Raw genomic sequence first — 144,179 nt, forward strand, 5'->3', positions numbered from 1 at the left:
TATTGTCACAAGGAGGACATGACTTGTATGATTCCATTAGATTGATTGAAATGGACAGCACCAAGAATGAAATATTGTCACAAGGAGATGACTTGAATGATTCCACTACATTGATTGAAATTGAGAGCACCAATAATGAAATATTGTCACAAGGAGGAGATGGCTTGTATGATTCCATTAGATTGATTGAAATGGACAGCACCAATAATGAAATATTGTCACAAGGAGGAGATGACTTGAATGATTCCACTACATTGATTGAAATTGAGAGCACCAATAATGAAATATTGTCACGAGGAGATGACTTGAATGATTCCACTACATTGATTGAAATGGACAGCACCAATAATGAAATATTGTCAGAAGGAGGAGATGACTTGAATGATTTTTTTGATCAATCTCTTGATGGCGAATTTATCGAGTGTTTGGAGACCATAGAGTTACAAGAATCATCATTGCAGACTTTTAATGAGGAGATTCCAGATGAGATGATTGAAGAGGAAATTACTGATGAGGACATGTTACTAGTTGTTTCAAATTTAGAAAATTCTGAAGAATAAATTTATATTTAGAAATCATAAATTGTTTGAGACATTATTTATTTTTATTTTTAATTTATGAGGTTGTAGCGAAGTGATTGTAGTATAAAATGAGACTTATAGTATAGAGTGCAACATTTTTATGTTACATGGTAAGTTTACTCATATTTACTTCCCTTCTGCCACTATATTATCTCCAATGTGTATTTGACATCTCTTCTTCATCTCCGGCCTCCTTTCTCTCACTGTGTGTCTCCGATGCATCTTATCGCTGCTATTTTGTGTAATTACAGAAGAGAGTAAAATAAAATAGTTCGGAACGTGAAAAGGGGGCAAAGTAGAGTACTCCTCACCCCCTAGGCCTTTTTAGGCGGTCCCAAAAGGATCAGTTTCTGCTTTCCTGAGAGATTATGGTATGAGTTCCATATACCACAATAACTTGCATTACAACATGCAAGATATCTATCTCCTATTACCAACTTTTGGAGATATTCGCGCTAAGCGCGAATATCTCCAAAAAGTAACACCTGCCCTGAGCAGTTCTTAGCCATGTTATCCAATGGGAGGTGGATAACATGGCTAAGAGTATTAGCTCGGTAATGCATGAATATCGCTGAGTTTTTAGCGATATTCATGCATTGCGGCCGTTTATTATCGCATTTGCGATAAACCTTGATAATAGTAAGGTTTATCTTCGATAATTTCTGACGATGCTTAGTGGTAAAAAATTGGTTGGTAAGCATCGTTAGCGATAAATATCGCTTAACTTTGGTAATATGCCCCAACGTCTGTTAACGTTCGATTCGAAGGAAATGAGGAAGTGTTGAAAAACATTGTCTGCGCCATCTTGCCTTTTTTGAAATGCCACACTTTTGTCGTGCACGGCAGCCATTTTAGATGTCTTGACCAGACCCACTCTCTGCACGCTGTCGATTCGTAGCATGGCTCCTCACCCTCGTAAGCATCTCCCCCAGGCACTGGTCACCACCGCTCTCTGTCTTATGCATGGGCAATAAACCTTCCCCCATCTGCGCTGCTCTTCCCTGAGAATCACACTCTGTGCCCGCCCGACACCTCCCTTTCGCCCTATTCACTACCGCACCCTCTGACACTCCTCTTCCTCTGTGTCCGAATGTCCAGGCCGGTCCTAGGCTATCAGCTAGCCCTGCAGATGTAGTTTATGGCCCCAGCTGTAAAGAATCACCCCTCTTCAAAGGAGTTATAGTAGATCAAGGCCCACACCCGATGTGATCCGTCACAGCACACGCGTTCCTACTATCTGAAAACCATCCTGTATTGTGATTGGGGAGGGGACCGAGCCTGAAGCGGAAGATTCCAGGAATGACTCTTTGTACATCAAAGTTTTTACAATTATGTGTCACATTAAAAATATATAGCACTCCAACAAAGTAGTAGGAATATAAAACTTTAATAACATATAAATATATACAACAAAACAAAAACAGTAAAAACATTTAAACAACGAAGAGACCGTGGCAATTTCTTTTTAATTATCCAATAGATTTATTGAAATTGACAGCACCAATAATGAAATATTCTTGTCAGTAGCGGTCTGTTGTGCGAATAGTTCCAAGGCAGCAGAACGCGCTGAAATCTAGATGGCACGAAAGTGATGTCTAGTAAGTTGCCGCCCAGCAAAAAACGGCGTGGGGCGCCGCGGGGGTGAGTGAGTCCAGTAGGCACCACAGCTATTCTTACCGGCATTGCAGAATTACTGCTGGGGACAATGCCTGTGCTGTAGCAGGGTCACAGCAGAAACAAAAAGGATTCTGTTGAAGATGTTGTTGGTTTCAATTTGAAAACAGTTCTGGTGTCAACTGCTATGCTAATGTAGTGGTTAATGTTTTGTTTTCTCTAGAAAATGTAAAAGAGGGGGAGGCAGTCCAAAGTTCCGTTAAAAGGGCAAAGGAAAGGATCGGTGGTTTGAACTATCAGTCAAAAAGGGGAGGGGGTGCAATAATTTTTCCTACCGGGTCACACTGTGCTTTCACCGGAAGTGAGGTCTGCAGGATTGTAGTAATTCAAAGTGAGGCTGGCGCCAGCATGGGAGCGCCGACGTCCCGCGGATACAGTTTCGTCACTCCACGGGCGATCATGGCAGTCATTCCCCATCGGGGGTCGGAGACTCCCGCGGCTCCTCTAGAATCTTCAAGGTCGTGGAGGACTACGGTGGTGGAGTCAACCAGTGACCGGGCCATTTCTTTATGTTGGGCCCGCTCTTGCCAGGTCGACAGCCATTTTGAGAGTTCGGCAGCTACCGGCGATCGCGGGGTCACATGAGCGGACGGGCTCCACCCTGCCGGGCGAGACGTTGCAGCATGGCCACAGTGGAAGAACCGTTATCTAGGTCGTTCCGAAACTGTGCAGCACTGTAGTTGTTAGGATGCCACCGCCTGGAGCGCTGAGGGTGCAGCTGGGAAGCCTCCACCTGGGGAGGCGGGAGAGGCCTGTTCGCACTGTCTCTCCCTCCCAGTGCACCCCACGGCGTCTCGCTTGAGATTTGTTATGGCCGGACCAGGCGATGAGGACGAGGGGGGGGTCGGAGGCATGTGCAAGACATCCCCCTCCAGTGTTGTCGCAGCCATTATAAAAGAAAGAAGTGTCCCGTCCGTCTTCGGGCCGGGCTTCCGGTGGATGTCGGCCGGACGCCCCTGGCTCTGGCCCCATGAACGGGTTTCTTGGTTTATCGGCTGCAGCCGGATCCCGTCGGCCTCGGCCCCCCGACCGTTGGTGGTCGGACCGGAAGAGCATGTGGCGGGACTACCTGCAACTCTCAAGGGCCACCGCGGCTGGACTGGGAGAGAGAGGGGAGGGTCGAGGAGACATTCCCCCCCCCTGCAACTGTTCAGCGTTGTAAAGGCAATCCCCTGGCCGGGTCCCGCTGGTCTCGGCCTCTCCTCCGGCTACACCCTACGTTAGGATCTCCTGGCCGAGGCGTGGCAGCAGGACCTGCCTTATATGGGCTGCTCCCGGCTGGGCGTAGCCGGAACCCTGCCCCACCTTGGAAGTTTCCAGAGTGGGGGTGGATGTTCTACTGACTTGCATTTTCCCTAGTCTATCGATTTTTTTGGCGTGGCAGGCGGTGGGACAGCGAGGGGTGATTTGGTTTCTCTTACTGTTTTTCTGGTCTCTCACCACTGGCATATTTTAACGTTTTCTTGTTTCTAGGACATTAATAGGTTTTATCATTACGTTATGTTATCGTTTCTTTGTTCGTTGTTTAATAAAAGTTCATGTTCATCAGTGGCCTACTGATTTTCGTTTTCCTATTTTTTTCTTTCCAGGTTGTTTCATGGTAAAGTTTCTGTTAACAGGATACAGTGATCACTTCGTTATTATTGCATATGTCCTTTTCACTAGGGGTGCTCTCTGGTCGGGCCAGATGACGTATCTCTAGTAAATGGTCCGGGTGAAAAAGGTGCATCAATCAGTGGGGAGTAGATAGGCATGACAGATTACAACGGGGGAGAACGGTCCGCATTACGTACCCTTTCACTACTTGCAAAGATTTTCCTACGTTTATTTGCAAACAGGGAATACCTCCAAAAAGAACTAATTCCCAAACAGTCAATGTTCGGACAATCAATCAATCAATGAGGAATGAAATAGGTACGACGTGTTAAAGGCTTGCGTTACCTACCCTTCACTATCTGCAAAGGGAGATAGAATATTCCTATTCTTCCTCGTTTGCAGGTAGAGAAGATCGTTAAGAGAATTAACTTCGAACAATTCAATGCTCGATTGAAACAATCAACAAGGGGTACTGTGAACACAAATGAACGCCGCTTATATACATACGCATTGCTATTTTCAACAGGTTGTTCCTAATGTTTCTATTTTAGCGAGGTCAAAAGAGATCCCATTAGTGGCCTACTGATTTTGCTCGATTCCTTTTGTTTTTTTACACGATTTTTCGCTATCTGCAAAGACTAAACAGAGTATTGCGACTCTGTGCTTGTTTGTAAATAGAGAATGAACCAAAGAGAACAATCAATCAAATGGAGAGAGAAGCAGGCACGACGGATTACAAAGGGGGAAAGGGCTGCGTTAACTACCCTTCACTATCTGCAAAGAGAGAGTACTCCTAATAGAAATGAGGGGTGGGGGGCAGCAATCAAAGCAGATCAGTGTGCATAAACACGAGAAAAAAAAATTCTTACCACGTACTTGACATTCGACAGCTTATGATATTTGCTATTAAAAAACCATTGAAATTCACTGAAAAAACCATAGGTTATAGACCATATATAGTTAGGAATTAGCATTTACAAAACCTTGAAAATTCACTGAAAAAACCATAGGTTATAGACCATATATAGTTAGGAATTAGCATTTAAAAAACCTTATTTTACTCACACAAAACCATTGAAATTCCATATATAGTTAGTTGCACTAACTATATATTGCGCACCCGCAATCCACTGCTGATGATGTCACATATTACATCATTCATGACATGGTCAGTGACATCACTGATGACATCACTGATGACATCTCAAATGACATCACTGATGACATCTCATTTGACATCAATGACCACATCACTGATGATATCATTCATGTGACAATACAATGCATCTCCTCACATTTTAATATAACCTCTGTTTCACCCAGTGTTAAAAACAGAGTATAATTTTTGAAACCATTGACACACCAATACTAGTTACTACATACGTACTCACTGATTCCTACGTCTACACACACATTCACTCATTCACCCATACAATCATTCATACATACAATCACTCATGTTTACAACACAATCATATGCACTCATACACCTATACAGACACTCACACTCTGCCACTCATCCATGGAGTTACTCACACACCTAGTCAGTCCTGTAAAGAATCAATCACACTTCCATTTTCTACTCTATACAGTTAAACATAGAGCACCTTACGTTTTCAACCATATACTAACACATACTTACTCTCTTATACAATCATTGATACAAGTACACATTGATCTGTACAGAGTCACACACCTCCCATCCAGCCACACACACACTCAGTCTCCCATGCAAATACTTGGGCAATCAATCAATAACCCATATAGTTACTCATATAGCTACTGATCAACACATGCAGCAGTTTACAGAACAACAGACATAATGATGCACAAATTAAGACAGTTTAGTCACTAACCCATGCACTCAGTGAGACACATTTAATCACTCACTCATACATTCAGTCATGCACCTACTAAATCCTTCGTCCAGACACTTATACATCCACTCATTCTTCAATATGTAAGACATATTTTAACTTTACAGAAACATAGTCACTGGATGTTGTCATCAGTGATGTCACTGACCATGTCATGAATGATGTAATATGTGACATCATCAGCAGTGGATTGCGGGTGCGCAATATATAGTTAGTGCAACTAACTATATATGGAATTTCAATGGTTTTGTGTGAGTAAAATAAGGTTTTTTAAATGCTAATTCCTAACTATATATGGTCTATAACCTATGGTTTTTTCAGTGAATTTTCAAGGTTTTGTAAATGCTAATTCCTAACTATATATGGTCTATAACCTATGGTTTTTTCAGTGAATATATATATATATATATACGAAGCACATTTCTTAGAAAATTGGGATGTGACTGGTGGTTACGTTTTGCCTATTTTTGTCTTAACTGCCCAGGAAGAAGGGTGTGTGCCCAAAACACGTTGGCAGAGACCAGGAAGTGCGTGTCATGAGGAGTGCAGAGCAACAGCGCGACCATCAGTGTGCACCCATTGCTCTCTAATGAGGAACACACCCGACTGCGCCAAAATGTGGGCCGACTGCTTGGTCCTAAGATGGCGGCGCCCTCAGGACATCGGTACCGCTGACTCTGCCTTTGTGTGCCATCAATGCTGGGGCAGTCCTGGCTAAATGTGTCATGGGAGTGCTTTTGTGTGAGCGTCTGTGCGTGTATGAGGGGGGTGTGCGGACGCACGTGTGTGTGTGCGCCTGTGCGTGTATGAAAGATTATGTTCACATTTGTGTGTGCTTGTGCATGTCTGTGCGTGTGATAGTGTGGACATGTATTTGGGTGTTTTTGTATTAGAGCATATGATTCTATGTGTGCTTGTGTTTGTGCGTGCAGATGTTTCTGTATGTGTGCTTATGTCTGTGCGTGTGATGGTGTGTGCATGTATTTGAGTGTTTTTTTGTATAAGAGCATGGGATTGTATAGGTGTGTGCGGATGTTTCTGTATGTGCGCCCTCTGTTTGCGTAGGAGAGTGTGTGCGCACATTTGTTGTGTGCTTGTGCATGTCTGTGCATGTGTTGGTGTGTGTGTGTACATGTATTTGTGTGTATGTCCTTGATTTTGTTTTGTTCTGGAGCATGTGGTTGTGTGTGTGCTTGTGTTTTTGATAGTTTCTGTATGTGTGCTGGTGTGTTTGTGCGCGTCTGCGTGTATGAGAGTGAGCGCATTTGTGTGTGCTTGTGCATGTCTGTGCATGGGATGGTGTTTGCGTGTGCATGTATTTGGGTGTTTTTGTATTAGACCATGGGATTTTATGTGTGCTTGTGTTCTTGGATGTTTCTGTCTATGTGCGTGTCTGTGTGCGTCAGTGTGCATATGAGAGTGTGTGCTCACATTGGTGTGTGCTTGTGCATGTCTGTGCGTGTGATGGTATGTGCATGCTGGATTTGTTATTTTCTGGTGGCCGCTGTCCTGGATATTGACTTTAACTGCCTGATGCCTGACCTTAGGATGACCACCAGTGTTCAGTACTGTCCCCTGCCTGACCCCAAGATGGCTTCCATAGTGGTCCCCTACACATTGTTTTACTTCCCTGGGACAACAGTAGGATATTGACCAGACCTTGAACCTATCCCCTAACCTGCCTACACATCAGGACTTGGATCCTGTTGAACTTACCCCAGACTGTAGATACCTAGCGATTTGGCTGGTGCCCGGTGGAGCTACCATATAGCTAAAGAGGAGATGGGTTGTGGACTCCCCCTCCCTGCCGTCACCTACCCAGCTGGACCTTGGGCAGATTTTCCCCTCGTCTCTACCTCCTATCATCCTCCTACCCCTTTACCCTATCCCCTTACCCTTCCTTGCTCCATTCACCTTGTCCCCTATGTTCTTTAAATGCTTTTATTGAAACTTTTGTAACTTTTAACTGATGTAAATTGCAACATTATTGTCCCTCATGTAAAGCGCTCTGATTCCATTGGGTCTAGCCAGCGCTATATATTAACTCATTTATTAAATGTGTTCCCCTTTAGTACTCTTTCTCTCTTTGTCTACCTCCCTAGCTCCTATCCACTCTCCCTGAATCTCTCACCTTGCCTGATAGTCTGCCTAGCTCCCTGTCCTTTGTGCCCTTTGACTAAGCACTCCTTCTCCCCTTGTCGGGGAAAGATCCAATATTTATAATCTGGAGCCTCAGCGTACCCGCTGAGAGAGTCCAATGCGCCAAGGGAACCACTCACAGCTGAGGTATGGTATGGCACCCCTTGCCAAAGCACTCCCTCTCCCCTTTTTGGGGAAGGATCCAGTATGTAGGCCTTGGAGTCTCAGAGACCCCTCTGAGAGAGTCCACTGCGTAAAGGGAGTCTCCCACAACAGAGATAGGGAAGTGATACTACTTCCCCTGGGATCACAGCTTACTGGACTTTGGACGTTGCTTTGACTCATCTACCGGTTTGTGTCCCCATCGCCCTTCCCCACCCCCTTCCATGCGGTGTGCTTGTTTATCTTGAACTTACAAGTAACTATGTTGCCATGCTCTAATAACTGTGAAACCTTTGTAATGATGTAACCTGTAACTATGATCTGATGCTCATGTAAAGCGCTCTGATACCTCCGGGTCTAGCCAGCGCTATATAAAACCTTAAAAATAAAATAAATAAATAAATAAATAAATAAATAAATAAGCGCTTGAGGTGTGTCAGCGAAGTTATCCTGCGAGTGCAGCTCAAGAAACTGCAACTTTGACTTTTGGGATTTAGTGAACATAGCTGGGCCACGAGCCTGCACTGCCACAGTACCCTGCTGGGTCCGTCGCTGTTTATTGGCATAGTGTACATTGGAGCGGGGTTATGCTGGGTTATTTACAAATGCTTTTGCATTAGATATGTTATGGTACCTTTAAGAAATTTTATCTGACTTACAACTATGGGCAGCGACCCACATGGGTGTGATAAAGACTACCAGTCCCAGGAATCATTGCGTAACAAAGCACCTGTAGTGCATTTGTTAATAAATTGGGATGTGACTGGTAGTCAACGTTTTGCCTATTTTTGTCTTAACTGCCCAGGAAGAAGGGCGTGAGCCCGAAACACGTTGGCAGAGACCAGGAAGTGCGTGTCATGCAGGAGCGCTTGTGGTGTGTCCGCGGAGTTATCCTGCGAGTGCAGCTCAAGAAATGACAACTTTGACTTTTGGGATTTAGTGGTCCTACCTGGGCCAAGAGACTGCACCACCACAGTACCCTGGTGGGTCGCTGTTTATTGGGACAGAGTACATCAATCAATCAGGGGTTTATACAGCACGCTACTCACCCCTGAGGGTCTCAAGGTGCTGGAGGGAAGCGGCTCCGGATCAGTCAAAGAGCCAGGTCTTGAGGTCCTTCCTGAAGGTGTGCAGGGTCGGGGAGCATCTTATGTTCACAGGGAGTGTGTCCCAGGTCTTGGCTGCGATGTAGGAGAAATCTCTCCCACTGGTTCTGTTTCTGCGGGTGCGGGGGACCTCTGCCAGGGCGAGGTCGGCGGAGCGGAGGTTCATCTTGGGTACATGGAAGGATACTCTCTTGTTGAGGTATTTGGGTCCGATGTTGTTGAGGGATTTGTAAGTGTGGCTGAGGAGTTTGAAGGGGACCTGTGGTATCCTCTGACCAAGGGGGGAGGAACTTTTACCTTTCTCCTCACCCCTGCCCTGCGTACGCTTTGGTCTTCACCATTGTGACATCACATCGAATGCCACAGTGGTGAACGTTCGAGGAGAGGCGTCCGAGGTGACTGAGAGAATACGGGGTTCAAGCTGTGGCTGGGGTCGTGTTATTGTACTTCATCATTTTAGTAAAGACCTTTGGTTGTTAAACCTTATCTTGCATTGTCCGGATCATCTTTAATTCCATACTGGCGATGAGGACTGGATGCAGAAGGACGAGTGACCCCAACACGCTGCCTTGGTTAAAGAAATGTAGGCGTAACGAAGAATCGGATGGAGGTTAAGAATAAGAAGGTGTTGCAGCGAGAGATAGTGCACATTGGACCGGAGACGGCATTCCTCGCAAAGTGTTCAGAGAAGGGTTGGCAGAAACCACTGGAGCTCATCCTTTCTGAGGTGAGATCGCATTCTCCGAGTTCCTTCTCATCAGCGGCTCACGTCAGGAAGCGGCATCGGCGTAGTTCTGGGTGAGGAGAGCCGTGAGGGAACAAGCACGGTGACCCGATACCTTGATAATGCGGTGCGAGCCTGGATATGGTCATGGTGAGGAGCTATGGGGCTACGATACTCAAGAGCGTCGTTAATGATTTTCTGGTCTCACATTTACGGAAGTGGAAGCAGTGTTAATTAAATACTTGGAGCATTTCTGTGTGAACTCACAGTGCGAGAGCAAGACCAGACTCGTTTCACCTGCTACTGTGTGGCTCTATTATTAGAGGGCTGATGCAGCAACGGAGATAAGGCTGTGGTGTCATCTGACAATTGGGCACATATCCCTTATTGGTGGCAGCCTTTATGTGCGAAGAGCCGTTGGCGTCCCTGGGAGTAGATTGTCAGTGTGAGTTCTAGTGGAACATCACACCCACGGAACTGCGGTTCTGTCAGGAACTATAGCACAGAGCATCGGGGTGAGCGCAGAGGAGGCGCATGGAGGAACCTCGGGCCAAATCTACAACAGGAGCCCAGTTGTGTGGAAACGCTCTGTGGGAAAGAAGTGTAGTATACTTACACAGAGGGGATGGGGAGTTTGTGCCTTCCCACAGGAGATACCCAAGGATCTCAGAGCCATCTACTGGTGACAAGTGTGAAGCTGTTTTTGATACACTCTAAACTTGTTGTGTGTTATCACTCCATTTATTCCTGCATTTTTCTGTATGTCTGTATTTCTGCAAGGGAAGTGAATATCCATAATATATTAGGCAAAACTGAATTGGGGGTGGATACATATATTTTTTTCCAGTATTGTATAGTCTTTCACCTTTCCCTTCTGAAAGTGGTACCGCCATGCAAAATGTAACTCCTCCTCCGTTTTTCTTGTTCACCCCTGGGGAGCCGACACTTAAATGGAACACATGGAAGAAAGTCTTCCAAAACTATGTGGTAGTGTGTGGACCAAATTTAGGACTTGAAAGGACAGTTGCCCTGCTAATGCATTACCTAGGCGCAGAAGGACAAGAGGTGTTGAAGCATCTTCCTGATTTGAATGCGAATGAAGCGAGGGGTTTGAATGAGTTTGAGTTGAGCCTGAAAAAATTAGACATACACTGCCTACCGAAGTTAAGCACCATTATGGAGCGTTACCACTTCGGAAAGAGAGGGCAAAAGGAAGGAGAGACAGTAGAAGAATTTGTCTCTGAATTGCGTAAACTAGCAGCCACCTGCAAGTTTGGGGGAGCTTGTGAAGAGAGAATCTGTGATCAGTTTGTATCAACGTGTAAGATCGAACGCATAAGGGAGGAGCTACGGCTTAAGGACGACCCGCCCCTGGGGGGGGTGCTCATTGTAGTGAAACAAGTCGAACACATGATGCAGTGTGTGAATGAGATAAGGCAGGATGGGGAGAGTAAGGTCAAGGTAAATGAAGTGTCGGTGGAAGACGAGAAAGTACTCGCAGTAAAAGAGCGAAAAAAGGAACAGATGGAGGTGAAAGGGAGTTGGACCTTCAAGGGGAATTGCTACCGGTGTGGCAAGCAAGGTCACATGGCGAGTGATAGGGATTGTCCTGCCCTAATGTCACTGTGCAATAAGTGTGGCAAAAGAGGACATTTCAGGCAATGTTGCAGAAGTAATAGCTATTATAAAAAACAGGGTAAGGAAAGATCCACGCCGAGCTGTGATGAAATTGTGTTGCAAGTACAGGGAGAACCAGTCTGCAGTCCTAAAAATGGAATAACTGTGGAAGGGACTGGGTTGGAGGCGATGTTTAATTCATGTTCTAAGATCACAATCATATCTGCAGTGGAATTTGAAAGAGTGTCTAATAGGAAAATCAGTCTCAGGAAAATGGATGTAAGACCAGGGGGGTATGGGGGAGAACCCATAGGCATGAAAGGTTACTTTTGGGGTACTGTTGGCTATGAAAAGAGGGTAACAGCCACAAAGATCTATGTGTCTAAGAAAGGAGATAACATCCTGGGGTGGCAAGCACAAAAGGAATTGGGCATATATCTCAACCCCAACAAGGATCCCCAGATTCTAGTACAGGAGGTAGGAAGAACAGGAGTGGGAATAGAGGAGGAATTCAAAGAGGTTTTTACTGAGGACCTGGATTGTCTAAGAAATTACTCCCATAGAATAAGGCTCAAGGAGAATGCCAAACCGGTCGCAGCCAGAGTCAGAAACCTCCCCTTTGCCATACAGGAAGCGGTGAAGAAAGAAATAGAGAAACTATGCAGGTTGAAGGTGATAGAACCGATTGAAGCCACAGAGTGGTTGGCACCAATAGTCGTAGCCAAGAAGACGGACCGGTCTGTTCGGTTGTGCATTGAACTTAGGGCACTGAACAAGGAGGTTATCGTGGACAAGTTTCCACTTCCGAGTATCTCGAAAATGATGTGTACACTGGAAGGAGCGAGAATATTCACTACGTTAGACCTGGCATCAGCCTATCATCAGGTTAGACTCCACCCGGACTCCCAAGAACTCACTGCATTCATCACGCCCATGGGAGCGTTCAAGTTCAAGTGAATGCCGTTCAGGTTGGTTTCTGCCGCGACCGTTTTCCAACAGATAATGGATACCTTGCTTAAGGGCATCCCTGGGGTCATGTGCTACCAGGATAATGTTTGGATTTTTGCGAAGAACAAGGAACAACATGAAGGCAGGTTAAGAAAAGTACTGGATAGATTCAAGGAACAAGGACTCACTGTTAAGAAAGTGAAGTGCAGGATTGGCTGTGCAGAAATACATTTCCTGGGTCACAAAGTGACGGCAGAGGGCATTCGTCCGAAGACAGAGTTGGAAAACACATTCATCAACCTCTCTCCACCTAAGAACAAGGAAGAGATTAAATCATTCATGGGGATGAAAGAGTTCTATAGCAAGTTTGTGCAAAATTTTGCTAGACGCACGTTTGCCATACGAAACCTGCTGAAGAAAGGAGCAGTCTTTGAGTGGAGTGAGGAGTGTCAAAGGGAATTTGAAGACACAAAAAAGGCACTGGCAGAAGCTCCTAGTCTCAAATCATTCATGCCAGGGAGAAAGACGGTGCTGACCACCGACGTAAGTTCTAAAGGACTGGGAGCAGTCCTCACACAAATGGGTGAGAAAGGTGAGGAGACCATAGCATTTGCGTCAAGATCGCTCTGGAATGCTAAAATAAACTACTCGGTGATCGAGAAGGAGGCACTGGCGGTAAATTGGGCCATAATCAAATTCAGAGATTTCTTGTGGGGAACGAGGTTTCACCTGAGGACTGATCACAAGCCACTGGTTGAGGTGTTCAGTAGGAAAGGGCTGGACTCCATTTCAAGCAGGATAAGACGTTGGGTGGTGAACCTCCAGGAGTACACGTTCGCTGTTGAATATGTACCGGGGGCAAGGAATTTAGCAGCCAACTGTCTGTCACGCCTGGTGAAAGGGTCGAACGAAGATCCGTTTGACACAGAGGAGGAGAATGAGGACGAGAGAGAGATACAGATGGAAAATGTGTGCATCATTACTCAAGGAGCTATAGAAGAAGAGAACTGGAAAGAGACTCTAAGGAACGATGTACTACTAAAGGAAGTGTGCGTGAGAACGAAGGGAAATTGGAGAGACAGAGACAAACAAGATGAGGCATTGAGACCGTTTTGGATGGTCAGAAATGAATTTTCAGTCACTGACGATTGTCTATTCAGAGGCACGAGATTGGTTCCACCTGAGGTCCTAAGAAAACGTCTAGTTAACTTGGCGCATGAAGGGCACCTAGGGATAACCAAAACTAAGCAAAGGTTGCGTTCCGACTACTGGTGACCCAACATGGATTTAGAGATTGTGAGGGAAGTAAGAGACTGCATACCGTGCTCTGCCAGCGACAAGATCCTAAAGCAACACACACCTCCAATGCAGAGCAGAGAACTCCCTGTAGGTCTATGGGTGGATGTGGCGTTGGATATAGTGGGCCCTTTAACAGGGGAACATCGCAAGCCTTACATCCTGGTCCTGGTAGATTTATACTCGAGGTGGCCTGAGGTAAAATTTGTGTCGGAGATCATGACTAAGGTGGTGATTGACTTCTTGAAGGAAGTGTTCCTCAGAGAAGGGTTGCCGAGTACCTTATTAACTGACAATGGCGTACAACTATGCTCCAAAGAAATGCAAGACTTCCTAGGGGTTAGTGGGATCACACACAAGAGGTGTGCGTTATATCACCCTGAGAACAATGGGATGGTCGAATGATTTAACAGAACCATCAAAGATGGGATCCAACTAGCAAGGGCCAGTGGATTGAGTTGGAAAGATGAAGTAGAGAGACGTTTGGAAGCCTATAGACTTACCCCTCATCAAATTACAGGTGTTACCCCATTTGAACTATTGCGAGCGTGAAGACCCAACTCAAGGCTAGTACCAGGGTGGATGGGATGGCACAAAGGTTGGACGAGTCACTGTCAAGAGTCCAAGTGGCGCGACAGAGAATACAAGGCAGTGAGGGACAGGAAAACCAGGTGTGATAAACTACACGCAGTCAAAGAGGTTAAGTTTAAAGTTGGCGATCTGGTCAAAATTTAGGCACCCACTGGCAGGGCAAACTGGTCAGAATTCTCTAGATCCACAAGGATTGTGAAGATTTTCAATAATGCTGTAAAGACTCAAGAGGGGAAGATTTGGAATTTGGGGAGGGTGGTAAGATACCTCACTCCCACACAACAGGATGAAAATAGACCTAGGAGTGAGTACGATTCGATCTCTAAAGGAGACCCATCAGAGCCAAGTGGCTCGGGAAGTCAAGCGAGAGGGAGATTGTCCACCCTAAGTACTTGGAGCAATATATCACAGAATGATTTCCTTCATGTATATAATGTGCAAGCAATTTTTCCCTCCATTTGTTTTTACCCTGGTAATTCCATTCACTGTGTTAGAAAATTTGTTCTCAGATTTGTAGGGAGGGGGATGTGTGGTATCCTCTGACCAAGGGGGGAGGAAGTTTTACCTTTCTCCTCACCCCTGCCCTGCATACGCTTTGGGCTTCACCATTGTGACATCACATCGAATGCCACAGTGGTGAACGTTCGAGGAGAGGCGTCCGAGGTGACTGAGAGAACACAGGGGCTCAAGCTGTGGCTGGGGTCGTGGTATTGTACTTTATCATTTTAATAAAGACCTTTGGTTGGTAAACCTTATCTTGCATTGTCCGGATCATCTTAAATTCCATAGGACCCTCTTCTCAACAGGGAGCCAGTGGAGGCCTCGTAGGTGTTGGGTCATATGCTCGTGACATGGGGTGTCCCGAGGAAGAGTCTGGCTACGGCGGTCTGGATTGTTTGGAGTTTGTGTAGAAGAGTTCTGTTGATTCCTGCGTAGAGGGCATTGCCATAGTCGGGTCTACTGATTATGAGTACATGGGTGACGGTCCTTCTGCAATTGAGGGAGATCCATTTGAAGGTCTTACGGAGGATGCGAAGTCAGTTGAAACTAGTGGAAGCAACAGCATTCCTCTGGCAGTTCATGGAGAGGGAGGAGTCAAGGAAGATGCCGAGGTTCCCAGCGTGGTCTGTAGGGGTGGGTGGGCTCATGAGGGTGGAGGGCCACCAGGTGTTATCCCAGGCGGAAGTGCAGTGTCCAAGGATGAGGATCTCGGTCTTCTCTGAGTTGAGCTTCAAGCAGCTGTCTTTCATCCAGGCTGCCACGTTCTTCATTCCTTCCTGGAAGCAGAGTCTGGTGTCTTCGGGATTCTTCTTGAGTGAGAGGATGACCTGGGTGTAGTCACCACAGGATACGATGCTGAGTCCATGCTGTCTGACGATGGCGGCGATGGGGGCAATGTAAATGTTGAAGAGCGTAGGGCTGAGTGAAGATCCCTGGGGTACTTTGCAGATGATTTCCGTGGGTTCAGAGAGGAAGAGAGGGAGTTGAATCCTCTGGGTTCTGCTGGAGCGGAAGGATTGGATCCAATCGAGAGTGGCTCTTTGTATCCCAGCGTTGTGAAGTCTGGCTGCGAGTGTGCGATGTGAAACGGTGTTGAAGGCTGCAGAGAGGTCTATAAGAATTAGGGTCGCAGTCTGTCCCTGGTCTAGTGGCATGCGGATGTCATCAGTGGCGGCGAAGAGTGCGGTCTCTGTGCCGTGGTTGCTGCGGAATCCAGACTGGGATGCGCTTAGGATGGAGTTCTCTTCGATGAACGCAGTCAGCTGGGCGTTTCCGAGTCTCTGTGAGACTTTGGCCGCAAAGGGGAGGAAAGGGTTGGGCCGGTAGTTTTTCAGGTCCATTGGGTTAGCTGTTAGTTTCTTGAGGAGGGGTTTCACCTCTGTCCGTTTCCAGTCATCTGGGCAGATGCCAGATCTGAGGGAGGCGTTGATGGCTTGTCCTAGTACAGGTGGGTTTGGCGGTGGTGGTCCTGTGGAATATGTGCGGTGGTCAGGGGTCCAATGGGGTACCTGAGTGTGTTTTATACATGGTTGCGGTGATGAGTTCGACGGTAGCGGGATCCCAGGACGTGATGGTCGGCCTATCGGCGGTGGCGGGTAGTGTCCAGCACTGGTTAGCTGAAGTTGTCGTAGTAGGACGTAGGACCTGAGCTTGTTGCAGATTTCCTGAGATAGTGTGACCTCAATGGCTTCGCAGGTGGGTTTTGCGAACTGTATGACGTTGAACAGTTCCTTGGCGTTGGTCACATTGGTCTGGACTTTATCTCTTATGAAGGTCTATTTGGTGTCTCTTATGCACTGGTGGTATTCCTTCAGGGCGCTCTTATGTTTGTTCCGTGCTTCCATGGTTTTCTGGTTTCACCAGGTTTTCTCTAGGACTCTGCAGGAGCGTCAGGCTTCTTGAAGTTTTGTGGTGAACCAGGCTGCCTTCAGAGGGCGTTGTTTGGCAGGGAGGCGGAAGGGTGCAAGATTGTCGGCGCAGCAGGAGACCCAGCAGTGAGTTCCCTGGCTGCTTAATTGGTGTTGGTTGTGGCGCTGCGGGCGTTTTGAAGCAGGGTGGTGATGAGGAGTTCCTCTGTGACCTTGCTCTAGTTCCATCCTGGGGTGCGCTGGGCGGGCTTGAGTGCAGTGGTGGTGTTGAAGGTGAAATGGATGCAGCAGTGGTCTGTCCAGAGGGGTTGGGTGATGTGGCTGAAGCGGATGTTAGTTCCTCCCGCAAATATGGGGTTGAGGGTGTGACCCGCTCCGTGGGTGGGTGTGTTGACGGGCTGCTTTAGTCCTAGGTTGGCGAGGTTGGCGAGGAGAGTGGTGGAGTCGGGGTCATTGCAGTCATCGAGGTGGAAGTTCAGGTCCCCATGGAGAATGTAGTCCATGGAGGTGAAGGCGTAGGGTGCGATGGGGTCAGTGATGATAGTTGCAGGCTGGGTGCGGGGTCCTGGCAGTCTGTAGATGAGGGTGCCGCACAGCGTGGTCCTGGGGTTGGTCTGGATCTGGAAGTGGAGGTGTTCTATGTTGGAGTGGGGGTCAATCGTGCCGGATGTGGAGAGCCGGAGGGTGGGTTTTGTGTGCAATGGCCAGTCCTCCTCATGGGAGGTGCGGGCGGTCTTTTCTCTGGATCTTGTAGCCATCGGGGATGGCAGTGGCGATGTCAGGGGTGGCGTTGGTCCAGGGTTCCGCGAAGAAGGCTACATCGGGCGAGAGGGTGTCGATCAGGTCATAGGTTTCTATGGCGTGTCGTTGCCAGGAGCGCACGTTGAGAAGGATGCCAGTCAGGGTTTCGGTGGTGCGTGCCTCGGGCAGGCCTTCGGTGGCTGAGGGAGCTTTGACGATAGTGAAAGATGTGCTGCAGGGTCTGCAAGAGAACTGCCTATGGGTGGTGTTCGGCGAGGATCTTGCGCAGTCGGCATGTCTTTCAGGATTGAGTGCATAGAGGGTGGTTGAGTCGTAGCAGTCGGGTCTAGGAGGACCAGGGTTCCTGGAGCTGGTCGCGGTCAGGTCACGGACTGGCACATATGGGATTGCCTTAAGCGCATCGAATCGCGACCGTGCAGCAGTTCCCATTTGTAGGGGAGGGGGCCAGAGCAGAGGTAGGGAGGCGGGAGCGGGGCTGGATCATAGGGCCACAGGGGCAGCAGCAGTGGGAAGAAAATGACCAAGTGACGCAGGGAAAACAACACAGTAATTACAGAGGCAAACAATGAGGAACGCAACAATGAGGAAAGCAATCAAGGGGAAAATAGCATTAAAAAACACAGACGGACTGCAGTCAAGGTGAACCTGTGGTGCAGGGATGAGCTGCCGGCTCGATCTGTGCTGGAGCGGTCGGGCTGTAAGGTCGAGCTGCTGGGGAGAGTGCTGCCCTTGAACCAGAGGTCAAGGTTTCACGCGTACTCCCCGCAGGGATCGCCATATGTAGGGGCGGGGGTGGGAGCAGAGGTTGGGAGGGGGAGCGGGGCAGCATCGGGAGGTGGCCCGCAGGGGCAGAAGCGGCAGGAAGAAAATGACCAGGTGACGCAGGGGAAAACAACACAGCAAATACAGAGGCAAACAATGAGGAACGCAACAATGAGGAAAGCAATCAAGGGGAAAATACCACTAAAAAAACAGACGGACTGCAGACAAGGTGAACCTGCGGGGCAGGGACGAGCTGCCGTCACGAACCCTGCTCAGAGAAGGGCTCTGTCCTGGAGCAGTCCAGCTGTAAGGCAGAGCTGCTGGGGAGAGTGCTGACCTTGAACCAGAGGTCAAGGTTTCACCAAGGTTACATCGGAGAGGGGTTACGCTGGGTTATTTAAAAGTGCTTCTGCATTCGACATGTTATGGTGCTTTTAAGAACTGTTATCTTACTAACAACTATGGGCAGCGAGCAACATTGGTGTGATAAAGACTACCAGTCTCAGGAATCATTGCATAACAAAGCACCTGAAGCGCATTTGTTAATAAATTGGGATGTGACTTGTGGTTAACGTTTTGCCTATTTTTGTCTTAACTGCCCAGGAAGAAGGGCGTGTGCCAGAAACGCGTTGGCAGAGACCAGATAGTGCGTGTCATGCAGGAGCGCTTGTGGTGTGTCAGCGGAGTTATCCTGCGAGTGCAGCTCAAGAAACTGCACTTTTGACTTTTGATATATACATAGATATTTATATAGATCTTGCTATCTCTCTCTCGCGCTATATAGCGAGAGAGATACATATATATGTATATATATATATAGAGAGAGAGAGAGAAAGAGACAAAGAAAGTGTGTCACTCTCTCTCTCTCTCTATATATATATATATATATATATATATATATTCATTGAAAAAACCATAGGTTATAGACCATATATAGTTAGGAATTAGCATTTACAAAACCTTGAAAATTCACTGAAAAAACCATAGGTTATAGATCATATATAGTTAGGAATTAGCATTTAAAAAACCTTATTTTACTCACACAAAACCATTGAAATTCCATATATAGTTAGTTGTACTAACTATATATCGCGCACCCGCAATCCACTGCTGATCATGTCACATATTACATCATTCATGACATGGTCAGTGACATCACTGATGACATCACTGATGACATCTCAAATGACATCACTGATGACATCACTGATGACATCTCAAATGACATCACTGATGACATCACTGATGACATCTCATTTGACATTACTGATCACATCACTGATGACATCATTCATGTGATAATACGATGAAGCTCTTCAGACTCTAATATAACCTTAGATACAGTAAGTGTAAACAGACACTCACAGACTGTCACTCATCCATAGAGTTACACACACACCTAGTCAGTCATGCAAAGAATCAATCACACCTCCATTTTCTCAACTATACAGTTATACACACCTTACTTATTCAAACATATACTAACACATATTTACTCTCTTATACAATCCTGGATACAAGTTCACAATGATCCATACAGCCACTCACACATTCACTGGCTCTTATGCACAGCAGTTATTTATATATGTCAACTCTCACATGTACTGTGTTTTACATATGTACTTACTTTGACATGTAGCACTGAGATATCCATTCACTCACCAATACACTCATGCACACAGTCAACCGCCCATACAGCTGTTTCCACATGCACTTTTGAACCCATACATCTAGTGAATCAACTGCTCACACATCTATGCACAGATTCATTCACCTCCCAGCCACCCACACATACACTCAGTCTCCCATAATGTGGAAAAGTAAATTTTGCCATGTTCTGTGTCCCTACGAGTCCTCCATCATATGTTATCTGTGCATGATTAATATGCATATGTTATTCCCCATGTTCAATTAAAAACGCAATTATAGTTGTGTCCACCTTTAGTATGTCAGTTTCCAGTTCTCGTGAATACTACGAATATCAGGCCTATGTAAAGCTACGTTGCCACGTTTCTCAGTGTGCACGTTATTCCATTGTAAAGTCCCCGTTTCTAGGCCTCAAAAGGGCCCGGACACCAGATTCAGCTCCTGTCTCCTGAGCCCTCGCTGAGGAGCGATACAGCCCCCACCTGCATCCTCGACCCTTCACTTACTTCCTGCCTCGCAGTGCCCGGCTCAGCTTGGCTCTGCCTCTGAGTCTGCCAAGAGTATGTTATGATTCTAGCTATCAGTCCAGCCCTCCTTCTCTGCATTCCTAAAGCTACTGAATCGCATCACTAGTTTCCGTCATTGTCTAGCCTTCACGTCTCCACGTTAGAGAAATACTGTATTAATGGTCATTTAATATTCTTCATCACGCACTACATGTAGAATAATGCATGCTCCAGTCTTAGAGTCTGTTAGCCTCTACCCCGATAACTTTTGGATTCTATCAACATGTTCTCTAAACATCAGATACTAGATACTGCTTAGGTACATGTCGCCCTGACTCTCCAGACTTCAGTCTCTGCTCCTAGCACAGAGTTCGAAGCCCCCAGCTTCTTCTAGTAACACGTCATTGCCAGCTTGCGCGCACCATTAGGTCAGAGGTCCCGGCTCCTTAGGTAGCCCCCTCCATGTTTCCGCCCCATTCATGACATATTCTGTTACGTCTGCATCACATGTCTATGTATACGCCTCTGTTACACCTACTTTCACCCTTATCTTTCGCGACTGCTACGCGTCACGCCTATTGCTCCTCCCACTGCTACGCCTATTGCGATGTAATGCTATGTGTTTGCGTTATGTATATATGCTCATGTACTGTTATTAAAAAGTTATCCTTCCTAGCGCGCTCATCCCAGATCCAGCCCCAGCAGCTGCTGGGCCCTGCCATCCTATTCCTATGCAGGTTGTCCTGTTCCTGTCCTTTATGCTGTAATAAACCTGCAAAACTCCTACTACCTCGAATCTTGACTCTTATTTATTGAGCTATCTGTTATTCATTTATTCATTCAAAAATAGATCCGGTATTATTTATTTATATACCACATAATGGCGCCCGAATAGGGACTTGCCCTTTCCCCACGCGCCGGTGAAGCCACGCCGGCCCCCTGACCCTCTGCAGCCGTGACGGAACCATACCGTGCACGTGCAGATATTTCTGCTTCAAGCATCCCTCAGGCCCACGGAGGAGACGGAGGAGGCGGTCCAGCATCCAGACGAGGCGGTGGAGGAACGCGGCGAGTCCCGACCAGAGCCCAAGCCGAGAGTCCAAGGTCCGAGGTATCCGGAGGTCCACCCGTAACTGAAGTCCGAAGTTCGTCGTCCGTCGTCGAAGCAGTCCAGTCTAGTCTGAGGCCTTCCGTTCTTACTGCCCGGTGAGTACCATTACTGGGGTAGTATCTAGACAGGGTCAATCTAATTGACTCTGGTCCGTGGGTTGGTGGTACACAAGCCCACAAACGAAGTGTCCACTTCGGTGGATGCGGGTCCTGACGTGTCTCTTTATGAGACCGGTAAGTTTCGTACTGTTTCAGCAGTGCATCTAGTTCCTGTTCTAGTCAGTTCTGTTCTCGAGAGAATTCATGTATTCTGTTTTCCGTATTCCAGGTAGTATTCTGTTCGAACTGTTATTCTGAATGTTCTTCATGTATCTTGATGTCGTGGAATGAGTGTGAAGTAGTTATCGTGTTTATTGTGTATCGTATTGTGTCCAGATTATAGTTCAGTCATGCCGCTCTTTTCAAAACTGCGTCAGTTGAGAACTAGAAAAGGTCTGCTGGAAGCAGCAGTTCCTGTCCCGCCTAGGGAAAGTCCAGGTCATTTTATGTATCAGAAGCATGGCATAAGCGCCATATTGTATCTAGACTTATGGGTCGAGTATACCAAACAGTTAGAGGAAAAGTATAGATGGCCTGTATCAGGCACATGGGATGCCGAGTGCATCATGCGAGTAGAAGAAGCATTATGGAAAAAGAAAGCCAGACAGTCACAGAAAGATGCCATCGAGTTATGGCGCAAAGAATCTCATAAAAGAACCGAAAAAGAAATCAGAAAGTCAGAATTAAGTAGAGAATCCTTAGAACGAGCACAAGAAAAGGAATTAATCGAGATTGGTGAACGAGTTAAAACCGAACAGTCAGACAGACAGAGGCATGCCCTTATTAAGGGTATGTATCCTCTTCTTGCCGAGGGCTTGCCAAAAGCGACCCCAGAGGCATCCAGTAATTTCCCGCCACCATTAGTTCCGACCAAGCTACGTCACAAACAGACCGCAGCTGATATTTTCATTTCGTCCTATTTGGACGACACAGTCCCAGAATATGCAAATCCTGTTCGCGCTCCGCCAGTCCCTGTAAATCAGGCACTTCCCGCTCCTCCAGACACCGGAGTACCTGTTACGGTACCCCCGGTCCAGCCCGCCATACAAGTCCAGCCTGCATTTCCATTTCCCACTCTGCCAGGATGAAGAGGATCAGTCGATGATTCTAGTTTAGGGGCCGCAGGAGGAGGTCCTCCTCAGACCCCGCCGCCACATAAGCGTTTAACGTCAGCCGAATTACATGCACAAGCGTCACAGCGTACGCCCAGACATCAGTCTGTAGCAGAAATAAGAAAAGCCCATAATGAATGCGGCTATGATCCAGTCCCAGGCGAGGATAATATGGTTTTATATTCATTACGTGTAAGAAAGGTGGCCGAGTATCTAGTCACCCTACCGGATATGAAAGAAGATCTAGACAGAATATATCGGTTCATTCGTACAGGGGATGATCCAGAAAGCATTGGCGAAGTCATGTCTCAAAGAAAAGCCGAGATCCAGCTCATGATACTAAAGTTTTTGATTAATTGTTTAATAAGAGAACAAGATTACCCGTCCAAAGATCAAGCCGAAATGAGAACCCTGACAAAGTGGAGTGATAATATAGCCGAGGGTAAGCACAGGACCATCAGTGCTATGGAAAGTATGTACAAGAAAATCCGTAAAGAAATAATAAGGTTACACGATCAACGTAAAGCAGCACAAGTAAGCGAGAAAGAAAATGACTCTTCTACAGAAGAGGTAGAGGACGAGAATCCCGACAGAATAGCGTATGTAGGAAAATCTAGATTTCCAGATCGCCATTTACGCCTAGAACACAAGTCAACTTTCCATCATCCAGCACCAGAACAAGGTTCTCTAGAACAAGTGTTTCAAGCTACCGATCACATTCTGAAATCACGAATCGGTTATAGTGAGTTAAGTACTATGCATGAACAAGAACTAGCCCGATCAGCAGTCCGATGGACTACTGACTCTACCACTTTTCCAGACGAAATAGTGGCACAAATGTTTCTGAAAATGCCCCCAGCCGAGCAACGACTGGCGGGTATGTATATGATTCAGCACCTCATTACATTGTATGAGGGTCAGCACTCTGATCCAGGCCCGTTACATGATATCCTGAACGAGTTACTCCAGTATAGATGGAAAGGTTTAGGTACCGATTTAATTAGTGTCATTCTAGAACAGCGTCACAAATATAGAACGTTTTTGAACCCGCATTTTGTTCATGTCTCACCCCCAGAAAGTAAACCATTTTACATGGAGAGACAGAATCCGTTACGAGAAGTCCACCCAGTTAGAGGAACGGGTGGCGAACTAGAACGAGTGTTTGTTTACACTCCGATTACAAAGATGGAACTCCTAGAGATGAAAAAATTAATCCCCTGTCATGATAAAGATCCAGCAGGGTTCCATCGAGAATTAAAAGACATGCTCCGTATGGGAGAATACACGTATCCAGATATAATTAAAATGTTAAAGGTTCTGTTGCCCGCAGGGGTGTATGAAAAGCTCAAGGAAAAAGAATGGGAGGTGGGAGAGAAAAAGATCGATTGGGCAGTTCTAGAAGCTGAAGATAAGGCACGAGTACCAGGTACCGGTCTTGGAGCGAAATGTAAAGAATTACCTGAATTATTGATTCAAGTTTTACCCAGATTGTTAACAACGAGAAAGGAAGACTGGGATGCAATCTCAGCCTGTAAACAGAAACAAGATGAAGATATTAGTGATTATTATTCCAGATTCGAGAAATGTTTTAGCATCAACAGTGGCCTCAAGACAAGTAGTGAGTCATACCCTCATCTTTTTGTTACTAAATTAGTCGATAATTCAAGCCCACAAATTAAAAATCGAGTTTTGAAAGTCGAAAGTACCTGGCAAGCTAATACCCCGTCCCAGATGTTACAGATGCTCCAATACCACCAGAATAGAATTAGAGAAGAGCAAGAACACGAGAGAAAATGTATGAAAGGCACGAAAATGAAAGTACTAGTTGCACAATCTGTTCCACAAGACAGTCAGAAGAGGGGTCCAAATCAAGCCAGTCATCCCGCAGCTCCCGTTAAAGGGAACTGCAATTATTGTAAACAGCCAGGTCATTTTATAAATGAGTGTGCAGTTCTGAAACACAACATAGCTACTGGTAAGACTAAAGAAAGACCACGTCCGCCTAGACAAGAACAAGTTTCACAGATTCCTCAGCCACAGAATGCACCACAGACAGTTACAGCACCGCAGCCCATCGCTGCAACACAGCACGTTACACAGCAGATGTACCAGTATGCACAGTCTGAGTATCCAGAGTATCAGCCATATTCATGAAACAGCCTAGAGAGGGAGGTAGGCTTGCCTCTCATCGAGATACCTGTAGATCAAGAAGGTCCCTATGTTCACAGTCAAGTACTAGGGAAAGATAGAAAGTTTTTGATTGATACAGGGGCAAGTAGTACCACAATTAGCCACGCCGAAGTTCCAGGGGCTCCGCTCTCAGGCTCAAGAAATGTTTCCCTTGGATTTTCAGGAAAACCTATCGTAAATGAGATATCAAAGCCAGTTACTCTAGAAGTAGGTCCATTGTCCCGCACTACTGATCTGTTACATACTAAGTCATGTCCAGAAAATCTGTTAGGTATTAAAACACTGAAAGAGTTAGGTGCAGTTATATGCTGTTCCCCAGAGGGAATACGATTGTTCCTACGTGACTTCAAGGGTCACTATGTATTACGAGATTTTGATCCCAGATTGTACAATGTCCCGCAGCATCTATGGGCGCAAGGTCCAACTGATGTTGGTTATATGCAAATCACACCCCATCGTGTGACTCTCAAGCCAGGTGTAGTGTTACCACGAATCAGACAGTACAGATTGCCACCTGAGGCTGTAGCAGCCTTATCCAAAATTATTGACGAACTCATGGCTCAAGGAGTGGTTGTAGAAACTGACTCCAATGTATGCAATTCTCCGATCATTCCAGTCATGAAACGTACTGATCCAAATGCACCCCCAGTATATCGATTAGTGATTGATCTCCGAGAGCTTAATAAATGTATTATTCCTCAGTATCCAGTTGTCCCAGATATCTCTTCCCTATTAACAGCCATTGATTCCGAAGCTTCATTTTTCACTGTCATAGACCTCAAGAATGCATTCTTCAGTGTCCCCATTCATCCAGACAGTCAGTTTCTTTTCGGATTTTGTTTAAATGGAAGGAGCTATATGTTCACACGAGCTCCTCAAGGTTTCACAGAAAGTCCTAGTATTTACAGTCAAGCACTTAAGAGACAACTAGACAACATTCACATGCCAACTGACACTGCCCTGCTCCAGTATGTCGATGACCTCCTGATCACAGCCCGTTCTGAACGTGCTTGCGAGCGAGCATCACTCACAGTTCTGTATTTCCTTGCCGAGATGGGACACAAGGTGTCCCCTTCGAAGCTTCAATTCTGTGTCCAGCAAGTGGTCTACTTAGGACACTTACTGTCCAAGAGGGGTAGGCAGTTGACACCAGACCGTATCCAGTTAATAGCGAGTCTTCCTCAGCCCAAGACCCAGAAGGAGGTACGTGCTTTTATCGGCCTTACTTCTTATTGCCGACAATGGATTCCTCAGTATGCATTTCTAGCCAAACCACTGATACAGTTAACGACACAGGAGGCAGCCGTATCGACTGTCCTCCCCTGGTCATCTGAACATACACTCAGTTTCAATGAGTTAAAGAAAGCCCTATGTCAAGCTCCAGTTCTAGCTACACCGAACTACAGTAAGCCTTTTACACTTTTCGTCACAGAACGTGAAGGTACAGCATTATCTGTTCTCACACAAGATCAAGCAGGACAGTACAAGCCTTGTGCTTATTTTTCGAGCACATTAGATCCTGTAGCCCAGGCTCTGCCTGCGTGCCTCAAGTCAGTTGCAGCCACAGCACTAGCTATCAGACAAAGTGATTCCATAGTATTAGGACACTCCCTGACAGTACAAGTTCCACACTCCGTGGAAGTTCTTTTAAACCGGACACAGACTCAGCACTTGACAATTGCACGTTTAACAGGTTATGAATTGACACTGTTTCAGCCACACATAGAAATCAGACGCTGCAATATTTTAAATCCTGCTACACTGTTACCATCAGTTACTTCGAATTCTGCCACACACGACTGTGTGGAAATAGTTAACATCACGACAAAGCCAAGACAAGATTTGACAGATATTCCATTTCCAGATCCAGACCTGACACTTTATGTGGATGGTTCATGTATGAGAACAAATACAGGAGAACTAGTCGCCGCGTATGCAGTGACTACCGACACCGAAGTTATTGAAACACACTGTATTGACACCCTGTCCGCTCAAGCAGCAGAGCTAGTTGCTCTGACACAAGCCTGCATACACGCCAAGAACCTGAAAGTTAATATTTACACAGATTCGCGCTACGCATTTGGAGTCGTACACGACTTTGGAGTGCTCTGGCAAGAGAGAGGTTTCATGACTTCTCATGGAACCAAGATTCAGCATGGTCTCCTTATTCAAGCTCTGTTAGATGCAATACATTTACCGACATCCATTGCTATCATGAAGTGCAAAGCACATACGAAAGTTACTGACACTATTTCCCAGGGTAACGATCTAGCAGATCGCACAGCCAAGCTTACAGCACAGACTCCAGACATTCCAGTTAACATGACACACACTCCAGATCCGACTACATGTATGACAGTTAAGGACCCTACTCAAGATGTCATAGATATCCAGTTACATGCTACTCCCGAAGAAATCAAGAAATGGTCCGAACAAGGAGGGGTCCAGACAGATCAAGGATGGTTAACGAAAGGAAAAGCCACTTGGTTTCTCCCCGACTCTATGGTTCAAGTCATTATCAATACCGCACATAGTCCAGCACATTTAGGAGAAAAAGCTATGTTAGACAGTATCCAGAACATTTGGTTCAACAAGCATTTACGAGCTGCAGCCAAGCAGAAAGTCCGTACCTGTATGATATGTTGTCAGTTTAATCCAGGTAAAAGTGTCCCGGTGGAACAAGGGGGATTCCAACCTCCTGACCACCCTTTTGAAGTCCTCCAGATGGATTATATTCAGATGGAGCGATGTCGAGGTTTCAAGTATGTCCTTGTAGTTGTATGCGCTTTGTCCAGGTGGACAGAAGCATATCCAGTCCCAGATTACACAGCCGCGACCACTGCCAAGCAGTTGGTTCGTGAGTTCTTCCCCCGTTATGGACTCCCTAGAGTCGTATATTCTGATAACGGCCAGCCATTCTCCTCAGAGTTAATGAAGCATGTTTCCCTTTTGTTAGGGTACCAGTGGAAGTTCCATTGTGTACGCCATCCTGAAGCAGCAGGTCTCGTAGAGAGACATACCAGACCCTGAAAATTCGCATCGCCAAAGTATGTAAAGAGAAAGGTGTGGACTGGCTAGTAGCTCTGCCAGTTGCTCTATTTTATATGCGCATGGTCGCACATTCCAGATCAGGTCTGTCCCCGTATGAGGTCGTTTTCGGCCGCCCCCCTAACATGTGGGGTACACCCAGACCCCGAAGTATTACCGATGTTTCAAGTAATATGCTGACAGATTACCTAGCTTCCTTGATGTCTGCCCTCAACTCTTGTCATTCACAGGTTGCCGCCGCATTTCCAGACAACACCGAGGTGGCACCGCATGAAATCGTTCCAGGATCCATGGTCCTGGTTCGCAATTTTGACCGCTCAAGTCCGCTAGAGCCTCGCTGGAAGGAGCCCCGACAGGTCCTCCTCGCCACCCGTACAGCCGTGAAGTTGGAGGGACGCAAAGGCTGGGTGCACCTTTCGCATATAAAGAAGTTTTATGGACTGAAACCAGTCTCAAAGAACATTTCCCAGGATTCAAAGGACTGCCAAAGTACTATTTTTAAGGACTGTCCCGCAAAAGACATTGCTACGAACCCTTCCCAGTTAGAGAAAACTCCGCAACAGGAGTATAAACTCAAATTCCGGTCTAGTAAAATAAGTCAGCCAGTTTGATTGTCTAAGTCCTCCCCTAGGTGAAACGGTTAGACTGTTTCTGACATGTATAAAATAGACCCCCATAGTGAGAGAGTTAGTCAAAACTCAATCCGATGTATCGTTTTTCTATGTTTCATATTAATTCTCAGTATTATGATTTCCTGCACCAGTTATGCGTTTTACCTGTATTTTCCAGTTTCTCATGTAAATACGTCTTCTAATGTTACGGTAGAACACACGTTTAGTGATCTGCCTCCTCATGAACTCTCTTACCGCCTCGCTATGCGAAATAATTCTTTCATCCGCATGCTACATTATTCACACCAGACCAGCAATGCCACTAATTGTTGGGTGTGTGGTCGACTCCCCCCTTTCCAGACACCGAAGGGAATTCTGCCACTTTTTCCTTATCCTTTTTCACATAATGGTTCGTGTGGAGCATGGTCCACGTTAATGTCATCCTCAACAGATATGTCTTTTCTTAACAGTACGTGTTTTCCAGACAAGCAAGGTCTCCCCCACAGAACCGGGTTAGATCTAGAAAATGAAGTGTATAATTTAGGTAATTATTCTTCGAATTTCATGGTCCTGAATGTTCAGTCTGATTCCACTCCAGACTTACCTGCTATTTCAGTACTACCAGTCAAAGGCGAATTATGTGTTAGAAATAATGGTTCCGTACATGTAGGACATAGCGATTGTATTACTATTGTCAAGTATAGTGACAGTGGGAAATCTATTTTCAAAGCTTCACGCCATTCTTATTTTATTTGTGGTCAAACTGCATATATCCGTCTGCCCCTCGATTGGGAGGGAACCTGTTACATTGCCTTCCTACTGCCACCAGTTTTCCTAGCCCCATCTGATTATCATAGAAATACACATCTAGTACACATTAGACATAGAAGGGAGTCCCCCATTGTCGATTATACTGAAACTGCCCTAGAACAGTATACAGATTTCAACAGAGGTTTCTTTTTCTTTATAGGACCTATCCAGAATAGTAAGCTAATCCGTAGGTTAACCAGAACCCTTGAAGCTGTAGTCAATGAGACTGCCTCTGCTCTAGGTAACTTAACCGAAGAGCAATCTGCTATGAGATTTGTCGTTTTACAGAATCGTCTCGTCCTTGACGTCATATTGGCCGATAGGGGCGGGGCCTGTAGAGTCATCGGATCTAGTTGCTGCATTTTCATTCCAAATAACGCGCCGTCTGTTTATTCAGCTATAACCAGACTCCATAAAATTGCCCATCTGTTACACCAAGATCCAGGCACCTGGACATGGTCCGGTTGGTTCTGGAATATAATTTCCGCTTGGGGATGGAAAGTCTTGTCCTTTCTAGGTATTGCAGTAGCGATCATATTCAGCTGCTGCCTCTGTATACAATGTGGCCCTGCGATTTGCGGCATTTGTGCTACCTCCTGTATTCCTAGTCCTAAGCCCCGTTCTAAAACACGTTCCCAGAAAATTCGTGACGAGCAAATGATACTGTATGAAATGATAGATGGTATCATGAATATTGATGTTTCCTGATGGAAACGTAGTGACAAGGAGGGAATGTGGAAAAGTAAATTTTGCCATGTTCTGTGTCCCTACGAGTCCTCCATCATATGTTATCTGTGCATGATTAATATGCATATGTTATTCCCCATGTTCAATTAAAAACGCAATTATAGTTGTGTCCACCTTTAGTATGTCAGTTTCCAGTTCTCGTGAATACTACGAATATCAGGCCTATGTAAAGCTACGTTGCCACGTTTCTCAGTGTGCACGTTATTCCATTGTAAAGTCCCCGTTTCTAGGCCTCAAAAGGGCCCGGACACCAGATTCAGCTCCTGTCTCCTGAGCCCTCGCTGAGGAGCGATACAGCCCCCACCTGCATCCTCGACCCTTCACTTACTTCCTGCCTCGCAGTGCCCGGCTCAGCTTGGCTCTGCCTCTGAGTCTGCCAAGAGTATGTTATGATTCTAGCTATCAGTCCAGCCCTCCTTCTCTGCATTCCTAAAGCTACTGAATCGCATCAATAGTTTCCGTCATTGTCTAGCCTTCACGTCTCCACGTTAGAGAAATACTGTATTAATGGTCATTTAATATTCTTCATCACGCACTACATGTAGAATAATGCATGCTCCAGTCTTAGAGTCTGTTAGCCTCTACCCCGATAACTTTTGGATTCTATCAACATGTTCTCTAAACATCAGATACTAGATACTGCTTAGGTACATGTCGCCCTGACTCTCCAGACTTCAGTCTCTGCTCCTAGCACAGAGTTCGAAGCCCCCAGCTTCTTCTAGTAACACGTCATTGCCAGCTTGCGCGCACCATTAGGTCAGAGGTCCCGGCTCCTTAGGTAGCCCCCTCCATGTTTCCGCCCCATTCATGACATATTCTGTTACGTCTGCATCACATGTCTATGTATACGCCTCTGTTACACCTACTTTCACCCTTATCTTTCGCGACTGCTACGCGTCACGCCTATTGCTCCTCCCACTGCTACGCCTATTGCGATGTAATGCTATGTGTTTGCGTTATGTATATATGCTCATGTACTGTTATTAAAAAGTTATCCTTCCTAGCGCGCTCATCCCAGATCCAGCCCCAGCAGCTGCTGGGCCCTGCCATCCTATTCCTATGCAGGTTGTCCTGTTCCTGTCCTTTATGCTGTAATAAACCTGCAAAACTCCTACTACCTCGAATCTTGACTCTTATTTATTGAGCTATCTGTTATTCATTTATTCATTCAAAAATAGATCCGGTATTATTTATTTATATACCACAATACAAATACTTGGGCAACCAATCAATAACCCATATAGTTAATCATATTGCTAATGATTAACACATGCTGCAGTTTACAGAACAACAGACATAATGATGCACAAATTAAGACAGTTTAGTCACTAACCCATGCACTCAGTGAGACACATTTAATCACTCACTCATACAGTCAGTCATGCACCTACTAAATCCTTCATCCAGACATTTATACATCCACTCATTCTTAAATATGTAAGACATATTTTAACTTTACAGAAAAATACAGTCACTGGATGTTGTCATCAGTGATGTCATTTGAGATGTCATCAGTGATGTCATCAGTGATGTCATTTGAGATGTCATCAGTGATGTCATCAGTGATGTCATTTGAGATGTCATCAGTGATGTCATCAGTGATGTCACTGACCATGTCATGAATGATGTAATATGTGACATGATCAGCAGTGGATTGCGGGTGTGCGATATATAGTTAGTACAACTAACTATATATGGAATTTCAATGGTTTTGTGTGAGTAAAATAAGGTTTTTTAAATGCTAATTCCTAACTATATATGATCTATAACCTATGGTTTTTTCAGTGAATTTTCAAGGTTTTGTAAATGCTAATTCCTAACTATATATGGTCTATAACCTATGGTTTTTTCAATGAATTTCATTGTTTTTTTAAAAGCTAATATCTATAGCTGTTAAATATATTCTTCTTTAAATCCAAAAATATATTTTATATGTTTATTAATAATTTTTTTAAATATTTTTTTTGTTTCGCTCCCGGTCCGCGAACCGGGAAGCTTCCCGTTAGCTCAATCTGATTCCGCGATCCGGTCCGCGAACCGGTAAGAAATCAACATAGTGACGGTATCGCGTTGCCGCGTAATGCGTCTTATGACGTACTGCGTTAGCGCACCCGGAAGTGCCCCGGGCGCGGACCGAGGCGCGAAACGCAACTCCCCGGAAGCGATCCGCGGCGCGAAAGCGCGACGTATCGCGTTGCCGCGAAATGCGTCTTGTGACGTATCGCGTTAGCGCACCCGGAAGTGTCCCGGGGCGCGGACCGAGGCGCGAAGCGCAGCGAACCGGAAGCTAACCGGGGAGCGTTCCGCAGCGCGTAACATGAGCGTTAGAGGTCATGTGACTTGTTAATAAAACTTTTCATTGGTTCATTTCACTTTTAGTTTCATAATTATGGAAGGCTAGGTCATGTGACCTAAAAATAACACTTTTCATTGGTTGAGAAGTATTGTTTTTTCCAAATGATGAAAACCACTCCTTCTTTCCTCACTCTGACTTTCATTATTGTGAGAGGAAGACCTATTTTGCTTCTTGGAAGACCTATTTTGATTGTATGAAAATGGCTTCACTGATTGCTTCAGCTGGTGCACCCCCACCACCACCTCCACCTCCTCATGGGAAGAGAGGACCACCTCCCCAGGTAGTTACCAACACTGAGGAGGAAGATGAAGAGATGGATGAGGAGGGAGAACAACCACAATTCCTGGAAGAGTTGCCCCGGGTTTCAAGAAAGAAACCCAGTTTCATCTGGCAGTTTTTTTCCATCCCTCGTGGCCAAAAAAAGGTCAATGCCAGGTACGCAACATGCCTCATATGCAAGGAACAATTGTCCAGAGGGACGGACAAAAAATACAGCTATGGTAATCATACCATGCATAGGCACATGACGAGGAAACATCCCCTAAATTACAGCCGGGCGGAATTAAGGGATATGATGGACAATCCTCGACCAACTCCTGTGGCGAGACCAACAACATCGGTTTCTTTATCACCAGAGGAGGCACGGGAAACTGTGCCAAATATCCAACCAAATTTTGGGCACATGATTCACTTATGTATGCACTGTCGTGCATTATTAGCTTGTGGCAACATGAGCATCAATGCACTGAACCTGGCGTATGAACACCATGATTGCCCTAACCGCCCCCAGTAATTTTTTTTTGCTCCTGTTGAGCCCTTTTCAACGCCTGTTTTTTGTTGTTTCCCCCCCCACAAAAAAAACAAAAAAAATTATAAAATCGTTCAAAAAATACAAAAAAAACAAAAAAAATAAAAAAAAAATATAAAACAACAAAAATATAAAAAAAAAAGTTCTTTTCAGAACTACCTTCCCTTTAAAAAAAAATTGCTACAATGTTTAGCACTCTGGCAAGCTCTATTTCTTTTGGTTCGCTCCCGGGTTAGCTTCCCGGTACGCGGACCGGGAGCTAACCCAAAAAATTTTTGGGGGAAAAAAAAGTGTAAGTATAAGGAAAGTAAACAGAGAGTGATGTTAAAAGAAAGACAGCTATAGGGAGTAAATGTGGGAACTTATGTTCACTCAACAAGAGGACATATCGGACAGTCAAATGCTAGACGTACTAATAAATTTTGAAAAACAATCCGAAAAATAAAATTGTATGTAATATTAAAAAATTGTTTGAGTCTTTAATCATTTTTATATGTAATTAATAAACTAGTTAAATGTTAGAAATGTTATTAAATTTTCAACCACAATCACAATAATAAATAATTGCTTAAAAAAGTTAAAAAAATAAAAAATAATCAACAAAACCAACAATCAATTAACATACTGCATTTGAAAAGTCTCTCATTCATTTTTCATTGCAGTACGCTGCCCAGAACGCTTCCCGGTTCGCGGACCGGGCGCTACCCACGAAAAAAAACAAAAAAAAATTATTTTTTTTTGCCCCGCGGGGCCCTTTTAAAGCCTCCACATTAAACCTAGGGGGTCACGGAGGATCTACTATGCCCCCTTATGGTTATTTCCCCCTTTGTTTTGGCCTCCTCTTGTCTCTCAATCCTACCGAGAGACAAGATGGCGGCCGCTCCGGACTGTTTAGAATGTTGACAGACACCGGAAAGCCAATCAGCTTCGCTACGCGAAGTTCTGGTACGCTCCCCGGTCCGCGAACCGGGGAGCTGCCCGGTCCGCTGTTACAGATATATATCTTTTTTTAAACGGTAATTTCTCAAAATCCACTGGAGCACATATATTGAGACCTACAAAAGGCACATCGGGCTACCAGTCCCTACAATTTTGCCAAGTTTCGTGCAAATCCATTCAGCCGTTCGGGCTAAAAATGAGGCTAACCGCCCTATGGAAAAATCAATGTTAAAAACACGTTTTGGGACCCCCCTTTTTTCTCGGCCCCCCCTGGACGAACCCCCCCCAAATTTTCAGGGGCTGCTCAGAAACAAAATGTTCCATTTTCCAGAAAATTTCAGCCAATTCCGTCCACAAACGCCAAAGTTATTAGACATAGAATTTTCAAAAATCCCATAGGGAAAAAATCCTAACTATATATACCTACTGGCGACCGCCAGTAGGTAATATTTATATAGATCACTTTTTTAGGTCTCGCCTACGCAGTGCACATGAGCTGCATAGGCAAAAGACCTTCAGCCGTTGCTTCGGCTTTTCGGCTAAAAACGTGCCCGCGTTCCATTGCCTACAAAGGCAACACTTGCACATTTGGCGATTCCCTGGTGGAAGCAAGCTTGACACCATATTAACTTACAAACACAAGGTGTTCCTGGCTTGCTCCCACAAGGGAAACGCTTTGTGTGCTCTCACACTCCCCCCACCCCTCCTACTTTTAGCGCGATGCTCGCACACTTGTTTACTTTGTGGCGACCACCCATTTTACATGTTTTTTTACACTACTATGTATTTTTCGTTTGTTTTCTGCACTCTTTTTTTCTTACTGATTTTGTGCGGTGCCATGAACACAACTTCAACATGGCCATGTTTTTTTATAAGACTTATTTGTACACATGTACCTATTTGCATTGTATACATGCTGGGATATGAATACGTGATATACTCATACACGTAAACTTTGACGTGTGCAGTTCCTGTGAGTAAGAGAGGCACGTAAATCACCATGCTCTGGCGGTGTTTATATAGCACCCTTTATCGCTGTGTATCTGCACAGCTGATAAGGTCTGAGATAAGGACTAAGGGGGCCGTGTTACTGGATGGGCCTGTGAACTGCAGGTTACCGGGTTGTCACGCTGGATGCCAGTTTTAAGCTGCAGAGCCGCAGTTTCCTTTTCTTAGACATCTGCTCCTAACTTAGACATACACGAAGTAGGATGAGCTGACACGGATTCTAATGCCTTGCTCATTAAGAACTAAATAAGGTGCACATAGGGGTCGACACAACTAAGGGCTTTTATTTGTGTAAGTGAGGCAGAAAAAGCATGTCCTCTGTCACAGCAAGCCCTGCAAACCACTTGCAAAGTAAACCAAAGCCAGAACAATTTAACATTTTCATGTGTATGAGACGCAGAGAGGTATGGCTTTGAATTGTAAGAATTGTTTTCACGGGAGCGAGCTAAGCAGGAAAAGCGTTATTTTGAAGGGACAAATCCAACTTACAGTGGGTCTCCCTTTTTGACAAGCGGTGTACTTTCCTCTAGGTAGGTTTATGCCTGATGTAAATACTGCCAACTGTGGAAAAAATGGGAACAGTAGCTTCCGTTGTGACACAACCCTGGTTTGTTTAGAGTGCATAATGTTTGCTTTTCGTTCCAGTTTTTTTGTAAATTGTAATTAAAATTATGCAACGCACATATTTTTTTGTACACCAGGCATTACTGAATAAGAAATATTAGAAATGTCTTTTCGGCCTCGACAATAACACAATGGAAATTCCAATTGATGAGTTACAAATAGTTTCTGCTGTATTTAGTTGCGACCTATGGGGTTTGTACTGTGGCCTAAATATGTTATTAATGTTATTGATTACTGCTTGCACAGCAGATGGCTAGCATTATCTATGTCCAGCGGAGAACAAGGCAGCTTTGCTGGCTCACTGTGGACGACCACGGGAGCGTGTCTCTCTTCAGGAAAGCCAGAAAAGTGTTCAGGAAGGATGGACCGTTAACCCGGCCTCCCCCCTCTGCTCTGATTTCTGGCTCCAGATGAAAACGGCAAGATGCAGGGGCCTTTCGAAACAACACCTTTAAGGACAGGTACATTCTTATAAGGCCTATAATCTCTTATAAGGCCCCAATGGTGAGACCTATTGGCTGTGCCAATATTTTTTATATATGTGTGGTTACCTTGGGAGCCAATTGCGGCCCACAGGGATACCACCCATGTAAAAAAAAACTGTGATCACTATATATATTTACTTATTTATTCTATAGGCCCCAGGGGGAAAAAAAGACATTTATTTTAAAATATTGCCTCACAGGAGGGGTGGTGTGGTACCACAAGGACTGACCCCCTCCTCCCCTTGCAGTATCCTTGATGGCCAAAAGCAGAAATCCATTTGTGAGAGTCATCATCGGAACCTTTCCCGCAATGCCGCCAACAAACATGGGGAGGCATCCTAAATGCCAAAAACTCCACCAGACGTGGGAGCAGCTCTTAGCTGCTGTTTGTCTCTCCCCTCTGGTGGAGATTTGTGACATCAGCGTGCCACACAGTGTACTGACATCACAGATGGGTGGGTGTGGGCGGGGTTATGACACAGAAGCGATTCCGCATCTCCCCCTGCTTTTTTCTTTAAAGGAATCCAACAGTGCTCCCTCCCCGGTGTTGGACAATGGGTGCTCCACTCACTGGGGAGGTAGTGCATTGGCTGACACATGCATCAAAGAGAGTATTTGTATACATTTTTTAAAATTTGCAGCCTTGATGAAGTTTGTGATTTATGAGCGAAACGTGTTGGCTGGTTTGCTGTGTTTCATGACGGTCATCTGAAGAATTATAAAGAATACATTTTAAAGATTCTTGGACTTCCTGTTTTTTTTTGACTGAAGAGACTATATATCTGTTTTTGCTGCCTCTCCATTTCGTATTGTTTCAGAGGTGTGGATTTTGGACAGCTGATTCAATTATATCAGAAATTAGGAGAACTAACTGGTGGTTGCAGTGGAGTGCCTCAAGCTGTCCATCCTTAGTCCAGATGGTTTACTTTCTCACATCAGATCATATATCATTTTCTTATTATATGTTTTAAAAACTCCCAAAAAAGCTAAATATTGGGGGCGTGGCTTAGCGGGCCAGCATGGCGGACGTAGCCTAGTGGAGCTCCGTCCCGCCCGACATCTATCCTATGATATATCCTGTTCCCCCGCACCGCTTGGTGGATTAGAGGAGAGGCACTTGGCTTCCGACGGCGGGGTGTAGCTCCGGTGTGAGCTATGGAGCCCCGGAGCGGCTGTGGACAGAGCTACGCGAAGCGGCGGATCCGGGTCCGGTCCATGGCATAGAAGCCGGGACCTAGATTTTTGCGCTACCCTGGGCCTGCTTCTCTGGGGCGGACGCGGAGAGACCACACCAGCTGCTGTGCCGGCACCCCGGGACTGGGGTTGGCGGATGCCCTGGCCCGTCCAGGGAACACCGACTAGAGGGGCGAGGCTCCGGTGTGGGCTGCGGGGTGCTGGAGCGCTTGGACGATGAGGAGTGACATACGCCGGCTTCTGGCCTAGTCCGCAGGGCGGAAGCCGGGGCCTCGATTTTTGAGCTACCCAGGCCCGAAGCACAGGAGGCGGCCGTTGATCCTACAAATAGCGGCTGGCCAGACATACCAAAAGAGTGACCAGTGTATGGCCCGGGCCCCCCCAGGAGGTGCCAGGGGGTCAGGGCATGCCGTAGCAGGGACTTGATCCTGCTCCAGAGGCGGCGCTGGGGCCCAGAGTTCGAAAGGCCCGGCGGCGGGCTGTGGGTCCAGCGCCTTGACCGGACACCATAGGTCACCCCCGAAGGGACAGGACCGGAGGGAGCTCGGGGGGCAGTTCAGCCCTCGGCGGCGACGGTGGTGATCAGTAGCCGGGAGTGCGCAGGACTGGTCACTGGGACAGGATGCCTGAGCATTAGCGGAAGAAGTCATGGGAGGTTACAGCTGACCGGACAGCTCGTGATAGGTATCTGTGGTGAGGGACCTGACTGGGCTGCAGCTATCCTTCAGTCACCTGCGTTGCCTTGGCCTAGGGAGTCCGATACACCTGTTCAGACCTGGATTGGGGCACCCGTGTGAAGACTATACTTGGACTATTTGGCGCATCTGGGTCAGTACCATTTCGACCCCGATGGAGGCCTGGAGGGGCGGTGCAGGCGGCTCCCGGTTGCGACGATCAGTGGTAGGGGGTGGCTGAGCTGCCCTGTCAGGGACGGACTGGGAGCCCCTGAACACAGGAGTCCACATATTCATCCGGGGCCCCTGAGAGGCGAGAAAGAGAGATAGGTGGACATGACGGCTGGATAGCTGGTGAGTGCCCCGGGCTGCCGCCCAAGATGACGAGGGGCGGGGGTGAGCCCCTAAACATGGACCAATTGATAAATTCACAGAGCCGAGTGGAGGAGCCGGGGCAGCTGGTGGCCCCCCAGGCCCGGGGCCGAACAATGCGGCCTTGCTGGTAGCCATAACCCAATCAAGGGATATGTTGGACGCAAAAATTGGGGGGGTAGGAGCAGATGTCACTCTGCTGCGTCAGGACTTGCGCAACACCGTAGCCCGCATCACTGAAGCTGAAACTAGACTCTCGGGAGTGGAAGATGACATGGCGACTTTGAAGCGCAAGGTTGCCAGCATGGAGAGTATCCAGAAGAACCTAGCACTCCGGGCAGAAGATGCGGAAGGGCAGGCTAGGCGGAATAACTTGCACTTTGTTGGGCTGCCGGAGGGCTGCGAGAAGGGCAACATGGAAAAATTCTTGGCTCAGTGGCTGATAGGTTGGCTCCCCCCGGGCTCCCTATCGAACTGTTTTGTAATAGAATGGGCGCACTGGGCTCTGGTTCAGAAACCGCCGGTTGGGGCTCGTTCCCGACCAGTCATCGCCAAACTATTGAACTATCATGATCGCGACGTCATCCTACAACAGGCACGGGTGAAAGAGCCGCCTCTCTATGATAACCAACGGATCCTCATCTTTCCGGGTCATACTCGGATGGTGCAACAACAACGGCAGTCATTCATGGCGGCAAAAGCGCGTCTACGGGACCTCAAGCTTCCGTACGCCTTGCTCGATCCGGCTCACCTGAGGGTGGTCTTCCAGTCTCGCACTCACTTTTTCGACACCCCGGAAGAGGTCTTCCAATGGACCGATGAGACAGTGAGGGTGAAGGTACATACCCCGCCGAGCCTGGACTCGGAGGCTCCGCTGGACAAAACACAGACACAGACGGCCCGGGGAACGCGGAACAGAGGGAATTGGCGCTCCAGATCCAGAAGGCGCTCTGAGTCCGAAGGGGGGGGAGGGTCTGGGGGTACCTCGGACTCTCCTATTGTAGATCCTTGATCGCCGGTCCTGTTGGTAAGGGGGACTTGAACGTACCTGACAATGTCGTGCCACTGATATGTCTATGATGTCGGGAGGGTATAGCCCTGACTAGGATCTGGGGCCGAAGAGACTCTTCATATATGTGGAGGATGTTATTTGTGAAGTAGCGGGAGGGGGAGATATATGAGGGGGGGGTCATTCCCTTTGGTTGGGCCTTTTCGGGGGGAGGTAGGTCTATGGGTAGTTTAGGGGGATCCATTGGTGTGGTCCAGCTCAGGCCCTCTGTTTTGGGCTTGGGGGTGTCCATACCGCGACTGGTACTTCAGTGTTTTTGAGGTATGGGGGTGGGATCCGGGAGTTGGGGGGGGGCAGCAGTTTGTCGTTCTACAGTGGGGGGCAGTTGGGGGTGGGTCACACGATCATTGGGACGTCTCCTTGAAATACTTGCATACATTTCAGACTCCCGGCACCTGGGCAGTGCTCTACATTACTACCAGATGGCAGGCTCAGTAGCTGGCACAGGGAACCTTGATGCGACCCTTAGAATCCTAAGTTGGAATGTGAGAGGCTTGCTTGACAAAATTAAGAGGGGTGTGGTGTTACGACAAGCAAAGAGGGAGCGTGCTGATATCCTGTTGTTACAAGAAACACATTTATTGGGCAATAAGGCACTCTGCTTGCAGCGTTTTGGCTACCACCAGGTCTACCATGCAGGATTTACCAGAGGTTCCAGGGGGGTGGCTATATTAGTGCACCGCAGACTATCCTATGTACATGCCACTCAATGGGTCGACACACAGAGCAGGTACATCTTTATCAGGGGTAGGATTGTGGGGGAGACCTTGGTACTGGGTAGTGTATATGCTCCGCATCCTTTACAGTGGTCGCTAGTCGAGAAGCTCTTTGCTGTTTGGGCTGACATTCCGGAGACACCTGCGGCAGTGGGAGGAGATTGGAATGATATCATGGATGGAATGGTAGACCGATGTTGGCCTGGTGGCGGGCGGTCAGCCACAGCGTCAACCAGATTGGGGGACATGGTCAGAAGTTTGGATTGGGTTGACACTTGGCGATACCTCCATGCACTAGGGAGGGAATACACATACCTGTCTGCAGTCCACAAATCCTTCTCTAGGTTGGATTATATCCTTGTCCTGCGAGCGATTATTGGCAGAGTGGGGTCGGCGGCTATCTTGCCGAGGGGACTGTCGGACCACTCTCCTATCGGTATAGAGTTAACGCCCGGCAGAAGGCGGCAGCCATTTTGGTGGCGTCTTTCCACATGGCATTTGCAAAACGAAGGCTACCAAAAACATATGGGCGAAGCCATTGCGCATTTCTTGGTGGAAAATGTGGGATCGGTCACCAGCGCTGCGACAATGTGGGAAGCCCTGAAGTCCACGCTACGGGGAGTAGATATTGCATGGTGCGCGACGACGCGGCGGCGGCGCAAAGAGGACTTAATCCGTGCCGCTGCAGATATTGCGGCTATGGAACATCACTGTAGTATAGGCGGGGAGAGTCAAATGGTGGGGCAACTCCTACTGGCACAACAAACTTACACATCCCTGCTTCTAGATGAGGCGCGCCAGGCGTGGCTAGCGACACGCAGCAGAATCTATCAATGGGGAGATAAGTCGGTCAACGATGCTGCACCGACTTTACCAGGGCATGTTCCAAGCTCAGACCCTACCAGGGATCCTTGATGCGGCGGGAGACCCGATTATCGACCCAAAGGTACCAGCCGAAAGTTTTGCGACATATTACGCGACCCAATATGCCCCGAGTGAATGCCTCCCGGCTGATATGGTAGACAAATTTCTGGCCGACCTGCCGCCACGTGCGGTGCCGGACGAGGTGCGTGAGCGTCTGGAGCTCCCTTTGACGGCCGAAGAACAGGGGAAAGCTCTGAGAGACCTCAACACTGGAAAGGCTCCAGGACCCAATGGGTTCCCAAGCGAATTTTGCCAGAACTTTATGTGACCAGTTCAAGGTGAAGTTATTTCTTTAAGTTCTGGTTCTAACTGGAGAAGTATGCTGGGCACTTCGTTATTTAATCGATGTGTCTTTGTTTACTGATCTTCTCTTGAGAGATTTCTGCTAAATTTTTTTATTCGGTTGTCGAAATCGCATCACGAAAAGGATCCACCGGTAGAGTCACGGCAGGAAATCCCTTCACCTTGAACTGGTCACATAAAGTTCTCTCCTCATGGGTCATTATTACATGTGTAATCATCCGTCCTGATGATGGTCTTGTGAATTGACCCGATAAGACCGAAACGTCGACCTACACGCCCATTTCTGTGCCAAATGACATTTTTGCCACCAGTGACTTACCTCTATTGTAGCAGTAGTCATTGTTTTTGTATGTAACAGTTTGGATTTTGTCTTCTGTACTATAGGAATGATGGCTGTATTCCTTGTACATCAGATTTCTTTTGTCTGTTTAAGTCTCATGACTGATCTAGAACCCTTATGATTTTACAACAAATAATAACATTTTTGATAAAAATGTGCTTGTGTTGCCTCTATTTGTTTCTTTTAGCTAGTGTGGTAGCTATTTACATGTACCTTCAATTACAGAATATTTGAAATTGTCACAGCTACTGATGTCTACAGTTTGAATCTCAAACTTGAAGAATAGATTCTATATGCTGAATAATTCATCACTAAATAAAACCCTTGCTGGCAATCTTTACTATACATATAATTCGTCCAAGCCCGCAAGGGTATATTGGGTTACCCACCCTCTTTTTTTCACTTGCGACAGGAAACGGCCCAAAATGTAACATAGAAACACCACATTTTCACAGTGAAAAATGACCCTTTTTTGCAAAGTGCCTAGCTGTAGATTTTGAACCCTAGCTCTGCCGGCACCTAGGGAAACCTAGTAATCCTATACATTTTTCGAAACTAGACACCCAGGGGAATCCAGGATGGGGTGACTTGTCTGGCTCCCACCAGGTTCTGTTACCCAGAATCCCCTGCAAACCTCAACATTTGTCCATAAAAAACACATTTTCCTCATATTTCAGTGGCGGAAAGTTCTGGAATCTGTGTAGATCCACAAAATTCTACCCACCCTGCGTTCCCCAAAGTCTTCTGAGAAAAATGGTGCCTCACTTGTGTGGGTAGGCCTAGTCCCCGTCACAGAAAACGGCACAAAAACCAACGTGGGCACACCACATTTTCACAGTGATTTTCACAGTGAAAACTGACCCAATTTGCAAAGTGCCTAGCTGTAGATTTTGAACCCTAGCTCTGCCGGAACCTAGGGAAACCTAGCAAACCTATACATTTTTGAAAACTAGATACCCAGGAGAATCCAGGATGGGGTGACTTGTCTGGCTCTCACATAGTTTGTTACCCAGAATCCCTTGCAAACCTCAAAAGTTGTCCAAAAAAAGCATTTTCCTCACATTTCTGTGGTGGAAAGTTCTGGAATCTGTGTGGATCCACAAAATTCCACCAACCCCACAATCCCGAAGGTTTACTGGCAAAAATCGTACCTCACTTGAAGTACCCGCGACAGGCAAGGGCCCAAAACCTATTGAGGTGACATCAAATTTAACTATCACAAAACAACCTGGTTTTGCAAGGGGGGTCCAATTTTTTTTGGGCCCCAGGCTCGGCGGCCATCTAGGGAAACCTACCAATCCCATACGTTTCTGAAAAGTAGACACCCAGGGGAGTCCTGAAAGGTAGGGCTTGTGAGGGTCCCGCAACATTTCCCTACCCAGAATCCCCTGCAAACAACAAATTTAGCTGAAAAACTAACTTTTCTCTCAAATTTCTGTGTGGGAAAATTCTGGAATCTGTGTTGGTCCACACATTTCCTTCTATAGAGCATTCACCCAGGTCTCCTGATAAAAATGATACCTCACTGGTGTGGGTGGGTCAGGTACCCGCGACAGGCAAGGGCCCAAGACTTATTGAGGAGAGATTAAAATGACAAATAACAAAACAACCTGGTTTTGCAAAGGCGGGTCACCTGGGTTTTTGGGACGGGGCTCGGCGGCCCTCTAGAGAAACCTACTGAACCCACACATTTCTGAAAATGAGATACCCGGTGGAGTCAAGGAAGGTATGGCTTGCATGGGTCCTTCAATGTTTTCCTACCCAGAATCCCCTGCAAACCGTAAATTTAGCTGAAAAAAAACATTTTTTTCTCAAATAAATGTGTGGAAAAGTTCTGGAATCTATGTGAATCCAAAAATGTCCTACCACCCAGCGTTTCCCTAGGTCTCCCGATAAAAATGGTACCTCACTTGTGTGGGTGAGTCAAGTATCCATGACAGGCAAGGGCCCAAAACATATTGAGGAGACATCAAAATGACCTATCACAAAATAACCTGGTTTTGCAAGTGGAATCACCTGGGTTTTTGGCCCCGGGCCAGCGGCTATCTTGGGAAACCTACCAAAACCCACCAATTTCTTAAAACTGGACACCCGGGGGAGTCCAGAAAGGTATGGCTTGCGTGGGTCCCCTAAGGGTTTCCTACCCCGAGTCCCAAGAAATCCTCAAATTTCGTTGAAAAAATCACTTTTTTCTCAAATTTCTGTGTGGGAAAGTTCTGGACTATATGTGGATCCACAAATTCCCTACCACCCAGCGTTCCCCCAGGTCTCTCGATAAAAATGGTACCTCACTTGTGTGGGTGCCTCAAGTACCCAGAACAGACAAGGAATCTAGGAAGTTTTCACTGTAAAAATAAAGTGTGTCCACGTTGCGTTTTGAGCCGTTTCCTGTCGCGGGCACTAGGCCTACCACACAAGTGAGGTATCATTTTTATCGGGAGACTTAGGGTAATACATTATTTTAGAGCAACTGTTATTACCTATTGACATTCGATGCATTTCTGAATTCCAAATGAAAGACAATGTGTAAAAAAGAAGTCATTTTGAAAAATGAACTATAATTCTCATGCTAGTATGGGTACTCACAATTTCGGAAATGTACAAATATCTACTGCTTCTAAACTCTATATTTGGTTCCAATTTCAGAAATACATAAGTGTCTTTCATACCGATTTTGCCATGTATATATTTCCCCAAATGAATTGCTATATACCCAGTACATAATAAAAAAACATTGCAAGACACTGCTCAGTTATTGACTTTGGGTTCGTCAGGTTCTTGGTGAACCTGCAAGTCCTATATATCCCCACACCAGAAAGGTCCAGCTGATATAATGGAATATTGCTTTCAAACAGCTGTCATAATTAGAAGAAGTTACAGGTGAAAACATTGACACAAATGTTGCTTTTTTTCAACCAATTTTCAATTTGTCCTATATTCAACTGTTAGTTTCTATAAAGAAACCTTGAAGGAGCTACACAAATGACCCCTTTCTGAATTCAGGATTTTGTCAAATGTTCTAAAAATGTATAGCTTTCCAGGATCCATTATTGCTTTCATACCCATTTCTACCATTAACTGGAAGGAGGTTGAAAGCACAAAAATTAGCAAAAATAGGCTATATCCCAGAAAAATGCCAAAACTGTATAAAAGTTGGTTTTCTGACAAAAGTCTGCTTTTCCCTGAAGCTGGGAAAATGGTGATTTTAGCACCATAACCCCTTTGATGATACCATTTGCATGGAAAAAAACAGACACTTTCATCTGTAGCCCTTTTCCCCATTTTCCCAAAAAATCCACAAACCATGGGCACCTTTAGAATCTCCATGACGTTGGAAGAAAAGGATGCAAATTTGGCATGCATACCTTATGTGGTCAAAAAGTTACAGGGGCCTAAGTGCGAACTACCCCAAATAGGCAAAAAAAAGGCTTAGCACAGGGGGGCAAAGGGCCTAGCAGCAAAGGGGTTAAATGGAAATGTGGCTTGTAGAAAAACTTTGTAAGAATTGGGACATTGGTTAAAGGGGGGTAACACCCTACTCAGGCAGCAACCACAATCCTTGTCAGGGTGAAGTCACAAGCAAACCCCAAATTAGATTGTGCTTTACCCTCTGGTAGCTGGCATAAAAGCAGTCAGGCTTAACTTAGAGGCAATGTATATAGTATTTATGCAGCAACTTAAACAGTAATAAATAGAATGTTCGGCTGTAGTGACAAGCTTTACTGATTACTGCGAAAGGATCTGAATTATCAAACTAGTTAAGTTTCCCTTCATGAAATGTATAGGGTTTTATTGAATATAATTTGAAAACTGTGGCCACATTATTTTCTTAGAATAAGAATTCCTCTGTCCAAACTTTGGCAAATGAAATGGATTTACTGAGAATTCATGTTGTATCTATAGTTAATGAGAATGTGAATAACTCACTAAAAGAAGAAGCGGAAAGCAAGGAAGAGGAATAGAAGGTATAGGAGAGCCTGCTGTGGTGTATCATCATTTAGTAGACCTGTTCTGAACTGGCGTCTGTTAGCGAACTATTACATAGACTGACTCAGGCAGGAAATAAAGTGAGTTCTGGATAGAAATGGTAAGTGCCAGAAAGTAAACAAATATGCAATACAATCTATAACCATGATCAGCTATATGTGACTATTAGATGAATATCTTAAACAGATCCAAGGTGGAAGAGACAGTGATGAAATCAAATGTTGGCCAGGATACCAGGGCGGATCCCTAGAATAACAAAGAGCAGGGTACTCTTCAAGAAGCAGCAGGCAGCTGATATGCAAACAACATATAAACAAGAACAGAACCCAGAAAGTAAGAAGGCAGATTGTAACCCCAAAGGGGTATTCAAGAGGGGAAAAGCAAGTAAGGTGTTAGGGAACAAAGCAAGGTTCATAAACTAATCTGGAACAGAGAATCAATATAACTTTGAGCTGGTGCCAGACAAGAAGTCACAAGAGCAGTGTGGGTAAATATGCTCTACACTATTGACCCGGAAGTGGGATCCTAAGCTAGGAAATACCCATCCTGTGGAGTTTAGCAGGTCCCAGATGCCACTGCTCTGCTTTCCTATGCTTCGAGTCCCTTCCATCTTTAAATCGTGTAGTTCTAGGATTTACGTGGGAATAATTATGTTTATGGCAGGTCAAAGCATATCTTACCTTGAGCAATTGACCATGTGACCTCTTCCTCACTCACTTCTGTCACATGAAAGATTGGCTTAATTTTGACTCAGTGGACCAGGAGGACTTCAAACTGTGGCAAACAAGGTTTCCTTTATGGAGCCTTCAGTGGATTACCCTCATCTACCACAGTTATTGAATCTGTTGTTTAGTGTAGGTGAGGCTGCAAAATGCACACATTTTACAATGAGGGGCCATATGATGAATTAAGCAAATACATGTGTAAGCACTTGATCGTCAGAAAGCAGTAGCCACCTTTAAAGATATGCCAGCATGCGGTAGCACTGACTGAAAGAACATCATGTTCCTGTGTTGCTCCGCTTGCAGCAGCCCTGCCAAGTACCAAACATTGTGGGTCACACTAACTCATTTTAGTGCTGGTGTCTGCATCACTGTACTAAAAGTAGTAGTCACCAGGGGCGGCTGCCTGAAAACAGGAGCGGGGGTTGAAAAAAGAAAAGATGAAAGAAGACTTACCTTCGGAACACCGGTTGTTGTCTCTCCTCTGTTGTCCCTCAGCTGCTAGCTCCTGGAAGCACCCAGGATCTCAAGCTCCCCTGACCAATAACAATGCTGCCTTACAGCAGCGATGTGATTGGTTTGAGTGCTGTGGTTCAGTGCTCAGAAAGGTACTGGGGCTTGGGCATGTTCTCTCACCCAGGCTGTAATAGACCCTGGGTGAGAGAACATGAAAAGTGTGCATGAATATTTGGCTGACCCAAGAAAGCCCGTCAAACCATCATGCGTACTTAAGGTGCCTACCACTCCTCCCATCGCTAGCTGTGCTGACAGACTAGCCCCACCCAGTCCCAGAAACCGGAAAACTAAAATGATAATAACATAGAGTTATCATCATTTTCTTTTTTCTTTTTCCACAGCTCAAATAGCAGTGGGGCGGCGTCTTTGTGGAGAAGCTGCCACTGTTAGTCACGCATTTCTAGTTCCTAGTAGTGTTCAGGAGCACTATGGGATGAAAAATAATCTAAAGCAGCTAGCAGGCATTGGTCTGCTATACACTCCTACCATTTTTGTGGGTTTTTACCTCTGATTGGTATGCAGCAGGGCCTTAATGTCTTGTTTCTCCATAACATTTGCGGAGACCTTTGGGCTCATTCCCTGTGGTCGTATGTCTCGGGTAGGTGCTGCCCCTCGGCCAACCCCTTGATGTCTTATTATGGTGGCATATCGCATTCTCCTTGACACTGATTCATCATTAGCACTCATTTGTGCTCAGTGCCGCCATTTGTACAGCTGAATCTCAGGCATGAAAATTGTAATGTCCTGATGATGATGCCCATACTTGCCAAGGATAGAAACGTTTTTGACTCTGCAATAACCCTGGGTGTAGTACTATGCCACGCTCGCGGAGCGTGCGTAGTTTGTGCTACTATGCGCTATGCGAATTGCACGTATCACTGCAAAAACACGTCGCGTAGCAGGCATTTTTTGCTTGTTCGCGGTCCTCAACGTCAAGTTGGCGACCGCTAGCGAGCAAAATCAACATCCCAGAGAGCCTTTTTCCTTAGTTGCCGATCACGAGCGTGGAAAATAAACCTCCCAGCGAGATTCTCAATGCGGGGAGGTCAGGTTTCTCATTGCGAGTAGTCGGGTATGCTCGCGACCGCTCGCGATGAGAAACTACCAGTCTACGTTGAGAAAGCTGCCGCTCGAGTACAAATCTATTCGAGCGGCAGAAATGGTGCATAACAAAAACCGTAACACCTCGGCCAGCAGTTGTTGCTGTTACCCCCCTACCCCCCGAATAGTCAGGGAGTGACACCATGCAACACTACACTGTTTTCACTGCAGTGGAATTGCTTTCCCCTCTAGAGTACCACACCATCCAACACTTTGGGAGCTGTAGAGTCATAGTTAACTTAACAATCCCACCTTTTTAAAGTGTGCTACCTGCACTCTGGTCAAAAGAACCACCCCTATAAGGTTATGAAGTCCTGACTGCGGGCCTCATTTAGATTTTGGTGGACCGGTTACTCCGTCACAACGGTGATGAATTTCCAGTTTGTCGAAATAAAAATCCCCTTATATTTTATGGGATTTATATTTCGGCGGATGGGATATTCATCACCATCGTGCCTGGCTAAACTATTTGCAGAGGTCACAACGGTGATGGATATCGAGTTTGCGGATATATACATTCCATTATATCCTATGGGATTTAGATTTCGGCAGACAGGATATTTGTCACTGTTGTGACGGAGTAACCTATCCACTGAAATCTAAATCAGGCTCTCAGTACTGAGGACGGCCGCACTTGTAAAAGAGCAGCCAGTCTCTGTTCTCCCAGACTCCTCTGTCGACCATTCTGCCAGAGCTGCGCCGACTCCTGCAGCAACACAGAGACAAGCATCCTCCTGAGTACCACAGTGCCGCTGTAACTTGGTGCACCCATGAGAGCGTCAATCTTGCTCCACGCTACCGTGCCGGCCGACTGATTTTCAAAACCTGTCAGGAAGTAAAACGGAGGACGGTTGATACTGACTGATCCCCTACTGTGAAAAATCACCAATCGAATTTTAATAAACATCATACACTGCATTTGAAATCTCAGATACAATCGAGTTTTAACAGATCTTAAAAGAACTCACACATGTATATGAATTCAGCACAGACCGCAAGAAAATGTGTTTTTTGCCCTGAAGAAGTCCGAAGGGACGAAACGCGTAGGCTACGGTCTTTTTATCCTGCTGAAACAGAATTTATAAATAAAGAATCTGCTGAAAACAACTCTGCTGCACTGCCACTGCTCTGATGAAATGTGATTTACAAACGTATATATAAAAATGAATCACCTCTTGTGAACCACAACTAAAATTAGAGTGCTGGACCATTGTGTGTTGTTTATGGAAATTGAGACAGTCTGTGTTTTAGGAGATTTAGGGGTTTTTGGATCTCTGGTCCATAGCACCTTACTGGTTCAGATAGAAGGTTCACTAAGGATAGGCAAAATTTTCCTTTGCCCGAAACCCAGTTCTATTGTGTACCAGGATGTCACTCATATGCATAGAAGTGTCACACAATCTAAACACCTGGTTTTAGTTCCCGTGAGCGAACTCACAGGAACTAAAAATGTGCATTTAAAAACAATTATCGTCGGAAGAAGAAGAAGGAGTAAAAGCAATAGGAGATAAAGGCTCAGCAATCAGACAGGCGAAGTGGAAGAAAGATAAGTAGAAAAAGGGAGCCAGAGAAGGTCAGATTTTATTTTTAAAGAGACAGAGGAGGAGGAAGCAATAGCAATCCTGTGTTCATCACAAATAAAGTTCCACCATGTATGTACAGATAATTTAGAGTTATCCTTCCAACATGAAAGGATCACTTTAAAAGCAATAGCAATGAAAAGATAAAGTAAGCGTGCACTAGGAGAAGCAATATCTATATAATCGGAATCAGAGCCTAAAAATATATTTAAAAATGATAACGGAACAGAATAATGAAACATACGCATGCAAACATTCCAAACAGATTTCCAGAAGGAAAAAACAGAGTGGCAGTCATAGAGTTGATGCATGAGCGTACCTGTATGAGAAGAACATGACCAACAGAGAGAATTGGAGGAAGGTGAAAATTTAGCAATGCTTACAGGAGTGATAACAGCTCTATGATAAATAAAAAATAGTGATTGAGTAAGGCGAGCTGCTACAGAAACTTTAAACAATTTACACCAAATACGATCCCATACATCAACAGGTAGAGAAACGGATAAGTCAGTTTCCCAGGCGAGCTCAGGAGCTGATTTAGGTCGAACAACAACATTTGATAATAATATTTTATAAACAAGGGCGGCTTTGGGTTGATGACGGGAGAATAGTGGGTAAAGGGGAGTGGAGGGAGAAAAGGACGGAAGGGCACCAAAAGGAGGAAAGGTTGACAAGTGAGAGGTGATAGCATTAGCAATAATTGTGTATTCCTCGAGGCAAGATGCAGGCAAGTCGTACAAAGTTTGCAATTCAAGAAAAGAGAGAATGGAAGCATTGGAAAAAAATTGATGAACAAATATAATATCCTTTTCCTTCCAATACTTGTAGTAGAAAGATTTGCCTTTATACTTGAGGAATTTATTATACCATATACAAGAGGATAAAAAACATTGAAGAGGAGATAAGTCTTTAGAAAACACATCATGTACAGGCCCGGACTGGCCGTTGTGGGCACCGGGCAATCCCCCGGTCGGCCGCAAGGGTGGGGGCCGGTTTTGGGCCCTGGGGGCCGTTTTTGTTGCAGAGCCATTTTTGCAGCTCGGCACTGTAACAAAAATCGGCTGAAAAGCGGCCCTGGCAAAGCGCTCGCCCCCCTCCCGCCTGGTGGGCGGGGGGCGGGCCGAGCACTTTGCCAGGGCCGGTTTTGGTTCCCAGTCCGGCCCTGATCATGTAGCAAAGATTGTGAATGTTTTAACACCGGGTGTTTGGCCAAAAATGAACAGTTGGACATAAAAACAGTATGTTGGAATGAAAAATCCTTCAACAATGAACGTTCAAAAGCAATCCATTTGGGTAAAGGGGCATCAAGAAAATCAAATGCTAAAGAAAAGGATTGTTTAATTAGGAAGGCAGAGTGGTATGCTTTAAAATTAGGAAAGCGGACCCCACCTTCACTCTTGGGGCGAATGAGTTTGTGAAGGGCAATGCGAGGGTGCGTATTATTCCACAAAAATTTGGAACAGATGGAATTGAGACGTGTAAAATATGAATTTGGAATTTTCATGGGAAGCATCGAAACAGTATATATATGAGCCTTTATCTCCTATTGCTTTTACTCCTTCTTCTTCCGACACAGGTTTCCTCTTCCTTTTCTTTTTCTTCCTGTACTGTCCTCTCTTCCTTTTCTTCTTTTGTCTCTTTCTCTCTCCTCTCCTTTCCACTCTTTTCCTTTCCTTTTCTCCTATCACCTCCTGCTGAACCGTTACTTTATAGTCATTTTTTATACGTTATGTTCTTTCTCATTCGGTTTTCATGTACTATTTTATTATCTTGTATTGTGTTTCTCTTAAAACCAAATAAAAACTTCCTAAACTGAAAAAAACAACTAAAAAAAACAATTATCGTCCATGTCATGAATGTATAGATGCACATACTGCCAGTATTGTAGTGCCTCTACCGGTGTCCACCGTGTGAGCGGGACTGTAGCCTTCGCAAGACCCAACTCCCGGGTTCCCTTTCACGGGCAGCGGCGGCCTCTGCTGTCGCGTCCTCGCAGAATCTCAGGAAAGTGCGAGCCCCTGTCTGAGCGCTGCCTGCTGGTCTGTGCCAGGGAGAGAGAGCGACAGAGTCCAGCATCTGGGTGGGCGGGACAGACGAGATGGTGACGCAGGAGGAGGAGAGCCTGAAATTCACTGGCAGTCGCTTGATCGCGGCAGGTTACACGCGGAACGGGCAGCAGTCGCCTTTCCGCTGTGCAGCTTTGAGCTCGTGCGCCAGCAGCTGGGACCGGAGATTCCGTACTCAGCACGGCGGGGTAGGAGAGTGCAGCAGCCGGGACCCGTTCCTCTCAATCCGCGCTCATGGGCCAGACTCCGATGCCTTGACTGCACCACCTGTACGTCCCAGGTGAGCGAAGGGGGAGTGGCTGGATGGCCGTCAGGCTGGAGGGAGCGTGTGTGCGTTGTCTACAGACCTGCTCGCAGACTGCGCGGATTCCTCGCACTGGGACAGCTAGTCCTCCCCGGCCAGTGAGTGGAGGGAGCGGGTGTCATTTACGAATCGCAAGCCGCTGCCGCCCGCCTTTCAGCTGTATATTCACTACCTGTTTGGGAGGATGGCCAGATATGCCGACTTTGGAGCTGGGAACAGGTTCCAGTCTCAACATTCAGGGATTTTGGGCATATCGCTTAATCTCCCCGTGCCTACCAACAATGTATGTGTCCTGGTGTAATGTAACTGGTGCAGGGGATGGTATACTTTCGGGTCGAGTTCGCGCTATGTAAAACTGCAAGGAAAAACATTATATATATCTCGTATTCAAATGCAGGTCAGACGGTAAAGTCAGTTCTTTCTTATTCTGGCTCAATATTTTCCATGAATGCTTATGATCTTGTTCGTCATTGCTGGCACGTTAAGGGTCGTAATGCATCATCACATGTGCCTAATGTGCATGGTACTTTAGCTGTCTTCCAGATTGTTTTGTTTACCATATTTTCATTATATAGCACTGCATCATCAGTTCCAAAGTGACGATGCTAAGCAATGAACCTCTCCGTCGCTCGAGACCTAATTTCTGCATTCTTTACTAGTGTGTAGTAGTGGTGTTGAGAACGATGGGTTACATCTGTGACGGTTTTACACTTCTTTAACACCCTTCTAGTACAAGCTGGAAAGCACGTGGGTCAGTCGCGTGCTGACCCTTGCTGCTCGTTTACTGTGCATTATTAATATTAGCCACGTGCGTTTTAATTGTTCCTGCTACACCCTCTTTGTGTCACTTGGGACTTTGTTTCCGAATCGGCTGACGCATAACATTGCACAATCGCACCTGCGTCTGCACTACACGGTTCCCACGAGTCGTCTCATGTACAGGTGCAGCAACAGGAAGTCCCGGGCACGTCGTACGTTCATTTGTTTACCCTCCGCGCCCAATCCCCGCAGGCCTGCCGGTTATCTATTCTTTTTCGTCACTTCTCTGACGCTTGTCTAGTGCATCGTGCTCCAAAGGTCTGCGACCACTCCTTTACCTGGGCTCCACCTTGAGGTGTGACATACGTACTAAATTAACTTCACCAACATAGTATTTCCCAGGGTGTGACATGATTCGGAAATCAACTTCCTGATTGCTTGGAAACGCCAAACCGTAATTCCAGTATTTTATTTCGGGTGAATAATTAATTCCAGCAGAGATAAGATAATGAGCAACAGCAGAGAGCTCACCACGTGTGCAATAAAAGTAATAGTGTCGAGGCTGATGTTTGGCGTTCAGTCATTCGAGAGCCACAGTGGTCCATTGACAATGTTCTGTTGGCGCGCTTTGTTATGTTTACGTCTGTAGTATCGTATTTTTTCATATGTTGATACAACGGTTTTGCTGTTTTATAGCACTGCAAATGATCTGGTCCACCACATTAAGTGCAGGCCACCCATGCTATACAATTTCGTACCTGCCAACTCACACAGTGTGACACACGATATCGGCTCCCATCGCACGGTCACCTGACGAGCAGCCGATATCACACTGTGGCAGGAAATGAGCTGAAAACCACTGTAAATAGTATTGCATTATAATTGCATTTATATAGCGCTTACAACCCCTGGTGAGGCGTCAAAGCGCTTTTTCGGCGAGTAGCACGCTAATCCAGCACCAGTAAAGGATTAGTGGTGAATTAGTATAGCGAAAATATGAAGATAATAGTGGTATTCCAGCTCATTTTCGTGAAGCTTTGAACTGCCAAGGTCCATTAGGGGTGTGAAAACACCCCAGTACATTGGCACCAGCCTTGGTAAGTTTTTTTGTTTTGTTTCGTGTGGGGGGGGGCATGGGAGCAGGTTCGGTTTCCAAAGTGTCTCCTAGGTACTTCTAGGCATGAGGCCCACCCCTTCGAGGCCCCGCCTCCTCCTTACACTTTGAGATTGTTCTTCAAGTTGGCAGGTATGCTGTTTCGGACTGACACGTGTATGTGCCAGTACAAAAAGACATCCGCGTGCTATGCAAACCCTTATTCTTGTACAAGTGCAGATGCTCGTTTTTGTATTTCGGCCTTTGCGAGATGCACCCCAATCAGGGCATTCTATGTAATCTGGAAATGTTGGTGTACATATTTGCAGTGCCACCTAGGTAATCTAGCCTCAGATTGCAATTGTTGCATAAGCTAAATTATCAGAAAAGAATCCCACAAATATCGCCAGAATACATTTTGGCTGCGTCCCCAAAATCTATTCATCAAAAGTACATCTTGTGCAATGTAATATATCATGATAACCGCAGTAAATGATTCAAAAGGAATGCTGTGGCTATCAGACCATTCGACACAAAGGCCCTCGGCAACGAGAATGGTGGGAACTCTTAGATAATGCGATGGTGTAATGGGAGAGCGGTGGGTAAGGCTGAAATCAGACAGACACTTGTCAGCGACACATGAATGTATGGACAAGAAGACTCTAAATAGCCTTCTGCAACCTAGTAAAGTAGTCTGGAGGCTGCAGGGTTAATGCATCTGTGCAGAATTATGCATGCTTTGTGGAGGCCAGACATTTAAATTTCTTCGGGGTCAGTAGAACCTTTTATCTACTCAATCTTAATTAAATTAGACCATTGGGTTAAACAAAACTAGCATGTGTTTGCTGTGCAGAAGCAGGGATGTGTGGCAGCCAGCACTGTATAAAGTGCAATACACACCAGGACATGGAAGGCTGCAATTTCCCCATCGAGTATAAGCCTGACAACTTTAAAATTGTGTGTGTAGTGGAGAAGGACTACTTCAGACCCACACACAAATTCATCAATGTCCTTGCAGACATTAAGAACAGTTCTGTGGCTGCAGTCACATAGTCCTTCTAATGTGCATGACATATCCTGTAGTGCATTTCCCCAAAAAACACATTGCCACGAGAATTATATTTCACAGCAGAAATAAGATCGATAATTCAAGCTGCTGATTTTCCGCTTGCAAACATTTTGTTATATTAAATGCAGTTACAGGGCTGCAGTGCTACTGTCCCAATCTAATGCCCCTACAGACATTATATATGGGTAACAGTCTCTTCATCCTACTACCTATCTTATTTGACTCTACAAATATTTGCATCCTTTGTTTTTTTTTTGGGTGATGTCGCATGTCAGGCCTCAAGCAGTCCACTCCTCCGGAGTGTAGTGCCGTGAGGCTATCCATAACTAGACATTTTCAGCCTTTTCTCAATATGATATCGTCGAATAAATGGATGCTGTGGCTATGATAACCTTAGCATCCATTTATTTGACGTTTTTATTATTTTTGTTTGTTTAGTCATTTGAGAACCATGTGTTTTCTTAGCAACATATTAGTTAGAGCGTGTTATGGTATGCTATAGTTTGCTTGTACCCCAGCTCTCAGGTCCTACTATGGGAAGGGGGCATGGTCGTTGACTTTGCTGTATTCCCAGTCCTCGACAGCCCTCCGGCCATGCCATACAGCCATGTCCAGCAGGCTTGGAGCATAGAGTATGATTTCTTTGCTACTGCCCTCCACTAAGCCTCTTTGTATTGTATTATATTGTAATTGCATTTATATAGCGCTTACTACCCCTGACGAGGCGTCGAATCGCTTTTTCGGCGGGTAGCACGCTACTCCGGGACCCACCGAGGATTAGTTGTGCACAGCCTTCAGCCGTTCCTTGTGGTCTTTGCACACAGTTTGTACCTTGCCCGCCTGTCCATAGAACTGTCCATAGAACCTGCTGGGTATTTTGTTTTGCCATACGTGGGGTTCTGGTCACATATATGGGAAAACGCTTTTATTCATTCCTATTTCTGTCAATTAGATGTGGAAAATACCAGTCATTGGCAAATTAATTAATATATTCGATAAATGACATATTGCCTCTGAATGAGACTTTGCCTATTTTTTTACATTTGAACATCAGGTGCCTACTGTTCTCTACTGTAAAACACATAAGGCTACCCTACTATAAATACTTTCTTCTGCAACACCTTTGGGAGGATCCCTGATGGCTTTTGAGATTCGTAGACAATACATGAGTGGCGTCCCAGTAAGCTATATTTGAAGAGGGGAGCATTCATCTATAAAATAAATAATTTAAAGATTGCCAGTTTGATTAGATTGAATTTTGTATAGCACGACGTATGCCCAAGGGCGATTACCGATTAGTGAAGAGGGTGAGAACTGCCTATGGAGATTTTCGCCTGGAAGGGTAAAAAGAGAAGCTAATGCCACCCCAAGAACCCCTGTTGTCAAAGCAAACAGAAACATTTCTAGCTGAAGCTGATTGAAGAGAACTCCTTGAAAAGAACCAGGCCATTTTAGTTTTTTAAAGTCAGGACCTTGATGATAAAGACATTTATGAACAAGAGTACCTTAAAAAACACTGTCTTTTTGATGGGTAACCAATGGAGGTCCTTCATAGCTTTGGAGATGGGCTCAAATTTGTCGATGTTCTTCAAACCTCGAACTGCTGCATTTTGCAGCCTCTGATGTTTCTTCAGGATACTTAGCTGGACCTCAACATAAAGTGCATTACAGTAGTCTAACCCGTAAGGAACAAGAGAAGTAACTGCTGTTTTCTGCAGATAAACAGGCAGAAAAGACAAAATCGTCTTCAAGTTATCAGCAGGAGGAAGCAAGATGATTTTGACTGCTCTTTAAAGTAAAGGTACCTTGCTTTAGGGGCAATATAGGGAAGGGAACTAAGAGATTGCGGCCACCAAGTGTTGTTCCAAAAAGAGGTGTGACATCTGAAAAGGAAGACCTCTGTCTTTTCAGGATTTAGCTTCAAGCTGTGGGAGCTGATCCAGTCAACCACTGCGGTCATGCATTTCTTGAAGTGAGAGGCAACTTCTTCTATGTTGGTTTTAATGGGTACCACAGTCTGCATAGGAGACTGTGACAAAACCATGTGATCTCATTATTTCCAAAAGGGGAGCCACATAAATATTAAACAGCCATCCTCTGCCATAATTAGACTAGTATAGTTATAGGTGGCTGATTCAGCATGGCTGCTGCTGATATAGTTTACATTTCTAGTTGCAGAATGGGCAAAGTGTTTAAGTATTGGCAGGGCGTACGTCCATACCAAACCAATGTATGCTGCTCAGCGAAGTCAGCAAATAGTATATTATTATTATTTATTATTATTATTAGGAAGTTTTATATAGCGCTGGCCAGACCCGAGGGTATCAGAGCGCTTTACATCAGTTGCATTGCAGAAAATACCAATACATTCATAGTAAGAATGGGTCAAGGACAGTGTTCCAAATCGAGGCATAGCCATGAGGCGCTGAGGACTTTGAAAGTCTTAAAGGAAAGTTGCTGTCCTGAGTAGAGCTCCATTTTCAGGGAGGAGTGACAAGAATGGGTTCAGCGGCAAGTCGGGGGTAAGTGTCTTTAGGACACAAGAGTCGAAGCGTAGCGGGGTGTCTGCTTCAGCATTCCGGCTGTCCCTATCGGTTTACTAGGGAACGGTCGAGGAACAAGACTTTGAGCTGACTTTTGAATTTTGCAAAAAATGGAATAGTTCTGATATGAGGGGGAATAAAGTTTCAGATTTTGGGCACGTTCCCGGTGAAGGATCGGACGGCGTTTTTTGTTTGCGTGTTTTCAGCAGGATGAGTAGGAGAGTGTCCGAGCTACTGAGGTTCCTGGTCTTACTGGCGCTTTTGAGTTTGGAAGCCAGATATTCCGGTATGCAAGGCTTTGTGTGTGAGGCAGGCTGTTATGAAGCTCGCCCACATTTTAACTGGGAGCCACTTCTCTGAGTGCAGGTGAGATGTGATCAAATTTCTTGATTCTGGGGACCATTCTGGCTGCCGCATTGAGAGTTGTTTTGAGGGGAGCTAGATGTGATTTTGCTATTTATGATAGGACTGCATTCCCGTAGTCTAGTCTTGACAACACCAATGCTTGGGTGGCTTGTTTGAGATCATTGGGCAGGATCAAAGGTTTTATTTTGTTCAGTAACTTCAGGTTGAGGAAGGCGCTCTTAGCTGAGTTCTTAATGTGTTTGGCCAGGGGAACATCCTTTACGACGCAACTATTACCCCGCACTACCATTACAACGCGGGGATTACAACGAAAGTCGTTACAACGACTTTCGCTGGAGGGCGCTGTTGGATAGGGAATAGTTTAATTTTCTATCCAACACCTTCCCTACTATCCACGGGGACTGGAGTTGGAATAGAAAATTAAACTATTCCACTATCCAGCGCCCCCAACGCAAGTCGTTGTAACGACTTGCGTTGTAATTCCCGCATTGTAATGGCATGCGGGGTAAAAGCATGCGTTGTACTGACATACAACCGTTTGGCCATGTCCAGTATCGGGTCTAATGTGATACTTAATGATTTCACAGAATCAGCCAGGGTGAGGTTCCCGTTGATCGCATCAATAACTTTTAGCCATTCCACAATTTGGGGGTTCTCTTCTTTGTTTGAAATGAAGAGTATTTCCGTTGTGTCTTGATTCAGTTTGAGGTGATTACTTGACAGCCAGTGTTGGACTTCTCTCAATGTGTCGTTAAGTCTTTGAATGTCTTTGATGGAGGAGGTTTCCAAGTAGATCTGAGTATCGTCTGCATACAGATGGAAGGGAATGTTGTCTTTTTTGAGTAGGGTGTTGAGGGGTTCCATGTAAATGTTGAAAAGTTGTGGGGAGAGCACTAAACCCTGGGGGGCTCCCTTGCTGACTGGGTGTAGATCGGACGTACAGTTTTTGATTTTGATTCTTTGGGTGCAGTTATGTAGGAAGGAGGAGAACCAGGGAAGGACCACCTCGTCAAGTCCGGCCCTTTTTTGGAAGGCCTTAATGAGAAGATTGTGATTGACTGTGTTAAGTGCTGCCGATCGGTCTGGAAGAATGAGGCAGCAGCAATGGTCCGAATCAAGTGATTTGTGGATATCGTCAATGACGTTGAGGATCGCAGTTTCAGTGCTGCAGCCTTTTCTGAAGCCTGACTGATGCGGGTCGAGGAGGTTGATACTATCCATGTGTTGGGTTAGTTGTTGAAGTATGCATCTTTCCAGGATTTGGGAAAGAAGAGGTAAGTTGGAGACAGGTCTAAAGTTATTCAGGTCCTTTATGTCAAGGCCTGTTTTTTTCAGCAGTGGCGTGACTTGCCTAACTTTGAGGCAGTCAGAAACAAATCCGCTTCTCAGTGAGCTGTTTATGATCTTGCACCAGAGTAGGGCTAGGGAGAGTTTCAGCTTTTTGGTCACTTGGGTAGGTAACGGACTATCTCTGCTTACTGAATGGGGTGGAAGAGTGACCAGGGTTTGGTAGGAGGTGTGGGTGCATTATCATACGCCCCAGAGGTGCTTCTATTGGTGGGGGGGTGGTGGCGGGTTGTTGTTGGTGACCAGTGAGAGCTCGAAATTGGTAATCTTCTCATTAAAGAAATTGGTGAAGTTGTCGCACAGTTCTTTGGAGGCCATCACTGAGAACGTAGCAGGCTTGGAGATTTGTTGCCTGATAATGTTAAAGAGCTACATGGGTCTGTTTTTAGCGCTGTCGAGCGCAGTGCAGAAGAACATTTTTTTTTGTTCTTGATGTGATTGTTGTACTTCCTGCTAACGGTTCTAAGTTGTTCATGGAGGATAACGGTTGGATTGTCCCTCCATCATCTTTCTGTGTTCCTTAGTTGTCTCCTTTCGGAGTAGTTGTCAGAGTTAAACCAAGATCTGGAAGGCGTGACCCTGCTTTTTTTTTTATCTCAGGGGGGCTAGTTAATCGAGCATGCCCGCCATGTTTGAGTATATGTAACATAAAAGAATAGATACCTCCTCTCATGGGTCCTATGCATCAGCAAATGAATTTCTGTATAGCATTGCAACCAAGGTACCTCTTAAGACTAAAAGCATCTCCCTCATTCTTCCATAGTTCCTAACAGTTACAGTAAACCTTGTCTATTTTCTCCAGGCCACGCCTATGCGAAAGCCACCACCACTCTTTGGTGCCGAACGGAGATCATTCAGCGCAGTCACTATTCAATGATTGGACACACATAGTTAATTCTGTACTAAACCGAGATCTTTGAAGCCTTGGTATGCAGAGTAATCTTGCTCGCCCCAGACTCGTTGAAAAAATACTTGTTTCAGTGTAAGGTAAAAGAAGAAACCACACATTGCTTACCTCAATGCTACCAAAGCTAACATTCATTTAGTGCACGTTTTGCTTTCAAATACATTTTTATCCTGCTAAAGTGATACACCGGAAATGGAATACAATAACTGTGAAACCACATAAATCACCCTAGTGGGATAGTGCTGAACAACATGGTAAGATTGTGTTTCCCCTAAATGTAGGCTTCTGTAGAGAAAGACTTTCGGTTGCAGCATTTAACTAAGAAAGGGCATCCATTTGGATGGATTTGAGAAAACAATCCTGATTGACAACAAAAAGATCTCCAATAGGTGAGAGTCGTGACTCGACAGTGGAATCTTGCTGCTAGGCATAGGTATGGTCCTGGCAAAAGAGGAAAAATGGATAAGACTCTTAAGAAATATAACCACACATCACTCACAATTCTGCGGGCACCTGCAGACCATAACCACAACCAAAAAACAATGGTGGCATGATGAAAGATTCCTGTGGGAAACTGTGCAAGTCACCTACCTCCTTTCACCACTTGTGAGCGAGCTCGGTGGTGCTAACAAAATGATCCATATGTCTACGGAACTGTTATGTGATTTGCACCACACCCAGTTGTCAGCGTCATGTTACAAAATATGTGTCAATATTGTCAAACTCATTTCTTCTATGACTTGGTTCAGCTATCGGATTAAGTACCCAACCCAGTTCGCTAAATGCTGTTACAACACAGTTCCTGGCCAATTACCCATTTCCAATTTATTACATATACATTTATTAAGTTTGTGATTATAATGTCCTGGTGTAGCTGCGACAGACCATTTAACGACATCTGTGTATCACCATCTGATCATGATCCACTAGTGATGGCGCATTAAAGTCTTTTCCATCCACAGACCATTCACAGACATGCGCACACACAGCTCTTGAACACACATATTTACTGCCCAGCAACTGTACAGGCTTTCCAAAGTACAGGAGAGCCCAGACTTTCTTCCCTAATTCAACCAAACGTGCAGTATATGAAGGAGCAATATACTTTGTCCTTGGTCGCTCTGACCAAGAGTCATAGGTATAGCTTGCTGCAATTTTTGATGAGCGTCACAAAAAAGTATACATTGCGAGTCAAATGAGCCTACCTCTGCGACAGCATAAGAACCATGGTCCATGCAAGCCAACACCAAACGGCATTCCAATTGATGGCAGTCGTCTCTGTAAATTGAGACTATCTCACTTAGGTCTTCACTCCTAATCCTACCCACAATTGAGGAAGTATTCTGTTCAAATGTCGTGTGCCAGTGACACTCTGACGACAAAGGAGTTCAACACATTTGCTTAGGCATGAGACCCATGAACGCAGACTTGCACCAAAGTATGAATGGAATGTCAGATTACTTCTACTGACCCAACTCAAAAACAAAGTGCACACTGGAATGTTTACCTCTTACTCTTCCTACTATCCGTATGCCCTATTTAAGGAGACCTTGCTGCGCTGTCCCTCAACACGTGCAACAGAATATGTTTAAAACGCGTTCTGTATTACATTTTTTCTGTGTGCATTTCCAAACCTAACCAATAAACACTGACAGTTTTTGTCTTGGTGTCTACATGATTTACTGTCTGCCGTGTAACCTCTCACTTAGCTGTATTATTCCTTAGATGTGCGGTCAAACGCCTGATCTGTTTAACTGCAGGATTGTAATTTTGTTTCGTGGAAACTTCTGACTTAGTGGTGTGTGTGTTTTTTATTTATTTTTTGTACGGATTCATGTAATTTCAGCAGCACATTTGTGAGCATTATGGTTAGATGCTACCTGACCACTTTTGTTGATTATCCTCAAACTTGAAATCAAATCGGTGTTCTCCAGGTTGTACAGTTCGACCCATTAATAGTAATGCCATTGCAACGCCTGGCTTGGGTTTTTAAAAGTGTGTGTGTGTGTGTGTGGTTCATTTTACAGGGGGGGGGGACTACGTGGCTACACATACATTTGGCTGTTTTTTGTCATGGTCAGAAGGTCTCTGTGGCTGGTAGAAACTGACTGCAGAGGAATGCCTACATTTAACAGGATTGAAATATGAACCAGACAGATGCTTCGAGTTAAAAAAAAAAAACACGTGGGTCAGATTTGAGTTGTGGAAAACAGACTCACAGTGAAACATGAGGTAGTATAAAGTTTGGCTTCAAAGGGAGAAACTACACAAACTGGAAGTATGATGCTTAAACGTTCAAATATTTTCATAGAAGAACCCCCGACTCGAGCAGTGAACAGAAAGGCTATACGAAGAGCACATTCCATGAGTTATGAGTGGGAAGGGCTTTTACAACCTTCTTTAGAAACCAGAAATCGGGAACAGAAGTGATTTAAAGAACAAGAGATCAAAGATCAGCCATGTGCGAGAACTGACAGGAGGACGGCGGTTGAATGTTAGGGCTTTAACCCCTTCCTCACCAACTGTTGACATCATGCCGGGCTTCACCTTAAGTGTTTGATGCAAAAGATGGGAACATCTGTATTGCAATTGTTGGTGTTTGTGGTATTTTTTTAATTTCGGGAAATATTTAACATTTATCGATTTTTGTGTAGGTTCGCAATTTAATTTTACAGGTAACTTGGAACGTCTGGCCTTTGAATAGTACAGCTGTCATACAGAGCGGAGTGCTATGAAGAATTTCCTTGTTAGAAGGGAAGTTTGCAATGCATGCATTTCTGTTATTCTTCGAAAGGAGAGAATGGAGGTAAAAACAAATTGGTATTCATTGTTTCTTTAAAACACGTTCACATATCGGCTTCCGAAGTAATAATTTTGATGATCTCCTCATGAAGATAAAGACAGGCTGTAGTTAATAACGAGAGAGCAAAACGAAGCCAGAAAACACTCAGTCTGCCTTCAAATATCGTAGCAGTCAAAATTCCAATTGTACTGTGAACCAGAACAGTTGGCAGCATCCTGTAATTATTTCAGTATTGAAAATGTGTTAATTAAAAAGTCAATATGCTTAACGAGAATCCATTCCTGAAAGAAATATTGGGTGGTAAGAAATGTGATACATTTGTAGTCAGGTAAAAATCTGTAACAGTCTATGGCGAGCTTAACCTGTTAATCACAAAAAATGAAATTCATTCTAAAATAGTACTGATTTCAAGCATGCAGCTCTAGGAAGGAAAAATTACTCAGTGGCCTCCTCGCACAGAAAGAAAGCTTCCTGCATGGATGGGTTTCAGGACCAGACCCTCACCAAGGAAGTTTATTTTTGAAAACCAAGAAAGCTTTCTGAGCAGGACCAACATGCATGGTTGGTGCCGACTCCACAAACACTTCAGCCTTCAGACCAACCACAACAGAAGCTGTTGCAGTGATGGCATAGCAATCCAGGCCATACAGGGAGGGATCTGTAAGTCTGGTGGGTGGCCCTTTGTCATGGGAGAAGAGGCCATAGCTTCTACTAACATGGCCGGCTGGTTGGTCACCCTCTAAATTGGGCGTCTCTAGCCTTTTCTGTAATAAGAGCTACTTCTGTTCAATGAAATTCACTGACAGCTACTAATCTAATTAGTGTTCTAATAGGGGAAACATCAGACAAGATTACACTGATTGCCACCATATGAAGGATTATTACCAGCGATCACCTCAGTGCATCAGAAGTGGTTGCCAGCAGTAATGTAAAAAAGCATTGGTAAATGCATTCGGTTTCACCTGTGTAATTAATAATGGGCTGTTTTTTGTTGTAAGTTGTAGCTTGCTGAGTAGTTTTAATATATGTTACAGAAAGTCTGTTAAAGTGGTATGACTTGTTTATGTACAAAAAGGCAACATATTGTGCTGTTACTAGTGGTATAGTGCAGGTAAGTGATAGCAAAATGTTGAACAATAAAATGAGAGGGAAATAATAACTGATATAATAGTAATATGTGTTTAGAGGAGTTCTGAAAACTTTTGGGGATGGTGCCACTGCAACTGCAGCACCATTCAAATCATGTCCCTAGTGCCTGCAAGATAACTGCATTTGTGACTCATGTGTATTGTAGTAAAATATAAGAATATTTGGTGTTTAGAGGAGTTATAACAACATTTGGCCACAGTGCTACTGCACCCGCTGCACCATTCAAAGCATGACTCTATTGCCTGTAACGTAACTGCACTTGTGACTGCCTGTTTAGTAATAAAATATTCCAATATTTGGTGTTTAGAGGGGTTCCTAGAGCTTTGGGCCCCGGTGTCTCTGTACCTGCTACACCAATTAAATTGTGACCTAGTGCCTGCAAGGTAACTGCGCATGTGACTGCTTATTTAATAGTTAAATATAGAAATATTTGGTGTTTAGAGGACTTCTGACTGCTTATGGCCCTGAGGCTGCTCCACTATTCTAATCATGACCCTATTGCCTGTAAAGTAACTACACTTGTGACTGCCTGTTTAGTAATACAATATTGCATTATAGAGGGTTTTCTAGATCTTTGGGTCTTAGTGCCACTGCACCATCAGCACCATGAAATCATGGCCCTAATGCCTGTTAGATAACTGCACTTGTGACTGCCTGTTTAGAGGTAAAATGTATACATGTTCTGCGTTTAATGGGATCCCTAGGGATTTTGGCCCTGGCTCTGCCGCACCATTCAAAACGAGCACCTTTTTAACTACAAGATAACTGAAATGGTGTCTGCCTTTATAATAGTACAATATAGCAATATTAAGTGTTTAGAGGAGTTCTGCACCATTCAAATCATGACCCTGATGTCTGTGAGGTAACTGCACTTGTGAGTACCTGTTTAGTAGTAAAATATGGCAATATTGGGTGTTTAGTGGGGTGCCTTAAGCCCTTAGTCTTGGTGGCACTGCACCTGCTCCACCATTTAAATCATGACCTTATTGTCTGCCAGATGAGTGCACTTATGAGTATCTTCTTTGGTAGTAACCTTTAGCAATAATCTGGTTTTAGTGGGGTCCCTAGAGCTTTTGTCCCTAGAACCACAGGACCTGCTGCACCATTCAAACCAAGTCCCTTTTAACTGCAAGGTAACAGCAGGTGTGACTGTCTGTTTAGTGGTAAAATATAGGAATATTATGTGTTGAGAGGAGTTCTGACAACTTTTAGGCCCAGTGCTACTGCACCTACTGCATTATTCAAATCATGTCTCTGTTGTCTGTAAGGTAACTGCAATTGTGGTTGCCTGTTTAGGAACAAAATATAGCAATATAAGGTGTTTAATGGGAGACCTGGATATTTTTGTCTCCGTGCCACTGCATCTACTGCACTATTGAATTCATGACCCTGATGCTTGCTAGATAACTGCACTTATGACTGTCTGTTTAGTTGTAAAATATAGCAATATTAGATCTCTAGAGGAGTTCTGCAAATCTTTGAGCCCAGTGCCACTGTACCTGCTGCACCTTCAAATCCGTACCATAGTGCCTGAAAGATAGCTGTATTTGTGACTACCTGTCTCATAGTACATTTTAGCAATATTCAGTGTTTGGTGGAGTTCTGACAACTTTTGGTCCCTGTGCCACTGCACCTGCTGCATCAATATAAATCAAGCCCCTTTCGCCTGCAAGGTTACTGCAATTGGCACTGCTTGTATAGTAGTGAAATATAGCAATATTATGCGATTAGAGGAGCATTAACTTTATTTTTAACATGTAATGTTTATTACAACATTTAGAATTTGATCTTCATGACTAAATAGATCAAGGTGAAAAAATCAATCCGATAATGCCTACAAAGTGCAAAGGAATGTACTGAGGCATGAATAGGAAATGCCACAAATGTTCTGAAGCTTAGGCAAACGAGTGCTCATTGGCACAAGCAATGTTTTTTGTCAAGTTCTACCCAGCACTTAAAGAAGCAGAGGTACAATTTCAAAAACAGTATAACTGGCCTTTAGATATGAGACTCTATTAGCCTCTATACACGCTGGTACAGTCATCATCGTTTAACAACAAAATACTGTCTGATAATCCAACTTAAACCATTTGCTTGTTGTAAAGTGATACCTGTTAGACCTGACATCCTTCACATGGTTTCCCCAGTCTTTTTGACTCTATCTTCTGTATTTTAACTGTATGTTGGGCTTTGTTTTTGCTGGTTCAGATACTCTGGGCACTTTACTACTGCTTATCAGTGTCAGTCAGTCAGAATATCTTTATTCGACTTATTCCAAGTCATACAAAGAAACAAAAAACAATAAAAACATGATAAGGAATACATGCATACATAACCCTACATTTTCCTAAAAAGCATCAATCTAGATGCGCATTATAAATACTATATACAAGATTAAAAGATACCTATTACAATTCATGTCAAAAGAAAAACACAACAACACTTAAAAGAAAAAGAAGAAATTTTTAAGGCGAAATTTGGCCACCCACTTTTACCCTTGCAGCGGCCACTAAAAAGTTAGCAATACAGAAAGTTGTGCGGGGATTTGTCAGGAGCTGTAAGTAGAGCAGTGCGGGACGCACCTGTGTGAATCCCGCTTCTTTCAGGATGGGGAGCAAATATTTTTTCCTCTGCTCATGATACAAGCTACAAAACATGACAAAGTGCATTGTGTCCTACACAGAAAAGTGATCACAACTGCATGGGGGGGCTAAGTCTGGCTTCTGCCAGCACTTAAAAGAACCTAAATAAAAATGTAACAGGTTAAACCTGAACTTAGTTAGTAAAAACCTGTGATAAGGGAATGTGACAAAACTAAGGTACGGTGAGATGGAGGGTACACTCACCAGGAGGTTGTGTGCCCAACTTCCTCGCGACGCGCTTCCTTCCTTTCCCTGAATGACTTTTTTATATTGCCTATGTCCAGAGACCTGATTTTTTCTGGGCTTGAAAAGAGTTCTGGACGACCCAATTCAGTAAATGATTTAGTTAAATAGGCCAGCCAAGGGATACTGCTATGTTTGTCAAGTGATAGGACATCCTTCAATATTATGTGGTTCAAAGGAAGGTCTTCATTCAACCACATTTTCAGCCACAGGGTCAGGGGCGCTAAACTCAATAAATCTGACAGGTAGGGTAAGCCCACCTCTTTGTGGATGGAATAAGTTGGGGTTGACTGGGGGACAGAGAGGAGAGATCTAATAAATCTATTTTCAGCTCTCTGAATGGGGTCAAGATTTACGTACCCCCACAAAGGGGATCCATATAGTACAATGGCCACAGGCTTACACTTGTAGATTTTTAAAAGGGCTTCCATGGGCCTGGCTCCCAGCTTACCAGCAAAACCCAAGAGCGCTGAGGAAGATCTGGCGACCGCCAGCCTCTTTGCTCTTATCTGTGGCCCCCACGTTCCTTTCTGGTCAAACAGTACACCCAAATAGGGGAATGTGGTTACCTTAGAGACCGGGACCCCTCTGCAAAAGAATGATTTATGTCTTTTTTTGGTACACTCACGCCCCATTACCATCGTGTGTGATTTGGAAACATTAACCTTAAGGTCCAAATTATCCATGAAGGAGCCAAAAGCATCCAGGAGGCGCTGGAGTCCTACACCAGTGCGGGCGATCAACACGGCATCATCCGCGTACAGGAGTGCCAGGATATGGACATCTCCTGCACGTGGAACGTCCGCGTCCTGGCCTCGCAGGTGTGCCCCCAGGCCGTTAATGTAGATGGTAAAAAGCGAGGGGGCTAAAATGCAACCCTGCCGTACCCCCTTTAAAGATTTAAACAGTGGGGTACATCTGCCATTATTTGACACTCGGACGGCTGCAAAAAGCTCCTGATGCAAAGTGGCCATGAACGTGACCAAAGCTTCGTCGATGCCCATCTCCATCAGAATTGACCATAGTTTTGACCTATTAACAAGGTCGAAGGCCAAGGAGAGGTCCATAAAAGCCAAAAACACAGAACCCTCCTTGGCCACCGTGTACTTAGAGATGAGCAGATGCAGATTAATACATTGTTCATTGGTCCCTTTTCTCTCCCTAAAACCATATTGCAGGTCAGACAACCCACCACAACCCTCAACGTTCTCCCTCAATCTGGATAAAAGGACTCTGCCCAGGATTTTTATAGTTGAGTCCAAGAGGGATATGGGCCTATAAAACGCGGGGTCGTCCCGCTGACCTTTATTTTTAAAAATGGGGACAATGGTGGATATGGCCCACGAGGCGGGTGCTGGATTACCATTAACTGCATTAAATACATTTGACATAACCTCAGCCCACAGTTTAGGTGAGTACATAAAAAAAGTCAGCAGGGACTCCATCGGGACCAGGTGCCTTATGTTTGATGGTTGCCAGAAGAGCTTTTTCCACTTCTTGGGGGTTAAAGATGATGGGACGTGCAACCATATTGGGCAATAGACCCTTTTTGATTCCCTCATCGTCCCCCCCATAGACATTTTTGAAAAAAGACAGCCATTTTTCATCCGTTATCACACAGTCCATGGGTGCATTACTATCATCAGAAAATAGGGGCTGTTTGATGATCTCCCAAAATCTCCTGCTGTCCTTCAGCACTGCCGCTGAAAGGAGATTATCCCATGTGTCGCGTTTGATGGTGTCTTTACGATTCTTTATGGCTGCCTTATAAGTTTTCCTTAGTCTCGAAATGTCAGCTTTGTCCCTTGGAACGTTTTTTAGGGCCACCAACAGTTCTCTGTGGGCTTTCGAGCATGCGGAATCAAACCATCGTTTATGTCCTTGTGCTCCCTGGGTGGGTTTGGCTAAAAGATCCTTAGAAACCTGGTTGCATATTGCCTCATAAGCTGCTACTATGTTTTTACCTTGAGTGCCTGGATTTTTACAGAGCTCCACATGATCTTTAATTTTAGGGAAGCATTTTTCATAAAAATTTTCCGGGATCACTTTGGCCCACTTCAATCGTCTATCTTGGTCAGTGATCCTCAGGGGATGTGCCGGTTTTGCAGTTAATGGTGGCGCCCCCATCTGGGCACCCCAGGCCACTTCAAGTAGTACTGGGTTATGGTCGCTGTAGTGTGTTGCGACTGTACGATAGGCCGTAGTCCGATTTAGAATCCCTGGTGAGACAAAAATATAATCAATAACTGTGCCATTTTGAGCGCCGATAAAGGTTGGCATTCTCAGGCCACAGTGAGGTTCGTATAGGTCATAGTTAGCCAATAAATCTTCAAGCTCCTGCCCTTCTGCGGAATGTTCAAAGTGGGGTCCCTGTAAGGCCGCGTCGTCGACCTCATTGGCTCCTCTTCCCTTACAGGCTAAGTTACATAGATGGATATTAAAATCGCCTAATAAAATAAACTCAAAAACTAACTCGATATTCTGTGATACTGTATTTAAAATACTGTCCAGACTGGCAATATTGCGACCGCTGTAGTCACTGTTCCCAGAATTGTAAAAGTTGACATATAAAGTCCTGCTTGTTTTGTTAATCACCCTTTCAACCATTAGGATGTTATCAGAGTCAGAGCTGATCTGCCTATAACTTCCTGTTAGATCCAAGGAAAACAGAATCACCAATCCACCTTTTGCTCTACCCGCCCTGCTAGGGACTGCAGGTTTAGTAAAGCAGGTGAACCCGTCCCACCAAAGATTATTGGATGTATCCCAGGTTTCTTGCAAGGCGATGATGTGATGCTTTGAAACAAAGCTCAGCCAGGCATGGTCCTGGCGTTTTGCAATTAAACCTGCTACATTCCAACTAATGATCTTACAGGAGTCAGTGGGTAACCTTAATTCGTTTACACCCTCTGAGTCACCTTCAACTATTAGTTGCAATAATGGTCCCTCGCTAGTTTCCGCACGACAAAGGCTCTGAGTGTCCTCTCCCAGCGTACTCGTTTTAGCACAGGCCACAGTCCGAGATGAAATTAATTGCTGGGCGAAATTAATTGGCACTTGAGACTCTAGTGCTACGTTGGGAGCAGGATTACTGAAGTGCTCAACACTATTAAGACCACCACATTTTGATATTGGGTTGTTCAACACCTCCCTTTCTTGATCGACTCCTGGTTCAAGTCAATCACAGGTATTTAAATCAGATAAAGGACCAAACCTATTTCCTGTAGCAAAATCCCACTCAAAGGGAGTGGCTGCCCGACCCTGTCCATATAGAGCTGAGTTCCACATAGGTTGCGGGGTATTTGGGCGTGTCAAAAACTGATCGTTTCTCAACCAATGTGTAGGCCTGTTGCCTCGAACACTATGTTCGTAACCCAGAAGGCCGGCACCCCAACCGTTTATTCTTGGCTCCTGTGCAAGGACAGGCCTGTTGTTTAGCTCATTCAGGTAATTAAGTCTTCCTGGCTCCCGGTATGCTATGGGCTGAAACCAGTCATTAGAATGTCGAGATCTGGTAACCCCTCCCCAGCTGCTGGTGTTAATGTGTCTTTTATAACTGGGGATATTGGGTAAGATAGCAAACTGAGTCTCATCATAGAAAAACTTAAGGGTAAGGGGAATTATAGAACCACTACGACGTTGGGGTGGGAAAACATTGCTCAGGATATCCGGGAGGACCTCGGCATTAGCAAAGTTTTTAAAATAACACAATCCCCTTTAAACTTTTTTGGCTTACTGCCAATCCAAGATACCCTCCTGGTCATAACAATGTCCGCTGCCAATTTATCGAACCCTTGTTGTGCCATGTGCATATTGTTAGTGAGCCAATGTAACGCTTTATCTTTTAGGCCCTGATTGGACTCTATTTTATTTTGTGATAGAACAGGGACATTTGCCAGCACCAGTACTACCGGTGAAGCTTCCAATATAAATTGGGCTGAAACATCCTCTTGATGTGTTACCACTGTGGCACCAGTAGTACTGTTGTCGGAGTCTCCAACGTCTACATCTTGACCAGGAGTAGGTAATGAGGGTAATACTGGCGGAAGCAGCAGCCCTTGTTGAATGGGCTGTGAATTGCTTTCAATTGGGGTAACCTCCACGTCCGTGGGTGTTATATTTGTGACGAGGGAGGATAAATTCTCTACCTCATCAACCAATTTGCTGTGTACCTCACCCAGCTTTTTAACCTCAGATGTTAATTTATCCAGTTTCCCGATCAGGGGTTTAATTATAGTCCTAATTTTGCTGTCTATCATGTCTTGAATCCTATTAAAAAGGTCGTCATCGGAAATGCGTTTTGACTCAATATCAGTGTCGGGATCTACATATTTCCCCACCCGCCTAGGGGGTGGGGTGGCGGGCTTTTTCCTACCTAGTTGTTTCCCCCCCTCTTTACTGGGAGTCTTCTACAAGCTCTAACAGCCCGTGTGGCAGGCTGCAGTGGTTGTAGGTCTTCATCCGTAGCGGCTATCTGGTGGTTTGGATCAGTAATAGCGTTATCTGATAAGTCTATTAAGTCTGTTCTATCTATTGAAGGGTCAGAGTCAGCAGCAACCTCAGTGCAGTTGTCTTGAAGGTTTGAATCTGCAAGATGTAACGGCGGATTTTCTAGCAGTGAATCAGATGTCGCTGTACTTAGTACGCTTGTGGAAGGGCTTTCTATAGGCAAAATGGGTGATTGACTCAGACCAAGAGATTGCCTTCTCTTATTATTAATGTTACTGACCACTTGCACAAGATAAGAATCTAGAGTGTTCACTGTCTCTACGGGGGCAGGAACCAGTTTTTTCCCCATAATTGGAGCTGCGACTTTAGGCAGCCTTTCAAAGCTCAACTCAAATGGGTTCCGTAGATGTTGACAAAACAATGTGCTATGGAAATCAAACAATCACCAGCGACGAGATGGCAGGCCAATGACTCTATAGAGTATTTTAAGCAAAATATCAAAACTGGGAACAGTACCTTATAATCCAAATGATAGCTGTCAGAGGGGTGGCCTAGCCTGGCCTTATCGTGCCTCTGAGGGCCACAGAGGGCCCGTCCTTTGCCCGGGCTTCGCCCCGGGTGACCCGCTCGCGTCCCGCGTAGCTGAGGGCTTCCTGTTTTTATCCGCCCCTCCTGGCGCGTTTGTCACGCGTCAGGAGACACGCCTCCGCCGCGAAGGCTGCCGGGACCTGAAGTCCCGGGGCGGCGGTGGCGTGCCTGGTGTTCGCGGTGTCCGAGCTGGCTCCTCCGAGTCGTGGTGCGGCGTTGCGTGGGACAGCTGCTTTCCCCTGGTTAGTACCGGCTCCCAAAGTGCTCCGCCAGACAGTATGTCGCTATTGCTCCCCTCAGTGCTAAAGTGCAAGTGCTCCGTGTGTAAATTGTGATTCTGATTAGTTATCCATGATTGGCATGTTTGATTTACTGGTAAGTCCATAGTAAAGTTCACTTTGTGTTCTTAGGGCCTGTAAATCAAATGCTACTAGTGGGCCTGCAGGAACTGAGTGTGCCACCCAGATGAGCGTCCCTATAAACGTGTCTCAGGACAGCCATTGCAGTGTATGTGAGTGGAGTTTTAAACTGATATGTCAACCTGGCAAGTGCACCCACTTGCCAGGCCCTAACCTCTCCAGGCACCCCTAAAGTAGGCCCAAGGTAGCCCCATGGGCAGGGTGCCGTGTATGTGAAAAGTAGGACATGTACTGGTGTGCTTTACATTTTCTGATAGTTAAATACTGCCAATTTAGTTTTTCACTATTGCAAGGACTAGCTGTCCCATAGGCTATCTTTGGAGCTGCCTTGTAACATTGGGAACAGCTAGGGATTCGGAGTTTTGTGCTCTCTGAGCTCAGAATTTAATAACCCATCTTTTAGTAAAGATGGTTTTTAAATTGTGTGTTTGTAAGTGCTACTTTTAAAAAGTAAAAGACAGATGATGGACAGAAATCAAACATTCACCCCCAGTCAAGAGATCTGGGTTAAATACATTGCTCTTTTGCTCACCATGCCACCCCAGTTTAGACCCAGCCATGTGCAAATCCGTCTTTACTCTGTTCCACTGGGGTGTCATGGTCCGCAAAAGAACAATGGATTTAACCCAGATCTCTTGACTCGGGGTGAATGTATGATTTGCTCTGCATTCCATCCATCTGTCTGTCTTTTATTTTTAGAAAGTGGGCATGTTCTTGTTTAACCATTCTTGTGCCTCTGCCTGCCCGTGGAATCAATGTCTGGTTTAGACTGACATGGACCTGTTTGTGCATTCACTCTAGATAGTCACACAAAAGGAGTTGAGGTGTGCACACCATCAGGCTGTTGGGTCTTCCTGAGCAAGAGTGGTAGGAGGAGCTACCACCTGTACCTGAGTAGGACTGTGCCTGGCCTCTCACAATGCTGTCTCCAGCCCTCCTCGCCCCTCCCCTGGAGTTTGTCTGGAGCCAAGACCAGGCAGGACAAGAGCTTGTGCATTACAAAGAAAATAATTTGAAGTATCCCTACTTCAAAGGCCAAAAGAGGTAGAAGTAGTGGACCTGAAGCCCCAAACTTTAGAACATTTCTGGATCAAGAGGAACCTCTGCCAAGGAGAAGAGCTGTGAGGAGGAGTACTGCCCCTTTTCTGTGTGTGCTTTGCTGGGCTGGCCTGCAGTTGCTGCTTCTACTTTGAAGAGGAAAGGGACTGGAATTTGCTTTGTATTCTGCTTGTGAAGTTTCTCCAAGGGCTCCTGTTGGAAGTCTCAGGGCCATCAAAGACTTCATCCGCGGTATCCCTGAACTCCATCGCTGGGAGTTCTGACCTGCCTTGTGGTGCCAAACCCAGTTCCGGGCCCTTGGAATTTGTTCCTGCTGCAAAGACCTGTTTGAAAGCATCACCCTTTCAGCTCCTGTTTTTCCGACTGAGCACCACAGGGCAGGAGAAATTTCTGTGCATCACCGCCACGTGGCTGAAGAAATTGCTGTACTGTCTGCCAGCAGCCAAAGAAACCGCTGCAGCCTGAGTTCAGCGCACTGTGTCTTTGAAGTTCGAGCCCCCCGCAGTGACTCCAATGCAGGCCCTGCGGTGCGGATGAAAGAATCACCGCATTGTGGGACAACGGCTGAAGAAATAGACGCAGCACCTGTTTAACCTCCATTGAATCTGGATTTCCATGCATTGTAGCTGTTCACCAAGTTTTTCCAAATCTGCCCCCGCAGACCACATCGCCCCCCACCCTTCAGTCCGGATTCAGCGCAACACTTTTCTTGCATGCAGCAGAACTGATGCATTGCCTCCCTGTTGACTCAGCAACTGAGGCATCGCCATGTGTTCCGACGCTTCCCTCCTCTGCAGCTTTTATGCTTTGTGGGTTTTGACGCATCTGAGGTATTTTGTGTACAATCACCTCCTCCATAGATGTCTATGGACAGAATTACTTGAAATGTTTTAAGTCATATTTTGAGTTGTGTTTGCTGGGTTTTGGCCATTTTGGTATTGGATGGTTTAGATAAAGATACTTTATTTTTCTAAACTGGTGTGGTGTCTATTTGTAGTGTTTTCATTGTTACTGTGTGTTATGTACAAATACTTAACACGTTGTCTTTAAGATAAGCTTGACTGCTCATGCCAAGCTACCAAGTGGGTGGGCAGGGCTTATCTGGGTGTGTAACTCCCTTATCCTGACTAGAAGGCCTGCTTAGACAGGGTGCATACCACTGCCAACTGGAGACCATGATTTCTAACAGCTCTTAACAAATCAAGAGAAAAAATAAATAACTTAACTTGGGTTTAATTTTCTAAGTTCATCCACTCTGCCGACTAATGCTAATAATTACTTGCATGAAGCTTAAACATATCACTTAATATTTTCATTTGATTTCCCTTTGATGGTAATCTGATGCTATGAAGTGATAGAGATTTGTGTTTTTAAGCTTTTCTTACCACCCGGGGTTGAAGTAACATTATCGACCAGGAGAGCAGTGCTCACGTTGTTTACAGCCTTAAATAGTACACTTAAGGGGAAACCGTTGCTCTCTTGATAATTATTGATCTACAATTTTAAGTCATTGTGGCCCCTCTCTAGCCCCTCAGATTGATTTCATACATCCCTCCTTCACAAAAATGGAACCTCATTGTACCCTTCATTAAATCTTGTAGGAATGAAACCTGGCTTCCTGCCATCTCTGCAGTCTCTCCTCCTTTAATGATCCTTATCCTCTTACTTTGAAATTCATCAATCAAATCCTCCAAGTGTCTTGCTGCTCTTCACAACCTGAGTCTTGCTTCCATCTTTCTTACACTTAACATGTGTAAGGAAAAAAATGCATCCTGTGCCACATGCCCCTGGCCTCTCTTACTTCACCGAATGAACTGCAGCCACTATCTGTCAGAGAGCAGGCATTGAAGTTGACGGCTGCTCTGGCATCAAGTCTGCTTCTGAGCATGGAAGAGACCCTCTCTGATATGGGGGATGGTTATACCATAGCATGGCGCACCTTTCCACTACTTCTGTAAGTTCTCCATAGAGGATGTTGCTCCAGAAGATAGGACAAGCTGTAGATCACCATCTACCCTTCAGTAGTGCTTCATAGGTTTTTGGGATGCCTTCTTAAGAGGAAAGCAAGTCATGGAAGCAGTCATTCTACTGCTTCTGTATGCTGCAAAGCAATGGTAGTGAAAAGCAAGTTTTGTTTTTTGGTGCGGTGACTTACAAATTACCAGGAACATATGTATCTGTTCATTCTTGCAGATTCCCAGGGTAGTGTTTGCAAGAAAAGAATCCTTGGTTAGTTAATTGCTGCCTTAAGCAGTTTGTATCATGTGGTCTAGCAACGACAAAAGTTTGTTTTACATCACTGACAAAAGGATGCAACTTTCTTTCCACAACCAATGCAATAATACCTGTGATATCACTCTACGCATAGCAGAGTGAATACATTTTACATTCCCATTCAGCAAAGGCTGGCTATTTCTTAACATTTGCCTTGGGCACTCTAGGTCTATGAACATAACTGGTGATGTGAAGGTACACGTAATAACCCAGTTTGATTTAGGAATTCTTGCCTAAATTGAGGTTTTATTCAGAATGAAAGTTTATCATCATACATTTTGAAACAAAAATATTTTAGCCACTGAAATGTCCATACAGCAGTAATGTTTTCTCCAGGTTGTTAAACGTCAGTAAAAAGCTCAACTTTTAGGCCCATGTCACTACTTAACACTACTTAGCTGCTTCTAGACTTGAGAACATCCTCCCCTCTCTCATATGCCTGTCCCAGACTAATTTTTTAAAGGGAAGATTAGCTGCAGATTATATTAGCATTTTTTATCATGAAGTAGAAAGGCAAAACTTATCCCTTCTTCCACCATGACCAATGTCCTGGATGCGAAGAAGGCTTTTGAGAAAGTCTCATGGAGTTTTCTTAATGCTGTCCTGAAAAAGTTCAATTAGGCAACCCTTTTCAACGGATGCCATGTCCCTTTACCACAAAACTTCGTCCAGTATCAAACTCAATGGACGCTTGTCAACTGAATTTTACCTAGTGCAAGGGACTAGACAAGGCTGCCCTCTGTCTCCCCTTCTGTTTCTCCTCTCAATAAAATTACTTCCTTAAGCTGTCAAAACAAATGATAAGATAAAAGGCATTTCTTTTCCACGTGGTCCTCCAACATTGGCGGGCGATGCAGATGAAATTCTGATTTTTCTCAACTGAAGCAGAGACTGCGGTGTCAGAAGTTCTCAACATTACATCTACATATGCTATAGTGTCAGGCTACTGAAATAAGGGAAAAAATGAAATATTACCCCTGAATGACTTTTGCCTTCCGAACATAGCTATGCAAGCTAACCTTTAATGGCAGCCTTTAAGATGAAAATAGCTGGGTATTGAAGTTTCTAATACAATTGAAGGAACCAGTTTGCATAAAGAAACTACCATACTACCTAAGAATATACACTTAAGCAATCCCTGCAATCTCCTGAGGCGGAAGCCGGGAGACGACCGATTTTTTAAAAATTGTATTTTCTTGTGTCACCAATTTCACAAACTGTATTTTTAAAGCGCACTCACCCGTCTGGCACCTCCGTAGCGGGCTCAAGATACGCCTAAACAGCGACCCCTTCGCTGCACCGAACCAAGCAAAAACAAACATTTTTGCCGCCATTGACGGCGAGGAATCGAGGCCACGCCTACCTTCAGGCCACGCCCACCCGCCACAGTATAAAACGCTGCCAACAGCGCAAACAAATCAGAACCCTGCAATTTCCTGAGGCGGAAGCCGGGAGACGACCGATTTTTTAAAAATTGTATTTTCTTGTGTCACCAATTTCACAAACTGTATTTTTAAAGCGCACTCACCCGTCTGGCACCTCCGTAGCGGGCTCAAGATACGCCTAAACAGCGACCCCTTCGCTGCACCGAACCAAGCAAAAACAAACATTTTTGCCGCCATTGACGGCGAGGAATCGAGGCCACGCCTACCTTCAGGCCACGCCCACCCGCCCCCTTTTCTACCAATAAGGATGTGCAATCACCGGACGCGCAGCGGATGGGCGCAGCGGGCGCGCCGTCAGCGCGCCGAAGGCGCGCCAAAGGCAAGCCCGTCTGGGCCCAGCCGGCCTTAGGCCCAGCCACTCTGCCCTTGTCAGACTGGACTTACACCCGTGAGGAATGGATTGGTGTCAGTATAACGCGTTGTATTACAACGCATTCCGTTACAACGCAGATTTTACAACGCGGGATCCATTACAACGGATGTCATTACAATGCATGGCATTACATCGCAGATGCTATTACAACGCATGGCATTACATCGTAAGTATAGGTAAGTTGAATTTTTTGTTAAAAATGTTATTTGGTTTATTGTAAATAATTTTTTTAAAATAATTTAATTAAAAGACATTTAAAAATTGTCATTAATTTAATTTAATAAAATAATATCTATTTAATAAATGTAAATATAATAAAAATTGTAATTAATTTAATTTAATTAAAAAAAGTAATTAGTTTAATGTACATATTTTTTATAATGAAATTAAATTAATAATATTAATTTATTTAATTTAATTAATTTAATAAAAAATGTTATTAATGTAAAATAATTAATTTAATTTATTAAATATATTTCAATTAATTTTAAAATGGTAAATATAATTTAATTATCCCTAAACCCAAACCCTGCCCTAAAACCTAAAAACACCCCTGTACCCCAAAACCCAAACCCTACCCTAAAACCTAAAAACACCCCTGTACCCCAAAACCCAAATCCTGCCCTAAAACCTAAAAACACCCTTGTACCCCAAAACCCAAACCCTGCCCTAAAACCTAAAAACACCCCTGTACCCCACAACCCAAACCCTGCCCTAAAACCTAAAAACACCCCTGTACCCCAAAACCCAAACCCTACCCTAAAACCTAAAAACACCCCTGTACCCCAAAACCCAAACCCTGCCCTAAAACCTAAAAACACCCCTGTACCCCAAAACCCAAACCCTGCCCTAAAACCTAAAAACACCCCTGTACCCCAAAACCCAAACCCTGCCCTAAAACCTAAAAACACCCCTGTACCCCAAAACCCAAACCCTACCCTAAAACCTAAAAACACCCCTGTACCCCAAAACCCAAACCCTGCCCTAAAAGCACCCCTGTACCCCAAAACCCAAACCCTGCCCTAAAACCTAAAAACACCCCTGTACCCCAAAACCCAAACCCTGCCCTAAAACCTAAAAACACCCCTGTATCCCAAAACCCAAACCCTGCCCTAAAACCTAAAAACACCCCTGTACCCCAAAACCCAAAACCTACCCTAAAACCTAAAAACACCCCTGTACCCCAAAACCCAAACCCTACCCTAAAACCTAAAAACACCCCTGTACCCCAAAACCCAAACCCTGCCCTAAAACCTAAAAACACCCCTGTATCCCAAAACCCAAACCCTGCCCTAAAACCTAAAAACACCCCTGTACCCCAAAACCCAAAACCTACCCTAAAACCTAAAAACACCCCTGTACCCCAAAACCCAAACCCTACCCTAAAACCTAAAAACACCCCTGTACCCCAAAACCCAAACCCTGCCCTAAAACCTGTAAATACCCAAACACCCCAAAACATATACCTCAGTACCCCAAAACATATACTCCTATACTCATACTTATTTAAAAAATCACTTAAATTAATATATTTAATTTATAATATTTAAAAACAAAAATAAATATTTTTTTTATAATTAATAATAATTAAATCAATTAAATAATATTAAATGAAATTAAAAAAAATTAAATACTTACCAATACTTACGATGTAATAGTATGCGTTGTAATAGCATCTGCGATGTAATGCCATGCATTGTAATGACATACGATGTAATGGATCCCGCGTTGTAAAATCTGAGTTGTAACGGAATGCTACGTAAAAGTTGCGTTGTAGGTGTAACATACCGTGAGGAACTATTAGCCTTAAACATCAAAAAACATCCCTCCTGCACGGACATCTTGAAGGGTGATATGCAACCTCTGCTATCCTGCCGAACAAACCTCGGCACCCAAGGGCTTGCTCCTAGGCCTACTTAACTGCAGGTCGCTCGTGAAACACTCGCACGAAGTGAACCTCTTAATCACTAACTACGCCCTAGATATTCTGTTCCTCACAGAAACGTGGCTCACTCCGAGCAGTGGCCCCGACACCGTCCTAGCACTCCCCCCCGGGTACTTCATGTGCTTATTGAATAGACCTGAGGGCAGGGGAGGTGGACTAGCCATAATCCTTAAGGACGGCCTCACCTGTAGAACATCTGATGGTAACATCAAGGGATACGAAAGCTGCCACTTCACGATACAAATCTCTCCAGTTACCTCACTGTCAGGAACACTGGTATACCGCCCGCCTGGCAATCTAGCAGACTTTCCAAATAAAATCACGGAGCAGACCTCCATTAAATGTACGTCAACCACCAATTACGTATTATTGGGAGACTTTAATGTACACTTCCTGGACCCGGCTGACAAACAGGCCAGTGAACTACTTCAAGACTTCGCCTCAATGGGCCTTGACCTTAAAAACCCACAGGCCACTCACGAAAGAGGGCAACTGCTTGATCCCATCCTCTCCAATATCCCCGATCTGAAAATCCTTGATCATATCCCCCTTCCTTGGACAGACCACTTCCTGGTCCCCCTCATATGGGACATTATTACTCCGCCCCCTCAACCCCCCAAAATAAGAACGTATACCAGGCGATGGCAGAAACTGGAACCAGACAAATGGGCAGCTAAACTCAGGGAAAATGTCCCTGACCCCTCTCATAACACCGTAGCAGGGGACAAAGAATTTAACACCTGGATCACCCAATCGCTCGACGCCATTCTGCCTAAAACTCACTCTCTGAAACACACCAAGAGAGTGAACCCCTCACCCTGGTATACCCCGGAACTCAACCTCCTGCGCAAAGCTTGTAAAAAGAACGAACGCCTCTGGAGGAAGGAAAAAACAGAAGGGAAAAAAGAAATGTTCCGTACCTCTGTAAAATCCTACAAAAAAGAGCTCCGTAGCACTAAAATCTTCTTTTACGAGAATAGAATTAGAAACGCGGCTTGCTCGGCTCATGAAACCTACTCCGTTCTCAAAGAACTCCTTCACGCCCCCGATCCCCCACTTAAATCTCTCGACCCCAAAGAAGCTGAAGCCAAATGTAACAACTTGGCCACCTTCTTTGACGAGAAGATTCAAAAAATTCTTCTTGCCATTCCCTCCCCCGAACTGGCTCATTTGGACCAGGATCTAACCATCATCATCTCTAATCCACCCCTGCCACCGGCCAGCCCTCAACCCTCCCTGGACATCTTTGGCCCTGTAACAACGGAAGAGGTAGGGGCAACCTTGGCCTCAATCAAAAGTGGTTCCCCCCTCGACCCTGCACCTCTCCGCTTCCTGAAAAAGGTATCGAGTACCATCATCCCCCCCCTCACGGCCTTAATCAACTCCTCCCTTTCGGAAGGTATAGTTCCCCTTAGCTGGAAAGCGGCAGCAGTTAAAGGCCTTTTAAAAAAACCCTCCCTAGACTCACAGGACCTCTCCAACTATAGGCCCATTTCCCTTCTCCCAGGAAATAGTAAAGTCGCGGAGAAGCTGGTTAACAAGCAATTGTCATTCTACTTGGAGAGCAATAACCTATTAGGGATCTCCCAGACAGGGTTTCGTCCAGGCCAGGGCACGGACATCGCCCTCCTGGCAGCAGTGGAGAAGGCCAGAAGCATTTTGGATACGGGAGGATCAGTGGCAGTGATCCTCCTGGACCTCAGTGCGGCCTTCGACACTTTAGACCACCTTACCCTAATCCACCGACTGGGAGAAATTGGACTGAAGGGTATGGCTTTGAAGTGGCTAAAATCCTTCCTATCCGGACGTTCCTTTCAGGTACGGGAAAATGACAGCCACTCACCCTTTATCCCGCTCCGATGTGGAGTACCGCAGGGCTCTTCCCTGAGCCCTACGTTATTCAACGTTTACATGGCCCCATTGGAGAAGAGGGTCAGCTCGTTCGGCGTATCAGTTATTAATTACGCCGACGACACCCAGTTGGTCGTAACCCTCTCACACCCCCACCAAACCCCCTCCGACCTTCACAGCTGCCTCTCCGAAGTCTACCGATGGATGAATCTTTCTTCGCTAAAATTAAATGGGTCCAAGACAGAGATACTGCTGATGGGACACAAGGGGCCCTCCCTGTCACCTAACCTTTGGCCCAGCTGCCTAGGTAACCCTCCCGCACCCAAGGATGAGGTCAAAAGCCTAGGTGTATGGATCGAGAAGGACATGAGCTTTAAAACTCAAGCAAAAAGGACGGCAGGGACATGCTTTGGCTTACTCAGAGCCTGCAGGAAGATCTTTCCCTTGCTCCCCGAAACCGCAAGGAGGCTCCTCATCCAGGGTCTAATTCTGGCAAGATTGGACTACTGTAACGCCATCTACCTGGGAGCTCCCGAAACCACCCTTAACACTCTTCAGAAAGTCCAAAATGCCGCTCCCCGTCTACTTACGGACACACCGGCAAGATCCTCTGCTAGGCCAGCGCTGAAGTCCCTCCACTGGCTCCCAGTCAGAGAAAGGGTGGTCTTCAAGGCCCTCTGTTTGGCCCATAAAACCCTTAACAACAATGGCCCCCCCCTCCTGAAAGAACTCCTAATTCCCTACAAAGCGGAGAGAGATCTCCGCTCTAGTGGAGAAAATCTGATCTCGGTCCCAAGAGTCAAAAAGGCCAGGACCGGTGGCCGTCGTTTTTCGGTCCACACGGCCAAACATTGGAACCAACTACCACGGAGACTAAGGACAGAACTGAACTACCTCCAGTTCAGAAAAACTTTAAAAACTCTTCTTTTCCCGAAAATATAATCCCGTCAGATGGCAGAAACCTTTGGAGAAGCAGGTTTTAGCGCTGGGATGCTCTTCGAGTTACTACGCGCTTTATAAAACCAATAAATAAATAAATATGTGGTCTCCTAGGTTATCGCATGGTGGGGACGTAAAGAAATGGTCAAAATTATGCGGGCACCTCAAATTACCTTCTTACCTCGTATGTTCCTTGTGAGACTGACACTGTCTGACTCCTTCCACAAATCTATCAACGTACTAATATCTTCCTTTTATATGGCAAGGCAAATGAGAGAGAATTTGTTTCCAGAAACATCAAACATATAGATTCAAAGGTTGCCTTAGCCTCCCAAACTTCAAAAGTTACCAAACTGCTTTCCTGCCTGGTAAGCCACTTGGTAGATGCATTCGGATTCCCCTTCCTGCTTTACCTGAGTTGATATTGAAGTTGTGCTAATCCTCTCTCCTTAACCAAGACCTTTATAATAGAATAACATTAGGTTCCTCACTAATTTGTTAATCTCAAAGATACACTGACCTCAATAAAAACCTTAGATGACTGCTTTGCTCACAAAATAAGGGGATCTGAGAGGTCCTCAATTTGGTTGAATAGTTCAGTTAAAATCGATCCTACCTTAACCTGGAATGACTGACTGCTCGTCGAATCCTTTTTATTAAGGACCTTGGCGGTAACTGTAACCCTTTATCCTTTGCTATGCTTTCTAAGAAGTTCCACCTCCAACCTTACAACTTTTATACCTTTTTGAAAGTTGCAGATTGCCTTCAGCTTCTTGGGAACCTAACAAACCCTACAATGCTTCCCTAATATACAAAGCTTGACAAAAATCACTGTGAGCCAAGCAATAAAAAGATTCAAATGAAATCGAAGGAGTAGAGCTTTCGTAACTATGTTGAGACCATAACTTTCTCTTTCTGGGTAGAAGTTTGGAATTCCTTTCTTTGGACCAAAATTTCCCCCCAACTTTATCAGTGCAAGTAGTGGACATCATGCAGATCTGTTTGGTCCCCTCTGTGACTATATAAACTTGGTCTAACAGATTCAGAATCCTGCTGGTATTGTGGTTTCACTCCTGGAGACTTAGATCACCTAATCTTTTACTGCAAACATATTTAGACCCTTCTGGGTGGAAATAAAAGGGGTCCGTATTATTTGCAACACAAAACTCACCCTAAACTATGTTATCATCTTTTTAGAACTCTTGAACTGCTCATGTACCCTACCTCTGTACATCTGGGATCAATGCTTGACTGATATATTACTTACTATTAGTCTAAAAACCATGTTGTTAAAGTGGAAAAACTACAATAACACGACATGGTGAGCTTGGGTTTGTTTTACAAGAAGTGCAGACAACTGCATACACAACAGCGATTACAACCCCAAATTTAGATATTTAGAAAAAACAAGCCGCTATGAGTGCTTACCCCTATTTTCTTTTCTACTTTAACCCTATCCAAATTTGTCTTCCTCTCTATAACCTCCCACTGCCTAGACCACTATCTAAGCCTATTCTTTCCCTATCCTACATTTTGTTTTACCACAGTGTATCATGGCATGCATTCCATTGCTATGCACTGTAATGTATTCACATATATTGCCCAGCATTTCTTATTTGTATTGTTCTGCATTGGACGTGGCCACTTTGACTTGGCCAACACAAACATTTTGAACAAAAATTGAAAACTTCAATTTAGAACTTCAACTTCTACTGCACTTTTTCTTATCCCATGAGAGTGACTATATGAAAGCTGCAGTGTTAGATCCCACATCATTCTCAATGCCCTGAATTCTGTGTTTCTTAAAAATGAAAAAAAAGTTTACTTTTCATATACAAACCAAAAAGATTCTTTCCAGTGCTGATCATTTTCTGTATGTCTCCGAAATGAATATGTTTTGGTTGTATTGCCAAGAAGTCTTTGTTGAATAGTAACTTTAAAAGAAGGCTCCTTTATTTGTACGTCTTGTACCAGTATGTGACTCATGTCCAATAAAAGAGTATTTCAAAATTAGATTTCGTTAGCACTATGTCATATGGGACTACTCGCTGGTGTTCACTAATGACATTGTAAATCATGATCAGACTGAAAAAATAAAACATGCCTTGTAAGAATTGACCTCAATAACATCCTGTAAAACCATAGGAAATGTGCTGTGAACTTCAACTTCCAATATCTGTAGGTGAACAAACACCTGGTGTGCTTAAAGGAAGTTTTGATTTGATAGGAAGTAATACTACTGGGAGTCCGGGATTTCATGTGCTCTTGTGGTACGGTTAGGTACTATAGTTTAAAGACCAGTAAAGTCAAATAAGCAAACCCCTCTTTTTGTTTTTGTCACTAGATGTCTCATATATATATATATATATATATATATATATATATATATATAGATATATATATATATATATCTATATTACCTACTGGCGGTCGCCAGTAGGTATATATAGTTAGGATTTTTCCTCAATGGGTTTTTTGAAAATTCTATGTCTAATAACTTTGGCGTTTGTGGACGGAATTGGCTGAAATTTTCAGGAAAATGGCACATTTTGTTTCTGAGCAGCCCTTGAAAATTTGGGGGGGGGTTCGTCCAGTGGGGGCCGAGAAAAAAGGGGGGTCCCAAAACGTGTTTTTAACATTGAGTTTTCCATAGGGCGGTTGGCCTCACTTTTAGCCCGAACGGCTGAATGGATTTGCACGAAACTTGGCAAAATTGTAGGGACTGGTAGCCCGATGTGCCTTTTGTAGGTCTCAATATATGTGCTCCAGTGGATTTTGAGAAATTAACGTTTAAAAAAAGATATATATCTGTAACAGCGGACCGGGCAGCGGCCCAGGACGCGTACTTTTCGCGCAACGGAGCTTTGTGAAGCGAAGCTGATTGGTTCTCTGGCGTCTGTCAACATTCCAAACAGTCCGTAGCAGCCGCCATCTTGTCTCTCGGTAGGATCGAGAGACAAGAGGAGGCCAAAGCGAAGGGGCAAATGACCATAAGGGGGAATAGTAGATCCTCGCTGACCCCCTAGGTTTGATGTGGAGGTTTTAAAAGGGCCCCGCGGGGCAAAAAAAAAAAATAATAATAATAATCGAACGGCTGAATGGATTTGCACGAAACTTGGTAAAATATTAGGGACTGGTAGCCCGATGTGCCTTTGCTAGGTCTCAATATATGTTCTCCAGTGGATTTTGAGAAATTAACGTTCAAAAAAAGATATATATCTGTAACAGCGCTCCGCTTCGCGTACTTTTCGCGTTACGGAGCTTTGCGAAGCTGATTGGTTCTCCGGCGTCTGTCAACATTCCAAACAGTCCGTAGCGGCCGCCATCTTGTCTCTCGGTAGGATTGAGAGACAAGAGGAGGTCAAAGCGAAGGGGGAAATGACCATAAGGGGGCATAGTAGATCCTTCCTGACCTCTTAGGTTTGATGTACCATTTTGCCAAGTTTGGTGTAATTCCGTTCAGCCATTCAGGCTGTAGACGTATGTAAATGTCCTATGGAAAATTGCATGGGGAAAACACATTTGAAAGTGTTGAAATTTAGAACCAATTAAAATGTTACTTTGGTTTTGTATTTGTGTGTGATGAAAGTTAATTGGTTATGTATATATGTCAAATGAGAGGAAACCACAGCCATTTTGTGATACTACTGTCTGAGGTACATTTGTGAGGAATTTTTGGTGGTGAATTTCTGGTGTTTGATTTACACAGTACTAACACTTTTCCTACTTTTAAAAAGGTGAGTTGTTAATTTGTAAGGGGAACTATGTTGTACACTTGAAGATAATTTGAAAAATGTTTTCTGTTATTTATTTGCAGTCCTTCTGTTATACTAAATACTTGATAAAGTTAGTTTTATATTATGTATTACTAAAAACGATAAATGAAAGTGATTATTTTTTTCTGCAATTTACAGCAAGCAATTTCAAAATAAAATGGCTCACAATGAAGAGACCGTGGCAATTTCTTTTGAATTGTCCACTACATTGATTGAAATTGAGAGCACCAATAATGAAATATTGTCACAAGGAGGACATGACTTGTATGATTCCATTAGATTGATTGAAATGGACAGCACCAAGAATGAAATATTGTCACAAGGAGATGACTTGAATGATTCCACTACGTTGATTTGAAATTGAGAGCAGCAATAATGAAATATTGTCACAAGGAGGAGATGACTTGTATGATTCCATTAGATTGATTGAAATGGACAGCACCAATAATGAAATATTGTCACAAGGAGGAGATGACTTGAATGATTCCACTACATTGATTGAAATTGAGAGCACCAATAATGAAATATTGTCACGAGGAGATGACTTGAATGATTCCACTACATTGATTGAAATTGACAGCACCAATAATGAAATATTGTCAGAAGGAGGAGATGACTTGAATGATTTTTTTGATCAATCTCTTGATGGCGAATTTATCGAGTGTTTGGAGACCATAGAGTTACAAGAATCATTATTGGAGACTTTTCATGAGGACATTGCTGATGAGGACATGTTACTAGTTCTTTCAAATTTAGAAAATTCTGAAGAATAAATTTATATTTAGAAATCAAAAATTGTTTGAGACATTATTCATTTTTATTTTTAATTTATGAGGTTGTAGCGAAGTGATTGTAGTATAAAATGAGACTTATAGTATAGAGTGCAACATTTTTATGTTACATGGTAAGTTTACTCATATTTACTTCCCTTCTGCCACTATATTATCTCCAATGTGTATTTGACATCTCTTCTTCATCTCCGGCCTCCTTTCTCTCACTGTGTGTCTCCGATGCATCTTATCGCTGCTATTTTGTGTAATTACAGAAGAGAGTAAAATAAAATAGTTCGGAACGTGAAAAGGGGGCAAAGTAGAGTACTCCTCACCCCCTAGGCCTTTTTAGGCGGTCCCAAAAGGATCAGTTTCTGCTTTCCTGAGAGATTATGGTATGAGTTCCATATACCACAATAACTTGCATTACAACATGCAAGATATCTATCTCCTATTACCAACTTTTGGAGATATTCGCGCTAAGCGCGAATATCTCCAAAAAGTAACACCTGCCCTGAGCAGTTCTTAGCCATGTTATCCAATGGGAGGTGGATAACATGGCTAAGAGCATTAGCTCGGTAATGTATGAATATCGCTGAGTTTTTAGCGATATTCATGCATTGCGGCCGTTTATTATCGCATTTGTGATAAACCTTGATAATAGCAAGGTTTATCTTCGATAATTTCTGATGATGCTTAGCGGTAAAAAATTCGTTGGTAAGCATCGTTAGCGATAAATATCGCTTAACTTTGGTAATATGCCCCAACGTCTGTTAACGTTCGATTCGAAGGAAATGAGGAAGTGTTGAAAAACATTGTCTGCGCCATCTTGCCTTTTTTGAAATGCCACACTTTTGTCGTGCACGGCAGCCATTTTAGATGTCTTGACCAGACCCACTCTCTGCACGCTGTCGATTCGTAGCATGGCTCCTCACCCTCGCAAGCATCTTCCCCAGGCACTGGTCACCCCCGCTCTCTGTCTTATGCATGGGCAATAAACCTCCCCCCATCTGCGCTGCTCTTCCCTGAGAATCACACTGTGCCCGCCCGACACCTCCCTTTCGCCCTATTCACTACCGCACCCTCTGACACTCCTCTTCCTCTGTGTCCGATTGTCCAGGCTATCAGCTAGCCCTGCAGATGTAGTTTATGGCCCCAGCTGTAAAGAATCACCCCTCTTCAAAGGAGTTATAGTAGATCAAGGCCCACACCCGATGAGATCCGTCACACCACACGTGTTCCTACTATCTGAAAACTATCCTGTATTGTGATTGGGGAGGGGACCGAGCCTGAAGCGGAAGATTCCAGGAATCACTCTTTGTACATCAAAGTTTTTACAATTATGTGTCACATTAAAAATATATAGCACTCCAACAAAGTAGTAGGAATATAAAACTTTAATAACATATAAATATATACAACAAAACAAAAACAGTAAAAACATTTAAACAACGAAGAGACCGTGGCAATTTCTTTTGAATTATCCAATAGATTTATTGAAATTGACAGCACCAATAATGAAATATTCTTGTCAGTAGCGGTCTGTTGTGCGAATAGTTCCAAGGCAGCAGAACGCGCTGAAATCTAGATGGCACGAAAGTGATGTCTAGCCAGTTGCCGCCCAGCAAATAACGGCGTGGGGCGCCGCGGGGGTGAGTGAGTCCAGTAGGCACCACAGCTATTCTTACCGGCATTGCAGAATTACTGCTGGGGACAATGCCTGTGCTGTAGCAGGGTCACAGCAGAAACAAAAAGGATTCTGTTGAAGATGTTGTTGGTTTTCAATTTGAAAACAGTTCTGGTGTCAACTGCTATGTTATTGTAGTGGTTAATGTTTTGTTTTCTCTAGAAAATGTAAAAGAGGGGGAGGCAGTCCAAAGTTCCGTTAAAAGGGCAAAGGAAAGGATCGGTGGTTTGAACTATCAGTCAAAAAGGGGAGGGGGTGCAACAATTTTTCCTACCGGGTCACACTGTGCTTTCACCGGAAGTGAGGTCTGCAGGATTCTAGTAATTCAAAGTGAGGCTGGCGCCGACGTCCCGCGGATACAGTTTCGTCACTCCACGGGTGATCATGGCAGTCATTCCCCATCGGGGGTCGGAGACTCCCGCGGCTCCTCTAGAATCTTCAAGGTCGTGGAGGACTACGGTGGTGGAGTCAACCAGTGACCGGGCCATTTCTTTATGCTGGGCCCGCTCTTGCCAGGTCGACCGCCATTTTGAGAGTTCGGTAGCTACTGGCGATCGCGGGGTCAAATGAGCGGACGGGCTCCACCCTGCCGGGCGAGACGTTGCAGCATGGCCACAGTGGAAGAACCCTTTTCCGGGCGCCTGGAGCGCTGAGGGTGCAGCTGGGAAGCCTCCACCTGGGGAGGCGGGAGAGGCCTGTTCGCACCGTCTCTCCCTCCCAGTGCACCCCACGGCGTCTCGCTTGAGATTTGTTATGGCCGGACCAGGCGATGAGGACGAGGGGGGGGGGGTCGGAGGCATGTGCAAGACATCCCCCCCCAGGGTTGTTGCAGCAATTATACAAGAAAGAAGAAGTGTCCCGTCCGTCTTCGGGCCGGGCTTCCGGTAGATGTCGGCCGGACGCCCCTGGCTCTGGCCCCATGAACGGGTTTCTTGGTTTATTGGCTGCAGCCGGATCCCGTCGGCCTCGGCCCCCCGACCGTTGGTGGCCGGACCGGAAGAGCATGTGGCGGGACTACCTGCAACTCTCAAGGGCCACCGCGGCCGGACTGGGAGAGAGAGGGGAGGGTCGAGGAGACATTTCCCCCCCCTGCAACTGTTCAGCGTTGTAAAGGCAATCCCCTGGCCGGGTCCCGCTGGTCTCGGCCTCTCCTCCGGCTACACCCTACGTTAGGATCTCCTGGCCGAGGCGTGGCAGCAGGACCTGCCTTATATGGGCTGCTCCCGGCTGGGCGTAGCCGGAACCCTGCCCCACCTTGGAAGTTTCCAGAGTGGGGGCGGATGTTCTACTGACTTGCATTTTCCCTAGTCTATCGGTTTTTTTGGCGTGGCAGGCGGTGGGACAGCGAGGGGTGATTTGGTTTCTCTTACTGTTTTTCTGGTCTCTCACCACTGGCATATTTCTAACGTTTTCTTGTTTCTAAGACATTAATAGGTTTTATCATTACGTTATGTTATCGTTTCTTTGTTCGTTGTTTAATAAAAGTTCATGTTCATCAGTGGCCTACTGATTTTCGATTTCCTATTCTTTTCTTTCCAGGTTGTTTCATGCTAAAGTTTCTGTTAACAGGATACAGTGATCACTTCGTTATTATTGCATATGTCCTTTTCACTAGGGGTGCTCTCTGGTCGGGCCAGATGACGTATGTCTAGTAAATGGTCCGGGTGAAACAGGTGCATCAATCAGTGGGGAGTAGATAGGCATGACAGATTACAACGGGGGAGAAAGGTCCGCATTACGTACCCTTTCACTACTTGCAAAGATTTTCCTACGTTTATTTGCAAACAGGGAATACCTCCAAAAAGAACTAATTCCCAAACAGTCAATGTTCGGACAATCAATCAATCAATGAGGAATGAAATAGGTACGACGTGTTAAAGGCTTGCGTTACCTACCCTTCACTATCTGCAAAGGGAGAGAGAATATTCCTATTCTTCCTCGTTTGCAGGCAGAGAAGATCCTTAAGAGAACCAACTTCGAACAATTCAATGCTCGATTCAAACAATCAACAAGGGGTACTGTGAACACAAATGAACGCCGCTTATGTACATACGCATTGCTATTTTCAACAGGTTGTTCCTAATGTTTCTATTTTAGCGAGGTCAAAAAGAGATCCCATTAGTGGCCTACTGATTTTGCTCGATTCCTTTTGTTTTTTTACACGGTTTTTCGCTATCTGCAAAGACTAAACAGAGTATTTTGACTCTGTGCTTGTTTGTAAATAGAGAATGAACCAAAGAGAACAATCAATCAAATGGAGAGAGAAGCAGGCACGACGGATTACAAAGGGGGCAAAGGGCTGCGTTAACTACCCTTCACTATCTGCAAAGAGAGAGTACTCCTAATAGAAATGAGGGGTGGGGGGCAGCATTCAAAGCAGATCAGTGTGCATAAACACGAAAATGTTTTTACTTACCACGTACTTGACATTCGACAGCTTATGATATTTGCTATTAAAAAACCATTGAAATTCACTGAAAAAACCATAGGTTATAGACCATATATAGTTAGGAATTAGCATTTACAAAACCTTGAAAATTCACTGAAAAAACCATAGGTTATAGACCATATATAGTTAGGAATTAGCATTTAAAAAACCTTATTTTACTCACACAAAACCATTGAAATTCCATATATAGTTAGTTGCACTAACTATATATCGCGCACCCGCAATCCACTGCTGATGATGTCACATATTACATCATTCATGACATGGTCAGTGACATCACTGATGACATCACTGATGACATCTCAAATGACATCACTGATGACATCTCACTTGACATCAATGATCACATCACTGATGATATCATTCATGTGATAATACAATGCATCTCCTCACACTGTAATATAACCTCTGTTACACCCAGTGTTAAATAGAGAGTATCATTTTTGAAACCATTGACACACCAATACTAGTTACTACATACGCACTCACTGATTCCTATGTCTACACACACATTCACTCATACAATCATTCATACATACAATCACTCATCTTTACAACACTATCATATGCACTCATACACCTATACAGACACTCACACTCTGCCACTCATCCATGGAGTTACTCACACACCTAGTCAGTCCTGAAAAGAATCAATCACACTTCCATTTTCTCATCTATACAGTTAAACACAGAACACCTTACATTTTTGAAACATATACTAACACATAGTTACTCTCTTATAGAATCACTGATACAAGTACACATTGATCTGCACAGAGTCACACACCTCCCAGCCAGCCATACACACACTCAGTCTCCCATACAAATACTTGTGCAACCAATCAATAACCCATATAGCTACTTATATAGCTACTGATCAACACATGCAGCAGCTTGCACAACAACAGACATACTGATGCACACTTTCAGACAGTTTAGTCACTAACCCGTGCATTCAGTAAGACGCATTTAATCACTCACTCATACAGTCAATCACGCACCTACTAAAACCTTCATTCAGACACTTATACATCCACTCATTCTTCAATATGTAAAACATATTTAAACTTTACAGAAACACATAATCACTGGATGTTGTCATCAGTGATGTCATCAGTGATGTCACTGACCATGTCATGAATGATGTAATATGTGACATCATCAGCAGTGGATTGCGGGTGCGCGATATATAGTTAGTGCAACTAACTATATATGGAATTTCAATGGTTTTGTGTGAGTAAAATAAGGTTTTTTAAATGCTAATTCCTAACTATATATGGTCTATTACCTATGGTTTTTTCAGTGAATATATATATATATATATCAAAAGAATGTGAGCTATCCTTTGTTGTGCATGATAGTGTAATAGGCACTTTACAGCTGCCAATTAATTGGTTAGTTTAGTGTTGGGCAACCCAGACCAAGGCAGTGACTTGACCACTCTTATTACTTTCACATTGTTGAGTCTAATTTATAAGGCAACAGAGCAGCTTCACATTCCATACTCCAGAAGGATTTCAATAAATATTCCTTCTATGAAAAACCCTTCTGAACATTGAAATGCAAGACTATGGTCTACTACTTCTAGTTTGTGTACGAATTCTCTTCTTTGTCACGTATTCTACCCTAACTTATCAAGGGTCTAAAAGGTTATTCCACATGTCTTTTCTAAAGCTGGAGGGCATCCCATTTCATGAATATGGATTTTTATTACTAAGTCCTCAGTAATTCTTACTGGTCTGTACAGAACTTTTTATATTAACCACATTAGGCTAGGAATATAATGTCTATAAAGCTTCATTAAACCCGATAAGAGAAGGTAACTGATTACCTATGAATATTGTCTAAGATACATTAGAAGACATACTAATAAAGACATCAGATAAATAACACAGCCTACACATTTTCCATATCATAGCACTTTGAAACAGACTATAATGCAATATTTTAATTTTGAAAATCTTTTTTAATGAAAATAAGAGGGAAACATTTTAAATGATGAATCCTCAAATCAGAAAAGCATATATTAAAAGAAGCTAGCTATGTATATAAAATAAACCATGCCACATATTTGAGTTGGCTTCAGAACCTCAACATTTTAAATAACTGCTGATTTGAAATGAATTAGATATAAATGAAAATAGTTTTGTTTATTGAGAACTGCGTTTGATTTGGAGTGGTTTGGACCTTATTTTCAAAAAATATATAGACTAAGTTCAGTTCAAATCTTATTCCAATGAAGTCTCCACTTTAGTCTTTTCATTATTGCCATCAGTGTTTAAAAAATGCATACATTATTGAAGCTCTAGCAGCATCCTACTAAAAAAATATTATATTATTGGGCGTGCCTTTAGTATTGAATACTTATATAGCATGAAAAACTAAACCAGCTGCTAACATTAATTTGACATACTAACCAAACAAAAGAAAAATGGAAAACGTAGTAGTATGTTGTTTAACCCATCTTGCTTGCATTCTAATCGAATTAATCATGTAATTGTTCATCTAAATATGTTGTAACACTAAGGGGCCTGTGACCTCTGTGGAGACTGAGTCATTTGGCTGAACTTCTGTGTGGCTAGAGGTAAACATCAAGCTGCAATTGACCTTTTCCTGGAGTGACTAGTTCTCCACTAGCAACTGGACCTGGAATGCACCCTTCAGGTGGCCTATGCTTGGCCAAGTCCTGCCCTCTTCGTGCTGTCGCTGAGGTCTTGGGAGACTTAGAAGTGACCAGAAGAAACTTCTCTAGAAAGTTCGGAAAATTAGGCCTTTGAAAATGTGGGGGCTTCTGAAACCTTTGGATCATCCGCTTAACCTCTGGGGAAAAAGAGCCTGACTTTTAGATGACTTCATTAGATACACCTTCCAGGGTTGACCCGCTGGAGAATTTGAACCAAATAAGAGACAAAGGGCCTGATTCACAAAGGTAACTTGCGCTTCTGTGTAGGTATTCATAAACTGCACTTTTGTAATAGCATACATTTGAGTAGTAATTCGAGCATCACACAGTGCCATCCACTGGTATTGCAACACCCTTCATTTGAAAATAATCGAGGTAGGCGTTTACTGCCAAAGTGTAGTCTGGTAATAGCACTTTGTAGAAATACAAAACTTACTACAAAGTGTAGTTTGTGAATCGGGCCCCAAGTCTCAAGGTGGAAATCTTGACTGGAGAGAGCACAATGCAGGCCATGGCATAATCCCAGTAATTCAAGACATAAAGCTGACCACCATGGCATGAAGGGGACCTCTTCTATCTAGTAACTTGCACTGGAATAATGGTGGTAACTTGCACTGGAATAATGGTGGTAATCATGTGTATGTTTTGGTATTTGTTGGCATGATGCTACCTACGGGCTGCGATGCGTAAACTAATACAATATTAGTACTGTAGAGTGATTTAATAAAATGATCACTTTTTCTGAAGCCTAAGGTTTGTGTACTGCCTACATGTATTCATCCTTGAATTCATGTGTCCATCTGTGTGTTTAACCATTTATGCTCTCATCCCAAGCACTCGCCCATTAAATATCTATACCTACAGATGCTCATTAAGCAAAGCCGTCATTGCTCCTTTCAGATCTCTCACGTCTATTTTTTTCCACTTAATTACAAATTACTCACTTTCTCTGAGGATGTTTCTTCTGCTGAGGCCAATCTATCTTGGTTGCACTTAAGATGACCTCGAGATAACTTGTTTTTTTGTGGCTAATATGTTTCAGCAGTGTGGTAACCTTGCTAGAGTTCGTATTAACACTAAAGCCTTTTTATCCCCTCTCCTGCAGCTGAATTTCATTCCACTTGGTGTGAGCGTCTAAATTTATTTTCTCACACACATTCTCCAGCGAATGAATCATTACAATATATTGTTCAAAGTTTAAATGTGTAGTTTGTTACTGTCAATTGTTGAGTAAACGGAAACAGAAAGTAGGTTATTAATTTGGGAACATGGGGCACTTCTCAACTTAATTAACATTACCATGACCTGCTTGGACCTCCAGCAAACTATGCTCAAGCTATTGCTTTCAGAAGCAGGTGGCTTCTAGACAAATGAGTGTTAAGTTCAAGCAGTGTCAACAATTTTAAAGTCGGGAAAACAGCACAATACAATTCCCAAACGAATTTTAAAAAAATGGAGAAAAATGTAATGAACAAAAATACTTAAGAATCTTAAAAATCAGATAAAGGAAATATAAGATATGAATTTGTGAAGCAATAGGCGTCCAGAAAATTAAAACACCGTTGCAAAAAAGATAGTTCATGGTCAAATAATTAACCTTAGGACTTACAATCTTTTTGTGGTTTAGCGGTGCAAGATATCCAACAAATAGTGTCGGATGTCCTATCCACCATATTTAAAATGCCATTGATATCAGTAAACTTGGAATGTGGCAAACAGGATAGCTGCCTCTTTTTGACAGATATCCTGCTGGCAACCAACTTTAAATAAGGCCAGTAGTCTCTGAAATGAAGGCCAACATCCATCAGCGTGGCAATGCACAAGGCTGAGGCTGGCAAGGGCTCCTTGAAGTCAGATACCTCATTGTCGTTGTCCAGTTTGCACCAAAGCTGTTGGTTTTAGCGCCAACAGCTGCGAGTGGAACATGGCTGGATTTTGTAGCCACTGAGGTCACTCTATCACTCGGCTGGATTTGCCATCTCACTCTTGTTTAAGGCTTTTTTTTACCTTCACACTTGGTGACATTTCCAGCGGATTGACCTGTTTAATGTGGAGGAGTCTCTTTGCTAACTATATAAACTTTGAAAATATTGGGGGGTGTTCCTCATCTTACTCCTTGCCTGTTTTGACTACCTCCTGTTGTATTATGAATCAAATAAGTATGTAAACACCCTTATCCAGGAAAGGGTCTAAAACATTCTGTGCATTATTTTTGTGATGTGTGTATATATGTGTTCTTGTGTGTATGTATGATGTATGTCAAATGCTTTGGAAAATGTATTGTGTATCTTTATAGTGGGCATTAAAAGTTATTGAGAGCTGACCTGTCAGCAAGTCCCAATTTATTCTGTAGACCATGATCAATAATTTTATTGTTAAGGAATACCTTGGTGTTGATCAGTCCCCATAATCTTTCTATTGTCGTAAATCCTACAACCAGGCAAATCTAGAAGGTGTAGCTGATCGGGGCTTAACAAGGCGTTACACTGTCACTGTGTGGTCCCAAAGAGCTAATTTGATTTGCAGCACAGCAAAACATCTGAGCAAAATTTACCTAATTTACTTTCCAAACTTGGGTGTGACCTCCCACAGCAATCTGCACTGTCTTGGCATTGCAGCAATCAAATCTCCGAGCCCAGTTTCCTGTGACTGCTGGGAAACTTCCTTCTGGTCACATCTGGACCCTTCACCCCCCATGCCCACATGTTTGTTTGTTTATTTATTTATGTATTATTTTTGCATTTGTAAAGCGCCTGGTTACATCCCCGCACTATATTAGACATTCTGCAATCTTCCGTAGGTGGTGTCTTACAAATTCATGTACTATTTCGTAGTATTGGGTGAACAGCCATGTTTTACATTTTTTTTATAGAAGAGTTTCTCTGACAGTTCCTCCTGGAGGGTCAAAGGTAGTGTATTCCAGCTTTTTTCGCTGCCAAGTACCGAAAGGAGCGTGCCCCCATTCGTGCCTTCTTGATCCTTGGAACTTTCACCAGATGTGTCCCAGTGGATCTCAGTTGCCTTCCTGTTTTATATGGAGTCATGAGGTCATTGAGGTACGAAGGACATCTGCCCTGTAAGATGCGGTGTCCAATGCACAGTGCCTTAAATGTTACTCGTTTCTGGATGGGTAGCCAATGCAGTGTCTTTAGTGCATTCTTCTAGGGTGCTTTCTTTGGCAGATTCAATACTAGACTGGCTGTTGCGTTCTGAACAGTTTGTAGCTTTGGAATCCTTTTTTGTTGGCACCAAAATACAGTAGGTTTCCATAATCTAATCTAGATGTGACAAGCGCATGGGTCAGGGTTTTTCTTGCTGCCAGAGGTAGAATATCTAGGGTCTTCCTTAATATTCTGAAGATTCCGAAGCATCTGCCTGCAACCCTCTTGCTCTGGCTCTCAAAGAATAATCTATATGTCAACTTCTAGGTAATAGGTCTCTCCACCACAGGCTCCTTACTTCAGGGTCTAATCCTTTGTGGGTAGCTGCCCCTCTTCGGAATCTGAAGTCATTCTAATTTTTGTCCCCTGAATTTGACAAACAGGAAGTCAGCCATCTGATTCTTGGAGAGCAGTTCCAGCCCTGAATCGCCAGGAAGAAGTTATGTTTTCTCCAGCAACGCTGCCTTCAGGTGTAGTCTCCCCAAGTTCTGGAAGGTTCTGAAGACCTATTGTTGAGTTGCCCATCTTACCTTGTACACTAGGTAATGATTTGACAATTTCCTGTCAATCCTGATTACTTTGTTACCCTATGTGCACCTCCTTTTTCCAGCACTCTTTTTCACTTTGTTTAAAAATTCTCAATAGCACTAACTTCTAGGTGTCAAACCCTTCTTCCCTCTGGAAGAGTTCCAGGCTGCCTCCTATATACTACCCTATTTAGATGATATGTTTGCCCCGCCGTCTGAGTCAATATTTGTTCTCTCTTCTGCAAGGTTTGGAACCAAAGAGTCAGTTTTTCCATTTTTTGACTTTTTCTTATATTTTGTATGGTTTGTGTGTGTACCATAGAAAAGCCATTAGTAGACTTGTATTTTATTCTATATATGTTCTTTGATAGGGCCTCTTGGTAGGAAACTAAATTTTCCAATTGAATTAATGTAATACAGCCTTAAAAAGATCTGTATAAAAGTTAAAAACAAGTTTTTTTGTCATAAGCCAACCAGCAGTACAAATAAAATCTTTTGGGTTTCTATAGTGCTATAGTGCAAAAAAAACAACCTTACTTATAATTTCGATAGCAGCTAAGTATTTCCAAGTCTCATTAAACTTTTTAATTGCCCCCACAAGCATTGCATAAGCTTCTTCAAAGGTCCTGGTACGCTTTATCTTGTTTAGCCATTTCTAATAAGAAGGGGCTTCTGTCGAACTTCAATTTTGTAGAACTATGGAGCGAGCGACGAGAGTTGAGATAGCTAAAAATACCCTCTCTGATTTTGACAGATTAGCCTCCTGGCTCGTTATACCACAGAGGGCTGCCTCAGCTGTTGGGTCAAGTGGTTTCTGGAAAGCCCGACTTATGGCCACAAAAATCTTATCCCAGAACACCCTTGGTTTTAAAGAATGTATATTTCCATCCTCCTTCACCTTCAGCCAAGCAGCGAAAACACTTATTCTCCACCTCGGGATATATTTCATTCAGTGCCTTGGGGGTAAAATAATCCAACCAACGAGACAGAAATGCCATTCTTTTAAAATTGGCTGCTCTTAAAGCCCTATTAACTGTTCGGGATAAGGCCTGCCACTCCAGACTGGGGAAGTAACATTGGGTCTCTTGGGTTACTTTCTCCATAAACTTCTCTACCAGTGGCGATTCGTTTTGGGTGAGCAACAGCCGATACCAGTCGCCTACCCCTCCAACGTTAGCAGTAAATAGCGCAGTCGCCAGTTTAGTTGGAACACCATCAGATAGAAGATTAGTTTTGTTCATGAAATTTACAATTTGTTAATATTAAAAAAAAAAAAAAACTGGCTTATTGCGATCACCACATCTGATCTGCATTTCCTGCCAAGTGACCACTCTTTCCTGCATACTAAAATGCCCCAATACTTCCAAACCACAATCCTTCCAAATCTTAAAATGGCTGTAGTGGATATACAGGCCCAAACTTTTACACTCACTTAGCTTTAATGCGTGAAGCCCAGAAAAGCCACTTTGTTAAAAAAAAATAAAAAAAAAGACTGTAGTCTACTAGAAAAATTCCAGGAGAGTTTTATATCTAGTTTTTGGGGGAGTTTTTTTAAGTTTTAAGAAATGTTGGGGTCTGCGAGCCAGCTCCTGAACCGGTTTCAGGGTATGTCACCCTTCATCAGCCAGGCTAGCTTAAATAAATAAAAAATATTTTCGATTGATACATTTCAAATGTCGCATTTGATAAAGTTTGTTTACAACCACTTGGCTGTATCATATTTTCATCATGTATAGATATGACTTGAAATGCTTATTTATCACATTGCATCCAATTGTGCACCTCCTGGTGCTTAAAACCGAGCTGTTTCATTTAAAAACTACCTCATGTTGTAAATAGATGTGATGTTTTTCCTGCTGACAAATATGATCTGATTTGTTGATTTATCTGTTTGTTAGATATTTGGAATTTCACCACAACATAGTATTATTGACAATTCTCTAGAGGAATGGACTATGTGTGTTTTCATTACATCAATAGACCAAGTATGTTTCCTATGTCCTTAATGTTGTCACACAGGTTTTTAAAAAAAAGTTCATTGGGCGGTTTCACAACCATTGTTTGACCGTAAAGAAGACCCGGCTGGGTCGATTCATGTAGGTAATTAAACTTTCCATAGTGAAATATATTTGGGAGTGCAAGTCTGCTGTGCAGATTGAATGCAACACAATACTCAGGAGATTTTACCTCCGGGATCCGCACCAGTCACTCTGCAAAGACCTCGATAGAGACCACTCAATTTTAACTGCTCATTTACCAATAATTCAACTAAACAACCTTAACCTTAATTTGTTCGATAAACATATTTAAATAAATGTAGGCAGTGGTTTGCACCCTGTCCATGTAGGGACTCTTCCTTTTGACCAGGCTAAGGGGATTACACAGCTAAGATAAACCTTGCCAACTCTCTTGGTAACTTCACATAAGCAGCCAGCCTTCTCTCAGAGGCAATGGGTAAAGTATTAGTACAAAACAGACACAGTAAAACAGTGAAAACACTGCAAAATAGACACCACACCTGTTCAGACAAACTGCCAATATTTATCTAATCAAAACAAGACCAAATTGATAAAAATCCAACATTCACAAGCGAAGATATGAATTTTTCAGAAATAAAGCACAAATGCTGTTCCCTGAAGTCAATGGCGTCAACCTGGGCTATTGAGGCATCATGACCAGCAGTTCAGTCTGACCTCAATGTAATAGAGTGCTGGCTGCAGCTTCGGGAAAGACCTGCACACAGTACCTTGGAGTCTGAAGAGCCCTCAAGGACCTTGCGGTGAAGTGTAGCCATGAGGCGTCACTGAAGTCGTGTGGTGTCAGTGCAGAAATTGGTGAGTCCTTGAAGTCTCACATGTTGCAGATCGAACTCCGTGAAGTTGAAGTCAGTAGCACTGACGTTGGCATGCCGGGGCTGTGGAGTCCTCATGGGCGGTGCATTGTGCACTCCACAATGCGGTTGTGATCGTGGGGTGTAGGCGGACCAGAATAACAAGCGGGGTGGCCGTATATAGTGGGCTATCTCTGAGCCGGTTTTATTGTCAATGCACAGGATATAGTGAAAGTTCAGGGGGGGGGAAAGGAGAAAACACAGGAAGGAGATTCCTGAAGCAGTGCTTGGCCAGATGTCGAAACGATTGTTCCTCGCGAAGGGATGGTGCTTGGCCGGAAGTCGTGTTGTGGTCTTCTTCCGAAGGGCTCTGGTCGGCTGGTGGTTCCTCGGAGGTATGGGAAGGAGAGAGAAAGAGGGGCAGTTAATCCGGCTATCTAGGATCGGGCGTTGCTTTATACCGACCCCAAGGGGTGTGGGAGAGGAAAGGAGCGTGAGGAAGGCAGGGGACGGGTCAAGAGGGGGAAAGAGGAAGATTAGGAGGGCTGAAGGGTGACGGAGTGACGGGCGAGTGCGGGGGTCTTCTATCCAGGCGTTCTCGTGAAGGAACACACGGGTGCTATACACAATATATATACACAGTGATGGGTGCATGGTGTGGGCGTGACTGCTTTATACACTATTATTACACTTGATATAGCAGGGGATCGGTACTCACATGCCCCACCGCAGCTCTCCTGTGAGTTGCGGCCGCTCTCCAGCCTCCTCCAACGAACTCCACCAGTCCTCGGTCCAGACTTCGTCTTCTTCTGCTTCACCGCTCTTCTCCTCAGGTTCTCCGCACGCTGTCTCCTGCCACGAGTCTACTTGCTTGAACGCACTGCTGTCTTCGGTTCCGGCTTTTCCGCGCTCTGCCTCTGGGTTGTGGGAGGGACTTCCGAGGTTACTGGAGAGTCCTTCCGGGATTCCGCTCATCGCGATTGGTTCCTGTAATGAAGGAGAGAGGTGTGGAGTCCGGGTTGCTATGGACGCCACAGGATCAGATGGCAAAGCCCGGGACCTTAAGGGAAGGCGCGGCTTCGACGAGGTAGGGGTCGTGGCCCTTTCACAGCGGTGTTTGATGTTTCGGTGCAGCAGTGGCCTCGGTCAATGGTGCTGTTGTCTGCAGACCAGGGACTGCGGTGTCATCGAGGGCGGTGTCCACTGCTAGAGTGCAGGCAGTAGAGTCAGTGACGGCACAAAGCAGCATTGTCAGTGAGACCAGGGCTACCTTGTCGCCTGGGTTAGCGTTGCACCCACCCACCATCGATTCAAACAACGGTGTCTATGATGTCATCTGGAATGCTTTTCTGGAGAGTACAGCCCAGCAAACGCCTTCAGTGGCCCAGTACTGGAATTGGCACCACTTGGCAGGTTCAGGACTCCAAGCAATGATGTCCAGGTGCTGTAGGTGAAGTCTTTGACCCCAAGACTTCCAACAGGAGGCAGGCACACACAAGCCCTTGGAGTAACTTTACAAGTAGAATACACAAAAAAACCAGTCCTATTCCTCTCTAAAGCAGAAGCAGCAACTGCAGGCTAATCTAGCAAAGCAACATACAGCAAAGGGGCAGTACTCCTTACAGCTCTTCAGCTCTTGGCAGTGTCTCCTCTTGTAACAGAAGGGTTCTAAAAGTCTGGGGTTTTAGGTCCAATAGTTATACCCCTTTTAAGTAGGCATTCTTCAAAGGATTGTCTTTGTAGTATATACGTTTTGGTGTGGGGACAGTATTGTGAGAGGCAAGGTACCACTCTAGCTTAGAAAGGCCCAACAGCCTGGTGATGGGCCATCAGTATATGCAGGGCGCACTTCAGCTCCCTTTCTGTGACTGTCTAAAGTGAATGCACAAACCGGTCCCTGTCAGTCTAAACCGATTTGATTCCACAGTCTGACAGAGGTTCAGGATGGCAGTGCAAGAAAAAAGTGGGATTTTCAAACAGACAATTTAAAAACCACCTTTACTTAAAGCTTTGTTTAAAATTCTGAGCTCCGAGATCCCAAACTCAAAATCTCGAACAGTTTCCAATTGAAAGTTAAACTTGGAACATGTTACAAAGCAGCTCCAATATTCACCTATGGGAGAGCTAGTCCTTGCTATAGTGAAAAACGATGCGTGGAAATATCTGCGTGAACCGCAGTGTGTGGCAGACCAGAGGGCACAGCAGCTAGAGTAGATTTTCAGGGCATGCCAAATCTCGACCAATAACTTAGTTTTCGAGCTGCGCTCAATTGGTCAAAATTCTGCCAGTAGAGTGGAATATATCTCCCCACCCTAATCTTTTGGAAGTATTTCACTTTTAGGATATGTAAAACACACTAATACATGTCCTACCGCTCACATACACCACACCATGCCCACTGGGGAACTTGGGCCTACCCGAGGGGTGCTTTACATGTAGTAAAAGGAAAATATTTGAGTCTGGCAAGTAGGTGCACATGCCAGGTTGAGATTGCAGTTTAAAACTGCAATCATACACTGCAATGGTAGGCCTGAGACCGGTTTACAGGCCTACTCTTGTGAGTGGCACAACCAGTGCTGCAGGCCCACTAGTACCATTTGATCTACAGGCCCAGGGCGCAGACAATGCACTGTATTTGGGACTTATCAGTAAATCAAATATGATAATCGTGGATAACCAATCAGAATGGCAATTTACACAGAGTATATTCACTTACCACAAACAGGGCCAGGTCCAACAGTATTTTTTTCGCAGTACTATTTTTAAATGTGCCCAGAGTTGTTACCTAAAATATGCTTAATATGCTTAAGTCACTACTTTTTCAGCATATGAAGCTTGAACCCATACTAGTCAATGAGCAAACAATGACAAACCCAATAGGCCTTTGTTTTTGGGCTGTTTATTGAACTTGCCCTTGGGCCATATTCTGCACTCCTGCGTTAGCAAAGAGGTCCTTGCGCCTATTTTCAGCAATTCTTCTCCATGTAGGAACCTGGTGGTGACTCTGGAAGAGGCAGTAAATGTGTGACTCAAAACGTTAATTCATGAATTGTTGAAATCACAGATCTGAAGCATTAAGCACTGCTTTCTGCTCCTTGTTACAAAGGTGTCTACAATTCATCCACTGACTTGTAAAACGAACGAGAAAGGGTATGTGCTGTAGACGGCGCAAACTAGTTAAACATGGGCACATGACATCTGATGCAGCTCCACTTTGTTCTCATGCCAGTCTGTGCAGCGTATCACTGCCTGGGCCCCCATGTTTGACAATATAGCTTTATAGAGAGTTGGTCGTGGTGATGTTGGGTGTATTTTTTTTGCGTGGCTTGGGAGGATCTTGAGGAGTTTCACCCCTTGGAATTCCTTGGAGTTACAAAAGAGTCAGCCAGATTCTGCAGAATTCTATGAATGCGTGGACATATCTGCTTGAGCGGCACTGTGTGGTAGACCAGAGGGCACAGCAGCTAGAGTAGATTTTCAGGGAATGCCAAATCTCGATCACCAACTTAGTTTTCGAGCTGCGCACGATTGGTCAAAATTTTGCCAGCAGAGTGGAATATATGGCCCACCCCTATTCTTTTGGAGGACTTTCTTCTTAGAGGAGCGCCCCGCTACCCAGACAGATTTCTGTTCTCCTGATCTTGTTAAAGATGAAAAACTCCATTTGTCAATCAATTCAAAACTTTATTCGCATACTAAAGGTATACATAACAGCTGGATAAAAACATTACAGTAGAATGATCAATACAATTTCCATAAGAAACTAGAGGTGTAAATAAAAAAAGATAAAAACAGCATTACAATGAAATAGATTAGTGCAATGTTTTCCTTGATCCATAAAGAAAACCGACACCTTCACAGTACAAACTATCATATTTCAAAGGAATCAGTTGTTCATACTTTTCCTAAAATCAGATAGCTTCAAAAAAATGCCCATCTGGAAACAGAATTCCTCTGTACTTAGCTTTTGCAAAGCAACACTTTTTAAAAGCGGCAGCAAAATGTACTTAGTGTAAACCAAATAAAATGTACTAAATAAAATTACATGGAGCAAGGACCAGCATCCTGACGGCCCATCTTTGTCGAATCCGAAAGCAGGTGGTGAACTGTACCATCCCAATAGTGAAACAAAAGTGACCTTTCCCATCTGCCTATTTTCCAGATAAGGTAAGGCTCCATACTAACATTCATTTTTAAATTTACATAATTATATACAATGATTTTATGACATTTGTTACTCACTCTCAATGCTGACAACCCTTTTATCCTCCTTACGCATGGATAGCGGTGAATAAAACGACTCCACCCAACCAATATCTTAAAATATTTATTCGACGTAGGCTAGCCAAGGGATAGCAAAACCTTTGTCTAACTGCAGACAACCTCTGATAATATCTCGATTTAAACTCTCCTCTGGGTTAACACATGCCAAACTCCACAATAGAATTGCAGTTAGTCCTCTAAGTCCAGCAAGCCTAGCTTGCCATGACAGATGAGAGCTGGGGAAAGGTTGCTTCAGTAAGCGCCTGCAAATACGGTTCTCTTCTGGCTGTAGAGGGTCATTTTAGTATGATCCCTAACTCGTTCCTCATAACGGGCAGTGAAAACACACTGGGAGCTATATATGGATATGAGGGGAGTCAAAGCCATGCTCCCTACTGGCTAGGGAGACTAGTGCACATGCCGGCTTGGATAATTTTTTAGTAGTTGCTGAGCTGTGGATGCCACATGGCCCTGAGCTATTGAACGTTTCACCAGAGTTGGGGAAACTAAGGACACTGTTCAATCATTGGCCCCATATGCACCCTGTGTTTGCTAGGGCCACTGGCTATGATACGTGACTGACTAAAGTGTGTGATCAAATCCAGGTTTGCTAGGAATAAAACAAAGGAATTCAGCAGTCTACACTGTGCAATACGGGTGCAGGGCCAAGAAGACCACATTGTCCGTATACAATAAGGTGGGGATGGTCACGCTACTTATTATCTTATGCATGCCCATTTGGCGTCCATTAAAAAAGGGGTAAGAGAATAAACAAAAGAGGAGCCATCACCCTCCCTTGGCGAACACCATGCTAAAGGTTAAAAGCTTCAGTAAGCTTCCCCCCACCCCCCCACAGCTGAAGCACACAGTGCCCCCAAAATCCTCACGAAGTGTGTGCAAACAGTGTAAAAAGGCAACATCAAAGCACAAAATCCAGCACAATCCTCCATTATTTGGTATGGCACACAATCTAAGGCAGTCGATAGGTCCATAATGCTACGTTCATTTACAGCATCTAATAGTATATTTCCACAATATGGGGTAGCAATTCAGGCACTGCCGCTCTCTAAAACTGTTTTGACTTAAGTGTAGTATGTTATGTTCATGAGTCTATTCCGGTATCTGGTTAAAATCTACCCTGCCAGTGATTTCACTGCAGAATCAATTGAGGATATGGGACAATAGCATCTGGGTTCTGACTTGTTGTACTTCCTAAAAATTACCATGAGTGTTGAGAGGAACCAGGCCCATGGGAAACTGCTAGGGGTCAAGTTGTTGAATAGGGGCCAGAGCTCTAAGTTGTACTTCATAAGGTCGATTGGAACGCCATCCAGACCTTCGGATTTGGAGTTAAAAAATGGCAGCAATTGCCTCTTCAACTGAAACTACTAATTTAAGAAGGATCCCCGGACAATGCCTTGTTTAGGAGTCAGTTGCAAAAAACATCAACCGAAAAACAATATATGATGGAAAAGTGCCTAACCCAATCGTTAGAAGTGATGTAACAGCATTTTTTATTATCTGGTTTTCCACTTGCCTTACGTTACTTAAGAGCTGCGCAGAATAATTGCGATCTTTTTGATGTAACAGCAGTGGTGAGGTGATCCCAATCAGCATCGTTGAGTTCATCCCTCCCTCTTTCAATTTGCTGTCTGTACTTCCTCCTAGCACTTGCAACCTCATGTGGGATCCGCTCTATAGGCAAATGAACATGCGTAATAAAACCACCTAATAACCTCATAGTTAACCCTCAACTGCAAAGAGCAAAGTGTCTCAAAATGATGGAGGGTATTGGGGCCATATGGTGCTTCAGAAAGTCAGCAATGGAAAGTACTCTGATGCAGTTGAAGCATTTTAACCAGACACTCAGGATTTCGCATATGCCAGTGCAACCTGAGGCCTGTCGGTGGGGTGGTAATTCTCAAAAATAGGTCAGGAGAACATTGCAAATACAGTGTTATGGCCCTCTCAGAAGTTTCCCATATTCCTTATTCCTTCTCTGATAACGTTGGGCAAATTCATTGTGGTTTCATACCCCCTCTTTCGAAACGAAGGAGGATAGCCATCGTCATTATCAAAATATTCAAGTATATTTACCATGTCATGTGTGAGGAAAGATGCCTCCCCACCTCTCCCCCCCCCCCCACGCCACGTCCCCCCACCCCTTACCAATCCCGTCCCATAGCCAGAGCAAACGCAGCATCAGTTCCAGCCTCAGGAGTCTTTCAGGCATACTTGCATTAAAATCGCTGCAAATCATGCAATTTCATACAGATGAGTGGCAGTTAACTCCATTTGTCATGACTGCCAGCTACAATCCACCAGTGGTTGAATTGCTGCAGAAGGAGGTTTGATAATATTCGAATGGCAGTAAAAAAAATCCAATGGCTGAGGGTGACTAAACTCCTGCATCTCTCTGTAATCTCCAGTGAGCCCGCTAAAGCAATCTCTACTTCTAAAAGGATGGGTTTTTCAAAGTGTTTTCTTATAGTGATTGAAACATGTTTCCATCTTTTACATTGCCATTTAAAAACCAAAGGGAATTTTTGAGAGCTGTTGTTGTATAATTACCTAAAAGCCATTCTCATTAAAGGGGGTCATTAAGAGATCATTACGAGAATGCGATATCCCTGGGCTCCGTTGTAGAGACAGTGGATCTGCAAACTTCTAGGGATATTTAAGAGGAAAAAGCTCAATAGATTTCCATGCCAAGCCACAGCAGAGGGAAAACCAGCACAATAAACAAAACCATTCAGGAGAGAAAGTTAATTTGATGAATCTGGTTGTGGTTTGAAAGCGGTGCAAGGGTGGGGGGATGACGCACGAATCTGAGCGCGCTCTGTAAACCCACGAGTGTGGAATTCCTTGGACCCTTGAGGTTTTAAATCGAGATTGGTGCCTGCCTGTGGTCCAGCATGTTTTTGGCACCGGCCTCGCGTGACATTTACAGTGTGACTATCCCGTGATGCAAAAGCAGAATTGCTTTTTTTCAAATATATTTTCCATTCTTTGCAGCACCTTTTGCATTGTGCTACTGAAAAACTTGGTCGAGGATAGCAAAGCTATGTAACACTAGTGCAGACCCACACACAGCCATAGGCATCATTTCAATATATTCTTCTGTTTATTGTGCTTGCTATCCGTATTTAGTACAACCGAAATGCATTCGTCCTACAAAACGGATTAAAAGACGTTGATTCTAACATTCTTGTTCTAAAATATATTTCAGTTATGTTAAGATTGCATACGTGTTTTCTACCTGATAGATGAAATTAATACACTAAAGTTAAGCGGCAGTGGCAAGAGTAGGCTCTATATTGGGTCCAATTCACGAAGCTCATCTCTGAGTACGGCAATTCCTTATTCAAATGTAACCTGATGCAGTTTACACAAATATAATCCTTTTCCCTACAGTTTGCACAACAGGAAAATCTGACAGCTGTATTTACTGATTGCAGGAAATAATCAATAAAACAATAAGAAAGGAGAGCACCTGGTGACCAACCAAACTAGGACCGACCACGCCATGGACCCGTGGATCGGCATAGACGAAAACTCAACAAGGCTTACCAAGTCCACGCCGTCACCACCTCCTGCTTCCATACCCTGAAAATTTTCCAATGGCTCCCAGTCTTGATTAGGAAAACTGTTGTGTGCGCTGTCATCACAAACAAGCTGGACTACAGAAACACCCTCTATGCCAGGATCAAGAAAAATTCCATGCGCAGACCATTTAGAACTCAACAGCCAGAATCGCTGGCTTCCCATACACACACACACCAGCAATATTCAAACTCCTCACCCACACTTTCAAGGAACTATAAATCACTGGCTCAGCACAACTCAACAATCCCATCTGCTTTTACAAACCTTCCAGACCCCTCTGCTTGTCTGGGCTCCTACCAGCATACCTCTCACGCACACGGAAAACCAGATCCGGTGGTCGAGCCTTCTCCTACATTGAACCAAAAGCGTGAAACAACCTGTTGCTACCGACAAGAGCCTCCTCCTCACTCCTTGAAATCTGCCAGTATCTGAGGAACTGGCTTTTCAAGTAGTCCTACTAGATCATAGGTTTGGCTACACTCCCACATGTTCTGCACCAGGATACCCTCCCTAGGTGATGGTGCACTCTATAAATCTCTATAATTTAACATTTCTAATACCTTACAATAGCAGTATTTGTGTTTTGTCAGATGGGTAACTACTGAGTAATATTGGATAGATGGACATTGTTGGATTTTTTTCCTTCTACCCATGAAAACTTGATTTAATTTATGTACCGAACATCTTAACACTCACAAGCAACTGGGAAGTGATATTTACTTCTTCAAAGAAACCTTGAAATCCTATAAATTCATCCTGCTATTTAAATCTCTACTAGGCCTATGTTCTAGCTGGCAATCCCTTGAAGTGAGGCCTAGGCAATCCTTTGTATTTTACCACATCTAAATCCTTTCAAATTAAGATAAGTGAGTACTGTTACAAGCTTCATGATACTTTTGAGAAAACAAGAATTGGAGTGAAATCTGCCTAAGAGCTCTTGTTCACCGTGATTATGGAGACCTACACCGAAGACAGCAATGCCTCACTCAAAGCCCATTGATTCTGTACGCAGGTTTTCCCTTCTCTCCTGAAAATCAAGCAGAGCATTGTATTTCATACTATGTTTGCAACATTCATAATCCTATTTCTAGTGGACTGCCATAAGCCTGTCTGATTGAAGAGTCCTGCTTTGTTTAGAAAGAAAGAGTACAGCCTTCTACAGAAAGCTTGTGATTCTCCCTTGCTACAAAGAGGATTCACAAGCTGTTTATCATGTATATGGTTCTTCCTTTGGTCTGAGCGATAGAATCCATACTTGCAGTGGTGGCAGTAATGATGTATTGGTAAACCTACCAGAGGTCAGTTTGGGGTTTGTTCCATAACGTAGTGGACATGGAATTCCGACCAATCCACCTTAACCTTCAACTGTTCAATGTGGAAATGGTTGTATGATTGGAAAATGATTGGCAGACTATGAGCCCTGCAAGATGTCAGAGTAATTGTACTCACTTTTGCACCAGCCCTGAATACCTAATAGCAAAATATTTAGCATCTTCATTGACCAGTCTTGTTTTCATAGGCTTTATTTTTAGCAGTTACTGACATTTATTTGTATTTTGTAAATCACTCTTGCACCACTAAGTGATCCTTAGCGCCTTTTAGAAAGGAAATAAAATGTGTAAATGAGATGGTTTTATTTCTAGGTGCTGAAAGGTGTATGATTACAGAATGCAAGTTAAACAGAATAGCTGGTTGTTTGGTCCTCACTTAAACATTAAGGTGCTTTGTTCCAAACGGAGATGGAGGGATAGGAAGGCTGATGAAGAGGCTCAATTTTGGATACGGAATTCCACCAAAATAACTATCTGTTTAGGGCGAGGTTCATTAAATTTTTTTGTATGGCCAATATTGGGCTACTGGGTGATTGGTAGTTCAAAAAGGATTTTGAAGTTCACACCGCACTAGTGCAGGAGGAGGGAGGGAGGGAGGAAGGATTAGATCTCCTTAGGGAGAATATGTTGTTTTTGCTATTCGTAGTTTCCCATAGACTTAAGTATGGAATGCAGCACAGATTGAATCACAATAAGTGAGTCAGTATTTGTTCACTCGAGCGATTGGACTAATCTGGCACAGCACATTCAACAGTTTTTGGATCCCTTGCAGGTGGTGCAGGCCCCTGATAACGATTATTTGCCGGCATGCTTTATTCTTGGATACCAGCTCTAGCAAAAACTGAAGTTCACTTTCAAATTTTAAGTTTTGAGATTGGTAACATCCCATATGTTGCCTTCTAATCCGAAAGGGTTATAAGCAGCAACCTAGTATTAGAAGATCACTGTTCCATCTATAACTATTGCTCACAGTGGTGCTTAACGGAACGTGTGAATACTGCGCATACGTGTTACCTGCATGACTTATACCATAATGCTGCTTTGTCCTCGCATGTAGGATTAGAAAAAAAAGGAAGACTTGTTATTTAGCAATGTTTTTAAAAACGTGTTCTAGAAAACTAGAGCAACAAACACACCTATTCAGATTACATGGCTAAGCAAATTTTAGTGAATGCTGTTGCTAAGTGGTTAAGAGATGCCTCGTGAATACAAGAATAATAATTTGGGGCCATATGAACTACAAATATAGTAAAAGACAGCTTCTGCAATTAATTTATTTGCGATCCAACCTATGTGCAAATTCAGTTCACCACAGAAGGCATTGGAGTGGGTCTCAATCTGACCGACCTTCTTTCTAATTGTGAAGTAGGTCAAGTCTTAGGAAGGGTGGCGTGTTGGTGTCAGCAGACCACTAGAGCTCATCACCTGTAAATAAAGTAGCTCTTTCATGCATCCTCTTTAACTTCAAGTTTTGAGAGTTGGCAGCGTTTCTCTGTACCATTGTGCATACTTCCAAACAATTTTTTTTTTATAATAAAGCAGCCTCTTCCCTTTTGCTAATAATTTACAGTGCCAACTCGGAACTATGTACCTTCTAATGTTTCTCTGTGGTCTGGTGACAAAACTTTGATGTATAGGCTACTGAATTAATATTTAGAAGGGATGCCCAAAACACACGACGTCCAAAAAGCGATTTGGTACCCATTTATAAACGCATTTAGTGATTTGGAAAACGTTTTTTCAAGTTCCTCAATGTATTTAGAACATAAGAAAACATTTTCAGCGTTCGAAAACCCTCTGATATAACTGATTCAGAGAGATTGCTAATGCTAAAACGCATTGTTTATCCCACCCTAGTTCTCTGAATTTTTGATTATTTTTACAACTGACAGCTAAAGATTTAATACTCTCAGGGAGAGGGGCAGGCAAGTCTTACAGCGGTTTTCTTTAAGACAAGGTGTGACTATTTTAATGTCCATTTCTGACACTGTAAGAGTGATTTACTGCAAAATGAAATTAAGTAAAATCCTAAAAAGTATGCGAAGCTCCGTGCAAATTATAACTACTTCAGTGTCAAAAAGCCTGAACCCTAAGCGCTGTAATTTAATTCCTTAAAACCTTTGAATGCGTGTAGGCATGATTGGCAAACTATTAGTTGCAGCTGGTCCTTACATTCGTAATTTCTGTAGGAAGCAATTAGTTTGTACCAGATTCTTATGAGTAATATTAGCAATTCAATTAAAATAACATTTCCTATTATGAGCCCTACATAGAAAAAAATAAGTATACAGTACTGAATCTTTAAATGCTTTATTTACATTTCTTATTGTGGTGTCTGAATATACTAAACTGCATGTTTTTTCTTTCAGTGACTTCACTTTTGAAGCTATGGATTGGGTCAGTAAAACATTCCAATGTTATTCCAAAGACATTTACCTGAAATTTGGAAAACATCTTCCTGACTGGAAGAGTGAAAACAGGAAAAGAACTTCTGTCTTGGCAGCTTTTTTACTGTGGACTGTGCTTCTTTTTGTTCACCCTAGCATGGTGTCCTCAAGGCCAATGACCAATTCGCTCTTCACCTCCATAAATAACTCCAAGAAGAGTTTCATTAAAAGTGACTTGAGAAACAGTTCTAACATAACTCAACAGCATTTGCCCCACACCATCATTATTGGAGTGCGGAAAGGAGGAACTAGAGCCTTGTTGGAGATGCTGAGTCTTCACCCTGATGTTTCAGCAGCAGAAAGTGAAGTCCATTTTTTCGACTGGGAAGAGCAATATAATAAAGGCTTAGAATGGTATATTAAGCAAATGCCTTTCTCCTACCCTCATCAGCTTACAGTAGAAAAAACTCCAGCATACTTTACATCAATGAAAGTGCCTGAGAGAGTCCATAAAATGAATGAGTCTATCAGAATACTTCTTATTCTAAGAGACCCGATTGAGAGAGTTCTTTCAGATTATACTCAGGTCTTCCACAACCACAAACAAAAACACAAACTCTATCCGCCAGTTGAAGAACTTTTGTTAAAAAATGGAGAAATCAATGTAGACTACAAAGCAATAAACCGAAGTGTGTACTATACCTACATGCAAAACTGGCTGATGTATTTCCCCCTGCATCACATGCACATTGTGGATGGTGACAAATTAATAAAAGATCCCTTACCAGAGATGGAGAAGGTGGAGAGGTTTTTAAAGTTATCCCCTCAAATCAATGCATCAAATTTTTACTTCAATAAGACAAAAGGGTTTTATTGTTTAAGAGATGGTGGACGGGATCGTTGTCTGCATGAGTCCAAAGGAAGGGCACACCCTCATGTCGACTCTGTGTTAATGGAAAAATTACAAGAACACTTCCATGAACCCAATAAGAAGTTTTTTGACATTGTTGGTCGGACATTTGACTGGCGCTAGTTTGAGATAAGCCAGGATACAAACCTTACTCCATAATGTGTTTTTGTTTGTTTCAAAAAATATTTTAAGCTATAATTTATTTGTAAAATCTATATAAGACTTATGCACAGTATTAAAGCCATGGTTCACCAGAACCATGTTTTATTTTTCTACTTGTAAAATAAAGAAACATTTTGTATGTATTTTCATTGTTAACCTTCCGTCTTAACATTACTTAGATTATGTACAGAAACTAAAATATATATATTGCTGAAATAAATATTCTTGAAATGATTTATTTTGTATTATATGAAGTCATTCTTATAAAGTAAGGACACTCTTGGCTCTTTTTATATACAATTGTTCTTTTAGAGGTTGTGTACGTTTCTATTAATGGGCACTGTTTATAAATGGCATTTTCAGCACCAATTGTGTCTAATTGATTGGCATTACTAGCTTGCCTTTTTATTTATTTTTTATTAAATCTTAAGGCATTTAGTGATCACTGACTAAACTTTAACACATTTTTAACTGCACACACATTGGGGCCGATTCTGATTCGGGAAAAACCACTCCGAAAAGCCTTACGGAGATTTTTTCCCGTACGAATCGTACCCTGCAACCTCCCCGTACATATGATGAAGTACGATTCGTACCAGGAGCAGGACTCTGTACGAATTGTACAAAGACCGTACGACTCTAATCTCCGCACGATTCACCCTCGGAACCCGCTATACGCGACATCAGTACGGTTCGAAGCAGGTTTTCCCGATCCAGCAAGTACAATTTGTGTCGGGTACGCACCGTACAACGCTTTTTTTTACAGGAGCCCCAAACGTCCGAAGAAGCAGAGTACGCCTCAAAACAGGTACGGAAGGCCCCCCCCGGGAACGGTGCTAACACCCCATGATCGCAGGGGTACGGTGCGTACCCCTGCGTTCATGGGGTTTACGAACCGTACCCCACGATCATGGGGTGTACGCACTGTACACCATGATTGCAGGGTGTCCGGTGCGTACACCCTGCGATCATGGGGTGTACGCACCGTATCGTGTGTGTGTGGTTGTCCGTATGAATCGCCCTTACCTGACGTGGACATTACGAATCCCGTCCTCATACCCCGGTCCGGATCGTAATCGTCGGGTCGTACGGCATGTTTACGAATCGTATGGTTCACTGTGAGGGTCCGTGTCATATGGTTTCAGCCTTGCAATTCATACGGTTCGTGACGATTCAGACGGATTGACGAGATACGGATCACACTACGCAATTCGGACGGACGTGTACGATTCGTACGGAGAGGGCTTTTTTTCCCGAATCGGAATCGGCCCCATTGTGCGTATGTGTGCTATTAAAAGAGGAAAGTCAAATTAGTAAATATAGTTTTATGTGCTTTAGAGCATAATTTGACATTTCTATCGTATTTTCTATTGCATCAAATACAACTAAATTTTGCAATAGGGCACACTTCGGTGAGAAAGTGAGCAGAAGTCCACACCGCATGGCACCTAAGCATAAACCATGTATAAGCACATAACAACACATAGGGTATAAAACGGTTTTGATATATAATTTAGATGTAAAGTATACACAACAAAGTAAAGAGAAGAGGACAGAGGACGGAGGACAAGGTCCTCCAGTTGTTGTTTCATGCGTTGACTCCTTTGTGTAATTTAAACATTTCCTGTGATTTTTCTTAGAAGTAGCTGATCATTCTTTTCCTGTTGCTCTATGTTGCTCTTAGACCTGACAGTCTTAGCATGGTCTCCCTGCCCAACTCCCAACTTTTTCCCACTACCGCCACTTTTCTGGCCTTGTTTTTGCTGGCTTTCGGACTCTATACACTTTACTACGGCTAACTAGTGCTAAAGTGCCTGTATTCTGTCCTTTAAACTAGTAATATTGGTACAACCATAGTTGACATACCTAGTGTACTAATAGCTCCCTAGTGAAGTGAACTGTATGTTCCCAGGGTCTGTAAATTAAATGCTATTTGTTGGCCTGCAACACCTATTGTGCACTATTGTGCAATATTGCTTATTAACATGACATAGACACTTAGAAGCTGCGACAACCTTCTAAGCTTTAGAAAGGCCTTAAAAACATGGTTGTTTGAGCAAGCCTACGTCTAGTAACTTCATTACTTCAGCCTCCGGTCTTCAGCGCCATGAAACCTATGGGTGTACGTGCACTCTACAAGTGCTTATTAACACCCACTTAAGAAGAGTTTTAACCATGGGTCAGGCCTGCCATTGCAGAGCCTGTGTTTGCAGTTTACACTACCATTTCACCCTGGCAAGATAAACCTCTTGCCATGCCCAAATCTTCCCTTTTCGTTCATACAAGTCACCACTAAAGTAGGACCTGGACATCCCACAGGGCAGAGTGCAATGTATTTAATAGGCACGACATGAAGCTTTACGTTTTACACATCCTCGAAGTGAAAAAAATTCAAATATGTTTTTCACTAGTGCAAGGCCTCTCTCTTTCCCATGGGATAAAATTGGGATTCATTTATTATGTTTTAGGTGTAATTGCCAATTGCGACGAGATAGACTTTTAAAGTTTGTCTCTGGAATCACAGTTGAAAACCACAACTTATGGGTAAGTCTTATTTTAAATTGCAGTTCTGAAAAAGCCACTTTTAAAAAGTTGACGTTTTCTTACTATACCCATTTGGTACCTGCTGCCTGTGTCGGATACACATCAAGAAAGGGTGACAGCTGGGCTTTGTGTACCCCCCACACAGCCACACAAAATGGGATCTTACATGTGACATGATGGGCCATCCTGGCAGGATGGGAGGGGGGAGCTGGGCCCACCCTCACTTACACTTGACTAGGCTGTGTCCTGTCCCCCACACAAAGGGTTGCATACCCCTTGTAGTGAGTCTGGAGCTGCAGCAGGAGGGAGGACCTCTGTGCACTTTGAAGACCTATCTTGGAAGTCTCCCCCACTTCTAAAGACACAACTTGGTAGAAGGACTGGGCCTCTGACAGATTTCAGTACATTTCTGTACCTGTGAAGCCTTTGCCAGGAAGGATAACTGCTGTGCTGTTGAAGGACTGCCACTCTGCTGGACTGGTGCTTTTCTAGACTTTTGCTTTGCTGGCCTGCTGCCTGCTGTTCCCCTGCCTGGGTGAAAAGGACTGGTCCTGCATCATTTGAACTCAGAGGGACTCCAAGGGCTAGCTGACTGGCCTCCTGATTTGGTGCCACCCTAGACCTCAACCCTTGGAATTGTGGCCAAAGTTGTATGCTTCAGCAAACCCACACATCCTCTGTGGAACCAGCACATCGCTCCTGTTGCATGGAACCGAACACGCAAATTGCTCCTGTTGAGTGACAAGAACCGTCTCATCACCTCTACTTCATGGATCGAACTCGTCATAAGGCATTTAGAAGAACCCCTGCACGAAGTATCCACATCTTCATCAACTGCATCTGTGAGGCTGAATCTCCGCATCGCTGCTCTGCCCTCATCGGACCTGAATCATCATCACAGCTGTGCAAATCAAGACCAGCACATTGTCACCACTGCGTACATCAACACCGAAGCATCACCTCGACTGCAGCCCGCATCTTTGACTCGATGCAGCCTGGATCAAGGTACTTTTGTGAAGAATGCCTCACTGGGTCCCTGTAACCAGCCCATACTGCATTGCGGTTGGCCTGAACTGTTACCTTTGTCCCAGTCCGCTGTGACCATATATCCCAAGTAAGGGCTTATTGCTACTCCGCAGTATTTTACAGTTTATTCTTTAAAAATTCATATTTTAAGTTTTACTTCTTGAATTCTTTTCATTAATTTTATTAAATCAAGTTCTGTTTATCTAACATGGTGTGGAATCTTTTTGTGTGGTGCTTTCACTGTACTACCTCTTGAAGTGTTTCACATATAGTTTATGCATTGCCTCTAAGTTAAGCCTGAGAGCTCTGTGCCAAGCTACCTGAGGGTGAGCACAGGTTAATTTAGGATTTCCCTGCTTCTTACCCTGACTAGGATTGTGGTTGCTGTTTGGACGGGGCTCCTACTGCAGTCGTAAATAGGGCTCCTACTGCAGTCGCCCTCCAACACCGTTTCTGACAAATGCATTTCCATAATTCCTAATTGGAACCACTCAGATATATTATCCCAAGGCTTAGTCCAAATGTTGTTCAAACTATTGACTTCTTTGGCAATCAGAGGACTTTTTTTATTTTTTTTATTCACATGATGAATAACCACTTCAACTCTTCTCTAGCCCTGATACGTTTTCTTGCCACCTACATCTTCAGTTTTCATGTAAATATTGATTAAATAGCTTTCCTTTAGCAAGGTGATAAAAGAAACAAATAATTTGTATTATGTTGTTATATTTATCTAGGACGTTACCAAAATTCTGCCAATATAATCAGGGTGCAAAATGCAAAACTGCCAAAATCCTAACCATTATTATCAGAATTAAGTGTGCATTCTTAGACACTAAGAAGAAAAATGTATACCGTTGTAAGGATAAAGGTACTCTTGGGAGGCATAAGGTCTGTCTGTATTAGGGAGGGGTTCTGCCTCAATGTTCCAAGTCTGAATTGAGATTTAGAATGCAAAGATTACTTGAACGGTACTCACTGGCTGTCAAGAAGGGCTAAACAACCTCCTGGTCCCCAACAACAGTAGCACCAGGAGGTGCGACTGCAGAGAGAGGCTACAAAGGGGGTGTGGTCAGCACTTGCTGAAAGGTGCTCCCTGCTTTCCCGCAGCTCGGGATATGCGTGGACGAAGCCCATTCTGCGCCCTTCAATGACAGGAAGAGCAGGGCCACCTCCATTGGTCCTGCGGCTGGACTGTAACAGGACTCCCAATGTGCAAATGTACTATATTATTATTTCTGTTGTACAGACCCCGGCTTAGGGCAATCGCCCTTGTACCCTTGCTGCATCTGTTTTAACACCAGGCCAGTTATACTATTACACTTCAGGAGGCAGGTGATAGCTGGCTGACCACATTGTCCTCCCTGTATCCTGACATTGGAAGGGACTATTGGAACACTCATAGCATGAGTCCCACCAAAAGGCAGCCTTCTCTCCTGGAACTATAAACTTGCCTTTTGGATCGCCACTAAAGTACATTTAAGAGCTTCGAAAGTGGAGTTGGCTTAGTTGGCCTGAGAAACATTAACGGTAAGACAATGGGGACGTATCTGATTTTGTTTACTAATTTGTGTGGCTTTGTAGTGTGTAGTCCTGCCAATCCCTTCCCTGTATTTGTTTTTATGTATATACATTCACGGGGTGAACCAATTAATCAAACTGTACATCTCACAATAAGTAACCAACAGCTAAGATGGGAAAGTAGAAAGCAATGGATAGCCACCCAGCTCATTCACTCCCGGCCACTTCCATTGACAGAATGTTGCATAGACCCATCGGTGTCGTTATTACAGAGATGCCGCTCACCGAACAGCGACTGACATTACAGTCAGACCATAGCTGAGAGAAGGTCAGACGAAAACACATTTCCCCTGCTTACACTAAACCCTGCACCTATGCTATTACATACTCTCCCAGGAGCAAGTGAAACTGAATCTTTTGCGCCAGAGAGTCCTGCACGATTAGCATAGACCAATCTAAAAGGAGAGCCAAGAAAAACAAACAGCCTGCAGCCAGCAGAAACAAAGTTGCTCAGTCTTCCCTGGCTTTATCCCATGTACACCCAAGGAAAGAGGTGCTCGACACATCGCCCACAGTGTTCAGCGAGGCGGCGGTGTCCAAATGCTGTAGGTAGTTTATGCATGACTTCCTCTGCAAGGTTAAGGAGCTTTTAGCAGAGCACCTAAACCCAATCTGCATCTGCCTAACAGCCATAGAAGAGTAATTGGCTGATAGAAAGGTGCAGACTCTGCCTGCTGCAACCAACCATATTGCGACCATGAAGCTGAGAGTACTGCTGGGATCTGTAAAAGGTAGACGGTAAGGCCTACCACGTGGGCAGCACAACTAATAACGGACACAGACACTGATTGCTGGTTAGCCGGAAAGACCCCGAGCGGTCTTCCGCTTGTTTATTTATACCTAGGGGCGAGCCCGCCCCAAGGCTGCGTGTGCGTGCGTGCTTGCAATGATACATTGTAGGTGAGAGCCCGGGTGGCTCTCTACATCCCTCCTTGATTTTAGTCCTTTTTCAGCAGGCACTTTCGGATACTCGGGTTCAGGGAGATGACCAGGCAAAGTCCAGCAACCGTTGACTCGGCCTCGGATTGGGCCGCAAGTTGTAGCGACGATCCTGGGTCCGAGGTAGTTCGACAACCCCAGCCGGAGTTGTCCTCGGACCTTCGCTTACATCTTCGACCCTTGGCTGACTCCGCCCGACATCGGGGCCTGGTGGCATTGGCCTTGGCGGAGTGCCCTCTCTTGGCAGGGTAGGTGCTGGGCCAGGAGAGTTGTCGAAGTCCACGTCTTCTGGGTCTCCGGGTTCCATTCTCTCTGCTCTCCGAGGCCCATCGATGGTGTCGGTTATCTTCCTGAAGCATGAGACATTTCTCGTCACAGCTTGGCCGTCTCTTCTCGCTGTAATCATGGTCCCTTGTACTCGTTCCACTATCCACACTTCGGGCTCAAAGGGAGTCCGAAACTTCCACCCTGGATGGCGATCCTTGACAATGACCGCATCCCCCTGTCGGAGGGCCGGTTCTTTGGCGTGACGGTGCACACTTGCTTTAATGTTCGTGGCTTGGCGTCGGGCTTGTATGGCCTCAGCGTCCCTCTCTTCCGGCACCCACGTGCTCGCAGTGGGGATGCCGTCCCTCGGAGCTCGCTTGAACAGTACATGGGAGGGAGCACACTTGGTCGTCGAGTGGGGCGTCTGCCGGTAGGCTCCAAGGAATTGGTCCAGGGCAGTCTCCGGGTCTTCACCGTTGTCCACGGCTATCCTGAGTGCTCTATTTAATGTTCGCATCAGCCTCTCGACTTCCCCATTGGCTTGGGGCCACAGGGGTGTGATTTTCCGGTGCTTGATCCGGAGAGCTTCCAGGTAGGCCTGGAACTCTCTCCCTTGAAAGGGCGGTCCGTTGTCGGACTTGATTTCTTCGGGGAGCCCCATCGTGGCGAACACCCGGTTTAAGATCTTCTTTACCTGCGGGAATGCAGTGGACGCAATGACCTCCACGATTGGGAATTTTGAGAACGAATCGACCAGCACCAGCATGTGCCGGCCGTCCGGGAAGCTGCCAAAGTCAATGCTGAGTTGAGCCCACGGGGTCTGGGGTGCTTCTTCCGTGAGCACGGGTGCTGGGGCAGGCTCCCCGCCAGTGATCGCGCATGCGTGGCAGGACCGTATCATTGCTTCCACCTGGCTGTCCATCGCGGGAAACCACACTTTACTCCTTAAGCGGGCCTTGGTCTTGGCCATACCTTGGTGCCCTACGTGAGCCAGGCTCAGGGCTCGTTGCTGAAGACCTTCGGGCATGACGATGAGATGTCCGCGTAGCACCACTCCCTCATCTCCGACGCTTAGTTCACTGCGTACTTGCCACAACTGCTGCCTGGCATGACTCACTTCCGGCCTGAGGCTGGAGGCGCCGTTGAGAAAATGGGCCCAGCGATTTCCTTCAAGGGCCTGTCGGACTTTCACTAGGGTCTCATCCGCCGCCGTGGCGTCGCCAATTTCCTTGAGCGTCATGTTCTCAGGGCACGCTGCTTGGGTGATCATGTGTACGATCTCCTCCACTTCTTCTCCATCTTCGGCGAGGGACGGTGGCGGGACGACGTCAGGATGTCGCGACAGGTAGTCGGTGGGATTGTGTGTTCCCGGTCTGAACACCACCTTGAACCGGTAGCCCTGCAGCTGGACAGCCCACCGTTCGATGCGCGGGGGAGCCAGTCGTGATGTTCCCGCAAAGAGAGGCAGAAGGGGTTTGTGGTCTGTGACCACTGTGAATTCCTGTCCGCAGAGGTAGAGGTGAAAATGCTGGCACGCCCATTTGATGGCCAGGGCTTCTCTCTCAATTTGGGCGTACCTGGTCTCAGTGTCCGACAGGGCCTTGCTGGCATAGGCAACCGGTTTCCACTCATCAGGCCCGTACTCTTGCAGCAGCACGGCCCCTAACCCAACTGGACTGGCATCTACAATCAATTCGGTCCGCCTGCGGGGCTGGAAGTAGGCCATGGTGGTGTTGTCCAAAAGGCTGGTCTTGATGGTCTGGAACGCTTTGTTAGCGGCGGCGGTCCAGTCCCACTTCTGATCAGCACGGGTGAGGGCTCGGAGGGGCTCCGCAATGGCAGCGAGGTTCGGGATGAACCGGCCGCAGTACGTGGCCATGCCCAAGAAGCTGCGGACTTCAGTTTGACTCCGTGGGGTGCTGGCTGCTTTGATGGCTTCCGCCTTCTTGGGATCCACTTTTAGGCCTTCCCTCGTAAATGTGTATCCAAAGAAATCCACTGATTCTTGATAGAACGCACATTTGGCTCGGTGCAAGGTCAGGCCGCTGTCGGAGAGTCTTTGCAGGGTCGCTCTCAAGTTGGCATGGTGTTCCTCGAGGGTTGTGGAGTACACCAGGATGTCATCACTCAGGTTGATCACCCCTCGTAGGCCGGATAGCACCTCGCGAATGGCGTTTTGAAAAACTTCGGCTGCCGAAGAGACACCAAAGCTGAGCCGGGTGTAGCGACGCAGCCCCACGTGTGTCGAAAAGGTGGTGATGTATCTGCTAGCAGGCTCTAACTCAAGCTGGTGATATCCTGAGTTGAGGTCCAACTTTGTGAACCACTTCGCCCCGTTGAGGTCAGCTATGATGTCATCCATAGTAGGGGTGATGTGCCGTTCACGCTTGACAGCGGTGTTGGGGAGCCTCATGTCCACGCACAAACGTATGGCTCCCGGCTGCTTCGGCTTGGGGGCGACCACCAGGGGCGAGACCCAGGGCGTCGGGCCCGACACCTTCTCGATTACCCCCAATTCTTCAAGTTTGCGAAGTTCTTCCTCCACTTGAGGCCTGAGGTTGAAAGACACTCGCCGGTGCCTGAGAGCAACGGGTTTCACGGTCGCGTCGATGTGCAGCTTAAACTTCTTTCCTTTGAGCTTGCCGAGGCCTTTGAACAGTTCCGGGAAGTCTTTTAGCATGAAGTCTGCATGAGCCTGGTGCACTTGGTTGGCGAAGAACACCAGTCCCAGGTCCTCTGCAGTGTGGCAGCTCAGGAGGGTGCCTTTCTTGCCCTCGGTGATATGGAACTTGGTCACTGTGGAGTACTCCCCGTTGACAACGGTGGTTTGGATCACTCCACGAAGAGGCATGGGTTCCGTCCCTCCATAGGTGTAGATGCGTGCCGCGGATGGTGCCAACGTTGGTTTCGGGGACATGCGCTCGTACTGGTCCGAGTCCATAACATTCACGGACGCCCCTGTATCGATCAGCGCGTTGACACTCGTCCCGTCAACTGAGACGGAACACATGGGAGGCGGCCGTCTTTTCGTGGATGCACGGCTCACGTAGGAGATGACATACACTTCGTCGTCTTCATCGTCTTCGTACCTGGGCCGGCGGTCTTGTGCCTCTGTGTCGGGAGGGGGCCTCTCCAGGTCGAGAGACAGCTGTCGGACACGCTGTGTTACTGCTCTGGCGCGCGGGCCTGCTGATCGGAACTTCCCTCCCCGACAGACGGCGGCAAAATGATTCAGACGTCCGCACTTGAGGCACGTCTTGCCTTTGGCGCCACACGTGGCTGTGGCAGGGTGGTCTTCACTGCAATACCCGCACTGACTGCCTCTTGGCGGGCCACCTCGCGGCCTTGCAGGCGGGAAGCGTCTGTGGACCGCATCCACTCGTTCCTCTTTGATGGTCGGTGCCCTCGCCGCCGACGGGGCGATCACCGGGGTGCGCAGCGCTACCTCCATCTCCTCTGCACGGGCATCGGACAGTTCATGCGATCTAGCCAGGATGAGGATCTCGTCGAGAGTGATTCCTGGTTGCCTGAGTATCAGCTTCCTCAGTAGCTTTGACTTGCAGCCAACTATGATCTGATCCCTGATTTCGTCACGAGGATTGGTGAACGGACACGTGCTTGCAAGCCGTCGGAGTCGAGTGTAGTACATGTCGACCGACTCGGAGTCCGTCTGCCATGCACGTTTGAACTTGAACTTTTCAAAGTCATTGTTAAGCTGAGGATCAAAATGCGCGTTGAGGGCCGCGACGGCGGCATCGTAGTTGTCCTCAGGCCCGGTGTTGGGGAGTGACTCAAACAGATCATAAATCTCTTGCCCCCCATATAGGATGAGGAGCGACCTCTTCACCGTTCCGTCGGTTTCCCTCGTGCCCTTGAAGTAAAGATTGAGGCGACCGACCCATGCTTTCCAGCGGATGGCAGCCGTCGCTGGGTCCGCAGATTCGCTGAACGGCGGGATTGGTGCTGCGCCGGCGTGCTGATGCGCGTAAGGCGCAGGTGTGGGGGGACCCACTGGGGCCAACGCTCCAGCTTGAGCTTGAGCCTGTGGTTGAGCTGCGGGCACGACTGGTGGCGGCTGGATCGCCTGCTGGGGGGGCTGGCCAGCCCCGTCTTGGGCTGCCCCGGTCCCGTTCTGGCTCATGGCGTGGCGTCACGCAGGCCGTGCAGGTGCTTTCCGGATGTGGGTGTCGTGTAGACGGGGTCAAGGCACAGGGCGCAGGGGGCGCAGACGCGATGTGTGTGGGGCACTTGGAGCCCTTGACGGTGGCTGGTGTCTCGCAAGAGCCCTTGCTCGCTGTGACGCGCTATGTGCCCTGCAAAAATTCTTGCAATTGTCAATGCTTGATGGATTGTGCCTTTTGAATGGTTCACTTCCCCTAAGATTCCTTGCTTGCTGTGTTGCGCTAGATGCCCTGCAACAGGTCTTGCAATTGCCAATGCTTGATGTAATGTGCCGTTTGAACAGTTCACTCCAGCTCTAGCAGCTGTGCTTATAGGCGGCCGGCGTGCTGCGAGGAGTGGAGCGGGAGGGGCGTGGTGCCGCGCTCAGCGTGTCCCTCGGTAGGGGCGCTGCATGCGCGCCTCCGCCGGGAGTGAAAGCGGATCCTCCGCAGGCAGCAGACACGTGGTGCGGTGTCAGGGATCCGGGGAGCACCAGCGGCCGGCAGGCGCACTTCCTCTGCGCAGGCTTGCGAGAGGAGGCGAGGCGGGGCCGCGCAGGCGGGGCAGACGGCACACTCACCCGCAGGAGACTGAAGCAGCGCGCCGGCTCCACGAGTCCCGCCAGCTGAAGGCGCTCCCTCACGGGAGACGCGTGGGCGGGCCTCGTCAGGAGGGGAACCGGCACACCAGAGCGGGTGGGCACCGCAGCAGGAGGCAAGCAGTGCAGCTGGCCGGAGGCACCGGGCACACGTGGGAAGAGAGCCGGCCTCGTCGCCAATGTAAAAGGTAGACGGTAAGGCCTACCACGTGGGCAGCACAACTAATAACGGACACAGACACTGATTGCTGGTTAGCCGGAAAGACCCCGAGCGGTCTTCCGCTTGTTTATTTATACCTAAGGGCGAGCCCGCCCCAAGGCTGCGTGTGCGTGCGTGCTTGCAATGATACATTGTAGGTGAGAGCCCGGGTGGCTCTCTACAGGATCCAGGGTTAAGGAGCATCCTAAACTCTGTCCAGGAGCTGTCTGCCAATTCTTTGTGCTCAGAGAATAGAGTTCTTGTTGAATACCCTACTCGAGGATATGCGTAAGATGGTCCAGAGCGCAATCATTTAAATTCCCTAAACATCCAGGCAGCCTAGGTTGCAACAATGAGCATGCTGGTGATAAAAGGCCCTGCCCCACCAACCACAGGAGGAGTCTTAAGTTGCCAATCATATATCTTCCCCGGCATCATTTCCACATAGTAGTACTAACCAGACGTCCCCCACCTGAGGGATGGTCAAAATGAAACATGACGCGGTTCACAACAAAACCTTCGGGTGGTTTGTGTGGTTTAGAGGTTTCCCCCCTTCCACAATCCAATAAATGATTGCATATCAAAAAATGTGCGTGATTGGGCCAGAGAGGGTAAACCGAGATAGTGACTGCTTCATCATAAATTTCAGATCTGCATCTCTGGCACAACGTGTTTTACTTAGTGGTGCCATTAAGCCACCAGCAGGGACCCGCAGAGCGACCTATCCCCTTATCACTCCAATCCAGTCTAATCCAATCCAATCCAGTGGGCTGGAGAGCACGGGACCCACGTCTGTGCATACTTGTCCCACTCGGGCTGACAAACACAAAAAGAACAATTTATGGACCTAGGGGCACATGCATCATTGGTTTTTGCATTCGCAAACGGTCCAAATCGCAAAATTCGGCCGTTTGCGAATGCAAAAACCATTTTTGGGATGCATCATTTTTTTCCATTTTTCGCAATTTAAGAAATCGCAATTTTTTGCGATTTCTTAAATGCTATGCATGAATTTTTTTAAGGGGAAAATTACCATGAAGTAAACCTTCATGGTAATTTGCGAAAAGTTTTAAAAATGCACAAAAGTGCATTTTTGAAACTTATATTTCACACACACACACGCCTTTGGGACATGTGTGTGAGTAAAATGTACTTACGTGTCATTTCAGGGGTGCAGGGGGGAGTCCTTTGGACCACCCCTGCACCCTTGAAATTGCATTCTCATTTTGCGATCCCTTAATTACGAATTTGCAAAATGAGAATGCCTTCCCATTGATTCCTATGGACATCTAGGCCCATAGGAAGCAATGTAATGGGATTCCTAAATTGCGATTCGCAATTAAGGAATCGCAAATAAAGAAAATGAAGGAATCGCAAAAACTTTTGCAATTTCTTGATGTATAGGATTTTGCAATTCCTAAATTGCGATTCCTTAATTTTCGCAATTTAGGAATCGCAAAATACTACAATGATGCTTGTGGCACATAATGCAGAACAATGTCATACATTCATCCCAGTACAGAGATCTGGGCATAGAGAGGATCCAAGAGGCCCACTGTTCATCATACTAATAATAGGGGTGTCAAAGTTCAACAATGTAAGGATCCTTTTCTGGTTATGAGCGAGCTCACGAGCCTAGATCAGTGCCAAAGCAGGGGAAATGACTGACTTATAGCATATTCCACAGTACTAAAGCAGCAGCCTGACAAAAATGTACACCACAGTATACCCATTGTGGGCTATAGTGCAAGTCAAAAGGGTCCACCAATTAATGGGCTCCAATGTTACTCATACCACAACTTATAATGCACTTGTTGAAGGGGTGTCACACCTGTCCATACAAAACCAAACAATTGGTGCAGAGAGTGGGAGCACTGGTGCTGCTCTGAAATACCAGACTAAGCTTATTTTATGGAATGTAGCAGGCCTGGCTTCCAAACAAGTTTGCCCAGAGTGGTGTGAGTTCATCAACTAGCTCATCCTTTTGTTTATTACAAGAGACATGCGGGCACATGCATCAAAGGAAATTGCATTCGCAAACAGTGCGAATCGCAAAATTCAGCAGTTTGCGAATGCAATTTCCATTTTTAGGATGCATTATGCATTTTGTTGTTCTCGCAATTTAAGAAATCGCAAAATTGCGATTTCTTAAATTGCGATTGCATTTAAGGAATCTCAAATTGAGATTCCTTTAATGCAATGCATCAAACTTTGAAAATTTGCGTATTCGCAAATAAGGGGTGCAAATTACCATGAAGTTGAACTTCATGGTAATTTGCGAAAACTTTGAAAAATGCACAAAAGTGCATTTTTCAAAGTGCCATTTTACACACACACATGCACTTGGGGCATGTGTGTGTGAAACATGTACTTAATGGCAAATTTCAGGGGTGCAACAGGGTGTCCTTTGGACCCCCCCTGCACCCTTGAAATTGCATTCTCATTTTGCGATTCCTTAATTGCAATTCGCAAAATGAGAATGTCTTCCTATTCACTCCTATGGGCCTCTAGGCCCATAGGAATGAATGGGAAGGGATTCCTTAATTGCGATTCTTAAATTGAGAATCGCAATTAAGGAATTTTGAAAAATCGCAATTTATTTAGCGATTTCTTGATGCATTGTAGTTTGCGATTCCTTAATTGTGATTCCTTATTTTTCGCAATTAAGGAATCGCAAAATGCAATATTGATGCATTAGGCTGATGGTGCCTGCAACCCCACCACTATGTAGGCTACGTTAAGTTTTCAAAGGAAGCTGTAAGAGCTGGGAAGGGAAGGTCCTCGGGGAAAGGGACTCGCTGTCAGGGTAAAAAGAACAGTGCTAGGTGGGTTGAGAGAGATCCAGGTGAACTCCTCATACCTATTGTGCGTTTGCCTAACAGTCCTCCAACTTACTATCTCTAAAGTGTCTATTGCAGGTCTGCTTGTTCCAGATCATCTGAATGCACATTTAGCCTCACTGGTAATTACGATAAAGAAAATAGGAGGGGGGGGGGAATTTTGATCGCCAATTTAAACCGTTAAGTGTAGAGCCTTTTTTTCTCTCGACAGAGGAGGACAATCTATGGCTAGTTGCAGCCCTGGAGATTTCCCACATTAGGAAATGGACACCAACTGCAGTTATAATTAATGTACTTAATCTAAGCCAAGGGCTGCAAGTTTGCAACAGTAGAATTAGCTCTGATAGGGTAGCATCCCACCCTTTTAAGTACATTAACGACACCACTAGCCTAATTGACTATATTTTGTTTAACCTTAAGTTATGTCCATACCAGAAGGATATTTAGTTATGCGATTTCAGGATAGTGAGTGTAATGCTTTGGCTCTAAACTTAAGTATCATAGGCCAAATTTAACACGGGAGAGCCACTAGATAGAGAACTGACATGATATGATAGGTGCAACTCTTGCAGCCATCCTCAACTTCATGTTTATTTCAGGAGTTTTCCTGACCTAGTGGAAAATGGCCTTCATTCTCCCGCTTATAAAGAAACCTAACCTAAACCCAGTCGACCCCAACAACTCTATGCACATTTTATGCCCTCCACTCCCTACTAAACTAGTTGAAAAAATTATGAATTCACAGATCACGTAGTACATACAAGAGAAGCAGGTGTTGGATAAAACAATTTGATTTCAGGTCTGGACACAGCACATAGTCCACATTAAGTAAAACCACAGAGGAGATAAGGGTCATGCTGGACAGAGGTGGAGCTTCAGCACTCATTCTCCTTGACCTGTCAGCAGCGGTTGATACCATTTACCATGGGATGTTGATCAACGGCAACATCTCTCTGGGCATTAACCCGTTGCGTGCTGCCATCGGCCAACGGCCGACAGCATCGCTACCTTGCTAGTGCTGCTGTCGGCCAACGGCCGATGCGGCCCCGCCCACCTTTTAGAACGCCCGCACTGCGCCAAAATAACAGCCGCAGGTAAGGCGTTAAGAATAGGGCTAAATCCCTACTGACCTCTTTTATTACGGATAGGCTACAATCATTAGCACCATCTAACTTTTAATCAGCTTCCTTTTCTCTCCACAGGGGGGTCCTGCAGGGTTCATCTATTAGCCTAACTCTGTTTAACATTTATGTTACAGAGTTGGCTCTTCTGGTCCAATATTTTGGCCTTGCATTATCCTCCTATGCAGACGATATCCAAATTGTCCTGTCCACCTTCAGAAATAGTACTGAGGTTCTGGCCACTTTTCATGATTGCATGCCTGCAATTAGCTCCTGCATAAACAGACACTGCCTTAAACGTAACCTAAATTAAACCAAGGTTGTTATGTTCTTTAATCTCTCTCCTGTCTGGTCCCCTAGTTGGCAGCCAAAAGAATTAGGTTATGTGCATAGCCTATAAGGATTTACATAAGACAGGTCCTGAAGCACTCCTTTCAGAGATCCACTGCTGGCAGAAGGTTGCGCTCTCTAGGTTCGAAATTTATGATGACTCCAAGGATTCACAAAGCTAGGTGGTGACGCAGAGGCTTTGTTGTTGGAAACACAAAGCTCTGGAACAATCTGCTACCTCCCCCTCGCCCCCCAATCAGAGCTATGCCCACACTTTAGAAAGGAGTTAAAAACGTGGCTCTTTAACAACCAGGCTCTTTTCCTGCTCAGCAGTAGTCAGTGCCAAGACACTTCAAGGTATATGTGTGCTTAACCAATTGCTATAACATAACTGAGAGATGCCAATAATAGATGCAGGGTCAAATGAAGCACTTTGGGGAACTCACAAGAGACCATTAGCCATATCTATGGCTTTTTCTGTGTTCATGCCGGGCAAAAGGCTGTGAGGAATTGTCCACTGACCTGCCACAACAAATTCTGCAGAGTTGCCAATACCAATCTGGTCACAGCAGTAGAAACGCAAGATAAAACCCTGATCCACGCAGCAAGGAGTGCCCCAAAAAAAGCTATCTACACTACTAAAAAGGGTTGGGAGCGTGAGAAGGTGGGAGAGCTTCTTGGCAGCTGCCAAGTAAAAAGATCACTGTGCCTTTTGGAATCTGGTGTCCTCTGGCAGCAGGGAAGGGTTTAGTTCCATCGAAACCAACATCTCAGCCAGTGACTGTGTAGTGCACTTTTCCAGCATTTATGTGCAGCCCGACGAACTGACTGCTGCTTCTAGTGACCTCACAAGACAAGGGACTCTGGGACAATTGTCAACGAGCAAAAGGGAGGCAGAAGAAAATACTGAGAAGAACATCCTTATCCCTGGGCCAGACTATAATGGCCTTGATATTGTAGTCCAAGAAATATCTCTGGGTATTAAGGGCACTGTAACCAACAAAGCGCCAGAATTTGATAAAATACCTGGAGATCTATTCAAGAGTAAGATTGACATATGGAGTGCCTAATTTTCAACACTGTGTACTGCCTTATTGAATGGGGCACCATTGCCCCCGACATGGGCTGGGGCTGAAATTATTTCTGTTTATTAAAAGGGTCCCCGTGAAATGCCAGCCAGCTACAGTCCTATTAGTCTTCTCGATAGCCCACAAAAGCTATTTAGTAGAGCTAAACTTGGTAGACTACAGGAATGGCTGGCAGAAGATTATATTATATCCCTGTTGCAGGCGGGCTTTTGTAAGGCCAAAAGCACGATTGACCAGGTATTATAGCTCCTGATGTAATACTGGAAAATGGTCCACTCTATGTCATATTTGTTAACCTTTGTTCCGCGTTTGATTTAGTACCCAGGCTCACCATTTGGTGGGTCCTGCAAAAGATCGTAGAATCTAGTACATAGAATAAGATATTATTGTGAGGTTGCATAATAACAACTGTGCCCAGGTCATGCTGGTGCGATGACAGAGTCGTTCACTGTAAGGCAGGGGTGCATACTCGCCCTTACGTTATTCTCACTCTACATCAACAGTCTTATTAATTTCAGGTTAAAACTTGAGCAAGTGGTAGGAAGCATAATCAAGCTGACAAACAGTTTGCAGTTTTGACCTGCACAGCAGTCTCTGCAGGTTTGCCAACACCAAGCCCTGGGGACAGCTACCTATTGAGTCATCTAGATGCTTCTATCTTAGAATCAGTGGAGAACAGATTCATGCAACAATTGATTAGCATCCTCATTAGCACTCTCCTACTCCCCCCTTAGACTTGATTTTGGGGTGGGAGCCTCATCAGATAAAACAGGTATAAGTCCAATTTTCTTTTGGCGGAGCATCTGAGCCACCACAGAGCTCCATCCATATTGTGAAGGCCTACAAGAAATGCTTAGTCTTGTGGTTTCCCGTAAGATACCCTGGATCAAGTATGAGAAGGCCACCCTGGGAGAGATCGGGTTGACAACCATGTAGAGTAGCCCAAGAGAAGCAAGGTCGATACCGAAGTCCAACATTAAATCCGCCTACTGGCAGTATTTAGATTCTCCGATATACTCCTGGGCAAGCCAAGGTACATTGATTGATGCCTTTCTTACAATTAGAGACACCTATATTAGAGAAGATTTTTTTTGATTTAATAGAACCCCCCTTAGCTAGGTGCTCATACTTGCTATTTAGCTACGGGACTCTACCCTTTCATTAATTTACTGCACAGTTGGCCAAAAACCAGAGAGTGGATGATTGGCAGTGCCCGGCTTGTGGTGCCCCTGAGGAGACCCCAGAGCAAGTATTGTGTTTGCCCAGTCTACAAGCTCAGCAGACTTTGCTGGATACTTTAGCTATGGCAGAACCTGGATATCAGAGAGTATATTTTGCATTTAGGATGGTAAAAACTAATATGAGCAAGCTATTAATGTATGTGCTCACTTGATTTTTGATGGCTTAGTGGAGAGCTGGAGCAAAGATATGTGCCTCCTCTGAGAACTAAACCAGAGCTGCTATCCCAACATGAGATATAATGAGCATAATCTATATAATTATTCCTTATTAAATTTTAGATGACTTCAATTGTTTTAAGCATATTGATTAAATGTAAACCTATCTTTAACATTAGTTTGCTACATACAAGGCTACTATTTAAAGGCCGTTCTTAATCATGAGTTTGAACACTCTGGGTCTGATTCTGATCTCGGCAGGAAAGCATCCTGACCCAATCGGATTGGGAATGCTTTCTGTATGACTCGACCGCGAGCCCTCCGAGCGACAGAGTACGATGCATCCCATGTTAAACACAACAAGTCGTAGGGAACACCGTAATGCCGAACAAAGCATCCGTAAACTGCACTGATGTGACCGACTCATTTGCAAACGCTCAAGAATAGTATGCCGGTCACAAATCACTCATATCAAAATGCGAGTAGATGATGTTAAAGAAATGTGTTGGTCAGTGTATTAAATGTCAAGGGGGGGAGTCAAAAAAAGGCAAACAACCCTTGGCTACTGCAAAAAATAAAACAATTAAACCACACCTACAAATCCACTTATTTAAAGGGCCAACACCATGACCATTTGCCACAACTGAAAATAGGTCCAAGGAGCTACCACCACACACTCCCTGCTTTCTGACTCTTTGCCTCACACACCACACACCTTGCACAGATTTAATTTCATACAAAGCCACAAACACACCTTTTTGCATATTCACACTCACATCCTCACTCACCCTCACCTTTACATTCATCTTCACATGGCCAAAAGGAAGCAGCCAGGTTTTACAGATAAGGAGTTGGAAATGCTCGTAGATGAGATTGTTAGAGTAGATCCATGGTTATTTGGTAACCTAGTCCAACAGACCCTCCTTTCCCAGAGAAATAATATGTGGGAGAGGATAGTTAACAAGGTGAATGCTCAAGCACCTTGCACAATAGATGATATCAGGACCAGGTACTATCAAGTGTGAAGGAGGGTCAAGAAGTTGATGGTCAGGGAACACTTCCAAAGCCAGGAGACTGGTGGTGGCCTTCCTGCACAACCGGTCGACTTCACCTCCTGGGAGGAGAAGGTGCGTGACATCCTCCTGCCGGAGGGCGTCTATGTAATACCAGGATCACAAGAGACTGGTGAGTATATAATCCACATTCAAATAAAGTCATTAATCACATCCCTAGAGACATCACTATAAAGGATACAGTTAAACGAACAACTGACTGAATATCGAGGAGCAAAATATCGACCTGCAAAAATATCTGTGACAAAATATTGACTACCAGAATATCGAATTCCTATCTACAAACAGGTAAGTACAAAAATATCAAATCCAAAATATCGTTGTAAATAATATAGAATGTTAAAATATCGAATTTTTAAAATGTCTTAAAAGTAATGAAACCTATGAAATAATAAATATAATTAAGTAAAACATACTTAAAAATACTTAAATAACCTAAAAATTCATAAATAATTAGTGTAAGTTAAAAAAATAAACATGAATTTTTATTTTTTAATACATATATATTAACTTAATAATATGAAAAAATATTCAATATGTTTAACGTAGGATAGCGGGAGGGTAACATTTACTATTTCCACTCCAGTGAGTACAACAGTAGGGAAAGCATTGGATAGCGGGTAGATACAAATTACTATTCCTACTCCAGTGAGTGAAACAGTAGTTAAAGCGTTGGATAGCGGGAGGGTAACAATTACTATTCCCACTCCAGTGAGTGCATAAGTAGGGAAAGCGTTGGATAGCGAGAGGGTAAAAATTACTATTCCCACTCCAGTGAGTGCAAAAGTAGGGAAAGTGTTGGATAGTGTAGGGGTAAAAATTACTATTCTCACTCCAGTGAGTGCAACAGTAGGAAAAGCGTTGGATAGCGTAGGGGTAAAAATTACTATTCCCACTCCAGAGAGTGCAACAGTAGGGAAAGTGTTGGATAGTGTAGGGGTAGGTAAAAATTACTATTCCCACTCCAGTGAGTGCAAAAGTAGGGAAAGTGTTGGATAGCGTAGGGGTAAAAATTACTATTCCCACTCCAGTGAGTGCAACAGTAGGGAAAGCGTTGGATAGCGTAGGGGTAAAAATTGCTATTCCCACTCCAGAGAGTGCAACAGTAGGGAAAGTATTTCATAGCGTAGGGGTAAAAATTACTATTCCCACTCCAGTGAGTGCAACAGTATAGAAAGCTTTGGAAAGCATAGGGGTAAAAATTACTATTCCGACTCAAGTAAGTGCAACAGTAGGGAAATTCATGATTTAATAATTAAATACAAATAAATTATCAATCCCAATAAAATATTAATTCAAATTAGTTACCAATTACAAAATATTTAATAATTAATTAATTATGAATACCAATTAATATATCACGTATTAAAATTTAATTTCATATTTATAATTACCGCATTAATTTTCAATACCAAAAATAATAAGTAATAAAAAACTATTAATAATTAACAGTAACTTATCAATACACAAAAAAATCAATAATTACTTAATTACAATTAAATTACTTCCCACCCTATTCCCCTATAAACTCACAACCTGCTCCGAATAATACATTAATGCAATTATTATAATTATCAATAAATCAATTCATACATATTAATCACCAATTAATAAAAATAATTACCAATTAATAACTAATTAACAATAAATTATCAACACCAATAGATAAAAATAAATAATTACTTAATTACAATTAAATTACTTCCCATCCTATTCCCCTATACACCCAAAACCCCTCCGAAAAATAAATTAATACAATTAATATAATTAGCAATTAATCAATTAATGAAATTTAATTACCAATTAAAAATTATTTACCAATTAATAATTAACAATAAATTAGTTATCAATACCAATAAATAAAAATAAATAAATACTTAATTACAATTAAATTACTTCCCACCCTATTCTCCTATAAACCCACAACCCCCTACAAAACTAAAATGCTAAATTAATGTAAAAATAATTAATAATTCCTAAAAATGTATATTTAATTTACTATAATTGTTACTTCCCACCCTATTCCCCTATATACCTACAACCTGCTACGGAATTAAATTACGCACAAATTAAATAACATAAAATTCATTACTTTAAAAAAAATAATACATACTTTTAACACATATACTAACACTTAAACCACTATAAAAATGTTGATATTTTTAACAGCTATTTTATGACTGTTGATATTACTAACTTCGATATTATGAAAATCGATATTTCTTACCTGAATTTCAATATACTGCACCACTATATTTTTGCAATTTGATATTCTGGCCATTCTATATAAAAAAACTCGATATTCTGTCCAGTCAGTATTTGTTTTTTCGATATTGTGACTGTTCACCACAGTTAAACAAAGGACAGTATACATATATAAAATGTATTAGATTCTAAGACCATGTGATTTGTATGTCAGGTTGTTAACAAAAATAACTCAGGGAAGCAGAGTTACAGGTAGGCTTTTGCTGCTGATTGGTAATGTGTGTGGGGGACAAGGCCTGATGTGACTTGTAGCCATTGCAATTACTCATCCTCACACCCAGTAATGCTAACTACTCTGGGCTTATGCGTACCTCACGGTGAGGGGAAGTGGACTAGCAAGGTGGCTGATCCTGCTGTGTGGTGTCTGTAGCACAAGGCCTTATGTTTTGTAGCCAAAGTCAAACAGGCACCAGTGTCAGCCATTTTGGAAGTACATTTACACTCACTGTCAGGTAAGCATGGTTCCTTGCGGGCTGTTTAGGATAGGGGGTAGGAGGAGTGTGAGGCATGACTACATCTCCCAGCAGGCCCTGTTTTACACACACTCTATCCACACACAACAAACAGTCCCCCTGTAACTAAGTTTAGCAGACAGTGAGTGTCACAGATCTTAATAATGCATTAACAATCACTCTCACAAAACCATTCTGACATGTGGTCAGTTGTCTCTGGGTGGGAAGAGTGTGTGAAGGACCGAGCCTGGTGTGAGCCAGAGTAATGCTAACCCCACTACCTTACCCACCAGGAACAACCACTTAATCTGGGCTTATGCGTACCTGACAGTGAATGTAAGTGCAACAACATGATGCCGGACACCGGTGCATGGTGTATTGGCCACAAGAACTTGCTGGGATTTGGATTCAAGTTTAACACCAGGCACCAGTGTTAGCCATCTCTGTCAGTACATATCCACTCACTCGTAGGAAAACATAGTTCCAGGAGTGAAATGCTTGCCCACAGGAAAGTGTGTGTGCAGTACAGGGCCTGATGGGATGCCTGGCCATTGTAAACACTCCTACTCACACACATCCAGATAAGACCCCTAAGAACCATGATTACCCGACAGTGAGTGGACACCCAACTATAACATGGCAAAGACTGGGGCTTGGTGTGTAGAGCAGAAAGCCATGAGGGGAGCTGACCTTTAGTCAAATACCAGTTCCCAGCGCCACTCCGGCGGCAGGGACATTTTGGCACAATAAGAGGTAAGCTTATGTTGTGTTGACCTGTTTGCGTTGAGCATGAAGGTATATGTAGGACTGGCAATAATGAGACTTGGAAGAACAGCAAACACTCCTTCACACACAGCACAACCACTTCATCATGGGATATGTCTATCTCACAGTAAGTTCATGTGTACTAGCAAGATGTCAGACCCTGGGGAATGGTGTCTGAACCTGTCACAAGTGGCACATTTGCCTATGTGCTACAAAGACCAGCCAACATAAACCAATATTTTTCGAATACACTTACTATTCCTGGTGGCCCTGTGGGTCTAGGTGGGAGGAGGGATGTAAGTTTCACGAATAGAGAACAAGAACTCAAACAACTGTTTATCATAGTTTTTTGCCACAAAATGGCACAAAGCTGAGTTTGTGAAATCATTTGACCATGTAGTCAATTTACAAAGTACATGGATCTGTGTAGCCACAAAGTTAAACAGCCACCCACTTTTGCTACTCCCATCCATTCATATGTGTAGTATGTGATGATAACAAGAAGCACCTCCCTCACTCAGTTCCCACAACTTCCTGGCTAAGTTAAACAAATGTGAGTGTGTAGGGAGCCACACCAATGTGACTGCAAAATACATGCACATACACCAGTACACAGGCACCAAAACATACCTACATAGGGTGATAAACTGTATGTGTCTCACTGTGAAAGTATAGATGTGGACAACACAAACACACCTGTATCATTCACAGGGTATCAGGAACCAGACAATGTCTTTGGGCATGTAATGTAAACAACACAGAACAGGCCCATTGATGCAAATATCTGGACATGTCCAGCAATGCCCCTCTTGTCCCAAAAACATAGTCATCCCTCAAAATAAGCCTGCATCATAGATGAATTAGTCCAATCTATCTACAGTAATTCACCTTGAACTTCTGTAGCCTATGTAATGGGTATGATTTGAGGGGCAGTGGACATTCATAGCAGTCATTGTGTTATGTTTGTACCTACAGGGCCAGCTGAGGATACCACTGGAACCATCCAGGACAGCCCGGCACATATTCCGGTTAAACAGGAGACCTCCGGCGTTGATGACTCATCATTCAAGTATGGGTCACCCCACAGCACCAGAAGCTGCAACATTCGGATCCTCTGTGACCACTCCCACCTCAGCTGCCAATACCCAGTTGACCCCTACATGCACAGCAGCCCAGGACAACATCAATAGCACAGCAACAGGGGGCACTCTTGAGTTTCCTAACAGCACCACCAATACCAACGATGAAATTAGCTCTGTGTCGACTGTGCCAGCACCAACTGGTCCTGCTTGGTTGGGTAGGGCTTATGGGAGGGGTTGTGGTGACCGCCACCGTCATGCTGCTGGTGCTGCTGATGTGGACAGCCAACACCTCTCCAGAATCAATCAATCAATCAAATCATTTGTAAAGCTCACTACTTACCCTTGAGGGTTTCAAGGCGCCGAGGGGGTGGGGTGGGGGGGGTGCTGCTGCTACTGGTCAAAGAGCCAGGTCTTGAGTCATCTTCTGAAGGTCAGCAGGTCTTCTGTTTGTCGTAGGTTGAGGGGGAGGTTTTTCCAGGTCTTGGCGGCGCGGTGGGAGAGGGACCTGCCTCCGGATGTGGTTCTGCGAATGCGCGGGACCGTTGCCAGGGCATGGTCAGCGGAGCAGAGTTTCCTGGTGGGTACGTAGAAGGTGAGTTGGCTGTTGAGATAGGCTGGTCCGGTTTTGTGAAGTGCCTTGTGTGCGTGGACCAGGAGCTGGAAGGAGATTCTTCTGTCGACGAGGAGCCAGTGCAGGTTCCTCAGGTGGGGGGTGGTGTGGTCGTGGCACAGGATGTCGAGGATAAAGCGTGCAGATGCGTTCTGGATTCTTTGCAGTCTGTTGATGAGCTTGGACGAGGCTCTGGCGTAGAGGGCGTTTCCGTAGTCTAGTCTGCTGCTGACTAGGGCCTGGGTGACTGTTTTCCTCGTGTTTGTCAGAATCCATCTGTAGATCTTGCGGAGCATGTGGAGGGTGTTGAAGCAGGTGGAGGAGACTGCATTGACTTGTTTGGTCATGGTGAGTTTTGAGTTGAGGATGACTCCCAGCTTGCGTGCGTGGTTGGTAGGGGCTGGGGGTGTCCCCAGTGATGCGGGCCACCAGGAGTCGGCCCACGCTGAGGGGTTGGGCCCGAGGATGAGGATCTCCGTCTTGCTAGAGTTCAGCTTAAGACGGCTTTCCTTCATCCAGTCGGCGACGGCCTTCATTCCCTGGTGGAGGTTGGATTTGGCGGTGAGAGCGTCCTTGGTGAGGGAGAGGAGATTATGTTGAGGTCGTGCTGTCGGACGATGCGTGCTAGTGGTGCCATGTAGACGTTCAACAGCGTCGGGCTGAGGGAAGATCCTTGTGGGACGCCGCAGATGATCTCGGAGGCTTCGGATTGGAACGGGGGGAGGCGGACTTTCTGAGTTCTGCCGGTGAGGAAGGAGGTGGTCCAGTCCAGGGCCTTATCATGGATCCCAGCGTCGTGGAGGCGTGTGCATAGTGTGCGGTGGCAGATGGTGTCAAAGGCGGCGGAGAGATCTAGGAGGATGAGGGCCGCCGTCTCGCCGTTGTCTAGTAGGATCCTGATGTTGTCTGTGGTGGGGTTGAGGGTGGTCTCGGTGCTGTGGTTGCTGCGGAATCCTGATTGGTAGGGGTCCAGGATTCTGTTGTCTTCGAGGTGACGGGAGAGCTGGATGTTATCTATCTTCTCGATGACTTTTGCTGGAAACGGAAGCAGGGAGATGGGCCGGAAGTTCTTGAGGTCGCTCGGATCCGCCTTCGGTTTCTTCAGTAGATCGTTGATCTCTGCGTGCTTCCAGTTCTCAGGGAAGGTAGCGGTCTCGAAGGAGAGATTGATGATGTTGCAAAGGTGGGGTGCGATGGACCTGTAGGCTTTGTTGAAGATGTGGTGTGGGAGAGGGTCGGACGGGGATCCGGAGTGGATCGTGCCCATGCTCTTGATGGTGTCCTTGATGCTCACGTTGGCCCAGGTTGTCAGGGAGTCGTGGTTGGTGGGGTGCGGTGGGTCCGGCATGTCGAGGTCTGTAGGGGTTGTCCGGGGGTTGAAGCTGTCATGGATGCTGGTGATCTTGCGGTGAAAGAAGGTGGGGAGGGAGTCGCCAGGGCTTGGGATGGCGGGATGTCATTGGCGCTGGAGCTGGGGTTGGAGAGTTCCTTCACGATGTTGAAGAGCTCCTTGCTGTTGTGTGCGTTGTTGTTAAGGTGTTCTGAGAAGGAGGTCCCTTTGGCGTTCCTGATGAGGTGGTGGTGGTGGTTGCGGATGGTGTCTTTGTGGACAGCGCGGCTGTCCGGCGTCTTGTTGCTGTGCCATATGTTCTCCAATTTCCGGCAGGTGCGATTTGAGGTGAGGAGTTCCAGGGTGAACCAGCTGGCTCTTTTGCTGGGGTCTCTGTTGGCGGGCATTTTCAGAGGGGCTAAGGTGTTGGCGCAGTCGTTCATCCAGCGTCCGAAGGTGAGTGCACCATCGTCGGGGTTGGTGGGGTTGGTCGGTGGGTTGAGTGCCAGGCTTGTGTGTAGTTTTTCTTCAGTGACTTTGCCCCAGCAGTGGCGAGGGATCTGTAGGGTACGGTGGTATGTGAGGGGTTTTCAGAAGGAGAAGTGGATGCAGTGGTGGTCTGTCCAGGTGAGTTCGGAAGCGTGGCTGAAGGCGATGTGGGGGCTCGAGGAGAAGATGGCATCAAGCAGGTGACCGGTGATGTGGATCGGTGTTGTGACGATCTGTTTTAGTCCGAGGTTGTCGATCAGGGTGGAGGAGTTGTTGTTGTTCCACAGATGATAGTTCAGGTCTCCGAGGAGGATGTAGTCTGTGGAGGTCAGCGCGTCCGTGCTGATGAGGCCGGCGATGGAGTCGCAGAATTGTGGCCGGGGTCCTGGCAGTCTGTAGACGAGGGTGCCTCTTAGGGTGGTCTTGGGATCCATGTGGATCTGGAAGTGCATGTGTTCGGCGGTGCTGAGAGTGTCGTTGTTATTTGTTGAGACCCTGATGGTGTTTTTGTTGACGATGGCGATTCCTCCTCCGGCTTCGTTGGTGCGGTCTCTGCGGGTGATCTTGTACCCATCGGGGATGGCTATGGCGATGTCCGGAGAGCAGGCTTCGTTCATCCAGGCCTCGGTCAACAAGGCGACGTCCGGGGATGTGGTGTCGAGTAGGTCCCAGAGCTCGACGGCGTGTTTGCGTGCGGAGCGGGTGTTGATCAGGATGCATCTGAGCTGGTTGGGATCAGTCGTTGCGGGTGTCTCGGCGCCTTCGAGGCAGAAGAAGCTGCCGTTCCGGCAGGCGAAGGGACCGGGGTGCGCTTCGGGGCGGCCTTGCAGCAGGTGTGGGTTCTTCCTGGATTGAGAGTGACGAGATTGTTGGTGTTGTAGCCGAGGCCGTCTTCCTGGCTGGTGCGGGGGGGCAGGGGCTCTGGAGCTGGGTGCGGGCCAGGCGCGGGCGGGCGCAGACGGGATTGCCTTTGGCGTGCTTCCGGCACGCCAGCGGCGAGACCGCACAGCGTCCGCCATATATGCGGAGGAGGGGAGGGAGGAGCAGCTGGGAGGAGGGAGGTGTGTGTCGGGGGCAACGAATGGGCGCAGATGGGGCGCGGCCGCAGGGGAAGCAGTGGCGGGGACGGGGGAAGGAGACAGGTGAAGGGCACAGACTCAAGAAGGGGGCACAGAAGTTAGCACAACGGGCACAGAATAAAAGGGGGCACGGAAGTGAGCACAAGGGACAGAGAAAGAAAAAGGGGGCACAGAAGTCAGCACAAGGGGCACAGAAAAAGGGGGCACAGAAGTCCGCACAAGGGGCACAGAAAAAAAAGGGGGCACAGAAGCAACAGCGAGCGGGGGTAGGGGGCCACAGAAGAGGAGCGGGCATACAGAGTTAAAGGCACAGAGCGGATACGAACCTAAGGCCACCACTGGCCACCAGGGATGAGGCGCAGGTGGAAGCCTGCGGGTGGTGGAGGGCCTCGACTTCAATGGCGGCAGTAGTCGACAGCGGGGGTGCAGGCGGAGCTGCAGCGGGGGGAGCAACCTACCAGGGAAGGTCAAGGGTCGCTCCATGCATATGAGGATTCACAAGGAGAGATGGGCCACGTCATGGATTCTCATGTGACATGTGAGCTGTGACATATGAGCCAATAGTTTCACATTTGACGACAAAGGATTGCAGAATGTGTACCATGTGTCAATGAAATACAAGATTCCTAGTCCCATTTTGATGGCTATACTCCCTTGCAGGAGAGGAGACAGTAATGTCAGTACACAAGACCATCATTACTATAAGACAAAACATTCCCTGCCACAAACTCAATTAGTCAACCTTATGGGTCTATACGTGATGTTGGTACACACAGTGTTGCTGATCACATCATATGTGATTGAGCAATGTTAAAGTGGCAGACAAGCAAGTCCCATTTATGTTAATGCAGCATGCACTAATAGCACAACTCAAAGTGATGTCTGATATCTGTGAACATCTGCGCTGTTAACTATGTGTTAAGTACATATGGATGACTCACGGAAATCTTTGCCTTTCTTGGTCACAGCATCATCAGCGGCCACAGGAGGAGACAGTGCCATGGATGTTGTGGGAGCAGAAAGCCTTACTGGGTCCAGTGAAGAGTCGTCTGAGGGGAACCCCGTGACGGAGAGGGTGAGGGGAGTTTCATTGGGAGTAGATCTGCAACACCATCTACAGGGTCAGAATCTGATCACAGCTCTAGTGACAACTGCCATGTGGTGGGGGGCATAGAGACTGCATCAACAACATCACAGCCCACCTTTACCACCACTACTATCTCTATCCCCCAGCTGCTCCCAATTGCAGTGTCTCTGACCCCTCCCGTGGGAGGGGCAAACTCTCCTTTGGGCCAGGATCCTCGCCCCCTGCACCTGTCTTCCCTGACGCCCTCGGTGTTGAGACCAACAACCTCCGGAGGCTGAATTATATAGGGCAGACATCCATGTTGGAGTGTCCTCCATGCACAGGCAACTCTTTTTACATATATGTCATTGTACATGCAGGGATTTTACTCAAACATGTCTGCCCTACAGAGATCAAATCAAGATATGGCCTCAACACTGATGGCAGCACTGCCCCTCCTGCAGCAGTACCTCCTACCTCTTCCTCATCTACTGTCTCAACTACCCTCTCTGACCCAAGCACATGCAAACACACACATTCACACACTGCAACATCCACACGCAGCACACAAACACACCAACAGAAGTTGCAAACCACACATCTGCACACTCATGCTACAGATAGCACACTCTCCCCCAAGGAGATGACAGCATACAACATTCATGCATCCAGTGCCACTCCACATACCTCACAACCCCTAACTTTTCCTCTCCTGTCCCCCCTCAGCCCAGGCACCCCACCTTGTTTCCATTGAATTCTTTCCATGACAGTTGCTGTGGATATTTGCCACCCCCCTATTGACTCTACATTGCTGTTGGTATTTGCCACCCCCTGTTCACTCTACATTGCTGTCAGTATTTGCCCCTCAACCACCAGTTTGATACTAAAATTCAAGTAGTATTCTCCCCCACCCCTTTTCGCTGTACTTGGACCCCTGCTTTCCGTTGTATTGTCATTCGCAGGATACTTACCTTATTCTGTATGTGTAGGTGTTGGACTTGCCTTCTGCAACAAATGCGTCAGTTGCAGTTGTAGTAGTGCTCAAACAGGTAGAGCATGGGGATGACATGCATGATCGGATTCCTGGCTGAACTGTCTCATTCGCAGGAATCGTGTGGGGCGCAAGTCGGAGCTGAAATACTCCCCTTCCAGCTGTTCTGAAGTGTTGGTTGTAGCAACGCATTTCACGCATGGGAAGTACGCATCCTACTTCGGCATTCGGAATCAGAGGTGGAAATGCTTCCAGACGACTCATTTCTGCATTTCCAGTGGCTTATCGTTTGGACAATGAGGACGGAATCAGAGTGACCGTGTCGTCCTGGAAGAAAAGGGTTTTGTGCATAGTACTGCTTCTTTTGGTTTAACCGGCTCCCACTACAAGTCGGTTGTGCTTTTAGCCTCCAGACGCATCTGGGAGGACTTTCATCGGGCTCTCTGTTTTTTTTGTGCTTTTTATCGCTGTGTTCTACCTATATTGTATTGTTTTCTACGTGCTATTTTGGCCTTTGAGCTGAAATAAAGGTCTTGAACCAATTTTTCTAGCTGCTCCCCAAGAATAAGGAGTATACTCCACATGAATCCTTTGTGAATCATCGCTGAGTGTTTCTAAAAAGTTTGAATATATTATATATATGGTCTTTTTCGTTATGTTTTCACGCCTGCCAGAGGCGTGCCACAAGGACCCGTCCATCCAGGAGTCCTGGGAGTTTCCTGGCACCGAACTTCACAGCAATCAAGGTAGTGTATTTGTGGCTTTGGACGTTGGGGACTCTAGGGAATGCCTAACACTATAATTAATGGACTGCACCTGCCACCACTTGGTCCTTCCTGTACCAGGCATTAACGGCGCTCACTTAGAGTTTTCAATAATTTTTCCTGCACATGAACTTACCAACGTATTGCATGCTGGGGGCTGTAGTTCGACATCGGACCGCAGCTGCCAGGACTTAAGCAGGAACAGCTGATCTCCCACGACTGGGAGTGCCGCATAAAGAGCGCAGGAAGGCGAAGGTGCAGATTAGTGGCTAAGGGGCATCTGAGGAAGGCTGTAGCGGCCGAAATGCATTATGCCAAACCACATTTTGTGAATAAAGGGTTCCCATTTGTAATCCCCGCTGTGTCCTTGGATTGCTTGTAGCAGAGTCGTCTTTTTCGTTATGTTTTCGCGCCTGCCAGAGGCGTGCCACAAGGACCCGTCCATCCAAGAGTCCTGGGAGTTTCCTGGCACCGAACTTCACAGCAATCAAGGTATTGATTATCCCAGGACCGCCACGAGAGCGAGCCATGCCAGAGGCTGCTGCCAACCGGTAGACTGTGACTTCACAGGGGATACGGCTCACTGCAGCTTTTTCCACGGCCCGGTTTGTTTTGTATTTGTGGCTTTGGACATTGGGGACTCTAGGGAATGCCTAACACTATAATTAATGGACTGCACCTGCCACCACTTGGTCCTTCCTGTACCAGTCATTAACGGCGCTCACTTAGAGTTTTCAATAATTTTTCCTGCACATGAACTTACCAACGTATTGTATGCTGGGGGCTGTAGTTGGACATCGGACCGCAGCTGCCAGGACTTAAGCAGGAACAGCTGATCTCCCACGACTGGGAGTACCGCATAAAGAGCGCAGGAAGGCGAAGGTGAAGACTAGTGGCTAAGGGGCATCTGAGGAAGGCTGTAGCGGCCGAAATGCATTATGCCAAACCACATTTTGTGAATAAAGGGTTCCCATTTGTAATCCCCGCTGTGTCCTTGGATTGCTTGTAGCAGAGTAGTCTTTTTCGTTATGTTTTCGCACCTGCCAGAGGTGTGCCACAAGGACCCGTCCATCCAAGAGTCCTGGGAGTTTCCTGGCACCGAACTTCACAGCAATCAAGGTATTGATTATCCCAGGACCGCCACG

The 144,179-nt window shown here is 45.0% G+C and overlaps 1 protein-coding gene across 4 annotated transcripts; it reads left to right on the forward strand.

The window, feature by feature from the left end:
* Positions 1-51,939: 51,939 nt before the first annotated feature.
* HS3ST1 (heparan sulfate-glucosamine 3-sulfotransferase 1) lies at positions 51,940-113,211 on the forward strand. Of its 4 annotated transcripts, none has more exons than XM_078678465.1 (2): positions 51,940-52,148; positions 111,888-113,211. In XM_078678465.1, the coding sequence occupies exon 2, from the start codon at positions 111,907-111,909 to the stop codon at positions 112,936-112,938; it is 1,032 nt and encodes a 343-aa protein (XP_078534591.1). In that variant the 5' UTR covers positions 51,940-52,148; positions 111,888-111,906; the 3' UTR covers positions 112,939-113,211. The 4 variants fall into 4 exon arrangements, with proteins under 4 accessions (XP_078534591.1, XP_078534592.1, XP_078534594.1 ...); XM_078678466.1 differs by having other exon boundaries at positions 52,001-52,137; XM_078678468.1 differs by having other exon boundaries at positions 52,148-52,270.
* The last annotated feature ends 30,968 nt before the right edge of the window (positions 113,212-144,179 follow it).

Source organism: Lissotriton helveticus, chromosome 2_2 (assembly GCF_964261635.1).
Source record: "Lissotriton helveticus chromosome 2_2, aLisHel1.1, whole genome shotgun sequence".
Lineage (NCBI taxonomy): Eukaryota > Metazoa > Chordata > Amphibia > Caudata > Salamandridae > Lissotriton > Lissotriton helveticus.

Excerpts from the sequence above, each read along its gene's own strand:
- HS3ST1 (XM_078678465.1), top strand. The coding sequence starts at position 111,907 with ATGGATTGGGTCAGTAAAACATTCCAATGTTATTCCAAAGACATTTAC.